Genomic DNA, 144,179 nt, shown 5'->3' with positions numbered 1-144,179 from the left:
GACTCTCTGAGAAGGTCTCCATCGACATAGACTGGCAAGACATTTTCATTGTATCTAGTTTGGGTCGATGAAACATTCGCAAGGAAACAAGCAAACTCAGAGAGCATCAAGCACCCCTCAATAATATGGAATGCCTAGATGAAAAAAATATCTTGATTTTCCTTCCAGATATGGAAGATTGCTTTGAATGTTCAGAAGATCATTATCCAAATAAAGAAAAGAATGGATGTAAACCGAAACTGCTGGTTTTCCTAACTTTTAAAGAATCCTTAGGGATTGGTTCAGCCTCAGCAGCTCTTGGTTTCTTCTTCTGGACCTCTTGGATTCTTGGAATTTTTATTAAGAACAAAGATACACCCATTGTCAAAGCCAACAACAGGTCCCTCACCTACACCCTCCTTGTCTCTCTTCTGCTCTGTTTTCTCTCCTCTTTGCTCTTCCTCAGCCAGCCTGGAAAAGTGACCTGCCTTCTCCGACAATCAATGTTTGGCATCACTTTCTCAGTGGCCATTTCTAGTGTACTGGCCAAAACTACCACTGTAGTTGTTGCTTTCATGGCCACTAAACCTGGATCTCAGATGAGGAAATGGGTGGGGAAAAAATTGGCCTTTTCTATTGTACTTTCCTGTTCTCTCTTCCAAGTATGTATTTGTATTGTTTGGTTGTCGACATCTCCCCCCTTCCCAGAGTTGGACATGCATTCACAGAGCCAAGAAATGATTTTACAATGCAATGAGGGGTCAGCTTTCTTCTTCTACTGTGTCTTGGGCTACATGGGTATCTTGGCCATCGCCAGCTTTATTGTGGCTTTCCTTGCTCGTAAATTACCTGACAGCTTTAACGAAGCCAAGTTCATCACATTCAGCATGTTGGCCTTTTGCAGTGTGTGGATCTCCTTCTTTCCAGCCTATCTGAGCACAAAGGGAAAAGCCATGGTAGCTGTGGAGGTCTTCTCCATCTTGGCCTCCAGCACTGCATTACTGGGATGCATATTCCTACCAAAGTGCTACATCATTGTTTTCCGGCCTGACCTCAACCAGAGGGAGCAACTCATTAAAAGGAATTAATTTCTGGCTCGGAAAAATTGCTGAAAAAATTACTAGAATGACTAATATCTATACAAAATGTATATGTAAAATGTAAAATGTATATGTGATAGGGGCATCTAAATTTCTTATTCCCTGTTAGGATATTTCAGATATTGATGAACCCCAAATGGTGTTTAATGTTTGCAGAGACATTTTGTGGTTTTTAAACTTTGAATTCCTAAAGCGTTACATAAATACAGAAAAAAACCTATTTCCATTTAAAAAACAACAACATATATTTAACACAGTATCATGGTATATTAACTTTGGATTTGTTACTGTTCTTTAAAAGGTCAAATGCATTGAGTTTGCATTCTTGTAAGCTTAACTGCATTTTAGAAAAGGATGACCATTATTTGAATATATTCCTTTTGATAGACTCTCAGAAATAAATTAGATAAATAAATTAAAGAAATGTTGGCACTTTTAGTTTAGATGTCCACTTGAAATCACAAGATTGTTGTTTAACAATATTTTATTCAATTTTTCAATTTTCACATTCCATTTGCAATCATTTATACACAGGGTATTTACTATAAGCAAAGAAGAAAAAAAAAGAAAAAAGGAATAAAACGAACAAATAAAAAGGAAACACAACTCATCATTCACAACCCCACCTAACCCTTGCATCCTCCATACACCCCATCTACCCCCCCAACTCTCCTTTCTCCCTCTAACACTCCGCTCCTACTTCCCTTTCCCCTCAAACCTTCCTTCTCCCCTTACTCCCCAGACACCCTCCTTACATACTCCTTACATTCCCCTTACTCCTTCCTTACTCCTCCCTCTTACTTCCCTCTACCTCCCTCCTTGGTGTATGCCTTTATTCGAGTGTTGTTTGATCTAATAAAAGTAAAGTGAACCAAGGAAAAAATAATAATAATAATAATAATTAAAAAAAAAGAACCACCGTATATAAATACATTCTTGTTCTTATTAAGACTATGTTAACACCCCCCACCCCACCCCCCACAATCCCCATCCCTAATCCTCCCGGCTTCCCAGGGCCCACACCTGGCACTACCTTCTATCTAAAATATCTTGTATACATATGGATTAAAAAATAAAAGTAATATATCAAAAGAAAAATAAAAGCAGAGAAAGAAAAAAAAAGGAAAAAAAGAAAAGAGAAAAGAGAAAAAAGAAAAAAAGAAACCACTCTCTTTGTGTTGATCTCAGCCCCCCCATCTTTATCTATGCTTAAATAGTATAAATCATTCTATCTATATTTTATTCTCGTCTCTTACTTCTTTGCTATTTACCCCGATCTTCTGTAGACTCTCCCGTTCCCTTCCTAAACCTCATGATCCCTTCCAATAAGATTTAAGCAGCATGGTTCATGCCATATATTCAAATATAACTTTACAGACAAGTAATCAAACTTTCCCTTCTAGTAAAATTTAAACAACGTAAATGATCTTTCTTTGCCCCTTTTCCAAACAGTAATTCAAAATAATCTAACCAGATTTCCCCTTCTTAGTGAAGTTAAGCAGCGTAGATCAGATATTACTTTACACAGGAATCAATTTCTATCTTAAGATAATTCCAACCGACTTCCCCTTCTAATAGGATTTAAATAACTTAGTTCATTCCACATGCATTTTACCCTCATCCCCCACTTGTCTGATATTTACCACTATCAAATTTATACTAACATTGTTTAAAATATAACTCAGAGCGATTTGTAGCATGAATCATTCCACATATTCCAATAATACTTTCAGCAAGAGTCAGTTAACCTTCTATTTTGAGGTAGTCCCTTCTAACAAAGTTTAAACAACATAAATCATTCCGCATTCTTTTTACAGTTATCTTAAGATAATCCCAAGCGGCTTCCTGTTCTAATAAGCTTTAAACAACGTAAATTTTGCCCTCTTCCCTTGCTTGTCTGATATTTACCACAAATAACGTAGTTCATTCCACATGCATTTTACCCTCATCTCTTGCTTGTCTAATATTTACCACTATCAAATTTATACTAGCGTTTATTTAAGAAGTAACTCAGAACTATTACAACCAACTTTCCCTTCAAATAAAAGTTAAATAGCATGGATCATATTCAAATAATACTTTCAGCAAGAGTCAGTTAACCTTCTATTTTAAAATAGTCCCATCTAACAAAGTTTAAACAACATAAATCATTCCGCATTCTTTTAACCACTATCAAATTTATACTAACATTACTTTAGAATCTAGCTCAAACTAGTTTCACTCAGCTTTCCCTTCTGATAAAAATTAGTCCACTTTTTCTACTGGAGAGAGGTCTCAAACCCCCATTCAGTCCTCAACTTTAGGAAGTCTTTTGAAGTATCTAAATTCTCGATCTGCGTTCTTCTGCTTCTCCGAGGGAGGGGGTGCTGCCCCCTCCATCTTGCAGCCGCATGGCCAGCCGTTTGCTTTCTCCTTCCGCTTGTCTCTCCTCTCTTCCAAGCGCGTCAGGAGGTCCCGCCTTCAGAATCCTACAATAGAAATCTTGAGCCTCCGAAACAGAGTTAAGACGAAATCTTTGATTCTCAAATGTAACCGTGATGCCGGCAGGGGCCTCCCATCTGTATCGAATCTGTTGACTCCTAAGCTCTTTGGTTAAAAAAGTGTAGTCCCTTCTTTCTCTCAACATCTGAAAAGGTATATCTTTGAAGACAATCACGTCCTGGTCATCAACTCGGAGACTGTTATTATGAAACTTTTGCACAATCGCGTTTCTAGATTCTTTTGTAGAGAAATGTATAATTATGTCCCTCGGGAGCTGTCTCTGTTCCGCTATCAATGAGTTCTGGCGATAGATTTTCCGAATCTGCCAATCAAAGTTAAGTCCCGGGCTTCCCAGCGCACGGCTGAAGGCTTCAGCAAAAGTATGTTTCAAATTCTCTTGCTCCTTTTCACGGAATCCTCTGACTCTTATTGAAAATGCCTTCCTATCAAAATTTAGCATCATAAGCTGTTCTTCGTTATTTCTAATTTTTTCTTGTAAGATTTGAATATTGGTAGTCAAATTAAAATTAGCCTTCTCCAAACTTTCCAATTTGTTCTCTATTTCAGCAGAGTAATCTGACAGGGCAGACACGGCTGCAAACGTATTCACCTTCATTTGATTAACTTTAGATTTTAGGTCATCATAAAGTTGCAATACAAATTCCTCCATTTCTTGCTTAAATGCATTAAATATTTTAAAGAGATATTCCTGTGTTAAAACTTCTCCAGTAGAGGGCGTAGGAGACAAAGGCTGTGTTTCCAAAAAAGATTCTTTAAATTCTTTAGACACATTTGTAGCAAGACGCTTCTTTGATCTGGGTGCCATAATAGATAAACAAGTAAGCAGCGCTTCGCTCCCCTCTATTTCCAAAGAAAAAAAAAGGTTTATTTTGTTAAGGAGCGGTCTGCAGGAAGATAATCCCGGCTAAGTACATCCAGTAATCATCCACGGAGAGAAATCGCCATTTTGAAGTCTATTTAAACAAAGAAGTCTTTAAGACGAATGGTGCTGGTATTTAAGATAGTAATAAAAGCATAAATCTCCCAGGGGTGGTACCCTCCCGTATCAAATCTAGCTTGAAAAAACTTTGTTTTGTCCTGGGGGGGGCTAGCCTGTCTGGGGCTGCCAAAAAAAAAGGCAGCTGAGAAGAACTGGCCGGAGATAAAAGCTCCGCTTCGGCTGGATCTAATCTCTTCCACAGCCAAAAAAAGAAAAAGGCTGTGGCTTACGAATAGACCCTAGTCTACGGAGCTATCCTCCCTGCCCCTTTCTTAGCCAAAAAGGGGTGCTATCTATGATCTTATTTAGATATACAGACCAGATCTCTGAGGAGCTCGGTGGAGCCCTCCTCGGCAACAGGCCACGCCCCCAGGAAGCTCCGAAATCACAAGATTGTCTATGTTTCCGTGAAATTATCCCCCTGTGCAATTATTTACTCTCTTCAAACAGGACCTTTTCTACATCATTGTGGCTTCTTCATCATTTTAAGTTGTGGATGAAATTGATAAATACAGAGTTCCTTTCCATGAGAGTGTCAGAAAATGTTACTATTTGTTCACCCTGTTAATGGTGGTGTGCAGCGACTCCAACTCCCCTATCACTACTAATGGTACTCTGGGTCAATAACCAATGTTAAGTACATCTCCTTTTGGAGACTAGAGTTGTGTAGCAGAAGGTTGCAAGGAATGTGCCACTGAATAGTCACACTATCAATCACAGCCGCCGAAGTTAAAACAAGTATGACTTTACTTGCATCAACAAAAATAAAGTAGGATAAACATTCTCCCAAAAAGCAATAAGTAGTCTTGAATTATATACACAGTCTATGATACAACACATTGATTTACAGATGCTCATCTCACGATTCACCATGTAGACAAGTAACTAACATACAGAGTAGCCACCATCCGATATACAGTGTTCAACTCCAATAACAAGCACGGAGAACATACAGGAACAACCAGGAACAAACAGTAGTAGTTCCTACTCCCTCTTATGGCTGATTAAAATAACAGCATCCAATCACGTCTCACTTGAGCATTTAAAGTGACAGATACATTATTTCAATCATGGTGTGTGTGTGTGTGTGTAGGTAGGTAGGTAGGTAGGTAGGTAGGTAGGTCTGTCTGTCTGCCTGCCTGCCTGCCTGTCTGTCTGTCTGTCTGTCTGTCTTTGGTTATTCAGGTTTTCTCCCCCGTAAAATTGGAAGTGTCTTGGCGACATGTGGCCATGCCAGCTCTTCATGGTGGGTGTCAGTCTGCTTCATGTATGGAATGGAGGGGTTTTAAGTGGCTAATGACTTTAAAAAGACCAGAACTATCGCCAAAGCTGAACACTTTAACAACAGAATAATCAGAGAAGCCATTGAGATAGAAAAACGCCCATACAGCATGAACAAACGAGATGATACCTCCCACCTACCAGCCATTTGGAAACCTGCCCTTATTGTCAAACGAGTCCCTAACACGAGGAATGACACCAGACCTACACTCACGAGAGCCACACAGGATGTCACCACCACACATCCATGCAGAAAGCAGACTCAAACCCACACTGATAATGAGGCACGACCAAGGACCAGAAGCCAGACCGCAGCTGCATCATTAGCCACTTTAAACCCTTCCAAATCATACATGAAGCAGACTGACACCCACCATGAAGACCTGGCATGGCCACAAACACGAAGCCAAACAACGGCAATGCAGCTCACGAGCTCAAATCCCCTGGCAACTCAGACTAAGCCAAGCACAAACCCCCAACCAATCAGAACACATCTGCACCCAATCAGAACACTGCCTAGCTCCCACCCAATCAGCTCCCACCCCCACTGGCAGTTAAAAGGAAGAAACAGCCCCGATATCACATTGCTCTTGGAAACACGAAGCCGAGCAAACCAGCCTGAAAATGACAAATGAGACTTTGTCGAAACGTCGCCAAGACACTTCCAATTTTACGCGGGAGAAAACCTGAATAACCAAAGACAAACTCGAATAACCATACAAACACCTGCGAAAACTTCAGAAAACAAATATTTGTGTTTGTGTTTGTGTTCGTGTTTGTGTTCATGTTTATGTTTATATTCATATTTATATTTATAACCAACCCAAGACTAGAATTACATTCCTAACAATATGGAATACCAATGAAGGAGAATATTTGTAGTTCAGGGTTGAAATGAGGGGTCCTTTGTGCTGTGTGAGCTTATGCCTTTTCTTGCTGGTGTTTCATTACCCTAACTAGGTAACATCATCAGTCCTAGTAAGGAATGCTGTTTGCTTTCAATTGTGTGGCTATCCAGTGTAAGGACTTTATTTAAACTAGCCCAAAGACACTTGTTCAACCCAGAAAAACAGAAAAAGGAAATGGGGCATCTATACAACACATTCCAAGAAAATGCACAACTTTATCAACAGTGGAATCAGTGTAGTACATGAGCCAACTAAACTGCATCAAAACCTCCTAAGCAAGCCAAAAGACCGAACCAACTGCAGAAGAAAAACAAGAATCATATAAATATATAATGTAAAAACCACCATTATATGCAGTGAAGGAGGGATAAAGGCCTATTTGCTGCTTCTCCAAACTATCTCTCGGAAATGGCTGAATACCACTCTGATGTAAACATATAAAGTGAGAACTGCAACAGCCACTATGTAGGACAAAGAGGCAGAAGACTGGAAGAATGCAGTCAGAAGACATGAAGAAAATTCTTTAATTTCACAACACATTTATTGATAGTTTCAACTGGGAAAATGTAACAATCTTAGACCAGGCGAAGACCAGGAGGACAAGATGGAGAAGACCTCCATGGCTACCATGGCTTTTCCTTTTGTGCTCAGATAGACTGGAAAGAAGGAGAGCCACACACTGCAAAAGGCCAACATGCTGAAGGTGATGAACTTGGTTTCGTTAAAGGTGTCAGGGAATTTACGGGCAAGGAAAGCCACAATAAAGTTGACAATGGCCAAGACATAGCCCAAGGCACAGTAGAAAAAGAATGCTGACCCCTCATTGTACTGCAAAATCATTTCTTGGAGCTCTGAATGCATGTCCAACTCAGGGAGTAGGGGAGATGTCGACAACCAAACAATACAAATACATACTTGGAAGAGAGAGCAGGAAAGTACAATAGAAAAGGCCAATCTTTTCCCCACCCATTTCCTCATCTGAGATCCTGGTTTAGTGGCCATGAAAGCTACAACCACAGTGGTGGTTTTGGCCAATACACTAGAAATGGCGACTGAGAAGGTGATGCCAAAAGTTGATTGTCGGAGAAGGCAGGTCATTTTGCCAGGTTGGCTGAGGAAGAGCAAAGAGGAGAGGAAACAGAGCAGAAGAGAGACAAGGAGGGTGTAGGTGAGGGACCGGTTGTTGGCTTTGACAATGGGAGTATCCTTGTCCTTAATAAATGTTCCAACTACACAAGAGGTCAAGAAGAAGAAAGAAAGAGCTGATGAGGCTGAACCAATTCCTAAGGTTTCTTCAAAAGTTAGAAAGACCAGCAGTTTCAGGTTACATCCATTCTTTCCTTTATTTGGATAATGATTTTCTGGACATTTAAAACAGTCATCCATATCTGCAAGGAAAACCAAGGATATTTTTTATCTAGGCATTCCATACTATTGAAGTGTGCTTGGTGCTCTGTGAGCTTGTTTGTTTCCTTGCAGACATTTCATTACCCCAAACTACATACCATCACAGTGTTAGTAAGAAGTGCTGGTTATTGTCAATTCTGGTGTCTTGCCTGACTATGTGGATGGGGACCTTCTTAGAGAGTCTTTGGTTGGGGTGTTTATTGATTGGCTCTTTGGCAGTTTGGCAGATTGAGGTATCAATTACTTGATTGATAAGAGCCAAGGTGGCGCAGTGGTTAAAAGCAGCACTGCAGGCTACTGCTAGATCAGCAGGTCAGCGGTTCAAATCTCACCGGCTCAGGGTTGACTCAGCCTTCCATCCTTCCGAGGTGGGTAAAATGAGGACCCAGATTGTTGGGGGCAATATGCTGACTCTCTGTAAACCGCTTAGAGAGGCCTGAAAGGCCTATGAAGCGGTATATAAGTCTACTGCTATTGATTGTTGTTCTGAAAGTAACTATGGATTAACAGAGTTGGAAGGGACCTTATAGGCCATCTAGTCCAACTTCCCACTCAAGCAGGAGACCCTACACCATTTCTGACAAATGGCAGTCCAATCTCTTCTGGAAAGTCTCAAGTGATGAAGCCCCCATAACTTCTGAAGGCATCTTCTGTTCTATTGGTTAATTGTTCTCACTGTCAGAAAGTTCTTCCTTATTTCTAGGTTGAATCTCTCCTTGGTCAGTTTCCATCCGTTATCCTTTGTCCGGCCTTCAGTTGCTTTGGAAAATAGCTTGATGCTCTCCACTATGTGGCACCCCTCAAATATTGGAAGATGCTCTCATGTCTCCCCAGCTTGTCACTCATTAAAAATTTAATGAGCCACATGGAAAGTTCTTGGAGAATTGATTATTTTTGGAAGAAAAAATAATAAAAAAATAAAAAAGATATCATTTTAACTATTATTGTGCAAGCTATGCTGATTTATTCAATAGCTCTGATTATTTGGATGGGTGAATATCTTTGGCAATATAGTGTATATTGAAGGAATATTTTGCCTTCTCTTAAAAATATAAAAATATTTTTGGGGAAAATATTTGAAACACTCGAATTAGATCAATTGTTTTAATAGAAGCATCCTACAAGTGCAGAATGACCCCTGATAATCACTTCCTGTAACTGGCATTGTAGTTTAAGAAAAGAGTGCTAAGTAGTAGATTTTGAGCCATGCAGAACATCTTAATAGAAACTTGAGTTTAACCTTTGTTGCCCATTAATTATTCCAGAAAAAACAGTAAGATTAAGAATTTTCTTCTCAACCCCTTCAGAACTTACTTGTGGAATCTTGAAAAATCCTATAATTTCAGCTACATAAAATGATGTGACAAAATCCAACCCCCCAATGATAGCCATGAGATTCTTCTGGCTATAACTTTTGCAGTTTGGGACAAATTCCTGGGATTTGAAAAGCAGGTCCAGAGTGGTACAATAGACCATCCTTGGGTTGTAGTAACTGTCATAGATGTGGAACCCAAGAGTGAAATTGGGTAAGATCTGGGAGTCCTCATTGATCTCCTTCACAGCAAAGGCCAAGGCAAGGACGTGCTGGTAGAACTTCATTATTACACTGCAAAGGATTTAAATACCCCATTTAAAAAAGGAAGTTTATTATTCTCATTATGTGGCATCATTTCTATATAAAATAACAAACATTTATTCCTTTGATGAAAGTATGAAATTTTTCCAGGTTTTCTAAAATGCTGAATAATAATGTTCAAATTTTCTTTTTCTACAGTATTTGCATAATTTGCAACAAATATCTGCTACGAGAAATAAAAATAGTGATTTTTTTCATGATACCGAATTTATTTTCTAACATTTTTTTCACAACATAGAATATGAAGTAATCCAGCAGGCATCAGTCATCTATTTTATGTAGGTTTTGTTACGATTGATAATACAGATTTTTTTTTAAAAAAAATATTACTTGAAGCTTTACTAAATGTTCTTCAAAAGATGTTTTACACCCAGGTTTCATACATTACATGACACTTTACCATTATGTAAAGAAAATTGTTTATGATACCATAACTATAAACATTTGTACAGAGAGAGTTAGATTTGGTATAAATCCTTTTACTCTCGTGAACAATTTTGGGAGAACTTATTAAGATTAGAAAAAGAAAAAGAAATCCTTACTTTGCTATGTCATGAGAGGATGATGTATAAGGATGTTCCTTAAAATTAATATCATACATGCTGTAAATTACACGGGACACCAGGTAGGTACCACTCCAATGGAACAAGGAAAGCATCATGTAAAGGGCAGCTGAGAGTCACTATTTTTTTGGCCAGAACACCAGGAGAAATAACATCTTTACTCATGAAAATGTCTCTGACTTTCATCCCATCCTACAGGAAAGATTGTATTACTACAATAGCTAATCCAGTGATGAATTCAAGTTATATAATTTGAGAGTGTACCTAATCAGAAAATCCACCTTTGAGCATTGGGAGATTCATGGGAGTGCAAATTCGTGTTTTGAATCGAATCAGGGTTTGAACCGATATCTGGCAGAGGAGAGCAGAGAGAGGAAACCTGTAGCAATGACTCTGACCCACAGACATTGTTATCCTTGTGCCAAACTCCCTGGAGTCCAAGGTACGTTGATAGTTGTTCAATTTAAATATCTTTCTATGCAGTCTCTGAAGGTTTTACTTTATTTAGAAAATATGGTGATTCCTGTAGGAGATCATTACTTTGATTTTGATGAAAGAATAAATGCCTGGTGTTTAAATGCACATTTTTGAAATGCACAATTGCTAATAAAATGTACAGAGTGAGAATTTGCAGCACAAAATGCACTTGTTTTTTTAAAAAAATTGACGTGTTGTTTTTTTTTTTTACTATGAATGACAAATGCAGTTCTCCTTCCTTTGCATAGAATTAACATGCATAGATGTTTTGGCATTTCCTCATGTTAGGAACTTTTCCATTATTTCCAGTTCTCCCTAGTAGGTGTTTCCACAACCTACTCTAGAGTGTTAGTAGCCACCCCTCTCCTAGAAGGATGAAACATTTTAGGAAATATTAAAAAGGCAGAATATTTCCCCTAAAAGAGAAATAAAAACCTTAAAGGAAACAGAAATTCAGCCTCAACTCCCTGCCACCAGCAGATGTTTTGGTTCCAGCAGACAAAGACCTTCACCACCAGGACATAATAGGATTAGCTCTCTATCCAGTGTTGGGTTCAGTGGGGAAAAAGACACTGGAAACATGGAGGCTGCTTGGAAGGATGGTTTTAATGGTGAACAGGATCATGTGGCTTGGGCTTCTGAACAGAAAAGAGGGATCACATGCTTCCAGATGTTGGGTGAAGAAGAAAAGAGACAGACATGCTGAAAGTCCCTGGTTTTATGCCCTTTGACCTTTGATCTTGATCTTGTATTCTGATTGGTTGCCAGACTCCCATGGGGCCATGCAGTGGCAACTCTCTAGTCCAAGTTTGGTTCAACATTGCTTCTTCTCAGACGCCCTGGGGTGAGATTGGTAAAGGGCTGATACTATCAGGCCTTAATCCCATCAGGATTCCTGGAGCCGAAGGGGGATATCTTTGTTATGTACAATAGACTGGCTCAGACATTTTAATGACCGATTGAAAAAGGTGGGGGCTATTAAGAGTGAGTCTGTTTCCTACCTAAAAACATGTTTCTCCATTTCTTATCAAGGGAAACATAATATTCTGCCTTTTCAATATTTCCCAGGATATTTCATTTTTCTAGGAGAGGGGTGGTTGCTAACTTCCTATACCCTCTTGCAGCAGAGCTCACCACATGGTGCCTGGGGACATTATATCAGTCCAAAGTTCAACCAAACTTGATTCTGACTGCCTACAAAGTTAGCTATGACCCCTATATATTTCCCTGGGAGTCTGACAACAACCAATAGAATACACTTCTTTCACAGGAACAGGAATCTCAAGGGCAAAGCCAACAGAAGGTATAAATATCCCCCCTCTCCCAACTTCATGTGTTTAGCTGGACCTCAAACCCATGTTGTCCTATCCACCAATAAATCACCTTTCCAATCAGCCTCCTTGTTTCCAGTCTCTTTCTCCCCAGTTGGAACTGAATCCAGATGGATATTTCTTCCAACAGTATTTCCTGAGATCTTTGTAAGATCTTATATTTTAAATCTTTGTCTCTAAGTTTAATATTCTATATTAGAGAGAGACAATTTCTGAGCTGCTGTGAAGACAAAAAAAAATAAGGAGGTCAGGGCATGGTTACGTAGAGATAGAAGTAAATCTGGAATCTATGAATAAGCCAATTATTTGTCATATGCAAGGGAGCCAGGAAGAGCAAGTTTTCATCTGCTTCCCTATACTAGATTAATTTTCTGAGTAGCTAAATACCAATGAAACAGCAAATCCAGAGAGGGATTTCAACAGGGGAAGGAATCCATCTTCTATCTACTCTTTTCACAGGGTTTAATTGTGGACTCAAAAGGTCGACTTCCAAGTAAATTATGTTGACAGATAAATAGTATTGAAAATTTCCTCAGAAAGGAAGAGAGAGGAAGCTGTTAAGAAGGCTGTGGAACCATAATTTTTGTCAAGGAGGAAGGAAGGAAGGAGGAAGGGAGGGAGGGAGGGAGGGAGGGAGGGAAGGAAGGAAGGAAGGAAGGAAGGAAGGAAGGAAGGAAGGAAGGAAGGAAGGAAGGAAGGAAGGAAGGAAGGAAGGAAAGGTTATATGGAAAACTGTTATGGCAAAATTAAGATCTGCCTTTTTACTTACGTAAAGAATAGGAGCCGACCACCAAACTTTCCCAGAGAAGACAATTTTTCTTTATTGAACGCGTTCAAGAGGTCAGTTGATTTGCATCAAACTGATCTGCCTTAGGTCTCTTTTGGCAGAGTTTTTATATCTTCAAAATGATTATTACAAATCATACAGATGTCATATAGGCATATACATTTTCAGGTCTTACCTAGGTCAGTACCTAGGTCAGTACAGGACATTTCGGGAAGGTTACAAATATTTTGGGAAAGTTACAAATACATGATTCCCATAAGGTCCCCAAAACATAATAGGGAAGTGAAGTGAAGCTAATAGGGAAGTGAATCTTGGTTACTCATGAAGCTGAGGAAGATTGCTAAAGTATTGCTAAAATATCGCTTGTTTACAAGTTGAACTTTGGTTATCTTAAACTGTCACTGTGTCGCGTGCCCCTATGATTAATATTCTGTGGTTAACTGTCCACCCAGATGTCCTAATTGCCAACACACAAGCATACACACTAAGTTCCTCTTTTTTAGAGAAGCAAGAAAATAAGGAACTATCTTTTCTTTAGGCAAAAGGGCATACGCAGAGTTCCAAATCTAAGCATTAGAATTAAAATTAGGATATTTAGCCTGATTAAGTATTGGGGGGTTCAATTGTGGACCCCCATGCTGTTTCATTCCCCTTTGAAACTTCACCCAATCCTAAGATTATTGTGGAGTTTCATAAACATCAGGCTCCCTATTGACTATGACCTCAACATATTCACTTTCTCCTCCTGTGTGTCCCATAAGAGTCAAGACCTTGGCAGTGGCCCGTTTTTCCACCAAGAGAGATAGAGAGCTGCTGATAGCACAGACAAAGAGTGGCATGATGCAGGGGATGATTACACATCCTACTGCAATCAGGCCAATAAAAGTAATGATAGCCTGCCATCCAGGCAATTTTGACAACCAAGAGCTAAAATATGAGGTGAGATCCAATCCTTTCCATTCCTGTCCTGGGAAATGAGTGAGCTGTCTCATTTCCGTGGTGAGCTGCTTAATGACACTTCTGGTCTCATCAATTTGAAGGCAACAATTTGATAAGTTGAACTTCCCACATACTCCTCATTCCCTTGCGAGGAGGTAATCAAGTGCCAATCGATTTTGATACACCGCAGTACGAAGTTTGTCTGTGGCAGTGGAGAGAACATTCAAAGATTTGTCAATTCTCTCCCCAGCCAGGTCCAACACTGCCTGTAATCGCATGATTCTGTTTATCATGTAAATTGGGGTGCGGTAACCCCATGACCCATCCTCAGCCCAAGTAGCCCTTCCATAGGTACATACAATTCTCTCTGAGCTCCATGTGTCTGATTTCTCATATTCAGTAAGTTCCTTACAAGGAAAGTTAGAGAAGGCTGTGTCCACTTCCCTTTTCTGACGAATGGGATCCACTGAGTCATACACTGGGATTCCCAGCACCTGTCGTGATTGGATGGGCAATAAAAAGAAGGAAGGTTTTATCCATCCAAGAACACAGGAGCCTGCCCAGTCTGCAGGAAGAATTTCATAGGCTAGTGTGCCACAAATCCAATACATGTTCTCAGGGGCTTCCCATGGACCATGTGGACACTGTGGCTCCTTCAGGTATGGTAGGAGTGTGAGATCAAATTTGGGAGGTTGAGAGAGATTGGATGGTGATGACCACTTGGAATAAGTGTCATCCCATTCCCCTAAACAAATTAGGTGGCCCACAGGATATGATCCATTATGAGAGAAACAGTTTCGGCCCACCAAATTTGTAGTAAGGGTCCAAACAATACCTGTATGCTGTGTTCGTTGGGTGAGGTTGCCTTCAAGGGTCATGTTGTTATATACCTCTGGGGCTGCTTCTAGTGCTTCCCATGGCCATTTCCCCCCCATGTTTGTTCCTCCACAAACAAAGCAATTCTTAACAGTTAAGGCTTTTGCTACTTCCTCAGCCATTTCTACAAACAAATTCACAGCCTTAGGGTTAAGAGGAAGGGGTTCCTCTTACTTTCGGAGGTTTTCACATACAGACCATCCTAGTGACTTTTCCTCCCCTTCCTTTAAAGTTTCCACCCTTATTGTAATGTATGCCAGTGGGTCAGCCCCAAGGTGGCGCAGTGGTTAAATGCAGCACTGCAGGCTACTGCTAGATCAGCAGGTCAGCGGTTCAAATCTCACCGGCTCAGGGTTGACTCAGCCTTCCATCCTTCCGAGGTGGGTAAAATGAGGACCCAGATTGTTGGGGGCAATATGCTGACTCTCTGTAAACCGCTTAGAGAGGCCTGAAAGGCCTATGAAGCGGTATATAAGTCTACTGCTATTGCTATTGCTATTTCCATCAATGCCTATCCCATAACTTTCTTCTGCTGGGTGATTGCGGGACACTTCAAAAGCGACTGAGTTTGAATTTGGGAGGCTGCGAAAATTGGAAATATATGCACATCCCAGATGGGGAGAGGTTGGATAACCTCCTCCAGTATGTTGACAGACACAATCCCAACCTCTGCATGGGTTTCTTTTGTCCATACGATCTGCACATGGAGAATACAGATCCCGACTGGGATTCTGACATCCTAGGCAGTAGGCATGGGATCGGGGACAGAGATACTTATGATTGTGGTAATAAGTTTGTCTCCATCCCTGACTTCCACAGCTCCTGTAAGCCACCCTATCCATTGCAGCACATACACCAAATGTTACGGTGATGGGCTTCTGACCCTGTTTCAAAGCAGTAACTGTGGTGAGGTGGTAAAGCTGAGATTCTTTGGGGTTGTCAAGCAGGGCCAGGCCGGCCCATACAGTGACTTTGATATGAACTGGAGTGGTTGGTTGATAACAAACAAGCTGGTTTTTCTGAATGCAATAGTTATACATGGTACCATTGGACACACATGTTTTTTTCTGAGGGGTGCAATCCACTGGGGCCTGAGTGTGGTAGATCATTGGTACGAGACCCTACCTTAGCCTTGATAAGGCATGGGCCACACTCATCCAGCCCTGGTGTTGCAGGAAGGTAACACACTACCCCTTCTGATCCCTGGCATTGGCTATAGAGACGAGGTTGCTGTCTTCCAAAGGTACAATTTGGAAGATTGAAATTCTGACAAGATTTAGGTTTTCCCATTTTGAATTTTAGGGTGTTCCTTTTTGGTCCTAGCAGGCATGCAGTGCATTCCAATGGAGCAGGGGTAATAGGTCCCTTCCCATCTAAGCCACCCTTCCCACTTTTTGGAAGAGTGGGTGTGGGATGGAGGTTCCTATCTGGTTGCAAGAGCGGCTCCAGAACCACCATCCCCTTTCCTTCTGCATTCAATGTGACTGTTGCTGTCCTGCTTAGGATCCTACCAAGTACACCAGCTCGGCATTGGTATGATTCCAAGTAACTAGGATGAGTTATCCAGACCTCCAGGCAACTGGATTTGTCATCGTAGTTACGTATTATGCCTAGGTGCCGAGTCTCGCTCAGTACCTGAGGTTTCATGCTTGACAGATTCTCTTCATCTGACCACCATTGCAGCAACCACCCATTCCCTACATCACCCATGATTTGACAAGTTATCCTCACCATGATTGGAAGCTGATCATACGTTATGTTATATTTCATGTCCAAACTAAAATCAAGGGGTGTCCGCTTCCCCCGAGCCCTTGTCCTTTCCGGATAGGGTTCCGGGTAGGGTCTTTGAATGGGCTTCAACCGATGGCACATTATGGTTGAATTGTAGTATTCATTTGGTCCCCAAGATGTAACATTGGGGTCCAATCTACACTGCCAATAGTTCCCTGATCCCTCGGAACAGGGGGACAACCCTTCCTCTGGATGGCAAGCTAATACCCAGCGTTTTACAAAAGCAAAACTCATTCCCTGTTCACCTTGATAGAAGCAATGTTTGCAAAGAGGAAAAGGCCCTGGACCCATTTCCTCCAGCATCGGCTCAGAAGCCTCCTGTGGAGGGGAGTCATTTGTCACGGTGAGGGCTTGTATGTCTGGTGGTTGCATGGTACCCTTTCTCCCATCCCCTACATATGGTGGCTGCGAGGTACCCCCATTAATCTCATTCCCCCCTTCAGGAAAGGATGGAGAGGGGAACGGGTCCTCATAACCGGGGGGAACCTCCCACATCAGCACCGGCGGAGCCCCCAGAGCGGTCTTATCCATAATGGTGGCATAGAAGTAGAGGAATTTAAGGAGAATAGAAACTGATAAGAGAAAAATCACGATTAGGATCGCAGGGATCAGACCATTCCTAATGCACGCAGTTTGGCGCAGAGGGTGGTTGGAATCCATGGTTGGTCCTCGGCGTCGGACGGGGACGAAGGTTCCACGGGAGACGTGATGCGTTGCCTGTGCGATGGGTGTCGGCGGCACCTGGAGCGACACCTGCAGAGGGGTCTTCACCACCTGGCCGTAGAGCGATTGCGTCCGGTGAATCAGCAGGCGAGGTGGCGTCCTTCTGGCGTTTCCTTCCTTTGGCAAGACGCAGAGGTTTAACAGAGTCCCTGGAATCAGTCTCACACGTTTTTGCAGCCAATTTCAGGCGAGTCCAATGGATCCAAGGCTTAATTTTAGCTACCTTAACAGCAAGGGGAGAACAAATAACAACAGTATACGGCCCACACCATTTGGGTTCCAAAGGCACTTTTTTCCAGTCCTTCTCCCAGACCTCCTGTCCTGGGCGGAAATTATGCACTGGAGTACAATTACATGAGGACGACAAGATAACACATATTCCTGTAATTGATGGACTATAGTATTCAAGGCCTGCAACTGTTTGATTTTCACTGTGTCGGCCACCTGAGGAGTGGGCAACACCTGTGGGCTAATCAAATTAGGAACCCTTCCATACATCAACTCAAATGGTGAGACGCCTAGCTCTTTGGAGGGAGCACATCTTACTGCCAGCAATGCCATGCTGAGGGCATCTGGCCATTTGAGATGAGTTTCCTGACAAATTTTGGCCAATTTATTCTTTATGGTCCGGTTAACCCTTTCAACAATACCTGCGGACTGAGCATGGAACGAACAGTGTAGCTTCCAGGTAATTCCCAACACCTGAGCAACCTTCTGAGTGGCTGCATGGATGAACTCAGGCCCATTATCTGAGGAGATACGTGAGGGCAACCCATATCGTGGAATAATTAAATTTAACAGAGTCCGAGTTACCTCCAAAGCCTTTTTCGTTCTAGTGGGAACACATTCAGGCCACCCTGTGTATGTGCAAACAACAACTAACATAGCAGTGTATGATCCCACTTTCGGCATGTCTGTAAAATCAATCATCAAATAATCAAAAGGATAAGCCCCCCTAGGTTGGTGCCCAGGGGGAAGACTTGGGCCCTGACGTGGGTTATTAGCAGCACACACCTGACATCGAGAGCAAACAGCAGCTGCTAGACTAGACAAATTGTTAATATAGACTTCCCTTGTTAAAGCCTTTCCCAAAGCTGTCTTTCCTAAATGTAAATGCCTATGCAGGGAAGAAACAACTTCCCATGCTAACTGCTGAGGTACAAACACCCGGTTGTCCAGCAGAGTCCACCACCCATTTACTAGTTCTGCCCCTATAGCTTCAGCTTGCTGGACTTCCAAGTGGCTATATGAGGGGGGGGTTCATCCTCTTGGTTCGGGATCCACAAAGTAAGGCAGTTAGCTTGCAGGGAGAATGGATCCAAAGCTGCTGCCCTTGCCACCTGATCAGCCTTGTGGTTTCCTTTTTCAGCTGTTGAAATCCCCTTCTGATGACCCCGTACATGCATAATGGCAACTTGTTTGGGGGACCACACACTGTCCAATAGACGCAAAATTTGGGGTCCATATTTAATGTCCTTTCCTCCTGCTGTAATAAGACCCCTTTCTTTGTACAAAGCTCCATGCACTTGAACTGTAAGAAAGGCATATTTGGAGTCTGTGTAAATGTTGACACGTAGACCTTTTGCTAATTCCAACGCCCTAGTGAGTGCATGTAATTCTGCCAACTGGGCACTAGTTCCTGCAGGTAAGGGCTTGGCTTCCCATACATCATCAAGAGTAACTACGGCATAAGCTGCTTTCCTTACACCTTCATGGATAAAACTGGTTCCATCGGTAAAAAGGGTTGCATCCGGGTCGGAAAAGGGTTCATCTTTCAAATCTGGGCGACTAGCATAGGTTTCCTCGATGGTTTGCAAACAATCATGAGTGATCTCAGAGTCTGGTTCAGGTAACAGAGTGGCAGGATTCAAAGCATATGACTGAACAAGTTTGATGAGGGGGTTATGTGTAATAAGCCCCTGATACTTCAACATACGTGGATTGGTAAGCCACAAATGGCCCTTCTGATCCAGAACAGCCCGAAGAGCATGGGGGGTGTAGATATTCAACTGCTGTCCAAAAGTAAGTTTATTTGCTTCCTGGGTAAGTAAAGCCGTGCCTGCTACAGCCTTAAGACAAGAGGGCCACCCTTTTGCTACCTGATCCAATTGTTTTGACAAATATGCAACTGGTCGATACCACGTTCCCATCTTCTGAGTTAACACCCCCACAGCCATATTCTGTTTAGTGTCCACAAATAAATGAAAAGGTTTGTCTAAATTAGGCAGTCCCAGACTCGGGGCTTGAGTTAAAGCATGTTTTAAGTTCAAAAAACTTTTCTGTTCCTCTTTTTCCCACCGCAAAGGTTCCTTTTCATTCCCTTTTGTAGCTTCATAAAGTGGCTTTGCTAACAATGCGAAGTTAGGAATCCAAATGCGGCAAAATCCTGCTGCTCCTAAAAAGCCTCTCAATTCCTTCCTATTTCTTGGGGCTGGTAATTGACAAATGGCTTCCTTCCTTTCATGTCCCAAAGTTCTTTGCCCCTGCAGGATATCATATCCCAAATACCTAACATTCAATTGGACCAATTGTGCTTTGGCCCTAGAAGCTTTATAGCCTTTTTCTTGTAACAGAAGTAACAGGGCTGCTGTATTGGCATGACAGTCCTCTTCTGTTTGCCCTGTCACCAAAAGATCATCCACATATTGCAACACAACATCAGGAGGGGGTAAATCTAGAATTTCCAAGTCCGTAGCTAACGCCGCGCTAAAATGCGTTAGGGAATTTTTATATCCCTGTGGAAGGCGTGTCCAAGTATACTGCTGTTTCCTTCCTGTTGTCGGATTTTCCCATTCAAAGGCAAACAAGTGCTGGCTTTTTTTATGAATGGGTATAGAGAAGAAGGCATCTTTTAAATCAATAACTGAAAACCATTTAGCTTCTGGTGGAATTAACCCAAGTAACACATAAGGATTTGGCAACGTGGGATAAATTGTGACTGTTGAACTGTTGACCCAACGAAGATCCTGAGCCATTCGATATTTCCCTCCCCCTTTTGGTATAGGCAGAATCGGTGAATTCCATGGGGAGTCAGTGGGCACTAGAATCTTATAAGTCAGATACAGTTGTATGACTTCCTGAATAGCCTGCACAATTTCTCTTGGGTACCCCCTCTGGCGGATGCATACAGGAAGGCTCATTGGTAGTTCCTCAACAATGATAGGGGTGTGGTGAGCAGCAAAACCAGGGGGGTTATCTTCCGCCCACAGCCCAGGAACCCGGAACTCCCTCCATTTGTCTCCTGAGACTTCCTGCACCACCATGATTCTCCAAGCCTCTTCCTTAGGCATCTCTAAATTCACATTGCTATATTTCACTCCTACGGATCCCTTTTCATCAAAAAATATCTGTGCTCTAAGTTTGCAAAGTAAATCTCTACCCATGAGTGGAAGCGGACAGCTGGGCAGATAAACAAACTGGTGAGTCAACGTTTTTCCTCCTGTTGTGCATAATAGAGGCTCTAAAAGTGGCTGGGTTTGTGGTTTTCCTGTTGCCCCTTGAATGTTGATAGATTGAGAAGAAATATGTCCCAAGGGTTGGGTTAATACAGAGCGAGTCGCTCCTGTATCTACAAGGAAAGAAACTTCTTTGCCCCTCACATTCAGACAGACCATAGGTTCGGGGAGGCTAATCGAACCTACACTGCCCCGTCAATCCCACTCCTCAGCTTCTGCCAATCCAATCAAAGGAGTGTCGGGGGAAAATCCCTTGGCTTCTCTCTTTCGCAGGCCATTAAAGGGCTTCCTGAATGTTCCACGTCCCCTGAAGGTGTTGGGTCGGCTGAGGGAGAGATTTCTTGGCAAAGGGGAAGGATTTCTAGTTGCTCTTGGCTGTTCAATCTTCCTATTCCCAATTCCTTCTCTTCTGGGACAATCTCTTTTCCAGTGCCCATACCTGTGACATATGGCACACTGATTTTGACCCAAGGAGGGGATTATAGTCCTCTCCCTACTTCCTCTATTTCCCCCTGGCACAGTCATTAAAGCGGTGGCTAGCAATTCTGCTTTTTTCTTCATCTGCTTATCTTTTTTCCTCTCCTCCAATAAATCCCTGTTGACAAATGTCTTCCTGGCAACTTCCATGAGTTCACTAAGAGGTTTTCCCAACACTCCTTCCAACTTTTGAAGCTTATGTCTTATGTCTGGAGCTGATTGTGAAATAAAAGCCATTGCTAGCATACGAGCATTTTCAGGAAGGGTGGGGTCGATAGGAGTATACATCTGATATGCCTCAACCAATCTAGAATAAAATGCCTCCGGACTTTCAGTAGCTTCTTGGGTTATCAAACTTGGTTTCGACATGTTGGTTGCGGGCTTTCCTGCTATGCGCACAGCTTTTACTACTAACTGTTGATAATTGAGCAACAAGTTTAATTGATGAGAATCATAAGGACTCCAATTAGGATCTTTTGAGGGGAAATGCTGTTCAATAAAGTCTGCTAAAGTTGTACATGCAGGGACATCTGGTTTTAAAATATTAGACACTGCATTCCTGATCTTTTCCCTTTCTTCAGCATTGAAAAGTGTTGTCATAAGTTGTTGTAAATCCAGCCAAGTTGGGTGATGAGCATCCACAATAGTTTTTACCAATTCTGCCACTTCGTTTGGTTTAGCACTATAAGGCCCATAGTGCATTTTCCAATTAAGCAAACCAGAGGTGGTAAAAGGAACATGCTGAAACAACGACCCTGTTGAAACTTGGGAGGGGTCATCTGGGTTTACTAAGAATTGGTCGACTCGTCTGAGTGGTGCTGTAAAAACAGTCTCTGTCTTTGCTCTAGTTCTGGCTGACACTGGTTCCGCTTCTCCACCCACAGCTCCCATCAATTGGTCCATCTCTTCCTCCTTCTTTTCCCAAAACTCTGGTCCCATTATGTCGGGTGAGCTTAGAGGGGCCTTTTCTTCTTTTTCTTTATATCTTATTTGTTCCATACTAGTAATTACAGCATCCAATCCCTGCTCGATTCCCTCAATAGGTAACTGGCCTGTAGAATCCCCTGTGCTGGGTGCAGTTCTTCTGGAATAGGTCAGTGACAAGGAGGGGGCTGTGGCAATTCTTCTGGGGCACTAGCCAAGACTGGTGGTCTCTGCCTAGGACTTTTGGGGTCTGTAACTCTGACAGCCATAAGAATACATTGTTGTTTACATTTCTTTAACCAAGCTGGGGGTTGATTAATCAATTTTTTCCAAACATCTATATATGGAGCCTGAGTTAAACTCCCTAGCTTAGGATCAAACACCAACCTATGGACTTTTAAAACTATGTGGGGGTCAAAAGTACCTGTTTCAGGCCACCCAATGCCATATCTGGGCCATTCTGATTCACAAAACTTCCTAAGCTCATGTTTACTCCACTCAATTCCATAATCCTGACTCATAAATCCTTCCTTAAAATGATTTAACATAGAATTCAGCGGAGTCTGACTACTACTTCCTCCACCCATAATTTCCCCAAATACTGGATAACACAATCTTAACACTTTACCCTTTTAAACACATACATATATTCTGGACAGTCCAATTCCCAAAACCTTTATACCTAGCAAGGTGGATCAGACCTCACTCTCCGGTTTAAAAGAAAAACCGGGCCTTAAATAGAAAACCCACAATTACTTGCCTTCTTATCTGTGGTTTTCCTCCTCCGGTGCTGGCCAGACTTCTTCTCCTGTCTCCTCTGGATTTCTGAGGTTCTTGAGACCGCTAACCGCCGAGGCCGAGTGCTCCTCGCTGCCGGGAAATTCCCTCGGAACAAAAGGTCCGTTTGGCGCCAGAGAGGTTCCTGACCCGATGAGCCCCCAGCCCCCCGGGTTAGGTGTCCCAGAGGGTCCCCAAAAACCCTATCGTCTCCTGGCTGGCTCACCAAGAAATGTAATGGCAAAATCAGGGTCTGCCTTTCTACTTACTTAAGAATAGGAGACGACACCTTTTCCAGAGGAGAAAGGTTTTTATTATTATTGAATGCATTCAAGAGACCAGTAGATTTCCACCTAACTGATCTAACTTAGGTACATTTTGACAGAGGTTTTATACCTTTGAAATGGTTATTACAAATCATATAGATGTCATATAGGAGTGCACTAGTCCAGGTCACAACTTCTCACCTAAGTCAGCACAAGGTTATTTCGGGTAAATTACAAATATTTAAGGAAAATTACAATACATGATTCCCAAACCACAATAGGGAAGTAAAGTGAAACTAAAAGAGAAGTGAATCTTAGTTACTCATGCAGAAAGAGGAAAAGTCAGAACGCCACTCAGATATATTGCTAAAAATATGGTTAACCTATAGCTTGTTTACAAGTTGAACTTTGATTATCATAAACTGCGCTCTATGACTAAGATAATGTGGTTAACTGCCCACCCAGTTTTTTCCTACTTGCGAAAAAACTATCTTCCTGTGTTTCAAGCAGAAAGAAATATGTTCCTTATTTCTTTTCTTTAGGTGAAAGAGCATAAGCAGAGTTTTAATTTTTAAGTTTTGAGTTAGAAGAAGACAAGTAGCCTGATTAAGTATTGAGGGGTTCAATGGTGGACCCCATGCTGTTTCAACGGCCCGCATGTTCATCCAACACGTGTTCCGCTTGCACGGTCTACCTGACCGGGTCGTGTCGGACCGGGGGACACAATTCGCAGCCCAGTTTTGGAAAGGGCTGATGGAAGCTCTAGATGTGCAAGTATGTTTGTCCTCGGCACACCATCCCGAAATGATGGGGGGTATGGAGAAGGTGATTGGGATTCTAGAACAGTACCTGCGCTGTTTTGTGAATCAGCAGCAGAATAACTGGGTTGAGTACCTGGCCGTGGCGGAGTTTGCATTTAACAACTCCCAACATGGCTCCACACGGATGACGCCCTTCATGGCTAACGTTGGGTATCACCCTCGTTTTTTCCCTCTCACCCAGGTGGACTCTCCAGTCCCCGCAGCACAGGACTTCCTCTCTGAACTCCAAGCAGTCCAAGAGCGGCGGATAAGTCTCGACATTCGGTGTCGGACTTGGCTGTAGAAGATCGTGTGTGGCTGTCCACATGACATCTTCCATCCCATCGGCCAGCTAAGAAGTTGGATCACCAGTATCTTGGACCATTTCCCAAGGAGGCCGTCATCAACCCGGTGGCTTATCGCCTAACCCCCCCACATTAGATGCGAGTGCACCCGGTGTTCCATCGCTCGCTCTTGATCCCTGAACGATCGGCTTGTCCTCTCCACCGACCCTCTTCCCCTCAACCATCGTCGCATGCGGTGAACATACAGCTGCCACATGCCGTCGTCTGGATCTGTGACTCTAGATGGCTCAAGGGATGGTTTCAATATTTAGTAGACTGGGCGGATGAGCGGTCGGGCGGGGGGACCTGGACCGAAGCCACAGCTATGCATGCCCCTGCCCTGGTGCGAGCCTATCATAAGTACAACCCATCCTGACTGCATCCCGAACGTCAGACCGGGGGAAGGGCCCTGCGGTAAGGGATAGTGTTGTGGCTTGGCAGGAGCCTTTGGAGCTGCTACCAGACTCCGACAGGTCATATGAGTCAGCCCTGAAGGATGCGGAGGACCCTGGACAGGCTTCTGACTCTGAGCAGGGTGCAGAGAGACTAGTTGGTCCCCAGGTGACAACTGAGCTTGGGAACAGTAGGGAGGAGACAAGAGAGACTGAGAGAGAAACCTCCTGTGAGTTGTTTCGGGATGCACGCAGGAGAAGGTCTGACCGATGTAAAGAGCAACTGTGTACTTACAGGAGATGATAACGAGCAGCTGTTGCTCGTTAGGATCTGCTCCTGCTGATAAAAGAGACTGATGGTGCCACGCCCTGGTTGCAGAAGTCACTGTTCCCCATTCGCGTGCAAACATCGAGAAAAGCCCACTTGGATAAGTGACTTGATTTATATAATCCTGTTTTGCAGTAGTTTATGAGTTATAGGACTTTTGCCAAAGCAATTATCTGTATTTATTTTGGGCTCGCAGCCAGCAAGAGCTGGGACTGATAAAAAACATTCCTTTGAATGTTTTGTTTGGCTTTCATTTCTGAACGGACAAGGTGGGGATCAGAACACATCACTGTCCTAAGGGCTTTGAACTTTTGTGCAAGTGTGTTCTGAATTGGAAACTGTAGCAATAGCAATAGCACGTAGACTTATATACCACTGTGCAGTGTTTTAAAGCCCTCTCTAAGCTGTTTACAGAGTCAGCATATTTTCCCCCAACAATCTGGGTCCTCATTTTACCAACCTCAGAAGGATGAAAGGCTGAGTCAACTTGAGCCTGGTGAGATTCGAACTGCAAAACTGCAGGCAGCCGGAAGCAAGCAGTGGTGGGATAATTTAACACCTGACTCTCTGCCCTAATGATTTTTTCGAATAACCAGTTCACCAAACTGCTCAGAAAGTATAGATCTTGGAACAGAGCAACTATGAGTTCCCTGTCTCACTCTGTGTGTGTGTGTGTGTGTGTGTGTGTCTGTGTCTGTGTCTGTGTCTGTGTCTGTGTCTGTGTCTGTCTGTGTGTGTATTTCACAATATTAAAAAGCACATATGAGATAAATGTAAAACATGTTTTAGTTTTCATTTTTGAAGTATTAGTTTTATATTTTTCAAATATCCTTGTCCATTCTTATTTCTTCTTCTCCCTCCCTTTTTTTTTGGGGGGGGGAGTGTGAATGATTGTCTATTTCCCTTTCACATTTATATAGTTTCCAAAGGATTTTCAAATCAAAGCGGCTCAGTGGGGGTTGTAGTCGCGGCGGCATTAGTTTGAGGAATAGCAACAGCACCACATTTCTTGTCTATGAAGAATCAGGGACAATTGTGTGGCTGAGAGCTCTCATGTTTCTAGCAGATCCCGAAAACAAGCAAATGGAATTATATAGAAAGGTGTGGATCATGACTTCACAGATTGATTTTGTGGTCTCTGGCTTTCAAATCAGTTGGGATCTCCAGATGTTCCATGGGGCTATTTCCTTCAGTGTTCATTCAAGAGCAGTTGTAGGTTTCAAAGAGTTTCTTCAGACCATCAAACCTCATTCAGGCTGCAGAGATGGGTTTCTGCAGGAGGTTTGGGAACAAGCCTTTGATTGTTCATTCTCAAAATCTGAATTACAAGAAATGCCCAATAGGCAGTGCCCAGGAGAGAAGAAACTGGGGGAATCTTCCTGCGCCTGTGTTTGAAATGGAAATGACTGGCCAAAGCTACAGCATCTACAATGCTGTTTATGCTGTGGCTCATGCTTTGCAGGCTCTACACATGCTGAAGTTCAATAAGAAAAAAATAATGATGGTTAAAAAAACTGACCTTCCACCTCTGCAGCCTTGGCAGGTATTCTTTCTGCACTGGACACTTCTTTGTTCTCAATGATAAGTGAGATTTATGTTTTTTAAGGAAGCCTGGGTCAGAACAGTTTCAATTCTCAGTGTTGTTATGGGGACAGAATGGCGGGGGGAGTGCATTATATGAATAATGTCAGCTGAAGTTGGATCTCAGATTACTGCAGAGGGTTTGGGAGGGGTGCATCTTATAGGGTACTGTGATTAATGACCCAGACTGAGGGGAGGGAAGGAACAGGGGTAAAGTTTAAAGATAAATCAAACAAAGCACAGGCTTGACTGCGAACAGAACCTGCCTAATGGCGCTCCTAATAAATGACTGGTTTTGTATTGAAAACCTAACTCGATATTTATGAATCAGTTAGGGAAATTTTAGGAAATCTGACAAACAGTTTGTAAGAAAAAAATGGAATACAATGAACAAATATGGCCCATGATGAAGCATTAATCAAATTGACAAAATTATCTAAATTATGTAAGAGTCAGGTTTCCTTTTAACTCAATAAGCAATTTGATCTAGAATTATCTTTTGAACCTATGGCGGAAAGTCTTAATATTTTCTGCTTATCAAATCCAGTTAGTTATGAACATCAAGAAACTACTCTATTGTTAAGTAACACAGTTAAGGTAACATGGCTTCCCCATTGACTTTGCTTGTCAGGAGGTGGCAAAGATCATAAATGTGAAAACAGGTCATAAAGTGAAAAATGGTCATAAATCACTTTCTTCAGTGCCATTGTAACTTCAAACAGTCACTTAGCAAGCTGTTGTAAACAAAGGGCTACCTGTATTATCCTTCCTATCCCACTTTTTTTTCATTCTCTTTCGCATAGCTCCATCCGTTTCTACATGGCATTTCTTTTAACAATTCAGCGGGAGAAAAGGTTTCCCTAAATGAAAAAGGGGAACTAATGGGTGGATTTGATATCATCAACCTCATCACATTTCCCAATCGGTCTTTTCAAAGAGTGAGAGTCGGAGTAAGGGATCCGAGCTCTCCATCAGGCAAAGAATTATTCATTGATGAAGATCTGATTGTCTGGCACCTAGCTTTTAATCAGGTATGAACTCATTTGATGGACTGTAACTTGACATATTTTGATCCCAAATAGAGATCTTGGTCTCTGAAACCATACTTAGACTCTTTAAAAATCTAATTTCAATGTTCGTGTTGTGACCCGTCAGCAGCCAGCAGAGCTGGGAGCAGAGTCAGAAAGTGAGGTGGTTGAGGAGGAACATGGGCCAGAGGAAAGCTCAGATGAGGGCTCTGTGTTGGAGGCAGAGAGGGAACTAGACAGCAGTGAGGCAGAAGAACAGCTGGAGCCTGTTCCCAATGTGTACATGCGCAGACCTGCCAGAAGACAAGAACAACTAAGAAATCAGAGTCGACTTGGGAATAATGCCATACCTTGGAGGTGATTGGCCCCTCCCAGAGGAAACAAAAGAGGAGTGAACAGGGAGGAGGAGGCTTTTCAGGAAATAATTTGTTCCTTCAGTCATTTCATGAGGGGTAAATTCTGTTTGTGACTGTAGGAGACTCTGTGCCAAGTTTTGTCTTGCCCTGTTTTTGGAAACTAGTTATCTGGCAGCTCTCCAAGCGAGATAAGGTTCCTGTTCATAAATATAACTCTGAAACACTGTTTGCCAAGCCTTGCTGGAATTCACAATTGTGTAAATAAAAGAAGTTTTGCCGGGACCAAGACTTTGCTTCATGTTTTTTTTAATGAAGCCTGGATCAGAACAGTTTGTAAGAAAAAATGGAATACAATGGCCCACGATCAAGCATTAATCAAATAGACAAAATGATATTGCAATGTAAAATCAGGTTTTGTTTTTGGTTGCAATTATCTTTCAAATGATGGGCATTGCCTTATTTCTATAGCATTGTCATCTCGCATATTAATCCACTCACCTTGCCTTTTTCCAACAGGCCCTTTAGCTCATCATTGTAATATCAATAACTTTTAATATATAGTATAAATCCAGCTAGATAATATTCAGTAGCCCTCTGGGAAGTAAAGAATTCTTTACTCCAGTTAAAGAGCTTGATTAATAACTCATGAATAAAGATATCTCAAAATCATGTTGAAGAATCTACTCTGAGTTGGTCACTGGTCAATCTTTGGTCCCAGTTACTAAATCAGGTTGCATCCTGCAAGATTTTTTTTTTTTAAAAAAAAATCCTTTGCAAAAACATTTTATGTTTATCACCAGGTTCTTCCAATTTCTCTTTGCAATGACCATTGCTCCCCTGGATACTGGAAGAAGGAAATTGAAGGAAAACAATTCTGTTGCTATGACTGTGTTCCATGTCCAGAAGGGAAGATTTCAAATCAAAAGGGTAGGTTAGACATTCCAGCAAGTTTTCATGGGTTGATTTATCAAAGATTGATTTAAGCAAACAAAAAGGAGCAGAGGTACAATGGTTAATGATGCTGGGGAAGGTCATTAAGTTCCAACGGTTTGACTCCTAGTACTGAGTAGTGTGGTGGGCGCCCGTCACTCGTCTCAGCTTCTGCCAATCTAGCAGTTCAAATGTATGTTATATGCAAGTAGATAAATAGGTACCACTTTGGTGGGAAAATGAGTAAGCATTTAATGTGGATGGTTAGAATCCTGCTGGCCCTGCACTTCCCATTTATGATGCTCATTTGCGAGGCAGCTCTGGTGGAGGGATAGGACTACATTTTGATGCTGCAGGAAAGGCAGAGCTGGTGTAGAGCTAGCTTGTCCCCTTTCAAGACATTTTGCTTCTCAACCAAGAAGCTTCTTCAACTCTGACTGGATGGTGGGGAATGGAAGGATTTATATTTCTTGCAGATAGCTGGTCATTTGCATTCTTTTTGAGAGTTGTTGTGACCACTTGGAAATTTGTCTGTGTCCTCAGGGTCACCTGAGTAATTGAAATTGAAATGGTATTGAGCCTTCTTGGAGCTGCTGAAAGGACTGTGTTGTGGAACTATTCTTTCTGCAACTGTGTTCCTTTCTGCCCTGTTTCCCTTCACTGTTGTAGACAGGTACAGACCGTTGGGGATGAGTTCAGTTTTTCAAACTGAAGGTTCCTGTAGTCTGCAATTTATTTTGCTGGAAATCCATTCATACTCCCAACCATATGAAGGGTGCTCATCCCAAACTGCATAGCTAAATGTCAATAGATGTTCTCAGTCATCCAGGTCATGGTTGTCCAAAAGGTGATTTTTAATGATCAGCTGTCTGCAAAGAATAGAACTCCTTCCATTTCCCACTATCCAGTTAGAGCTGGGTGATTGAGACTCTTCATAGACAAACAGAGCTAGAAGTTTTAGGCAGCCAAAGTAGTAGTCTGTATTAACATTATAGTCTCTTGGCTAATGTAAATTTACCATATACCATTTTAGGATTAGGATTAGGATTAGGATTACTTTATTTATATGCCGCCCTTTTCCCTGGGGGGGACTCAGGGCGGCTCACAATCCAAGTGGGAGGGGAGTACAAGACAAAAATACACACATAAAACAGTACATTGTTAAAAAAACACAACAGTCATACTATTCGGGTGGGGTTGAAATCTTAGCCCCAGGCTTGTCGGGACAGCCAGGTTTTAAGGGCTATGCGGAAGGTCTGGAGGGTGGTGAGGGTACGAATCTCCACGGGGAGTTCATTCCATAGGGTCGGAGCAGCCACCGAGTAACCTCTCCTCCGGGTAGTTGCCAGTCGACATTGACCGGCTGATGGAATTCGGAGGAGGCCTAATCTATGGGATCTTACTGGCCTAGTGGAGGTAAAAAAATAAGACCTCCTTGGATAATAAGTCCAATCGGGCTTTTGAGTACATGCACTAAAATAAGCTGTCTTACAAAAATAAGCCCTCCCCGAAAATATTGCAACACAGCAGTAGCCATGAGATGACAACACTCACTGCCTCTTGCACCTCACAAATAATAAGACCTCCCTGAATATAAGGCCAAACTCTTATTTCAAGGGTCTAAAGAAAATAAGATCCTGCCTTGTTTTCGGGGAAAGCATGGTGCTAAATAAATAAGTAAATTTAAGCAAACTGTAATACTCTACCTCAGTGTCAAAATGAATAATACTTTTAGTTATCCTTGAATATTCACAATCTGTTGTTTAGGTCAATACTCTCTGTTACTAGAGATGTGCATATATCCTCACGGTTTTCTTCTCCATGTTTTGGAAAAAAATGGGGAAAGTCCAAATGGCCTCCATAGTAATACAATTTAAAATGATACAAAGGGTTGCATTTCAAAGAATATTTGTCCTTCCATTTCTGCTTTGTTTTCTGCCAATCCTAAATTTTCCATTTGGGGAAAAACTGAATTTTCATAGAAAGATGATCCATTTGGAAACCAGTGGAAAGAACTCAAAGGAAAAACAACTGGCACACATTAAGAAAGTAATATAAATACTATGGAATGTATAGATGGAAAAAAAAATCCTTGATTTTCCTTCCAGATATGGAAGATTGCTTTGAATGTTCAGAAGATCATTATCCAAATAAAGAAAAGAAAGAATGTATCCTGAAACTGCTGGTTTTTCTAACTTTTGAAGAAACCTTAGGAATTGGTTTGGCCTCAGCTGCTCTTTGTTTCTTCCTCTTGACATCTTGGATACTTGGAACTTTCATTAAGCACCAAGAAACTTCCATTGTCAAAGCCAACAACCGGTCCCTCACCTACACCCTCCTTGTCTCTCTTCTGCTCTGTTTTCTCTCCTCTTTGCTCTTCCTCAGCCAACCTGGCAAAGTGACCTGCCTACTCCGACAATCAATGTTTGGCATCACTTTCTCAGTGGCCATTTCTAGTGTACTGGCCAAAACCATCACTATGGTTGTTGCTTTCATGGCCACTAAACCAGGATCTCAGATGAGGAAATGGGTGGGGAAAAGATTGCCTTTTTCTATTGTCCTTTCCTGCTCTTTTATGCAAGTATGTCTTTGTATTGTTTGGTTGTCGATATTTCCTCCATTCCCTGAGTTGGACATGCACTCAGAGCTCCAAGAAATGATTTTACAATGCAATGAGGGGTCAGCCTTCTTCTTCTACTGTGTCTTGGGCTACATGGGTAAAGCCTTTGCCAGCTTTATTGTGGCTTTCCTTGCCCGTAAATTACCTGACACCTTTAACGAAGCCAAGTTCATCACCTTCAGCATGTTGGTCTTTTGCAGTGTGTGGATCTCCTTCTTTCCAGCCTATCTGAGCACAAAAGGACAAGCCATGGTAGCTGTGGAGGTCTTCTCCATCTTGGCCTCCAGCGCTGCATTACTGGGATGCATATTCCTGCCCAAATGCTACATCATTGTTTTCTGGCCTGACCTCAACCACAGGGAGCAACTCACAAAGAGAAATTAATTTCTGACTCAGAAGAATTGCTGAAAAAAAACCTAGAATGACTATACCTATACGAAACATATAAGTGATAGGGGCAGAGGGGCATTTCTATCAAATAAAGATTTGCGTAGGATGTTTATGATTATTGAGATTTATTATTTTTGCCCATTTCAAAATCTGTGCTCATGCTTCTTCATTTCCCCCATTTCCCAAGATTCTTTAATCTAATGATTTCTCCTTTTCATCACGTGCGTTGAACTTAATTTTGGTTATCTAAGTTTCTTATTCCCTGTTAGGATTTTTCACATATTGATGAACATCAAATGATGTCCGATGTTTGCAGAGACATTACATGAATTCCTAAAGCATTACATAAATACAGTAAGAAGTATATTTCCATTTTAAAAACATAAATTTATCACTATATCATTAACTTTGTATTTGTCCGTGTTCTTTCAAACGTACAATTTATTGAGTTTGTAATTCTTGTGTCATCGTTCCAAGTATCATGCAGAGTTAAATCAGAGTACAAGACAAAACGATCCTTAAACTCCCAATTTAATAAGTTAGACATCTTAGCACCTCTGTGGAATCCCAATTCTTGAGGTTACATCAGATTTCCACCCAGTTGAAAGTTCATGATCTTGTCCCCATACCCAAAAATCCATCACATGGTCCAATCTTTTTCTTCCACGCTGGCCTCTCCACCCAGCTGGTTCCTGTCAGGTGCGGAGACAAAAGATGACCTTGGGCTTCTAGAAAAGAATGACCACAACACCTTCCACAATTCTATTCCTTTCTATTCCCCCCTCCCAATTACTACATGAATGAAACAGCATAATGAAATAAGAGAGAGTGTGGCAGGCCAAAGATCCAAAAAGGGATATAACTGCAGGCCTAACATCTTGCAAGCTTAACTGCATTTTGGAAAAGGATGATCATTGTTTGAGTATATTCCTCTGCAAAGACTTTAAGCAATAAATTAGATTATTTGAACCTTGGTGTGGAGCTGTTTTGTTTTCTGTCTGATATTAATCTCCACTCTAAAATTGTTTTCTGGGGAACAATGGGAAACATTCCGCAAAGCCCTTAAAACTTGACTGTTCCGACAGGCCTGGGACTGACGAGTTCCCGTCCCCACTCGAATTTGTGTGCTTGTTGATTGTTTTTAAACTGTTGTAGTTGTTTGTCTGTTGTTTCCTCTTGTTTGTATCCCCCGCCTTACTTTGGTTTGTGAGCCGCCCTGAGTCCCTCTGGGAATAGGGCGGCATAGAAATCCAATAAATCCAATCCAAATCCAATCCAACATCAGAATGCCATATGATATAAAAGCAGAAGCAGAAACAGCAGCTGACCAAACAACAGTGGATGTTATGCTCCACAATTTATGAAATCTATTCCCTTTGACAATGTTCCAACTAATACAAAAGCTGCAGAATTTGGTGCATCCAATATCTCTCAATTTCAAACCGAACCTGGCAGGAGCCATTTCTCATTTCTCAGTTGCCACATAATATGGAGATGTTCAGGGGGGGGGGGGGAAGAATTTGGAATGCATTGCCAGACAAAGCCCCAATCTTTCTCTTTGGAACCAAGGTCATCTCCATAGATGTCAGAATAAGAAGAATGGGAGTACTTAAGTAGCCCGCCAAATAATTTAATTGGAAAATGTGAGCAGTTAAACTTGGGGAGAGAATCATTTTCTATTTTACTTATGCAGAAACCCTGGGAAATATTTAGGAATATTGAAGAAGATTCCAACCTTGGAGTTCTGATTTGCTTGAGCTTATTAGGAGGAACCTGGAATGTATCCCTTCCACAGCTGGAAGCTCTAGTGCTACAGTTATTGTGGCAGAGGAGTCACAGTTGCCATAAAGATGCTTTTTAAAAAAGCAACTGGACTGGGGTTTTTCTTTGAAGAAGACGAAATATTCTTCTCATAGAGGAAAATTAATTGGTTCTGGCAGGATGGTTGAACCATGAAGGGATGAGTTCTGACATGATGGAGAAATGGTTGGCAAGATCAAATTTTCTTTGAAGTCATCTGGTCTTAGCAGGATCCCTGAGAGTTCTTGCAAGGTTCAGTAGAGAACCTGTATTGATTTTAGATTGTTCTTCCTTCTCTCCTTTCCTCCCTTCCTTCGTTCCTCCCTCCCTTCCTCCTTGATAGCTGATAATTCACTCAACAGCCCTAATGAATCTCATAAAAATAATGTTTCCACAGCTTTCTCAGTTCCATCTGAATCTCTGAGTAAATTCTCAAAACTCATTATATATCAGCATCAATCACTTGGAAGTCAACCTTTTGAGCCCACAATCATACTTAGGGAAAGATATGGTATTACACAAAATGGCTTCCTTCCCCTGTTGGGATTCCTCTCTAAATTTTGCTTTTTCATTGGTACTTTAGCTCCGCATAAGATTAGTCACGTTTAGGGAACCAGGTGAAAATTTGGTCTTCCTGAAATTTTGCTCTTCCACGTGATACATGACTGGCTTCCTCATATGTTCCAGAATTGACTGCAACACGTCTATTTAACCAAGCCTTGGATGTACTACGAATCACCTTAATTTCTTTTCACAGAAGCACAGGCATTGCCTCTTTTTGAAATAGGGAATATTAAACTGAGGGACAGATAAAGATGCCAAAGGAAAGATGCTACCAGGAACTCAGCAAGTATTAGGGATGATTTCTAAAACTGTTCTTAAATGCTGTAACAGTTCAAATACTTAACCACTAAAGCCCCTCCAGCAGTTTCCTCTGCCACTGCTTTCATCATTTGCTTGAGCCCTATTTCATAATCTTCTCCCAGTTCTTAAGTATGTTGTTAAGCAACTGAAAATTTAAATTTAGGGAATGCTAAGGAAAATGCTACTTTCTCATGGCTAACATAAGTAAAAATGTCACCCAAACTACCATTGTGGGGAAAAAGAGGCATCAGTTCCCATCTAGGGGGATCTGGAAGCAAACCCTGGAAATAATTATTTGAGGGACTGGCAAAATATTTAGGTATTGGAGGTGATATTCAGCAGTTTATGATGAACCTGTGGGGGAAATTTTGATTAGTTTGCGAATCAGTAAATACTACTTCTGACTCGCCCTGTCCCCATCTATTCTCTGCCTCCCAAGTCACAGCTAATCAGGAGGAAATAGGGATTTTACATTAACCTTCCAATGGAGTGGTGTGGGAATAGAAATATTACGGCATCCTTCCACTGCTACACACACCAAGCCAGGCCCACCAAGCCATGCGCATAGAATAGGTAGTAAAATAATTTGAATCCCACCACTGCTAGGCATCTTAATCCTATGCAAAGGAGAGTGAACTGCAGCTATTATTTATTGTAAAACAGAATATAAATTCCAAAAGTCAGGTGTATTTGGCACAGCAAATTCCCCTCTGTACATTTTATTAGCAATTGTGCATTTCAAAAAGCATTTAAACATCATCTATCTTTTCTCTTATCAACAACAAAGTAATTATCTCCTACAGAAACCACCATATTTTCTGAACAAGGCAAAAACGTCAAAGACTGAACAGGAGGATATTTCAATTCAGCAACAATCAATGCATTTTGAACCCCAGGGGGATTGGCACAGATTTGTTTCAGAGTCCTTCCTACAGGTTTCCTCCCATTTATTCTCCTCTGTCAGAATACATGCTCAAATCCTGATGTAATTCAGGAAACGAATTGGCAATCTCAAGGGCATCCTAATAGACAATGATAGGTTTTCTGATTAGGTGCACTCTCAGATATAAATTTGAAGGAATCATGATGAAAGACAGAGACATTTTCAAGAGTGTAGATGTTGCTGCTCCTAGTATTCTTGATGAAGAAAATAGGGACGCTGAGCTGTCCTGCAAGTGATGCTTTCCTTATTCCTCATGAGTGGTACCAACCTGGTGACCTCGTGATTGGAGGGATGACGTCCCACATCTATTACAACCTTTTTGGTATTGATTTTAAGGAATATCCTTCTCTAACACCTTATGACATACCATTGTAAGGATTTTTTCCTCTTTTCCTAATCTTAATCTGTTTCCTCTAATTTTCTTATGAGAGCATCAATATAGGGGTTATATCTTGTCCTTCTAGTTATGAGAGAGTACACTTTTTGGTTTTTTACTTGATTTTAAAGAAATCAATGATGCAACCTTTCTTATGAGAATAATAAATTTCTTTTTCCAATGAGATATTTAAATCTTTTGCAGTATAATAATGAAATTCTACCAGCACATCCTTGCCTTGGCCTTTGCTGTGAAGGAGATCAATGAGGACTCCCAGATCTTACCCAATGTCACTCTCGGGTTCCATATCTATGACAGTTACAACAACCCAAGGATGACCTATCGTACCACTCTGGACCTGCTTTTTAAATACCAGGAATTTGTCCCAAACTACAAATGTGATAGCCAGAAGAATCTCAAGGCTATCATTGGGGGACTGGATTTTGCCACATCATCTTATATAGCTGAAATTATAGGATTCTTAAAGATTCCACAAGTACATTCAAAAGGGGTTTAGAAGAAAATTCATAATCTTATTGTTGTTATGGAATAATTTATATACATAAAAATTAGGCTTAGGTTTGCATTAATAAGTGTTGGAATGTTCTGCATGGCTTAATGTCAAATATTTAGCATTGTTATTTGAAACTACCATGTCAGTTACACAAAGTGAATATAAGGAATAGCTATTATTTGAATATTTGAATTTGTTTGCTAAAATAATTGATTTTATTTTTTTTATTTATTTTGTGAAGTGTGTATTAGATAACATATGTAAGCATAAACAGGATTATAATACATGAAATGGATACGAATAAAAAAGGATCATTAGGACATGGACAGTAGGCTCGCTGGTGCCTTTATGCAGGACCCTTTCAGACCCCTTAGGAAAGGGGAGAGGTTGATAGTAGACAGTCTAAGGTTAAAGCTTTGGGGATTTCGAGAATAAACCACAGAGTCAGGTAGTGCATTCCAGCCAATGACAGTTCTGTTGTCATATTTTCTGAAATCGAGTTTGGAGCATTTTACCTTAAGTTTGCATCTATTGTGTGCTCATGTGTTTTTGTGTTTGAAGCTGAATTAGTCATTGACAAGTGGGACATTGTAGCAGATAATGTTATGTACTACACTTAGGTCTGACCAGAGGGGCACAGGGGGCTCTTGCGAGCTCTTTTTTCGGCTGCGAGAACATCCTCTAGCACGCTGAAAGCTAAAATGTAGGTTGAGAGGGCCAGGCTGAGGCACGGGGGCTAGCCCTTCACTGTTTCCAGGGAAGCCCTGTGGGCCAGATCTAAGAACTCCCTAGGCTCTATCCAGCCGCTGGGCCTTGAGATTGTCACCCCTGATCTAGTGCATATGATTGAAATATTTTCCCCAAAATTGTGTCTATATTCTTTAGGAAATGCTAGGACAACAATTTTCCTTGGATATATGTTAAATGAAAACAATTGGAAAAATTAAATTTGAACAAAAGTCTCATCAGAATTCAACTGGACTTTCTTTTAGCTGACTTGTGTCGCATTACCTCAGGAGGAATTTCAGACCAGTAAGCCCTCTTCACTTTATTTCATGGTCCCCAAAGAGGACCAGCAGTACATTGGGATCATCCAACTCCTTCACCATTTCAGGTGGACATGGATTGGGATATTTTCTGTTCGTAATAACAATGGAGAAAAATTCTTACAGAAAATGCAGCCCTTACTTTCACAGAATGGAATATGTTCAGAATTCATAGAAAGGCTTGACCCAACAATACACTTTGAAAACGTGGAAGAAACCTATCTACAAATTTTCATTACTTCAATTAATATGTTGAATAGCAATTCTAATGCATTTCTTGTCTATGGACCATCCTGTGTAATTATATGGCTAGGATTTGTTATATTTATAACAGATCCTGAAAGAATGGAAACTGCCTTAATTGGGAAGGTGTGGATCGTGACTGCAATGATTGATTTTGTACGGTTCCACCACAAAAGCGCGTAGGACAAAATCGCGCTCGACAAAAGCGCGCTGTGACGTCATCACAGCGCGACGAAAAAGATCGAAAAAATGTAAAAATAAAGCTAAAACCTTCCCCTAACCCCCCCAAACCTAACCCTAAACCTAACCCTAACCCTAACTCTTAACCTAACCCTAAACCTAACCCTAAACCTAACCGTTAAAGTAACGAAAAACGTAACGCTAACCCTTATCCTAACGCTAACGCTAACGCTAACGCTCTAAAGCTAACCCTAACCCTTACCCTTACCCTAACCCTAACCCTAACCCTAACCCTAACCCTAACCCTTACCTTTATGTGAATCGGCTTGCTTTAATTTAATTTTTATTAATTTTTATTTGAATTTTTCGATCTTTTTCGTCGCGCTGTGATGACGTCAAAGGCGCGATTTTGTCGATCGCGCTTTTGCCGTCCGCGCTTTTGCCGGGTCACGATTTTGTACTATCGGGCGTTACAATCAATTCGGATCTCAAGATGTTCCATGGGGCTCTTTCCTTCACCATTCATTCAACAGCTGTTGCAGGTTTCAGGGAATTTCTTCAGACAATTAATCCTCTTTCAGACTCCAGAGATGGGTTTCGACAAGATAATTGGGAACAGTCATTTGACTGTTCATTTCCAAAGTCAGAGTTACAAGAAATACACAGTAGGAGATGCACTGAGGAGATGAAGCTGGAGGACCTTCCAGCACCTCTGTTTGAAATGGAAATGACTGGCCAAAGCTACAGCGTCTACAATGCTGTTTATGCTGTGGCTCATGCTTTGCAGGCTCTAGACATGTTGAGGTTCAATAGGAGGAAAACCATGATGATTAAAATCCCTGATCTTCCACAGCTACAGCCTTGGCAGGTATTCCATTGGCACTGGAGGCTACTTTTATTTCAATCAGCAGTTTGAAATAGAATTACCTTTAGAACCCATTGTGGAAACTTAATATATTCTTAATATATTCTGCATGGGTGGAAAAAAATAGAAATAGAACCCTTTCTTGACAGTAATTAGTCGAGGAAAAATTGCTTTCAGAAATTCTGGGTGCTCCATAATAGCAGATATTTACAATAGAAATAGAATAGAATAGAATAGAATAGAATAGAATAGAATAGAATAGAATAGAATAGAATAGAATAGAATAGAATAGAATAGAATAGAATAGAATAGAATAGAATAACAGAGTTGAAAGGTACCTTGGAGTTTTTCTAGTCCAACCCACTGCTGAGACAGGAAACCCTACACCACTTCAGACAAATGGTTATCTAATCTCTAATCTACCCAATTCCTACAACTGTTCTTCATATGTTTAGTTTCCAGTCCCCTAATCATCTTTATTGTTATTCTATGCACTCTTTCTAGAGTCTCAGCATCTTTTTTTTACATTGTGGCAGCCAAATATGAAGGCAGTATTGTATGGGGTTACGAAGGTAATTTAAAGTGGTATTAACTGTTCAAGTGATCCTTATTTATTCCCTCTTTTTATGCAGCCTAGAACTGGGATGGATTTTTTTGGCAGTATCTGGACACTGCTGGCTCATATTTAAATATGTTGTCCACCAAGACTCCAAAATCCCTCCTAAAAATTACTACTTTTGAGCAAGGAACTACATATACACTACCTGTATTTATTTTCATGCCTAAATGTAGAACCTTACTTTTTTAACTATTGAATTTCATTTTATTAGATAGCCTCCAATGTTTAAGTCTGTCAAGATCTTTCGGTATCTTGAGCCTATCTTCTTGAGTGTTGGCTATTCCTGCCAGTTTGGTGTCATCTGCATATTTGATGAGTTCCACATCTGTTCCCCCCTCCAAGTCATTGATGAAGATGTTGAAGAGCACTGGGCCTTAAACCGAGCCTTAGGGTACCCCACTGCATTCTTTCCTTCATGTAGATGAAATTCCATTGACAACTACACTTTGAGTGCAGTTGGTCAGTCAGTTATGAATCCATCTGATGGTGATGCTGTCTAACCCACATTTTGTACTTTATCTAGTAGTAGGTTATGGTCTACTTCATCAAATGCCTTACTGAAGTCCAAGTATATCAACTAATTTTGTCACTTTGCCAAAGAATGCAACAAGATTAGTCTGGCATGATCTCTTTTTGACAAAACGATGTTGGTTTTTGTTTTTTTCTTTGTGGGCTTCTAGTTTTTTTCTGATTAATTGCTTGATTGTCTTTTCCAGAATCTTCCCTGATATTGAGGTCAGGCTGATAGCTCTGAGGTTTCCTGGATCTATATTTTTCCATTTTTGAAGATAGGAACTACATCAGCTCTTTTCCAGTCCTCTGGCTGTTCCATAGTGCTCTAGGATCTTTGAAAGATATAGTTCAGTGGTTCTGCTATCTCATCTGCCAGTTTCTTCAGAACTTTCTGGTGTAATCTATCCAGGTGATTTGAACTCATTTAGGGTAGACAGGTGCTCATATACAATTTTCTTCCCTATTTTAACATCTGTTCCTAATCTGTTTTTTATGGGGTTGTTTTTGATATGTTGGATTGCTGTTTCTCTTTGTGTAAAGACAGTGGCAAAAAAACCCAAATTGAGTTGTTTTGCTTACTCCCTGTTGATTGTACCTTCTTGACACTTTCTCCCAGCAATGGAGCAATTGTTTCCTTGTCTTTTTTCTTGTATTTAACATATTGGAAGAAGCTTTTTTTTGGTCACAAGCTGTTTATTAGACAGCCATTTGTTTGAAATGTTGTAGGATCTTCTCATTGAGCTGGCTTATTACTAGAAAACATTCAAGGTATCTTGCATCTGTGTTATGTAGTTCAGTATGAAATAGATACCACAAATGATAAATAATATTTAATAAATCAGCATAACTTGAACAATAATAGTTAAAAGGATAATTTATATTACTTTTTGTTATCTCTTCAAAAAGTAATCAATTCTCCAGCTAAGTGACTAACTTAGTTTTCTGTCTCTTTGGGATATTTAGAGGCATAGTAGGCCCTTTTTAAATGTAGCATGCATAGTATGAAACAACCTTATATTTGCAACAGTCTCTATCAGATTCTAACTCTCATTTATCTATTAAAGAAAGTTTCTGTCTCAAATTCTAAAATCTGGAAATTAACCAGACCTCAGACTCTGAAACAGCTTTGTACCAATGAGTAAATATTATACATTATCTATCTTGAATTAGTTTTGTTAGTAAATGGATAAAGTGATACAATTCCAAAAGGCTATTTTCTTTCCGATTCTCTGCATTGTTATATTTCCTTAAAATAATATCAAATAAATCAAAGAGTTGACATATATATTTCCATTTAATATTGATTATAAAATTTCTAAGTTTAGGTATTTAATAATAGTTATTGTATAGGGCAGAATGAGTGAATGTAACATGGATATCTTTTTGTCTTCTCTATTATGTTGCTTTTAATTCCCTCTCTCTTTTATTCCCTTTCAATTAGCTCCATTCATTTCTTCAAGGCATTTCTTTTAACAATTCAGCTGGGGAGAGAGTGTTTCTGAATGAGAAAGGGGAAGCAACTGGTGGATTCGACATCACCAACTTGATCACTTTTCCAAATAGATCCTTTCAGAGAGTTCGAGTTGGAAAGCTGGATCTAAAGGCTCCAAAAGGGAAGGAATTATGGGTTGATGAAGATGTGATTGTTTGGAATCGAGCTTTTAACCAGGTACCTAATTAGTGAATCAACCATGATGATACCATTTTGAGCCTAGTCTTTTTCAAAATCTGATTTCTCATTTTCAAAAGAAACGAAGGCATATTCTTTTCAAATGCTGTTGATGATCAAGCACTCATTGAATTGAAAAAAAAATGATATTGCAGTGTAAAAGCATTGTTTGCATGTTTGGTTTGCATTTACAATAGATTGTCAACATGTCATGATTTTATTTACTGATCAAATAAGAAGCCTTTGGGAAGTCAAAAGTAATTCTCTTCCATAAAGGAGATAAATTACAAACAGTTTTAAATATCTCCAATTTCAAAATATTTTATCTTTATCATCAGGTTCTTCCACTTTCTCGATGCAATGACCCTTGTTTCCCTGGATCCTGGAAGAAAGGGATTGAGGGGAATCAGTTCTGCTGCTTTGACTGTGTTCCATGTCCAGAAGGGAAGATTTCAAATCAAAATGGTAGGGTAGGAAATCTACCATTTTTCATTAGACTCAAGCAAACTTTAACAAACTATTTTGATGAATAAAATTAATAAGATAATTTTCAGTAATATGCAATGCCTTGATGAAAAAATATCCTTGATTTTCCTTCCAGATATGGATGATTGTTTTGAATGTTCAGAAGATCATTATCCAAATAAAGAAAAGAATGGATGTAAACTGAAACTGCTGGTTTTCCTAATTTTTGAAGAACCCTTAGGAATTGGTTCAGCCTCAACAGCTCTTGGTTTCTTCTTCTGGACCTCTTGGATTCTTGGAATTTTTATTAAGAACAAAGATACTCCCATTGTCAAAGCCAACAACAGGTCCCTCACCTACACCCTCCTTGTCTCTCTTTTGCTCTGTTTTCTCTCCTCTTTGCTATTCCTCAGCCAGGCTGGAAAAGTGACCTGCCTTCTCCGACAATCAATGTTTGGCATCACCTTCTCGGTGGCCATTTCTAGTGTACTGGCCAAAACAACCACGGTAGTTGTTGCTTTCATGGCCACTAAACCTGGTTCTCAATGAGGAAATGGGTGGGGAAAAGATTGGCCTTTTCTATTGTACTCTCATGCTCTTTCTTCCAAGTATGTATATGTATTGTTTGGTTGTCGACATCTCCCCCATTCCCGGAGTTGGACATGCATTCACAGCCCCAAGAAATGATTTTACAATGCAATGAGGGGTCAGCTTTCTTCTTCTACTGTGTCTTGGGCTACATGGGTATCTTGGCCATCACCAGCTTTATTGTGGCTTTCCTTGCCCGTAAATTACCTGACAGCTTTAACGAAGCCAAGTTCATCATCTTCAGCATGTTGGCCTTTTGCAGTGTGTGGATCTCCTTCTTTCCAGCCTATCTGAGCACAAAAGGCAAAGCCATGGTAGCTGTGGAGGTCTTCTCCATTTTGGTCTCCAGCGCTGCATTATTGGGATGCATATTCCTCCCAAAATGCTACATCATTGTTTTCCGTCCCGACCTCAACCACAGGGAGCAACTCATAAAGAGAAATTAATTTCTGGCTCCGAAGAATTGCTGAAAATATTACTAGAATGACTAATACCTATATTTAACATATAAGTGATGGGGCAGAAGGGCATTTCTGTCAAAGAAAGATTTGTTCAGGATGTTTATGATTATTTAGATTTATTATTTTTGCCCATTTCAAAATCTGTGCTCATACTTCTTCATTTTCCCCATTTCCCAAGATTCTTTAACCTGATGCTTTCTCCTTTTCATCACGTGCATTGAACTTGATTTTGGTTGTCTAAGTTTCTTATTCCCTGTTAGGTTTTATCAGATTTGATGAACATGAAATGATATCCCATGTTTTCAGAGACATTACATGAATTCCTAAAGTATTACATAAATACAGGAAGAAGTATATTTCCATTTTAAAAACATAAATTTATCAAAGTATCACTAACTTTGTATTAGTCAGTGTTCTTTCAAATGTGAAATTTATTGAGTTTGTAATTCTTGTAAGCTTAACTGCATCTTAGAAAAGCATGACCATTATTTGAGTATATTCCTCTGCAAAGACTTCAAGCAATAAATTAGATTATTTGAACCTTGGTGTGTGCAGCTGTTTTTTTATCCTGTCTGATATTAATCTCCACTCCTTCAATTGTTTTCTGGGGAACAATGGAAAACATCAGAATGCCATATGATGTAAAAGCAGAAGCGAAGCAGCAGATGACCATGCAACAGTAGATGTTATGCTCCACAATTTATGGTATCTATTTCCTTTGACAATGTTCCAAATAATACAAAAGATGCAGAATTTGGTGCATCCAATATCTGTCAATTTCAAACTGAACCTGGCAGGAGCCATTTCTCATTTCTTTGTTGCCATATATTGTTGAGATGTCTGTGTGGGGATTGGGGGGTGGGGAGAAGTTTGAATGTCCTGCCAGAAAAAGCACCAATCTTTCTCTTTGGAACCAAGGTCATCTCCATAGATGTCAGAATATGTAGAATGGGAGTACCAAGGTAGCCCCCCCAAATCATTTAATTGGACAATGTGACCAGTTACACTTGGGGAGGGAATGATTTTCTATTTTACTTATGCAGAAACCCTGGGAAATATTTAGGAATATTGAGGAAGAATCCAGCCTTGGAGTTCTGATTTGCTTGAGCTCATTAGTCAGAACCTGGAAAGTATCCCTGGGACAGCTGGAAGCTCTTGTGCTATAGTTTCTATGGCAGAGGAGTCACAGTAGCCACAAAGATGCTTTTTTAAAAAGCAAGTGGACCGAGTTTTTTTCTTTGAGGAAGCTGAAATTTTGCTTCAAATTTGATCAAATTTTCTTCGAAGTCATCTGGTCTTAGCACGATCCCCGAGAGTTCTTGCAAGGTTCTCTAGACAACCTGTATTGTTTTTATGGAGTTCTTCCTTCTCTCCCTCCCTCCCTCCCTTCGTTCCTCCCTCCCTTCCTCCTTGATAGCTGATATTTCACTGCACAGCCCTCATGAATGTAATAAAAATAATGTTTCCACAGCTTTCATACAGGTACCTCTAAATCTCTGAGGAAATTCTCAAAAACTCATTATATATCAGCATCAATCATTTGGAAGTTGAACTTTTGAGCCCACAATCATACTTTGGGAGAAGATATGGTATTCCAACAAGATGGCTTCCTTCCCCTGTTGGGATTCCTCTCTAAATATTGCTGTTTCATTGGTACTTTAGCTCTGCATAATATTAGTCAAGTTTAGGGAACCAGATGAAAATTTGGTCCTCCTGAAATTTTGCTCTTGCACATGATACATGACTGGCTTCCTCATATGTTCAAGAATTGACTACATTATGTCTATGTAACCAAGCCTTGAATGTACTATGAATCACCTTATTTTTTTTCAGAGAAGCACACATGGGCTACATGGGTATCTTGGCCATTGCCAGCTTTATTGTGGCTTTTCTTGCACGTAAATTACCTGACAGCTTTAATGAAGCCAAGTTCATCACCTTCAGCATGTTGGCCTTCTACAGTGTGTGGATCTCCTTCTTTTCAGCCTCTCTGAGCACAAAAGGAAAAGACATGGTAGGTGTGGAGGTCTTCTCCATTTTGGTCTCCAGTGCTCCAATCCTGGGATGCATATTCCTGCCAAAATGCTACATCATTATTTTGCAGCCTGACCTTAGGGAACAACTTATTAAGAGAAATTAGTTTATCATGATACTGCCTCGGAGACATTGCCTAAAAAGAAATAGAAAGAATGCTGTCTGTAGGAAAAATAATACTATATATGTTATTGGAACAGATTTATTGTGATTGTCAATTGCAAAATAAATGCTCACGTTGATATGTTTTCACCATTTTCCTGGATTCTTTAACGAAGTCCTTTCTTCTTTTTAACCCCTCCATTGAATTTGATTTTGGTCATCTAGCTTTCTTGTCCCCTAAAGAGCTGGCTTTATAGGCTTCACCATGATTACAATTGTATAAATCCCTACTGTCCTTCTAAACATTCCAAAACAAGTAGAAACAATACTTCACAAAATTTAAAAGTTGGTCCAATTATGTGGTCCCTGCTGCTAATAGCAGTAATCCAGCATACTGTACTTTTAACCCTATATATCACCAGCCACCTTCACATTCCATTAATCTTATGAGCTGAGTGGCTAAAACTTCCCATCCTATATAGACTGCAGGCTGTAACTCTGTCTTTTATAGCTCCAACTTGCCAATTTGTCCAAGTACAAACAGCAGATCAGAAGATCCATTGCAGTCACTGGTAGGACACTGCAAAGGGACAAAAAACAAGTTACCAGTTAAATACTTAGTTTTTCCTGAAGTTTTTTCGGGAAGAAAAAGCAGTCCCTCTTCCACATAGATACTACATCTGTGCTATGGACCCGGTCCTGGAGGTGGGTGGAGCTAAAATTCCCATTGAGATATAGTACCACATGTCAATTAAGAGATGCCCCAGTGCTTATTTACCTGGATCAAAACACAGAAAATCCTGAACCAGTTTTTAGGGGCAACCAAAGGATGACCTCCAAGCAGCCCCACCAAATAATATATCTTCAGTTTCATTAGGGCTCTTGAAGCCAAGGACAGAACAGTAGTCCCCCCCCCATCTTTGAGAAGGGAAGTTTATTAGCTTTGCCATGATGACTAAAGAGCAAAGCATGAGAAATGGCTGTTGGAATTAGATATGTCTAGTTTAATGAAAAGAAGGACTGAGGTGGGATTATAGCAGTGTCCCAATCACTAAGGGGTTGCCATAAGGAAGATGGGGGTTAACCTATTTTCCAAAGCACCACAAGGCAGAACAAGAAGCAATGGATTGAAACTAATCAAGGAAAGGACCAAGCTAGAACTAAGGAGAATTTTCCTGACAGGACAATTAAACAGTGGAATGACTTTGTCAGAATATTCATGAACTGGCAGATACATGGTAACAAGGTTAGCCAATTTATAGGCAATGCAACTGGGTCAATGCAATTTGGTGACTGAGAGCCATGCCAGATGGCTTGGAGCCTGGGCGTGACTTACCTATGCAGCTCTGAGTCTGTGCAAGGGAACTGATCTAGTCTACTATCTGGGCTCTTCTCTGCTGTACTCTGCCTGTGGTTGTACTTATTTTCAATCTCTTCTCTCTACCATGTTGGAAGAACCATTGTTGGTATTGTATATGTACTTATGTGTTATATTGTATATAAAGAGAAGTTAATGAATCCTGCTGAATCCTGTCTGTGCTTTCTGGATGTGATTTTTTGCAGCAAACTCTGACAGACTTGCCTTCAAAAACTTTATGTGATCCAATACTGGAAGTTTTTAAGAAGAGATGGAGAACCATATACATGAAATGGTACAGAATTTCCTGCCTGAGCAGGGGTTGGACTAGAAAATCTCCAAGGACCCTTCCAACTCTGTTATTCTGTAGAAATGATTAAGGTGGAATATAGTGTAAAAATTAAAATAAAATAATAAAATAAAAAATAAAATAAAATCTGGGGTGGAATGTGAGAAAGATTAAAAGATGAAACATCTCTGATAAACTTGCAATCCAAATTCCACCCAGTTTTTACCCACACTGTCAGTTTGCACAAGGAGATGTCATTTCCATGGCATCAATAATAGGTTGATTGTTATGCTTTATTAGAATTCCCAAGAATAATCAGCCTAAATTCCTTGGAGTAGACTCAGCCAGCTGCATCAATTCAGCAGAAGGCTGTTTAAAAAAAAAACACACACAAAAAAAACTGTGCTTTCCTTGAATTGAACTTCTTGGCTAGGTCCACTCTGTCAATCCTGAAGTCATTTTGGGGCATCTTCATTGCTGCCACAGTAGGGCTGGCTGGAGCTGTGGGAACAGGAGGGGGAGATAGAGACAGATGGGGACTTATAGCCAGAATAAAATTATTTCTTCTGGGAACTTAGGACATTCTCTCCAGATGCAGGGGAGGCCTGGATGGAAACCAACTGTAGTTGGGACGGTGACCGGATTGGACCATGTGATGGACATATGGACTGGGGCAAGAGTCGGCAACATTAAACACTTAAAGAGCCACAAAGGTTGTAACCAGAAGCCCTCTGATCAATTCTGGAACCAATCATAAGTCCAGTTCCACCACAAAGTCTCCTATCATAATGTCCTTTTTCCTCTGCCAACCTGAAGTCCGGTTATCCTACCATAGAGTCTCCTCCTAGCATGACGTCCTTTTTCCTCTACCTCTCCTAACTGAATACCCTATCAATTGTGGAAGCGACGGTAACAGGGAGCTGCAACAGAGGGATGAAAGAGCCACATGCAGCTCCAGAGCTGTGGGTTGCCGATCTCTGGTCTGAGGGAAAGAGCTTTTAATTTGGGTGGGCAAAACCATAGTACTTTCAGAGTCAGGTTTTCACTAAACGTGCCAATATGACATGCCTAATAAATTTGGAGTTTGAGAAGCACCTTGGCCTCGGAGTTTTGATTGTGTTGGGTCTGTTACTTGGAACCCTGACGCACACTTTCTGGGATATTTCAATATCTGAATTTTGATCTGCTGGATGGGGAAAAACTGTTCTGTCAGAATCAGCTTCCTGATTTTGCTCAGAAGATTAGGCAAAATTAGACAGTGTGGTTCTCTGACACAATAATATATGGAAGTGTCAGCAGCTGACATGGAGTTCAACTGAAGGGAAAGCTCATTCTTGGCATTGTCTGAAGCAATAGTGGTGCAGCTCTAAAAAAAGATGAATACCATTTGCTTCCATCATTTGCTTCCATCTTCACCTAAGTATAGTACACAAAATTGTCTGCTACAACATCCTTCCTGTTAATGACTGCTTTAGATTCAACTGCAATAATACATGAGCACACAATAGATACAAACTTATAGTAAACCACTCCAAACTCGATTGCAGAAAATACGACTTCAGCAACAGAGTGGTCAATGCCTGGAATGCTCTACCTGACTCTGTTGTTACATCCTCAAACCCCCTAAACGTTAACCTTAAACTGTCTACTGGGGACCTCACCCTATTCCTAAGAGGTCCATAAAGGGTGTGTGCATAAGCACATCAATGTTCGAACTGTTCCTTTCCTACTGTCTCCATTTATTTGTACTCATTTCCTTTGTTCATTTGCATGTTTGTACTTATACCTGTTATCTTCTACATGTTTGACAAACTAAATAAATGAACAAATAAATAAACAAACTAATAACTGAATAACTAAATCATAGAGGTAGATTCTGCCAATCATTGTAACCATTTTCCTGGAGGCTGATGGATCCAGTCCCAACCAAAGTTACTATTAGTGATTACTATTACTATTAGATAACTGTAACTTTACAGACAAAACTTAGATTTTGCCCTAGTCTTACAGTCCACAGTCCTGATGAAAGAAATTGTACATCAGAAAGGGACCCTAAAGAAGGAGAAGAAATCAAATTATAATTTGGATACATTGGGGGGGGGAAGTATATTATTGTTTTTTCTAAATTTAACAACTCAGGTTTTGACATAGCTATCAAAGAAAAGAAAAACAGAAAGAATTTCATAGTGTATATTTAAATGAATTTCCTGCAATTTGTCATATGCAATTTGAGGAAAAGGTAAAGTCCAAAATCAGGACCCTCCTTATAAAGGAGAGCACATCGTGATGATATTTGCATAAGCCCAATGATATAGAAAGAAGCTCTAGGAATCCAAGATTCAGTGGAGAACCTGTATTAATTTAGACGTTCCTCCCTCCCTCCCTCCCTTCCTCCTTCCCTTCCTTTCTCCATGACAGCTGGCAACATACTACCCAACCCTAAAGTATGTAGTAAAAAAATATATGGTTCCACAGCCTTTTTAACAGTCTCATCTAGATCTCTGAGGAAATTTTCAATATTCACTATCTATCAGTATAGATAATAAAAAAAGAAAAAAATAATAGAAAAAAAATAAAAAGAATGCCACCTATAAGAAAAATATTGTATATAAAGTTATAAGAACAGTTCTTTTTCATTTTCGTCCAAGAACTATTTGTGTATGATATTTATGATTATTAAGATTTATAACGATTGTCGGTTCCAAAAGAAGTGCTCATGTTGTTGCGTTATTACCATTTTCTAAGATTCCTGAACCAAATCCTTTCTTCTTTTCAACACATCCATTGAATTTGATTTTGGTGATCTAGCTGTCTTGTTCCCTGTTAGGATCTTTTGGATATTGGCTCAAATGATGCCCAGTGTTTGGAGAGACATTTTCATCCATTCCTAAAGTGTTACATAAAAACAGTAAAAAGCTGATTACCATTTTCTGACCGTACAGTTAACACTGTATCATAGGATATCAGTTTCTGATTTGTAAGTGTTCTTTCAAGCATAAAATGTATTGAGTTTTTGAATCTTGTACATTTATCTTCATCTTTTAAAAGGCAATAAATCAGATTAATTGAACGTGATTATGTGTGGATCCGTTTTCTGCCTGACGTTTATTTCCTGTCTAATTTTGTTTTCCGGAGGGCAATGGAAACAACTAGCATCACATCTAACCTACAAGCAGAAGCAGTGTCTGACCATACAACAGTGGACGCTCTCCTGCACTGTGTGTGCAATTTGTGTGCAACTTTGCAGCATTCCAAGGTGGCGCAGTGGTTAAATGCAGCACTGCAGGGTGACTGCTAGATCAGCAGTTCAGCGGTTCAAATCTCACCGGCTCAGGGTTGACTCAGCCTTCCATCCTTCCGAGGTGGGTAAAATGAGGACCCGGATTGTTGTTGGGGGCAATATGCTGACTCTGTAAACTGCTTAGAGAGGGCTGAAAGCCCTATGAAGCGGTATATAAGTCTACTGTTATTGCTATTATTATTCCAACTATGCAAGAAATGGTCCAGATCTTCAAAAAGTAATAACAGGCTGCGGCTAGGATCTTCTCCTTGCATAGGGTGTTTGACTAAAAGACCTCAGAAGTCCCTACCAACCCTAAATAAAAATCAAGTAAAATAAAGAAAAATAAAATTAATATGATGTGGCAAGTGAGAAAAGAATTATAGGATAAAACATGTGCAATGACATTGTGATATAAATTTATAAATGCATAGTGAGTTACAGAAAAGGATGACATTTCCTTGCCATCAAACGTAGATTGATCAAGCATAGGGAGCAACTCAAAAAGAGAAATTCATTAATTAATTAGTGATCGGGGCAGAGGGGCATTTCTGTCAAAGAAAGATTTGTGTAGGATGTTTATGATTATTTAGATTTATTATTTTTCCCATTTCAAAATCTGTGCTCATGCTTCTTCACTTTCCCCATTTCCCAGGATTCTTTAACCTAATGATTTCTCCTTTTCATCACATACAGTGAACTTGATTTTGGTCATCTAAGTTTCTTATTCCCTGTTAGGATTTTTCAGATATTGACGAACATCAAATGATGTCCGATGTTTGCACAGACATTACATGAATTCCTAAAGAATTACATAAATACAGTAAGAAGTATATTTCCATTTTAAAAATATACATTTATCACAGTATCATTAACTTTGTATTTGTCAGTGTTCTTTCAAATGTAAAATTTATTGAGTTTGTAATTGTTGTGTCATCGTTCCAAGTATCATGCAGAATTAAATTGGAGTCCAAGGCAAAACGATCCTTAAAGTTCCAATTTAATAAGTCAGACATCTTAGCACCTCTGTGGGATCCCAATTCTGGAAGTTACATCGGATTCCCAACCAATTGAAAGTTCATGATCTTGTCCCCACACTCACAAACCCATCACATGGTCCAATCTTCTTCTTCCACGCTGCCATCTACACCCAGCTGGTTCCGGTCAGGTGCAGAGGTGCGGAGACAAAAGATGACCTTGGGCTTCTAGAAAAGAATGACAACAAAACATTCCACAATTTTACTCCTTTCTATTCCCCCCTTCCAATTACTACAATAATGAAACAGCATAATGAAATAAGAGAGTGTGTGGCAGGTCAAAGATCCTAAAAGGAATATAACTGCAGGCCTGACATCTTCTAAGCTTAACTGCATTTTAGAAAAAGATGACCATTATTTGAGTATATTCCTCTGCAAAGACTTTAAGCAATAAATTAGATTATTTGAACCTTGGTGTGTGGAGCTGTTTTTTCCCCCTGTCTGATATTAATCTCCACTCCTACAATTGTTTTCTGGGGAACAATGGGAAACATCAGAATGCCATATGATGTAAAAGCAGAAGCAGAAACAGCAGCTGACCATGCAACAGTGGATGTTATGCTCCACAATTTGTGCAATCTATTCCCTTTGAGAATGTTCCAAATAATACAAAAGATGGAGAATTTGTCCATCCAATATCTGTCAATTTCAAACAGAACCCGGCAGGAGCCATTTCTCAGTTGTCACATACTGTGGAGATGTGTGTGTGTGTGTGTTTGTGTACCGGTAGCGGAAATTTTGAGGTGTTTGGGAATCGGTAAATACTACTTCTGACTGTCCCTGTCCCCATCTATTCTCTGCCTCCTGAGTCACAGCTGATCAGGAGGAAATGGGCATTTTACATTAACCTTCCAATGGAGTGTTGTGGGAATAGAAATTTTACAGTGCCCTTCCCCTGCTACACCCACCAAGCCATGCCCACACAGCCATACCCATAGAATCAGTAGTAAAATAATTTGAATCCCACCACTGCTAGGTGTTGTGACTCAGCAGTTATGCTTAGAGATTTTTCAGCATACAAAATTCAGTGTAGTGATTCAGCAGTTCTGCTGAGAGCTTTTTCAGGATCAAGAGTCATTAGGCAGCTGGGAGTGGTTAGAGGCCGGTTTGGAGATAAAAGGAGAGATGCTGCCACGCCCCAGTTGCTGGAGTCAACATATGTTCATTCATTCCTTCGTGTGTTCCGTGTCTGGTACAATATTGCTGGCTTATTACTCGTGATTATGCCTGTTACATTTGGAGAAATGCTTTGATGTTTTCATGTAAAACTGTTCCGTGAAGACTTCGGAAGAAGTGCATCTTGCTTGTAAGGATTTATTTTGGAATTCTTATCCGAGTTTTGTTTACGTTATTTTCTGGGCTCGAGGCCAGTTTGAACTGAAAAACTGATAAAAAGTCCTCTTAAGCCTTGTTTGTCTGCGTTGGTTAATGAGCTGTGCAAGGGGGGGGGGGTCAGAACAGATTGACTCCAGCCAGATAAGCCTCCATTTCATTAAATATGGAGCAATTGCATGCTGCCCAGACGCAGCTCGCACAGCAGATGGCTGTCCTATCGGACCAAATTCAGCAGTTGCAGAGAGCTGCAAGAAACCCCCCCCCCCCAGCCAAGGAGGAAGTGCCCAATTGCCCTGCCAGATAAATATAATGGAAGTTTGTCAATGTTTAATGCTTTTCTGGGACAATGCCAGCTATTTATTAGTTTGAGAGCGGAAGACTTTCCCACTGATCGGACGAAGGTGGGATTCATGATACGTTTGCTCTCAGGCACGGCTGCTGGTTGGGCCACGCCCTTGTTAGTGCAACAGAGCCATCTGCTGGATGACTTTCAGGGCTTCTGCCAGCATTTCAAACGGATGTTTGAAGATCCGATCAAAGGGGAAACAGCTGCCAGAAGTTTGAAATCCTTGCAGCAGGGTACTGGGTCATTGCAAGAATTTGTGTCTGACTTCAGGCTACATAGCCAAAATTCCACATGGAATGAACCTGCTTTAATGGACACGTTCCAGGATGGATTGTCTGAGGCCTTGCAGGATGAACTGGCAAGGGTGGACAGGCCACCGACGTTGGACGTGTTGGTCCACCTGTGTCTCCGGATAGACGCCTGTCTGCAGAGGCGAAGGCCTTGCCAGGTATTCCAGGAAACCATCAGCATGCCAGGTCAGCAAGAGACTGCAGTGGACTGGAAGGAGCCCATGGAGTCGGGTGTCACAGATAGAGATGGACAGACGACGTGCGGAGGGGTTGTGTTTTTACTGCGGGGATCTTGGACATGTGGCAGGGAGCTGCCCCAAGAAGAACAGAAGGGTTGTGCGGACGGCAGCCGTCCCTCAGCAACACACGATCAAGTCGGACAACCAGCACGTTGGTGTGGCCGTGTCACCCCGTTCGCACAGGACAGCTTGCGTTCGGGTTCGAACCCAGTTTGAACTGAAAAACTGATAAAAAGTCCTCTTAAGCCTTGTTTCTCTGCATTTGTTAACGAGCCGTACAAGGGTGGGGGGGTCAGAACAGCTAGGTATCTTAATGCTATGCAAAGGAGAGTGAACTGCAAATACTATGTATTGTAAAATAGAATATAAATTCCAAAAATCAGGTGTATTTGGTATAGCAAATTCCCCTCTGTACATTTTATTAGCAATTGTGCATTTCAAAAAGTATTTAAACATCATCTATCTTTTCTCTTATCAACAACAAAGTACTTATCTCCTACAGGAATCACCATATTTTCTGAACTAGGCAAAAGGGTCAAAGACTGCACAGGAGAATATTTCAATTCAACAACAATCAATGCACTTTGAACCCCAGGGTGATTGCCACAAGGATAATAATGGCTTTGTTTCAGAGTCCTTGCTACAGGTTTCCTCCCCTTTATTCTTCCCTGGCAGAATATGTGCTCAAAACCTGATGCAATTCAAGAAATGAATTGGCAATCTCAAGGGCATCTCAATACCCAATGATAGGTTTTCTGATTAGGTGCACTCTCAGATATAAGTTTGAAGGAATCATGATGAAAGACAGAGACATTTTCAAGAGTGTAGATGTTGCTGCTCCTAGTATTCTTGATAAAGAAAATAGGGACACTGAGATGTCCTGCGAGTGATGCTTTCCTTGTTCCTCATGAGTGGTACCAATCTGGTGACTTCGTCATTGGAGGGATGACGACCCACATCTTTTACAACCTTTTCGGTATTGATTTTAAGGAATATCCTTCTATAACACCTTATGACATACCAAAGTAAGGATGTTTTCATCTTTCCTAATCTTAATCTGTTTCCTCAAACTTGTTATGAGAGTTAGGCGTTATATCTTGTCCTTCTAGTTATGGGAGAATACATTTTATGGTTTTTTACTTGATTTTAAAGTACTTGTAACATAATGTATAAAGCTTCAGTGGAAAAGATCTTCTGAATGACATTTGTAATATTTGTTTTAAATCTGTATCATCATTCTTAACAAAATATATACAATAAATGACTGATATATGATGGGATTGATTTTGTTGTACAAATTATCAGCATTTTAGTAAACTCATTACTTTCCTACTTTCATCAGAGAAAGAAATGTTAGTTATTCATACAGAAATGATGCAACCTTGCTTATGAGAATAATAAACTTCCTTTTTCAAATGGGGTATTTAAATCTTTTGCAGTATAATAATGAAATTCTACCAGCACATTCTTGCCTTGGCCTTTGCTGTGAAGGAGATCAATGAGGACTCCCAGATCTTACCCAATGTCACTCTGGGGTTCCATATCTATGACAGTTACAACAACCCAAGGATGACCTATCGTACCACTCTGGACCTGCTTTTTAAATCCCAGGAATTTGTCCCTAACTACAAATGTGATAGCCGGAAGAATCTCATGGCTATCATTGGGGGACTGGATTTTGCCACATCATCTTATATAGCTGAAATTATAGGATTCTTAAAGATTCCACAAGTACGTTCTAAAGGGGTTTAGAAGAAAATTCTTTATCTTATTGTTGTTATGAAATAATTAATACACATAAAAATTAGGCTTAGGTTTGTGTTAATAAGTGTTAGAATGTTCTGCATGGCTTAATGTCAAATACTTAGCATTGTTATCTGAAATTACCATGCAAGTTACACGAAGTGAATATCAGGAGTAGCTGAAGGAATATTTTAATTGCTTTGTTAAAATAATAGATTTTATTTTTTTTTATTTTTTTGAAGCATGTATTACATAACACATGTAAGTATGAACATGATTTTAATGGATGAAATGGATATGAATAAAAAAGGATCATTAGGACATGGACAGTAGGCTCGCTGGTGCGTTTATGCAGGAGCATTTCAGACGTCTTAGGAATGGGGTGAGGTTGATAGTAGACAGTTTAAGGTTAAAACTTTGGGGATTTGGGGAAGAAACCACAGAGCCTGGTAGTGCATTCCACGCATGGACAGTTCTGTTGCTGAAGTCATATTTTCTGAAAGTTATAGTTGAAGTTATAGTTTCTGAAATTGAGTTTGGAGTGGTTTACCTTAAGTTTGCATCTATTGTATACTCATGTGTTTTTGTGTTTGAAGCTGATATAGTCATTGACAGGTCACTGTAGCAGATAGCTCCAGGACACTGAAAGCTAAAATGGAGGTTAGGAGGGCCAAGCTAAGGCCCCAGGGGCTAGTCCTTCACTGTGTCCAGGGAAGCCCTGTGGTCCAGATCAAAGAACTTCCCAAGCTCGATCCAGCCTCTGGGCCATGAGTTTGACACCCCTTATCTAGTGCATATGATTGAAATATTTCCCCAAAATTGTTCCTATTTCCTTTAGGAAATGCTAGGACAACAATTTTTGAACAAAAGTCTCATCAGAATTCTACTGGACTTTCTTTTAGCTGACTTGTGTCGCATCATCTCAGGAGGAATTTCAGACCAGTAAAGTCTCTTCACTTTATTTCATGGTCCCCAAAGAGGACCAGCAGTACATTGGGATCATCCAACTGCTTCACCATTTCAGGTGGACATGGATTGGGATATTTTCTGTTCATTCTAACAATGGAGAAAAATTCTTACAGAAAATGCAGCCCTTACTTTCACAGAATGGAATATGTTCAGCATTCATAGAAAGGCTTGATCCAATAATCCACTTGGAAAACATGGAAGAAACTTATCTAGGAATGTTCATTACTTCAATTAATATGTTGAGTAGCAAATCCAATGCATTTCTTGCCTATGGAGAATCCTGGACAATTATGTGGCTAAGAATTGTAATATTGTTCTCAGATCCTGAAAGCAAGGAGACTGCCTTATTTGGAAAGGTGTGGATCGTGACTGCAATGATTGATTTTGCACTCTCAGGCATTCAAATCAGTTGGGATCTCAAGATGTTCCATGGGGCTCTTTCCTTCACCATTCATTCAACAGCTGTTGTAGGTTTCAGGGAATTTCTTCAGGCCATCAAACCTCTTTTAGACTCCAGAGATGGGTTTCGACAGACTATTTGGGAACAGTCATTTGACTGTTCATTTCCAAAGTCAGAGTTAGAAGAAATACACAGTAGGAGATGCACTGAGGAAATGAAGCTGGAGGATCTTCCTGCACCTCTGTTTGAAATGAAAATGACTGGCCAAAGCTACAGTATCTACAATGCTGTTTATGCTGTGGCTCATGCTTTGCAGGCTCTAGACATGTTGAGGTTCAATTGGAGGAAAACCATGATGAGTAAAAACCCTGCTCTTCCAAAGCTACACCCTTGGCAGGTATTCCATTTGCACTGGAGGCTTCTTTTATTTCAACCAGCAATTTGAAATAGAATTACCTTTGGAACCCATTGTGGAAACTCTTAATATATTCTGCACGTGTGGAAAAAAAAATAGAAGTAGAACCCTTTCTTGACACTTATTAGTTGGGGAAAAATTGCCTTCAGAAATTCTGGGTGCTCTATAATGGCAGATATTTACAATACAAATAGAATAGGATAGGATAGGATAGGATAGGATAGGATAGGATAGAATAGGAGTTCTTCTAGTCCAACCCACTGCTTAGACAGGAAACCCTACACCACTTCAGACAAATGGTTATCTAATCTCTAATCTACTCAATTCCTGCAACCGTTCTTCATATGTTTTAGTTTCCAGTCCCCTAATCATCATTCTTGCTATTGTCTGCACTCTTTCTAGAGTCTTGGCATCTTTTTTTTTTTACATTGTGGCAGCCAAATATGAATGCAGTATTCCATGTGTGGCATTACAAAGGCATTTTAAAGTGGTATTAACTGTTCAAGTGATCCTGATTTAATCCCTCTGCTTATGCAGCCTAGATCTGGGTTGGATTTTTTTGGCAGCTGCTGCACACTGCTGGCTCATATTTAAATGGTTGTCCACCAGGACTCCAAAATCCCTCTAACAATTACTACTATTGAGCAAGGTGCCACCTATATTGTACCTGTGCATTTTTTTTTATTTTTTTCACCATTGAATTACATTTTATTAGATAGTGCACAATGTTCAAGTCTGTCAAGATCTTTCAGTATCTTGAGTCTATCTTCTGGATTATTGGCTACTCCTGCCAGTTTGGTGTCACATGCAAATTTGATGAGTTGCACATCTGTTCCCTCCTCCAAGTCATTGATGAAGATGTTGAAGAGTACAGGGCCGAAAACAGAGACTTTGGTTACTCCACTGCATACTTTCCTTCATGTAGATGAAATTCCATTGAGGACTACACATTGAGTGCAGTTGGTCAGTCAGTTATGAATCCATCTGATGGTGATACTGTCTAACCCACATTTTTGTACTTTATCTAGTAGTAGGTTATGGTCTACTTCCTCAAATGCCTTACTGAAGTCCAAGTATATCAACTCATTTTGTCACTTTGCCAAAGAATGCAACAAGATTAGTCTGCCATGACCTCTTTTTGACAAAACCATGTTGGTTTTTGGTTTTTACTTTGTGGGGTTCTAGGTTTTTGCTGATTCATTGCTTGATTATCTTTTCCAGAATCTTCCCTGATATTGAGATCAGGCTGATAGATCTGGGGTTTCCTGGTTCTATATTTTTCTTTTTTTTTGAAGATAGGAACTACATCAGCTCTTTTCCAGTCCTTTGGCTGTTCCATGGTTGTCTAGGATCTTTGAAAGATATAGTTCAGTGGTTCGGCTATCTCATCTGCCAGTTCCTTCAGAACCTTCTGGTGTAATCTATCCAGTGCTGTTGATTTGAACTCAGTTAGGGTAGTCAGGTGCTCACATACCATTTTCTTCCCTATTTTAACTTGTGTTCCTAATCTGTTTTTCGTGGTGGTGTTTTTGATAGGTTTGATTGTTTTATCCCTTTGTGTAAAGACAGTGGCAAAAAACAACTTGAGTAGTTTTGCTTTCTCCCTGTTGATTGTACTTTCTTGACACTTTCTCCCAACAATGGACCAATTGTTTTGTTGTCTTTTTTCTTGTTTTTAACATTTTGGGAGAAGCTTTTTTGGTCACAAGCTGTTTATTAGATAGCCATTTGTTTCAAATGTTGTAGGATCTTCTCATTGAGCTGGCTGTTTTACTAGAAACATTCAAGGTATCTTGCATCTGTCTTATGTTGTTCTGTATAAAATATATACCAAAAATGATAAAAAACATTTAATAAATCAGCATATCTTGAACAATAATAGTTAAAAGGATAATTTATATTACTTTTTGTTATCTCTTCAAAAACTAATCAATTCTCCAGCTAAGTCACTAACTAAGTTTTGTGTCTCTTTGGGATATTGAGAAGCATAGTAGGTCCTTTTTAAATGTAGCATGCTTAGAATGAAACAACCATATATTTGCAACAGTCTCTATCAGACTCTCTCATTTATTTATTAAAGAAAGCTTCTGTCTCAAATTCTAAAATCTGAAAATTAACCAGACCTCAGAATCTCAAACAGCTTTGTACCAATGAGTAAATATTATAGATTATCTATTTGGAATTACTTTGTTTAGTAAATGGATAAAGTGATATAATTCCAAAAGGCTATTTTCATTCCGATTCTCTGCATTGTTATACTTCCGTAAATAATATCAAATAAATGAAAGAGTTGATATATATATTTCCATACAATATTGATTATAAAACTTCTAACTTTACGTATTTAATAATAATTATTGGAAAGGGCAGAATGAGTGAATGTAACTTGGATATCTTTTTGTCTTCTCTATTATGTTGCTTTTAATTCCCTCACTCTTTTATTCCCTTTCAATTAGCTCCATTCATTTCTTCAAGGCATTTCTTTTAACAATTCAGCTGGGGAGAGAGTGTTCCTGAATGAGAAAGGGGAAGCAACTGGTGGATTTGACATCACCAACTTGATCACTTTTCCAAATAGATCCTTTCAGAGAGTTAGAGTTGGAAAGCTGGATGTAGAGGCTCCCAAAGGGAAGGAATTATGGGTTGATGAAGACGTGATTGTCTGGAGTCCAGGTTTTAATCAGGTATCAAATGAGTGAATTGACCATGTCTTAATCCATTACGATGCCATATTGAACCTAATCTCAGTCAAAATCTGATTCCTGGATTTTAAAGAAAGAATGGAATATTCTTTTTCAAATGTTGCTGATGATCAAGCACTCATTAAATTGACAAAATGACATTACAATACAAGTTGGCATGCTGGGTTTGCACATCCATTTGAAATCACAAGAGTAGTCATTTTTCCTTGAAATTGCTCCCTTGTGCAATTATTTACTCCCCCTGCTCTTCAAACAGGACCTTTTCTACATCATTGTGGTTTCCACATCTTTTTAAGTTGTAGAGGAAATTAATAAGTTCAGTATTACTTTCCATGAGATACTTACAAAGTGTTATGATTTGTTCGCCCTGTCCTTCAAGCAGGAAATTTTGTAGATCATTACAATTACTACTTTTTTGAATACCTGCATCTTTTATCAATCCTTTGGGAAGTCAAAAATAATTCCCCTCCATAAAGGAGAAAAATTACATAACCTAACTCTAACTATGTCCAATTTCAAAATCTTTTGGGCTTATCGCCAGGTTCCTCCACTTTCTCGATGCAATGACCCCTGTTTACCTGGATTCTGGAAGAAAGGAATTGAGGGGGATCAGTTCTGCTGCTATGACTGTGTTCCATGCCCAGAAGGGAAGATTTCAAACCATAATGGTATAGTAGAAATTCTACCATTTTTCATTTGACTTAAGCAAACTTTAATAAAATACTTCTATGCATAAAGTTAATAAGGTGATTTTCAATAATATGGAATACCAATAAAGAAGAATATTTGTAGCTCAGGGTTGAAATGAGGGGTCCTTGGGGCACTCTGAGCTTACTTGTTTTCTTGCAGATGTTTCCTTACCCTAAGTAGGTAATAATCACTGCTAGTAAGGAATACTGTTTGCTTTCAGTTGTCTGGGTATCCAGAGTAAGGACTTTATTTAAAGTAGCCCAAATACAGTTCTGCAACCCAAAAAAACAGAAAATGGAAAGGGAGCATCTATGCAACACATTCAAACAAAATGCATTCCCACGCATCTTCAACAAAATGTTCCTAACCACTCAATCCAATACAGCACAACAAACACAAACCCTAAACAGAATTACACTGCTATACATCAAGAATATCTCAAAAGCCACCAAACAAACTGGACAACCATATAGAATCAGTGTAGCACATGAGCCAACTAAAGCTCATCAAAATTTCCTAAGCAAACCAAAAGACGGAGCAAGCACAGAAGAAAAACAAGAGTCATGTAAAGACACAATGTAAGGACTGCAACCACCACTAAGTGAGACAAACAGGCGGAAACTGTCAGAATGCATCCATGAATACCAACTGGGGGTGAGAAGACATGAACAAAATGCTTTCATTTCATATCCTATAGACAGATTTAACAATAGTTTCCATTGGGAAAATGTGACAATGCTAGACCACACCAAGTCCAAAAATGCCAGGGAATATCTAGATACCTGGCACTCTCACAAATCAGCCATCAATCGACCATAGACATTAACAGCATCTACAGATTATGCAAAAGGGGCAATCAATCAGACCAAAAGAGAACAAAAAAGACTCCAGCATCTCTCCACCACTAATCAGCACCAAGGTCACCATAGATTAACTCCATAGTTAACTTCAAACCAACAATCAAGTAAACAACACACCATTCAAGAAGCTGCAAAAAAGCTGTCAGTAAACAGTTCAACCAAAGACTCTCTGAGAAGGTCTCCATCGACATAGACTGGCAAGACATTTTCATTGTATCTAGTTTGGGTCGATGAAACATTCGCAAGGAAACAAGCAAACTCAAAGAGCATCAAGCACCCCTCAATAATATGGAATGCCTAGATGAAAAAAATATCTTGATTTTCCTTCCAGATATGGAAGATTGCTTTGAATGTTCAGAAGATCATTATCCAAATAAAGAAAAGAATGGATGTAAACCGAAACTGCTGGTTTTCCTAACTTTTAAAGAATCCTTAGGAATTGGTTCAGCCTCAGCAGCTCTTGGTTTCTTCTTCTGGACCTCTTGTATTCTTGGAATTTTTATTAAGAACAAAGATACACCCATTGTCAAAGCCAACAACAGGTCCCTCACCTACACCCTCCTTGTCTCTCTTCTGCTCTGTTTTCTCTCCTCTTTGCTCTTCCTCAGCCAGCCTGGAAAAGTGACCTGCCTTCTCCGACAATCAATGTTTGGCATCACTTTCTCAGTGGCCATTTCTAGTGTACTGGCCAAAACTACCACTGTAGTTGTTGCTTTCATGGCCACTAAACCTGGATCTCAGATGAGGAAATGGGTGGGGAAAAAATTGGCCTTTTCTATTGTACTTTCCTGTTCTCTCTTCCAAGTATGTATTTGTATTGTTTGGTTGTCGACATCTCCCCCCTTCCCAGAGTTGGACATGCATTCACAGAGCCAAGAAATGATTTTACAATGCAATGAGGGGTCAGCTTTCTTCTTCTACTGTGTCTTGGGCTACATGGGTATCTTGGCCATCGCCAGCTTTATTGTGGCTTTCCTTGCTCGTAAATTACCTGACAGCTTTAACGAAGCCAAGTTCATCACATTCAGCATGTTGGCCTTTTGCAGTGTGTGGATCTCCTTCTTTCCAGCCTATCTGAGCACAAAGGGAAAAGCCATGGTAGCTGTGGAGGTCTTCTCCATCTTGGCCTCCAGCACTGCATTACTGGGATGCATATTCCTACCAAAGTGCTACATCATTGTTTTCCGGCCTGACCTCAACCAGAGGGAGCAACTCATTAAAAGGAATTAATTTCTGGCTCGGAAAAATTGCTGAAAACATTACTAGAATGACTAATATCTATACAAAATGTATATGTAAAATGTAAAATGTATATGTGATAGGGGCATCTAAATTTCTTATTCCCTGTTAGGATATTTCAGATATTGATGAACCCCAAATGGTGTTTAATGTTTGCAGAGACATTTTGTGGTTTTTAAACTTTGAATTCCTAAAGCGTTACATAAATACAGAAAAAAACCTATTTCCATTTAAAAAACAACAACATATATTTAACACAGTATCATGGTATATTAACTTTGGATTTGTTACTGTTCTTTAAAAGGTCAAATGCATTGAGTTTGCATTCTTGTAAGCTTAACTGCATTTTAGAAAAGGATGACCATTATTTGAATATATTCCTTTTGATAGACTCTCAGAAATAAATTAGATAAATAAATTAAAGAAATGTTGGCACTTTTAGTTTAGATGTCCACTTGAAATCACAAGATTGTCTATGTTTCCGTGGAATTATCCCCCTGTGCAATTATTTACTCTCTTCAAACAGGACCTTTTCTACATCATTGTGGCTTCTTCATCATTTTAAGTTGATAAATTGATAAATACAGAGTTCTTTTCCATGAGAGTGTCAGAAAATGTTACTATTTGTTCACCCTGTTAATGGTGGTGTGCAGCGACTCCAACTCCCCTATCACTACTAATGGTACTCTGGGTCAATAACCAATGTTAAGTACATCTCCTTTTGGAGACTAGAGTTGTGTAGCAGAAGGTTGCAAGGAATGTGCCATTGAATAGTCACACTATCAATCACAGCCGCCGAAGTTAAAACAAGTATGACTTTACTTGCGTCAACAAAAATAAAGTAGGATAAACATTCTCCCAAAAAGCAATAAGTAGTCTTGAATTATATACACAGTCTATGATACAACACATTGATTTACAGATGCTCATCTCACGATTCACCATGTAGACAAGTAACTAACATACAGAGTAGCCACCATCCGATATACAGTGTTCAACTCCAATAACAAGCATGGAGAACATACAGGAACAACCAGGAACAAACAGTAGTAGTTCCTACTCCCTCTTATGGCCGATTAAAATAACAGCATCCAATCACGTCTCACTTGAGCATTTAAAGTGACAGATACATTATTTCAATCATGGTGTGTGTGTGTGTGTGTGTGTGTGTGTAGGTAGGTAGGTAGGTAGGTAGGTAGGTAGGTAGGTAGGTAGGTAGGTCTGTCTGTCTGCCTGCCTGCCTGCCTGCCTGTCTGTCTGTCTGTCTTTGGTTATTCAGGTTTTCTCCCCCGTAAAATTGGAAGTGTCTTGGCGACATGTGGCCATGCCAGCTCTTCATGGTGGGTGTCAGTCTGCTTCATGTATGGAATGGAGGGGTTTTAAGTGGCTAATGACTTTAAAAAGACCAGAACTATCGCCAAAGCTGAACACTTTAACAACAGAATAATCAGAGAAGCCATTGAGATAGAAAAATGCCCACACAGCATGAACAAATGAGATGATACCTCCCACCTACCAGCCATTTGGAAACCCACCCTTATTGACAAATGAGTCCCTAACATGAGGAATGACACCAGACCCACACTCACGAGAGCCACACAGGACGTCATCATCACACATCCATGCAGAAAGCAGACTTAAACCCACACTGATAATGAGGCACGACCAAGGACCTGAAGCCAGACTGCAGCTGCATCGTTAGCCACTTTAAACCCTCTAAACCATGCATGAAGCAGACTGACACCCACCATGAAGAGCTGGCAGGGCCACAAACACGAAGCCAAACAACAGCAATGCAGCTCACCAGCTCAAATCCCTGGCATCTCAGACTAAGCTGAGCACAAACCCCCAACCAATCAGAACACATCTGCACCCAATCAAAACAGAGTCTAGCTCCCACCCAATCAGCTCCCACCCCCACTGGCAGTTAAAAGGAAGAAACAGCTCCGATATCACATTGCTCCTGGAAACACAAAGCCGAGCAAACCAGCCTGAGAATGACAAATGAGACTTTGTCGAAACGTCGCCAAGACACTTCCAATTTTACGTGGGAGAAAACCCGAATAACCAAAGACCTACATACAAACACCTGCGAAAACCTCAGAAAACAAATATTTATATTTGTATTTGTGTTCGTGTTTGTGTTTGTGTTCATGTTTATGTTTATATTCATATTTATATTTATAACCAACCCAAGACTAGAATTACATTCCTAACAATATGGAATACCAATAAAGGAGAATATTTGTAGTTCAGGGTTGAAATGAGGGGTTCTTTGTGCTATGTGAGCTTACGCCTTTTCTTGCTGGTGTTTCATTACCCTAACTAGGTAACCTCATCAGTGCTAGTAAGGAATGCTGTTTGCTTTCAATTGTGTGGCTATCCAGTGTAAGGACTTTATTTAAACTAGTCCAAACACACTTGTTCAACCCAGAAAAACAGAAAAAGGAAATGGGGCATCTATACAACACATTCCAAGAAAATGCACAACTTTATCAACAGTGGAATCAGTGTAGCACATGAGCCAACTAAACCGCATCAAAACCTTCTAAGCAAGCCAAAAGACCGAACCAACTGCAGAAGAAAAACAAGAATCATATAAATATATAATGTAAAAACCACCATTATATGCAGTGAAGGAGGGATAAAGGCCTATTTGCTGCTTCTCCAAACTATATCTCGGAAATGGCTGAATACCACTCTGATGTAAACATACAATGTGAGAACTGCAACAGCCACTATGTAGGACAAAGAGGCAGAAGACTGGAAGAATGTGATCAGAAGACATGAAGAAAATTCTTTAATTTCACAACGCATTTATTGATAGTTTCGATTGGGAAAATGTAACAATCTTAGACCAGGCGAAGACCAGGAGGACAAGATGGAGAAGACCTCCATGACTACTATGGCTTTTCCTTTTGTGCTCAGATAGACTGGAAAGAAGGAGATCCACACACTGCAAAAGGCCAACATGCTGAAGGTAATGAACTTGGTTTCGTTAAAGGTGTCAGGGAATTTACGGGCAAGGAAAGCCACAATAAAGTTGACAATGGCCAAGACATAGCCCAAGGCACAGTAGAAAAAGAATGCTGATCCCTCATTGCACTGCAAAATCATTTCTTGGAGCTCTGAATGCATGTCCAACTCAGGGAGTAGGGGAGATGTCGACAACCAAACAATACAAATACATACTTGGAAGAGAGAGCAGGAAAGTACAATAGAAAAGGCCAATCTTTTCCCCACCCATTTCCTCATCTGAGATCAAGGTTTAGTGGCCATGAAAGCTACAACCACAGTGATGGTTTTGGCCAGTACACTAGAAATGGCCACTGAGAAGGTGATGCCAAAAGTTGATTGTCGGAGAAGGCAGGTCATTTTGCCAGGTTGGCTGAGGAAGAGCAAAGAGGAAAGAAAACAGAGCAGAAGAGAGACAAGAGGGTGTAGGTGAGGGACCGGTTGTTGGCTTTGACAATGGGAGTATCCTTGTGCTTAATAAATGTTCCAACTACACAAGAGGTCAAGAAGTAGAAAGAAAGAGCTGCTGAGGCTGAACCAATTCCTAACGTTTCTTCAAAAGTTAGAAAGACCAGCAGTTTCAGGTTACATGCATTCTTTCCTTTATGTGGATAATGATTTTCTGGACATTTAAAACAGTCATCCATATCTGTAAGGAAAACCAAGGATATTTTTTATCTAGGCATTCCATACTATTGAAGTGTGCTTGGTGCTCTGTGAGCTTGCTTGTTTCCTTGCAGACATTTCATTATCCCAAACTACATACCATCACAGTGTTAGTAAGAAGTGCTGCTTATTGTCAATTCTGGTGTCTTGCCTGATTATGTGGATGGGCACCTTCTTAGAGAGTCTTTGGTTGGGGTGTTTATTGATTGGCTCTTTGGCAGTTTGGCAGATTGAGTTATCAATTACTTGATTGTTGTTCTGAAAGTAACTATGGATTAACAGAATTGGAAGGGACCTCATAGGCCATCTAGTCCAACTTCCCACTCAAGCAGGAGACCCTACACCATTTCTGACAAATGGCAGTCCAATCTCCTCTGGAAAGTCTCAAGTGATGAAGCCCCCATAACTTCTGAAGGCAACTTCTGTTCCATTGGTTCATTGTTCTCACCGTCAGAAAGTTCCTCCTTATTTCTAGGTTGAATCTCTCCTTGGTCAGTTTCCATCCATTATCCCTTGTCCGGCCTTCAGTTGCTTTGGAAAATAGCTTGACGCTCTCCACTATGTGGCACCCCTCAAATATTGGAAGATGCTCTCAAGTCTCCCCAGCTTGTCACTCATTAAAAATTTAATGAGCCACATGGAAAGTTCTTGGAGAATTGATTATTTTTGGAAGAAAAATTAATAAAAATATCATTTTAACTATTATTGTGCAAGTTATGCTGATTTATTCAATAACTCCTATTAACATGTGCACCATGATTTTGATAGTAGCTTCTTGATAATCTGAATAGCAGAATAACCAAATGACAGAATAACAACAGAAATCAGGGGAATTTTTTGGGTGTCTATTTTATACAAAACAATATAACACAGTTGGAAGAGACCTTGGAGGTGTTCTAATAAAACTAGCTGTACAATCTCAGTCTGCTCAAGAAGATCCTACAACATTTCAAACAAATGGCTGTCCAATCTCTTTATAAATATCCCCCATTATTGTAGCACCCAGAACTTCTGAAGGCAATTCATTGTTATCACTATCAAGAAATTGTCCTATTTCTATGTTTTCCACATAGTAGATTCCACATGCAAAATATATTAAGACTTTCCACAAGGGGTTCAAAAGACAATTCTATTTCAAGCTGCTGACTGAAATGAAAGAAGAGTCCAGTGCAAACAAAATACCTGCCAAGGCTGCAGCTGTGGAAGATCAAGGTTTTTACTCATCATGGTTTTCCTCCTATTGAACCTCAATATGCCTAGAGCCTGCAAAGCATGAGCCACAGCATAAGCAGCATTGTAGACACTGTAGCTTTGGCCAGTCATTTCCATTTCAAACAGAGGTGCAGTAAGATCCTCCAGTCTCTGACTTTCATCCTATCCTACAGAAAAGATTTTATTACTCCAATAGCTAATCCAGTGATGAATTCAAGTTATATAACTGAGAGTGTACCTCATCAGAAAATCCACCTTTGAGTATTCATGGGAGTGCAAATTCGTGTTTTGAATAGAATCAGGGTTTCAACCAATATCTGGCAGAGGAGAGCAGAGAGGGGAAACCTGTAGCAATGTCTCTGACCCACAGACATTGTTATCTTGTGTCAAACTCTCTGGAGTCCAAGGTACGTTGATAGTTGTTCAATTTAAATATCTTTCTGTGCAGTCTCTGAAGTTTTTACTTTATTTAGAAAATATGGTGATTCCTGTAGGAGATCATTACTTTGATTTTGATGAAAGAATAAATGCCTGGTGTTTAAATGCACATTTTTGAAATGCACAATTGCTAATAAAATGTACAGAGGGAGAATTTGCAGCACAAAATGCACTTCTTCTTTTTTTAAATTGACGTGTTTGTTTTTTTACTATGAATGACAAATGTGGTTCTCCTTCCTTTGCATAGTATTAACATGCATAGATGTTTTGGCATTTCCTCATGTTAGGAACTTTTCCATTATTTCCAGTTCCCCCTTGTAGGTGTTTCCACAACCTACTGTAGAGTGTTAGTAGCCACCCCTCTCCTAGAAGGATGAAACATTTTAGGAAATATTAAAAAGGCAGAATATTTCCCCTAAAAGAGAAATAAAAACCTTAAAGGAAACAGAAATTTAGCCTCAACTCCCTGCCACCAGCAGATGTTTTGGTTCCAGCATATCTATAAGACAAAAGACCTTCACCACCAGGACATAATAGGATTAGCTCTCTATCCAGTGTTGGGTTCAGTGGGGGAAAAGACACTGGAAACATGGAGGCTGCTTGGAAGGATGGTTTTAATGGTGAACAGGATCATGTGGCTTGGGCTTCTGAACAGAAAAGAGGGATCACATGCTTCCAGATGTTGGGTGAAGAAAAAAAGAGACAGAGATGCTGAAAGTCCCTGGTTTTATACCCTTTGACCTTTGATCTTGATCTTGTATTCTGATTGGTTGCCAGACTCCCATGGGGCCATGCAGTGGCAACTCTCTAGTCCAAGTTTGGTTCACCATTGCTTCTTCTCAGATGCCCTGGGGTGAGATTGGTAAAGGGCTGATACTATCAGGCCTTAATCCCATCAGGATTCCTGGAGCCAAAGGGGGATATCTTTGTTATGTACAATAGACTGGCTCAGACATTTTAATGACCGATTGAAAAAGGTGGGGGCTATTAAGAGTGAGTCTGTTTCCTACCTAAAAACATGTTTCTCCATTTCTTATCAAGGGAAATATAATATTCTGCCTTTTCAATATTTCCCAGGTTATTTCATTTTTCTAGGAGAGGGGTGGTTGCTAACTTCCTACACCATCTTGCAGCAGAGCTCACCACATGGTGCCTGGGGACATAATATCAGTCCAAAGTTCAACCAAACTTGATTTTGACTGCCTACAAAGTTAGCTATGACCCCTATATATTTCCCTGGGAGTCTGACAACAACCAATAGAATATACTTCTTTCACAGGAACAGGAATCTCAAGGGCAAAGCCAACAGAAGGTATAAATATCCCCCCTCTCCCAACTTCATGTGTTTAGCTGGACCTCAAACCCATGTTGTCTTATCCACCAATAAATCACCTTTCCAATCAGCCTCCTTGTTTCCAGTCTCTTTCTCCCCAGTTGGAACTGAATCCAGATGGATATTTCTTCCAACAGTACTTCCTGAGATCTTTGTAAGATCTTATATTTTAAATCTTTGTCTCTAAGTTTAATATTCTGTATTAGAGAGAGACAATTTCTGAGTGCTGTGAAGACAAAAAAATAAGGAGGTCAGGGCATGGTTAAGTAGAGAGAGGAAGTAAATCTGGAATCTATGAATAAGCCAATTATTTGTCATAGGCAAGGGAGCCAGGAAGAGCAAGTTTTCATCTGCTTCCCTATACTAGATTAATTTTCTGAGTAGCTAAGTACCAATGAAACAGCAAATCCAGAGAGGGATTTCAACAGGGGAAGGAATCCATCTTCTATCTACTCTTTTCACAGGGTTTAATTGTGGATTCAAAAGATCGACTTCCAAGTAAATTATGTTGACAGATAAATAGTATTGAAAATTTCCTCAGAAAGGAAGAGAGAGGAAGCTGTTAAGACGGCTGTGGAACCATAATTTTTGTCAAGGAGGAAGGAAGGAAGGAAGGAAGGAAGGAAGGAAGGAAGGAAGGAAGGAAGGAAGGAAGGAAGGAAGGAAAGATTATATGGAAAACAAGTTTATGGGTTCGGATTTCCCGACTGAGAGAGCATCACCGTTGGGTGAAAGAATCATATGCCACTTCACAGTGCTTTACAGCATCTCTAAGTGGTTCTACAGTGTCAGTCTATTGCCCCCCAAAATCTGGGTCCTCATTTTACCCACCTCGCAAGGAAGGATGGAAGGCTGAGTCAACCTTAAGGAAAGATGAAGGGAGAGAAGGCTGAGTAGCTAAGCTATGACATTCAGCTGTCTCTGACATCCAAATTGACTTTGAATCGCTTCCAAGCATGAGTCCATGATAACACAAGTGTAGTAGATTTGGTCCGGTATCTGTCAATGTCCTAGCCTTATGAGCCAAGGTGGCGCAGTGGTTAAATGCAGCACTGCAGGCTGACTGCTAGATCAGCAGTTCAGCGGTTCAAATCTCACCGGCTCAGGGTTGACTCAGCCTTCCATCCTTCCAAGGTGGGTAAAATGAGGACCCGGATTGTTGTTGGGGGCAATATGCTGACTCTGTAAACCGCTTAGAGAGGCCTGAAAGGCCTATGAAGCGGTATATAAGTCTACTGTTATTGCTATTATTATTGTTATTATTATTGCTTATGATTTCAATGTCAATTTGGTTATTCAATCCCCATTTAAAAAATAAAAGGCAATTACAATTGCCTAATTCTACTCTCTGTCTGCTGTGATTAACTTGCATTTGCTACATCCAATCTGATCTTTCTATTACCCTGCTTGAGCTAATGGATTGTATTAGGAATATAATCTAATGGTTGGGTTGGCAATATATAAATCATGTAACAATGCTGTACCTGTTTCTTTCAATCATGCTGTAAATGTGATTGGTTGCTGTTTCCTCAATCGGCCATAAGATGGAGCCAGAATCACTGTTAGTTGCTGATCTGATCTGAGTGTTTGGAAGCTGGCTGTTAGAAGTGCCGTATAGTGATCAGCGTAAGCAATTGTAAGTTTTGCAACTGCTAGCAAACTTTGTGTACTGGACTGTTTGTATGATTATGGACTATGTTATTTGGATTATCCCTTAACTGAAAGACATTGATGACTGACTGTCTTAACCGTGTATGACTTGGACTGTTTGATGGACTCTTGATACTTTTATTTCCACAAAAGTAAAAGCCTATTTAAACTGCAGGGTCTGGTTTGTGTGTTGCTGGTTTGTGTGTTCTCCAATACAACTCTCACAACGCTTCTCTGAACACACTCGCTCTCCCAACGGGGAGCTTACCTAACAGATTGTGTGGATTATTATAATCTCCATATCGGATTTCTGAAGTGGCCCTTGAAGGTGTCTATAAACTTGTGGTAGTGATCCATAATTGAGGCATTACCCAAGTGATGTAAGTGCCGAATAAGCTGCTGAAGCCATGAATAGGCTCAGACTGAAGGAGGCTCATGATTGGTGGATCAGGAATCCCACTGCTCAGGTTCCCACAAACAATTCTCCTTGTGCTTTGTAGGTTGTCATCCACTCTGATTCTCCTCTGAATCTTTCTGGTAAGGTTCTGTAATGCGTTTGCAACATGGATTGTAATAGTGAGACTGCTGCTAGTGTCAGAGAAGCAAAGGGTACAAGATGCACCAAATTCCACATTTGTGGTAGAGTTGGACTGTTGCAAAGTTGCACAAATTGGGCACAATTTTCAGGAGAGTCTCCACTGTTGTGTGGTCAGACACTGCTTCTGCTTGTAGGTCAGATGCGATGCTGGTTGTTTCCATTGCTTCCCAGATATATTTTTATAGTGAAATCAATGTAAGACAGAAAAAAAAGCCAGCTTCACTCATAATGAAGTTCAACTAATCTGATTTATTGCTTTCATAAGTCCATACAGAGAAATGTCTTAAAATAATGGTCAGCCTTTTTTTAAAAGATTCACAAACTCAAAACATTTTACACTTGAAAGAACCCTAAGAAATCTAAAACTGATATCCTATGATACTGTGTTAAATATATGTTCATAAAATGGTAATCAGATTTTTACTGATTTTATATAACACTTTGGGAATGGATAGTATACAAATGAAGAACATGTCTCTGCAAACTTTGGACATCATTTGAGCCAATATCTGAAAGATCCTAATGGGGAACAAGAAAGCTAGATGACCAAACTCAAATTCAATGTTGAAAAGAAGAAATGATTTGGTTCACAAATCTTAGAAAATGGTGGAAACATATCAACAGGAGCATTTCTTTTGGAATCAACAATCATTATAAATCTTAATAATCACTAATATTATACACTGATATCATACACAAATACTTCTATGTTTAATAAAAAATATTTTTTCCTATAATTTTATATACAGTATTTTTCCTATACACATCATTTCTTCTTTTAGGCAATTTATCTGACCCAGAAATATCACATGATGAACTAATTTTTCTTTGTATGGATTACAAAGGCACCAAATATAAGGTTCTTTCTCTGAAATTACATACAAATCACTTTTGATCTTTTAATTAAGGGAGCCAGAAAGAACACATGATGAACTAATTTCTCTTTCTGAGTTCCTCCCTGTGGTTGAGGTCGGGACGGAAAACAATGATGTAGCATTTTGGGAGGAATATGCATCCCAGTAATGCAGCACTGGAGGCCAAGATGGAGAAGACCTCCAAAGCTACCATAGCTTTTCCCTTTGTGCTCAGATAGGCTGGAAAGAAGGAGATCCACACACTGCAAAAGGCCAACATGCTGAAGGTGATGAACTTTGCTTCGTTAAAGCTGTCAGGTAATTTATGAGCAAGGAAAGCCACAATAAAGCTGGCAATGGCCAAGATACCCATGTAGCCCAAAGCACAGTAGAAGAAGGAAGCTGAACCCTCATTGCACTGTAAAATCATTTCTTGGGGCTGTGAGTGCTTGTCCAACTCAGGGAATGGGGGTAATGTCAACAACCAAAGGATGCAAATACATACTTGTAAAAGAGAGCATGAGAGGACAATAGAAAAGGCCAATCTTTTTTCCACCCATTTCCTCATCTGAGATCCTGGTTTAGTGGCCATGAAAGCCACAACCACAGTGATAGTTTGGGCCAGTACACTAGAAATGGCCACTGAAAAGGTGATGCCAAAAGTTGGTTGTCGGAGTAGGCAGGTCACTTTGCCAGGCTGGCTGAGAAAGAAGAAAGAGAAAACAGAGCAGAAGAGAGATAAGAAGGGTGTAGGTGAGGGACCTGTTGTTGGCTTTAATAATGGGAGTATCTCTATACTTAATAAAAGTTCCAAGTACCCAAGAGGTCAAGAGGAAGAAACAAAGAACTGCTGTGGATAAACCAATTCCTAAGGTTTCTTCAAAAGTTAGAAAGACTACCTGTTTCAAGATACATCCTTTCTTTTCTTTATTTGGATAATAATCTTCTGAACACTCAAAGCAATCTTTCATATCTGGAAGAAAAATAAAGGAGTTTTACCATCTACTACTGGCGTTGCCCAGGCATTTATTTATAGTGGGGAAATGTCGGGACGAAATATAATTTCTAATGTTGAATTTTCCTCCTTACAAGAGGGAGCCCCCTCGTGGAGTCCTGTGAAGCTGTACAGTAGAAGCCAGTTTACGGCAGTTCTATAGAAATCATTTGAAGGGACAACTGGCTGTATTGTAACAGAACCAGAGGTGGGTTCCTGCTAGTTCGGACTGGTTCGGCCGAGGAGGTAGTAACTTGGCCTGCCATGCCCCCATTTCGGTTCCCTCAGCAATGCCATAAGCAGTGCCATTTGTTTTTTTTGGGGGGGGGTCTGCACATGTTCAGAAGCTTTTTTAGTACAGCACAGGTGTGCATAGTGCACATCAAGGGTGTGTATGCACGAATCGTATCCCTGAGCAAACCAGCAGTAGATGCCTGAACACCACACACTCAAAGGGTTATTAGGGGTATCTTACTACTACAGATTTTGTTTCCAAAGTGTATGTCACCTGTGTACCAGGTTTGGCTGAAGTTGCTGAAGACGTTCCAGAGTTATGCTGGAACACACACACACACACACACACACACACACACACACACACACACACACTTTTATATATCTAGTTGCATTCTAAAATACTCAGTCAGCTCATTAATTTCATAAAGGTATTAAATTACTAACAAGTACCATATTTTTTGGAGTATAAGACGCTCCAAAGTATAAGATGACCCCTAGATTTTGGGGAGGAAAACAAGGGGAAAATATCTGCCTCCCAGCAATTTGCCTCCTTGCAACAAACAATACAGACAATATACACTGTTTGTAGTGTTATATTTCAGACTATACTTGTACAGAAGCTGTTAAAATTGATGTGCTTTCTTGAAGTATAGTTATTCTCTGCTATTTAAAAGAATAGCACTTTTTAAAACAATAGCACTGGGCCTCTTCAGATCAAGCATTTATTTTAAAAACCTTCTTCACTTTGTTAAGTTGTCTAGAACAATAATAAAGCAGTCTTTAAAAAATAAGTCTAACAATTTGAACATTCTACAGGCATTTATAGTTGTTCACTTACCTCTTTGCAACAAACAGCCTGATTAACACAAGAAAAAAAAGTTTGCCTCCAAGAAATTTGCCACCTGGAGCAAATGGCTAGTTTCACTTTCAATTTCTCCCAATCATCAGCTGTTAGATGGTGCAGGGATTGCTATAGTTTATTGAAGCCTCCACCAAGCCCCCGTTTTCTACAAAGAGGTAAATTGCTGGAAGGCAGAGGCCAAAGGGTTGGGGCTGGTGAGTGGGTGGGGCTACATTCATTGTATGACGCATCCAAAATTGTCACCCTTTTTAGGGCTGGAAAGGTGCGTCTTATACTCCAAAAATAGGGAAGTTTATTAATTTTTGTTTAAGTCTAATGAAAAATGGTAAAATGCCTACCCTACCATTTTGGTTTGAAATCTTCCCTTCTGGGCATGGAACACAGTCATAGCAGCAGAACTGATCCCCCTCAATCCCTTTCTTCCAGGATCCAGGTAAACAGGCGTCATTGCATCGAGAAAGTGGAGGAACCTGGTGATAATCATAGAAAGGTTTTGAAGGGGAGATATTTAGAACACTTCGTAATATTTATCCTTTATATGGAGAAATTATTTCTGACTTCCCAAAAGAATACTAAATTTATCAACTTTATCGCCATCTTAAAAAGATGTAGAAACTACAATGATGTAGAAAAGGTCCTGTTTGAAGGACAGGGTGGGAAAATAATAACCCTTAATGACAAACTCATGGAAACATGGCTATTCTTGGGATTTCAATTGGAAATGTAAACCAAATATTCAAAGATGAGTTTTTTTTTTTAAATATATATATTTTATTATGTTTTCATTCTATACAATCACATATTCACTGTGCTTAATCAGGGCATATAACATTGAATATAGAAAATGCCCTCTACAATACAAACCCAGTATACCACCTTGACCCGCCATACACCCTCTTTCAACCCCCTCCAACTTTCATTCTTCCTTCTCACACACCCCTCTACGCCTACTTCCCCTCCCCTTCTTTTAACCTTGACCCTATCACACCCTCTCCATTCCCTCCCTCCCTTCTCCTCCTCCTCTCTCTCACCCTCTCCACCCTCCTTCTTCTTTCACTCGACTCTTTCCTTCGGTATCTATTACCTTCCAGTATATTCGGTTTGTTCTATTTTCGCACTAACATTGAAAAGCCACAGTATACAAATACAATCATGGAATTTAACACATATTGTATTTCCCCCCTCCCCCCTCCCCCTAAATCCCCACCTCCCTTCCCTCCCTCCGACTTCCCAAAGACCATACGTGGTATAACTTTTGAACAATCACAGTCTAAAATATCTCTACATTGAACTCAGCTTCTTACTGTTACCCAAATTTTAAACAATTTAAATTATTACTGATACTAAGCATAAGCTATCTGGAGTTTCTTAGTCCCATATTTACTTTTTATGTAATCAATCCATTTTTCCCAGTCTCGTTTATATCTCTCGTTTGAATGTTCTTTGAGATATGCAGAGATTTTGGCCATTTCGGCTAAGTTCATAACTTTCAAAGTCCATTCTTGAATTGTAGGTAAATCTTTCTTCTTCCAATACTGCGCCACCAAGAGTCTTGCTGCCGTTATTAAATACAGAACCAAATTAGTCTCTGCTGCTGTAAAATCAATACATATACCCAGTAAAAACAACTGGGGGGTAAATTTTATCCTTCTTTTAAAGATGTTTTGCAGGATCCACCATATTTTTATCCAAAATGCCTTGACATTACGACATGTCCACCATATATGAAAATATGTAGCATCACAAGAACCACATCTCCAACATTTAGGTTGAACATTTGGATACATAGAGGCAAGCTTTTTAGGATCTAGGTGCCATCTATAAAACATCTTATAAAAATTTTCTCTCAAGTTTTGTGCTTGTGTAAATTTCACATTTCTTACCCAGATTCTTTCCCATGTTTCAAGCATTATTGGTTCCTCGATATTCTGAGCCCATTTTATCATACAATCCTTAATCAGTTCCGTTTCAGAATCCATCTGTACTAATACATTATATATCCTCTTTATATGCATTGAGCTTTGATCTCTTATTTGTTTAAACAAGTTATCCTCAACTTTTACAAAGCCAATTTTTTGATCTATTTTCCACCTAGCCTGTAATTGACCATACTGAAACCACGTTTGAACTACCTTCTCTTCTTTAAGTACCTCTAAAGATTTTAGTTCCATCACCCCTCTTTCTGAGATAAGAAGTTGTCTATAGGTGGTTCTATCGTGTTTTTGTTCTGCATTCATATTTTCAATTGCATGTCTAGGAATTGCCCACATGGGCACTTTATCATTTAATTTATGTTGATATTTTTTCCAAACCCTCAATAAAGCATTTCTTAAGATGTGATTTTTAAATTTCTTATCCGTTTTTTTGTTAAATAACAAGTAAGCATGCCAACCATATAACAAGTCATATCCCTCGATATTCAAAATTCTGTCATTAGTTAGATGAATCCAATCACTAATTGCAGATAATGCCACTGCGTCATAGTATAATTTTAAGTTAGGTAATTTCAATCCTCCTCTTTCACGTGCATCTTGCATTATTTTCATCTTTACCCTCGGCTTCTTTCCTGCCCACACAAATTTATTGATACCCTTCTGCCATTCTAAAAGATTCGCATCTCTTTTAAGTATTGGTAACATTTGAAAAAGAAATAAAAATTTTGGTAAAATGTTCATTTTTACTGCCGCTATTCTACCCAGCAAGGACAAATGCAGTTTTTCCCACCTTTTCAACTCCAACTGTGTACTATGCCAAAGTGATTCATAATTATACTTGTATAATTTCCCATTTGAGATTAAAATATTAACTCCAAGATATTTAACTTTTTTAACTACCTCACATCTTAGCATCGCCCCCAGTTCTTCCTTCTGTTTGATAGTCATATTTATAGCTATTATTTTGGTTTTCCCTAGATTTATTTTAAATCCCGAGACTTGACCATATTGATTGATCGTATTCAATAATACCCTACTAGTTTCCTGTGGTTGTTCCAATATTATAACCAGATCATCCGCAAATGCACGGACTCTATATTCTTGCTGTCTAATTTTAATCCCTTTTAGACCGCCTAGGCCCCGTATCTTATTCAACAGTATTTCCAAAGTTATAATAAACAATAATGGGGACAGAGGACAGCCTTGTCTTGTACCTTTTTCAATTTGAAAGGAGTCTGTCAGACTTCCATTGACAATGATCTGGGCTGTTTGCTGCTGATATATTGCACCAATTGACCGTAAAATATGCAAAGATGAGTTTTGTATTGTAATCTCATTTTGTCAAATTGATGAGTGCTTGATCATCAACAACATTTGAAAAGAATATTCCATTATTTCCTTAAAATCGGATTTTGAAAGAGACTAGGCTCAAAATGACATCATAATGGATTAAGACTTGGTCAATTCACTAATTTGATACCTGGTTAAAAGCTGGACTCCAGACAATCCCATCATCATCAATCCATAATTCCTTCCCTTTTGGAGCCTCTAGATCCAGCTTTCCCACTCTTACCCTCTTAAAGGATCTGTTTGGAAAAGTGACCAAGTTTGTGAAGTCAAAGCTACCAGTTGCTTCCCCTTTCTCACTCAGGAAGACTCTCTCCACAGCTGAATTGTTAAAAGAAATGCCTTGAAGAAATGAATGGAGCTAATTGAAAGAGAATAGAAGAGAGAGCAATATAGTAGAAAAGAGAATGTCATAATCATGTTCATGCACTCATTTGTCATATTCCAATAACTATTATTAAATATTTATCTAGAAATTTAATAATCAATGTTGCATAGAAATGTACACTCCATTATGTCTTTGATATTATTTTAAATAAAGATAGGAAAGAATTAAAGCAGAATGAAAATAGGCTTTTGGATTTATGTAAAATCCATCATTTCTGTTTATGTCTACTGCTTAAACCACTAATTCAAGATAGATCAAATCTAATCTTTCCTCATTGGTGGAAAGCCACTTGAGAGCCTGATTAATTTCTTTTAGCCAGAATTTAGAATCTGAGGCTTAAGCATTCTTTCATAGATAAATGAGAAGAAGAGATTATTGGAAATATGGAGTTGTTTAAAACTATGCATGCCACATTTAAGAAGGACCACAACTTCATTCCTCTAAATCTCTGATAGAAACAGAAAGCTCAGTGTGTCACTCATGAAAAGTTCAAGAGCCCCAAAAAAGTTCTTAACGAATGGATCAGTAAAAAAGAGACAGTAAAAAGTAATGTAAATTATCATTTTAACTAACTCTTATTGTGCAATCTATTAAATATCTATGGTGAAATAAATATTGACAGCTAAACCATGATTTGTATAGCAGCTTTTGAATGATCAGAATTCCAGAATACCTAAATGACAAAATAACATTTTGTCAAAATAACAAAATAATATAACCAGTTGTTCTGTATCTGTTTTATACAACACAACTTCACAGAGTTGGAAGGGACATTGGAGATCTTCTAGTCCACCACCCTGCTCAATGAGAAGATCCTACAACAATGTAGACAAATGACTCTCCAACCGCTTGATATAAATGTCTAGTTATGTAGCACCCAGGATTTCTAAAGGCATACATTTGTTCCATCAATAAATTGTTCCTTATTTCTATGTTTTTCTCATACTTAAGTTGATTCCACATGCATAAAATATTAAGACTTTCCATGAAAGGTTCAAAAGATAATTCCACATTAAACTGCTCATTGAAATAAAAGGAGAGTCCAATTCAAAGGGAATACCTGCCAGGGCTGCAGATTTGGAAGATCAGGTTTTTTCCTCATCATAGTTTTCCTCCTGTTGAAACCCAGCATGTGTAGAGTCTGCAAAGCATGAGCCACAGCATGAACAGCATTGTAGATGCTGTAGCTTTGCCCAGTCATTTCCATTTCAAATATAGATGCAGGAAGATCCTCCAGCTTCATCTCCCCAGTGCATTTCCTACTATGTATTTCTTGTAACTCTGGTTTTGGAAATGAACAATCAAATGATTGTTCCCAAACATTCTGCCGAAACCCATCTCTGTAGTCTGAAAGAGGATTGATGGTCTCAAGAAATTCCTTGAAACCTGCGACTGCTGTTGAATGAATGGTGAAGGAAAGAGCCCCATGGAGCATCCGGAGATCCCATGTGATTTGAATGCCCGATAGTATAAAATCAATCTGTGCAGTCATGATCCAAACCTTTCTAAATAAGGCAAGTTCCTTGCTTTCAGGATCAACCAGAAATGTTACAAAACTTAGCCGTATAATTGTCGAGGTTTCTCCATAGACAAGATATGCATTGGCTTTGCTATTCATCATATTAATGGAAATAATGTTGATTGTTTGATAAAATTCTGGGAATCTTCCCAAGTGGAGTCGTGGAGTAAGTCTTTCTATAAATGCTGAGCAGATTCCATTCTGGGAAAGTAAGGGCTGCATTTTTTGTAAGAAATTATCTCCATTGTTGTCATCACTAGTAAATATCCCAATCCATGTCCACCTAAAATGATGAAGCAATTGGATAATCCCAATGTACTGATGGTCCCCTTTAGGGACCATGAAATAAAATGAAGAGATCTTACTGGTCTGAAATTCCTCCTGAGGTAATGTGCCGTATGTCAGCTAAAAGAAAGTCCATTAGAGTTTTTTGAGTCTGTCATTTAACTTTAATTTTCCTCTCTTGTTTTCATATAAAATATATCCAAGGAACATTGTTGTCCTAGCACTCTTTTAAGAACATAGTAACAAATTTCTTGGATTAGAAGACCACCAAGGCCCTTCCAACTATGTTATTCTGTTATTCTGAGGATGTTTTCATTGTGTGAAAATATTTCAAACATATGATCAATTGTTTTAATAGAAGCTATTCAAATCTTCCCCCAGCTGTGGAATCACCCCTGATACTTACTTCCTATAACTGGCAATCTACTTTCAAGAAAGAATGCTAGTAGTAGACCTCAATCCATGCAGAACATATTCACACAATCCTAAACCTAATCTTTGATGCCCATTAATCATTCCATAACAACCATAAGATTAAGAATTTTCTTCTCAATCCCTTCAGAACTTACTTGTGGAATCTTGAAGAATCCTACAATTTCAGCTATATAAGAGGATGTGACAAAGTCCAATCCTCCAATGATGGCCATGAGATTCTTCTGGCTGTCACAATCGTAATTAGGGACAAATTCCTGAGATTTGAAAAGCAGGTCCAGAGTGGTACGATAGGTCATCCTTGAATCATAATAACTGTCATAAATGTGGAACCCAAGAGTGACATTAGGTAACATCTGGGAGTCTTCATTTATCTCCTTGACAGCAAAAGCCAAGGCAAGGATGTGCTGGTAGAATTTGATTAATACACTGCAAATGATTTAAACACCCCAGTTGAAAAAGGAAATTGTCAAATTGTCCTAAGGTGGCAACAATTTTATAGGAAAGAACAAACACTTCTCTCTCTGATAAAGGTAGGAAAGTAATAGATTTTCTAAAATGCCGAATAATTTGTACACGATTCAGATTTGCTTTTCTACATTATTTGCATGATTTGCAATAAAGATCTATTACAAGAAATAAAAATGGTGTTGTTGTTTTTTCATGGAACTCCATTTAGTTTTTAAATTTCCCCCCAAAATGGAATATAAACAAATCCAGCATGTATCAGTCATTTACTATATGGATGTATTTTTAAGTGTGATTATACAGATTTTTTAAAAAAGAATATTACTTTATGCTTACTAAATGTCCTTCAAAATATGTTTTGCACCTGTTCTGACCTAGGCTTCCCAAGAGCATGAAGTTAACTCCTGGTCCCAGGAAATGCCCCTTTTATTAATGTACTGTGAATTCTGATCTTTTAATGTAGCAAAACCTTTTGAGAGAGGATTTATTGTCACAGACCTTCTCTGGCTTGGAAAACTGACAAACTGATGTTTGGAAAACTTGGTAAAGAGTTCCAAACCAATGAAGTGAACTAATTGTCTCCTGCAAAGTCCACTCCCCCTTTGATCCTCTTTTATTTCCTCTGGGAGTGGTCATTCATTGTCCACCTCTGGTCTTACTCCCAAGTTGACCTCTGTTCTTTCGCTGATCCCTTTGCCTGGCAACTCTGCACATGCGCACACTGGGAACAGGCTCCAATTGTTCATCTGCCTCACTGATGTCTGACTCTGAAGGCAGCTGATAACTGGCATATGGCTTTGCCCCCCACTCTCCGCCTCTGACACAGAGCCCTCATCAGAGCCTTCCTCGGACTCCAGGACTGGCCCAGGTTCTTCACCAACCTCCCCACTGTCCGAATCTACTGCCAGTTCTGCTGGCCGCTGGCGGGCCACAACAAGAGAAAAGTTTCATACCTTATATGACAGACACTTCACCCTGATGTAAATAAAATGTTTATTCTCCCACAACTAAAAACTTTTGAAAGATAGATTAGATATAAACCTACATTTATACTGAGAACCATTTACTCTTAAATCGCAATAGCACTTAGACATTTTTTTTAGAACAAAGATATTTTATTGTCTTAATTATTAAACATAGTTCTATGCCTTCATAGTCAAAGTGGGTAGGCTTTTCAGTGGCTTAAATAGAAAAAAAAATACAGTGCCAAACATATTAAATGCAAAGTGAAAACACAAGAGAACTACAACAATACAAAGAGAATAAAACGAGAAAATGTTGCAGTCCAGTCACACACTACACATCCAACCATACTTCCAGTGTCACAACTAGCTGCTGCCAACAAAAATTGTGTCATTTTAATGGAATAATGATCGATAATTTGAAACTGGATAAAACTTCAGGAATGAATTGGGCTAAATCAGTTACTGAATCACATCAACGGTCATAAAAAAGAACAACATTTCAAGATACATGAACGCTTCCATTATGGGTGAAACATTTCAAATGTAATGCCATCTCTACTTAATGGCACAAAAACTTTGTTATGATGTGATGTAGAACCTAAGATCAATACAGGGACATTAAGCCATTGCGTGCTGTATCTGTATATTCCAAGCACTCATTACAAGTGAGGCTGTTGTACAACTTCCTTAATGTACTATGATCTTGGCATGCCATCTTATATTAATTTCAAGTGGAAACTGAAGTGCAGGAACATTTTGGTGTGTTAGAGTGTTGATTCTAGACCTACAGATTCTGTACAATTCTGTTTCTTATCTGCTAACTACTTTGTTTCACTTTCTTGTGGAACGTTATTTTCTCTTCCATTATATTTTTCTCATATCCCTTTACGTTTTTCTGATATCCCATTATGTTTTTCTGACATTCCTCTTCTGACATCAGTTAATGTGTGGCCACATGCTGTTCTCTTCCAAGCTTGCATTTGCTTTTTTTTTGGATCATCATTATCATTATCCTCATCTTCATCCTCATCATCCAGGTCCTTGGAAAAGACTTGACAGATAGATAAAAATGCCAAATCCATCTGACTGTGTGACTAATCTTTCAGAGAGTTGCAGCCAGGCCTCACCCTCCCCCCCCCCACACACATAAGCACTTAGACATATATACTGCTTCACATTGCTTTGTAGTCCTCTCTAAGCTATTTACAGAGTCAGCCTCTTGCCTCCAACAATCTGGGTCCTCATTTTACCCACCTCAGAAGGATGGGAAGCTGAGTGCAATACTGCACTCTAACCACTGTGCCACCAAGGCTCAAGCAATTTTGGGGGAACTGATATAAAATTAGGAAAAAAGAACCCTTACTTTGGTGTGTTGTCAGATGTTATATCAGGATGTCCCTTAAAATTAATTTCATAAAGATTATAATAAGTGTGGGACGCTATCCCAACCATGATGAGGTCCCCAGGTAGGTACCACTCATGTGGAACAAGGAAAGCATCACTCGCAGGGCAACTCAGAGTCATTATTTTCTTCACCAGGAACATCTGGAGAAGTAACATCTTCACTCTTGAAAAAGTTTCTCTCTTTCATCCTATTCCATAATAAAGATTCTGTTATTCCAATAGCAGATACAGTGATTAATTCAAGGTTTATATCTGAGCATGCAACTAATCAGAAAATCCACCATTGGGTATTGGGAGATTCACCAGAGTACAAATTCGTATGTTGAAGAGCATCAGGGTTTGAACAGTTACTCTGGCGGAGGGGAACAGAGAGAGGAAACCTGTAGCAACGTCTGACACACAGCTCTTATTATCCCTATGCCAATCTCCCTGGGGTTCAAGAAACATTGATTGCTGTTGAATTGAAATAAGCCTTCTGTGCAGTCTTTGATGCTTCTGCCTAGTTCAGAAAATATTGTGATTCCTGTAGGAGACGATTACCTTGTTTTTGATAAATGGCCGATGTTTAAATGTGCACTTGCGAACAAAATGCACAGAGAGGAATTTGCAATACAAAATTACGTCATTTTTTTAAATGTATGTTATTTTTATGATGAATAATAAAATGCAGTTCACTTTCCTTTGCATAACACTGACATTCATTGATGTTTTGACATTCCCTCATTTTAAGAAATTAAGAAATTTTGTATGATTTCCTTCCAGATTCCCCTATATGGAGATGAAAGAAGAAGAAGAAATTTTCTCCATTGTTATAATCAACAGCAAAAATCCCATTCCACATCTTCCTGAATTAATGAAGTAATCCCAATGCATCAATGGTCCTCTTTTGGAACCATGAAATAAACTGAAGAGAGTTAGTGGCCTGAAGTTCCTCTTGGGCTAATGAGCCATATTTATAATAGAATAGAATAGAATAAGAGAGTTGGAAGGGACCTTGGAGGTCTTCTAGTCCAACCCCCTGCTCAGGCAGGAATCCCTACATCACTTCAAACAAATGATTATCCAATCTTCTTAAAAACTGCCAGTGTTGGAGCATTTACAACTTCTGGGGGCAAGTTGTTCCACTGATTAACTGTTCTAACAGTCAGGAAATTTCTGCTTAGTTCTAAATTGCTTCTGTCCTTGATGAGTTTCCACCCATTGCTTCTTATTGTACCCTCAGGTACCTTGGAGAATAGTTTGAGTCCCTCTTCTTTGTGACTGTCCTTGAGATATTGGAACACTGCTATCATGTTTCCCCTAGTCCTTGTTTTCATTAAACTAGAAATAGAAATATTCAGGAAATGCTTGGTGAAGATATTTTTGTATGCTTCCCCTCCTCCTCTCTTTAGCATCATGTTTTGTATTGTAAAATTAAGCTATAGTTATTACCATCTATTATTTTGAATAACATTCATTGGCTAACAATAAAGAGAATACAGCTAAAAGAAAAACTAGAAATACCCAGTTCCTGCAACCATTCTTTATATGTTTTAGACTCCAGTCCCCTAATCATCTTTCTTGCTCTTTTCTACACTCTTTCTACACATCTTTGTTACATTGTGGTGACCAAAACTGGATGCAGTGCTCCAAGTGTAGCTTTACCAAGGCATTATGAGTGGCATTAACATTTCACGTGATCTTGATTCTATCCTTTTGTTGATGCAGCCTAGAAATGTGTTGGCTTTTTTGGCAGCTGCTTCACACTGCTGGCTCCTATTTAAATGGTTGTCCACTAGAATTCCGAGATCCCTCTCACAGTTACTACTATTGAGCAAAGTACCACATATACTGTACCTGTGCATTTTGTTTTGCTTTCCATTAATGTAGAACCCAATATTTTTATGTGAACTAAAAGAAGGTCCAGGAGTGTTTTGTTGAGTCTTTTAATCAAATTTAATTTTCATATCTTGTTTTCATATTAAATACATCCAAGGAAGGATTTATTTTCCTGACATTCTTCTAAGTATTAAAATGGAAAGGAATTTCTTTGACTTATTTCAAACAAACATGATGAAAAGCCACTAAGTCCTGGCTGTTCCGGCAGGCCAGGGGGCTGTTGAAATAGCCAGCCCCACGGTAACTATGAATGTTGTGTATTTTAAATTGTTGTTTTGTCTATTTGTTTATTTTATCCCCTTCCCCCGTTTATTGTAAGCCGCCCGGAGTCCTTCGGGAGTGGGCGGCATACAAGACCAATCAAATCAAATCAAATGATACAAAATCAACTAATCAATTGTTTTCATAGAAGCAAAGAGTTCAAATATTCCCTCCAGTGTGGAATGTCTATGAATACTTACTTCCTGTATTTGGCTTTGTAGTTTCAAAATTATGCTAAGAGAGCTTAAGCCATGCTGAAGATCTTCAAATTGGATATGCCAAGTTGCAGGAAATTCATTTAAAGACACATTTTGAAATTCTTGCTGATTTTCTTTCTCTGCCATACTAAAATGTGACACTGTGATTTTTTAATGTCTGTGTGGATTCTAATATTTATTTCTCTTACTTCCTTGGGGTCACTTTCAGTAGTGAAATTCAAAAATTTTCCCTACTGGTTCTGTGGGTGTGGTTTGGTGGGCGTGGCTTGGTTTAAATGTGACCGGTTGGTCAACAAGCAGGAGCCTCACAGAGTCACAGAAACAAAAACAAACTATTACACTTTACACAAAAATAACACAAAAGCTACACAACTGACTCACACACAATGCAAAAGCAGCAGGACATCACACATAAAAAAGTTCCCATGATCACACAGCACAGCTGATCATTGGGACTTTTTTTTTTTTTACTTTTTAAAGCATTTATTTTTACTACTGGTTCAGCTGAACCAGTAGCACTTTTACTACCGGTTTGGGCGAACCGGCCTAAACCGGCCTAAACTGGTAGCATTTCACCCCTGGTCTCTTTGGAGAGGTGCAACTTCTATCATGAAGGCCTGAAACTGTAAGAGCAGGGCAGAAGCTTAATTCGCTCTGCAAAGTTACAGGTGGTTTATTAAAAGAAAACATAAATATCATGAAAGTAGGATAGGAAACATTGGATGTGCTTTGAGTCAATAACTGAAAAGTCCTAACAATACATGGGAAATCAATTTTCTCTAAGTCGCTTGGAGTAGAGTGTTAAAATGGACAGAGCAGTGGTGGGTTGCAGGCGGGACAACCCGGTACAGGCGTACCAGTGCCTGCCGGCAGCACCGGCTACCGTTCTGGTATGGTGCTCTGGAGGTCCTACCTGCCCACCTGAGCTCCTTACCTATATTTGAGCTCTTCGGCGCTCCCACGCATGGAGCGTACAGCGCATGCGTGTTGCTCCGCTGAGCAGCTGGAGCATTGCGGAGGCATCGCAGAGGTAAGGATGCATGCATGTGTGTGTGAATGTGTGTGTGCATGTGTGTGTGTGTGTGTTTGTGTGTGTGTGTGTGCATGTGGGGGCACCGGGCCCCATTGCACTGTACCTGTTGCAATGGGATTCGGAACCCACCACTGTGACAAAGCTATTCGATTCTATTTTATTGTTGCTTGTATAAGAGGCTGGAAACAGGTGCCTTGGTCTATATACCAAATGAATGACCCATTGGGATCCCCATATCAGAGCAACTTATCTTATGTTCGACCAGAACCTGAAAATTTAGCAGACGCAAAAAAACAGCATTATTTCAGTTTATATGACTCTCCTGATGTTCTGACCTAATCTTCCTTAAAAAGCATAAAGCAGAATCTTGGTCCTGGAGAAACCTCTTTTATTTACAAAACTGTGAATTCGTTTATTTTATTTTATTTTATTATTTTATTTATTTTATTTTATTTTATTATTTTATTTTATTTTATTATTTATTTTATTATTTTATTTTATTATTTTATGTTTTATTTTATTTTGTTATGTTCTTTATTATTTTCTTTATTTATTTTATTTATTTTATTTATTTTATTTATTTTTTTATTTATTTTATTTATTTTATTTATTTTATTTATTTTATTTTATTTATTTTATTTATTTTATTTATTTTATTTATTTTATTTATTTTATTTATTTTATTTATTTTATTTATTTCATTTATTTCATTTATTTCATTTATTTTATTTATTTTATTTATTATTTTATTATTTTATTATTTTATTTTATTATTTCATTTATTTCATTTATTTCATTTATTTCATTTATTTCATTTATTGTTTGATTTTATTGATTTTATTGATTTTATTGATTTTATTGATTTTATTGATTTTATTGATTTTATTGATTTTATTGATTTTATTGATTTTATTGATTTTATTGATTTTATTGATTTTATTGATTTTATTGATTTTATTGATTTTATTGATTTTATTGATTTATTTTATTTTATTGATTTATTTTATTTTATTTATTTATTTTATTTATTTTATTTATTTCATTTATTTCATTTATTTCATTTATTTCATTTATTTCATTTATTTCATTTATTTTATTTATTTTATTTATTTTATTTATTTTATTTATTTTATTTATTTTATTTATTTTATTTATTTTATTATTTTATTTTATTATTTTATTATTTTATTTTATTTCATTTTTTATTTCACTTTTTTTACAATATATACCAATTTATTATTTTTACAAACAACCAAAGGCAGAAAACATACAACAAACATACATTTTCCACACAGCAACAGCCCTGTGAAGTGCACAGGTTTGAGAAACAGTTTTGGTCAAAAGTTACTGTCGTTGTTCCAAATAGTATCCAAAAGTAAATCAGAGTCCAAGGCAAAGTATTGCTCAAAGTTCCAATTTATTAAGAGAGCCATCTGAAAGCTTCCCAGTTTTCTCCACCTAGTTGAATGTTCAAGATCCTGCTCCACACCCACAAGTCCATCAAATGGTCAAATCTCCCACTGCCATGCTTGGAGTTCCACCCATCCAGTTCTGGTTAGGTGCAGAATTACAAAGACAAAGGATGACCTTGACTTTCTAGAAAGAATTTTGTTATGACCACATAGCATCTAGCACAATACAATCCCCTCTCCCATTTTCCATAATAGAAAATGCATAGGAGAAAAATAGAAAGTATGGCAAGACCCAAAAGAAAAAAATGACTGCAGTTCTGACAGTTATTCAGCTGGCCAAGGAAGGGATTGAACTAATGGTCTTTTGCTTTCTACAGCAGTTCATTACCCACTTGACCAGGCTAAATTCCCTTTAAATCTAGAAATTACAGAGAAACCTCAATGAAAGAAAGAGTCTGGATTACAAAATCACCAAATATAAGGTTCTTTCCCTGAAATTACATACAGTACAAATCACTTTTGATATTTTAATTAAGGGAGCCAGAAAGAACACATGATGAACTAATTTCTCTTTGTGAGTTGCTCCCTGTGGTTGAGGTCAGGCCGCAAAACAATGATATAGCATTTGGGGAGGAATATGCATCCCAGTAATGCAGCACTGGAGGCCAAGATGGAGAAGACCTCCACAGCTACCATGGCTTTTCCTTTTGTGCTCAGATAGGCCGGAAAGAAGGAGATCCACACACTGCAGAAGGCCAACATGCTGAAGGTGATGAACTTGGCTTCATTAAAGCTGTCAGGTAAATTACGGGCAAAGAAAGCCACAATAAAGCTGGCAAAGGCCAAGATACCCATGTAGCCCAAGACACCGTAGAAGAAGAAAGCTGACCCCTCATTGCATTGTAAAATCATTTCTTGGAGCTCTGAGTGCATGTCCAACTCAGGAAATGGGGGAGATACCGACAACCAAACAATACAAAGACATAATTGCATAAAAGAGCAGGAAAGGACAATAGAAAAAGCCAATCTTTTCCCTACCCATCTCCTCATCTGAGATCCTGGTTTAGTGGCCATGAAGGCAACAATCACAGTGATGGTTTTGGCCAGTACACTAGAAATGGCCACTGAGAAAGTTATGCCGAACATTGATTGTCGGAGAAGGCAGGTCACTTTGCCAGGTTGGCTGAGGAAGAGCAAAGAGGAGAGAAAACAGAGCAGAAGAGAGACAAGAAGGGTGTAGGTGAGGGACCGGTTGTTGGCTTTGACAATGGGAGTATCTTGGTGCTTAATGAAAGTTCCAAGTATCCAAGATGTCAATAGGAAGAAACAAAGAGCAACTGAGGCCAAAACAATTCCTAAGGTTTCTTCAAAAGTTAGAAAAACCAGCAGTTTCAGGATACATTCTTTCTTTTCTTTATTTGGATAATGATCTTCTGAACATTCAAAGCAATCTTCCATATCTGGAAGGAAAATCAAGGATATTTTTTCATCTACACATTCCATAGTATTCATATTACTTTCTCAATGGGTGCCAGTTGTTATTCCTTTGAGTTCTTTCCACTGGTTTCCAAATGGATCATGTTTCTATGAAAATTCAGTTTTACCCCGAATGGAAAATTTAGGATTGGCAGAACACAAAGCAGAAATGGAAGGATGAATATTCTCTGAAATGCAACCCTTTGTATCGTTTTAAATTTTATTGCAATGGAGGCCATATGGACTTTCCCCATTTTTTTCCAAAACATGGAAAATAAAACCGTGAGGGTATATACTCGTCTCTAGTAACAGAGAGTATTGACTTGAACAACAGATTGTGAGTCACAGCTATAAAAAATAATACTTACAGAAAACTAAAAGTATTATTTATTTTGACACTGAGGTAGGGTATTACAGTTTGCTTAAATTTACTGATTTATTTAGCGCCATGCTTTCCCCCAAAATAAGACAGGGTCTTATTTTTATTTGACCCTCGAAATAAGAGTTTGGCCTTATATTCAGGGAGGTCTTATTATTTGTGAGGTGCAAGAGGCAGTGAGTGTGGTCATATCATGGCTGCTGCTGTATTGCAATATTTTCGGGGAGGGGTTATTTTGGGAAGACAGCTTATTTTAGTGCATGCACTCAAAAGCCTGATTGGGCTTATTATCCAGGGAGGTCTTATTTTGGGGAAAACAGGGTATATGGTAATGTTTCATTAGCCAGGAGACTATAATGTTAATACAGACTAGTACTTTGGCTGCCTAAAACTTCCAGCTCTGTTTGTCTCTGAAAAGTATCAGTAACCCAGCTCTGACTGGATAGTGGGAAATGGAAAGAGTTATATTCTTTGCAGACAGCTGGTCATTAGAAATCACCTTTGGGATAACCATGATCTATATGACTGAGAACATCTATTGACATTTAGCTATGCAGTTTGGGATGAGCACCCTTCAAATGGTTGGGAGTATGAATGGATTTCCAGCAAAAAAAATTGCAGACTACAGGAACCTTCAGTTTGAAAAACTGAACTCATCCCCAACAGTCTGTACTTGTCTTCAACAGTGAAGGGACACAGGGCAGAAAGGAACACGGTTGCAGAAAGAATAGTTCCACAACACAGTCCTTTCAGCAGCTCCAAGAAGGCTCAATACCATTTCTATTACTCAGGTGACCCTGAGGACACAGACAAATTTCCAAGTGGCCACAACAACTCTCAAAAAGAATGCAAATGACCAGCTATCTGCAGGAAATATAAATCCTTTCATTCCCCACTATCCAGTCAGATTTGAAGAAGCTTCTTGGATGAGAAGCAAAATGTCTTCAAAGAGGACAAGCTAGCTCTGCACCGGAAAGAAAGTTGAGTGCCTTTCCTGCAGTGTCATATGTAGTCCTGTCCCTCCACCAGAGCTGCCTCACAAATGAGCATCACAAATGGGAAGTGCAGTGCCAACAGGATTCTAACCGTCCACATGAAATGCCTGCTCATTTTCCCACCAAAGTGGTACCCATTTATCTACTTGCATATAACATACTTTGTGAACTGCAAGATCAGCAGAAGCTGAGACGAGTGACAAGTTCTCACCACACCACTCAGTACTAGGAGTCAAACCGTTGGAGCTTAATGACGTTCTCCAGCATCATTAACCATTGTACCACCCCTCCTCTTCGTTTGCTTAAATCAATCTTTGATAAATGAACGTATGAAAACTTGCTGGAATGTCTAACCTACCCTTTTGATTTGAAATCTTCCCTTCTGGACATGGAACACAGTCATAGCAACAGAATTGTTTTCCTTCAGTTTCCTTCTTCCAGTATCCAGGGGAGCAATGGTCATTGCAAAGAGAAATTGGTAGAACCTGGTTATAAACATAAAATGTTTTTTGGAAAGGATTTTTTTTAAAAAAAATAAATCTTGCAGGATGCAACCTGATTCAGTAACTGGGACCAAAGATTGACCAGTGACCAACTCAGAGTAGATTCTTCAACATTATCCTGGGATATCTTTATTCATGAGTAATTAATCAAGGTCTTTAACTGGAGTAAAGAATTCTTTACTTCCCAGAGGGCTACTATATATAATCTAGCTGGATTTATAGGATACATTAAAAGTTGTTGAATTTACAGTGATGAGCTAAAGGGCCTGTTGGAAAAAGGCAAGGTGATTGGATTAATATGCGAGATGACAATGCTATAGAAATAAGGCAATGTCCATCATTTGAAAGATAATTGCAACCAAAAACAAAACCTGACTTTTACATTGCAAGATCATTTTGTCTATTTGATTAATGCTTGATCGTGGGCCATTGTATTCCATTTTTGCTTACAAATTGTTCTGACCCAGGCTTCCTTAAAAAAAACATGAAGCAAAGTCTTGGTCCTGGCAAAACTTCTTTTATTTACACAACTGTGAATTCCAGCAAGGCTTGGCAAACAGTGTTTCAGAGTTATATTTATGAACACGAACCTTATCTCGCTTGGAGAGCTGCCAGATAACTAGTTTCGAAAGACAGGGCAAGGCAAAACTTGGCACAGAGTCTCCTACAGTCACAAACAGAACTTACCACTCTTGAAACGACCGAAGGAATGAATTGTTTCCTGCAAAAGCCTCCTCCTCCCTGTTCACTCCTCTTTTGTTTCCTCTGGGAGGGGCCAATCACCTCCAAGGTATGGTGTTACTCCCAAGTCGACTCTGATTTCTTAGTTGTTCTTGTCTTCTGGCAGGTCTGCGCATGTACACATTGGGAACAGGCTCCAGCTGTTCTTCTGCCTCACTGCTGTCTAGTTCCCTCTCTGCCTCAAACACAGAGCCCGCATCTGAGCTTTCCTCAGGACTGGCCCATGTTCCTCCCCAACCTCCTCACTTTCTGATTCTGCTGCCAGCTCTGCTGGTCACAACACGAACATTGAAATTAGATTTTTAAAGAGTCTAAGTATGGTTTCAGAGACCAAGATCTCTATTTGGGATCAAAATATGTCAATTTACAGTCCATCAAATGAGTTCATACCTGATTAAAAGAGCCGAGGTGGCGCAGTGGTTAGGGTGCAATATTGCAGGCCACTTCAGCTGACTGTTATCTGCAGCTCAGCGGTTCTAATCTCACCGGCTCAAAGGTTGACTCAGACTTCCATCCTTCCGAGGTGGGTGAAATGAGGACCCAGACTGTGGGGGTGATATGCTGACTCTGTAAACCGCTTAGAGAGGGCTGAAAAGCCCTATGAAGTGGTATATAAGTCTAACTGCTAGGTGCCAGACAATCAGATTTTCATCAATGAATAATTCTTTGCCTGTTGGAGAGCTCGGATCCTTGACTCCGACTCTCACTCTTTGAAAAGACCGATTGGGAAATGTGATGAGGTTGATGATATCAAATCCACCCATTAGTTCCCCCTTTTCATTCAGGGAAACCTTTTCTCCCACTGAATTGTTAAAAGAAATGCCATGTAGAAACGGATGGAGCTATGCGAAAGAGAATGACAAAAAAGGGTGATAGGAAGGATAATACAGGTAGCCCTCTTTTTACAACAGCTTGTTAAGTGATTGTTTGAAGTTATGATGGCACTGAAGAAAGGGATTTATGACCATTTTTCACTTTATGACCTGTTTTCACATTTGCGATCTTTGCCACCTCCTGACAAGCAAAGTCAATGGGTTAGCCATGTTACCTTAACTGTGTTACTTAACAATAGAGTAGTTTCTTGATGTTCATAACTAACTGGACTTTATAAGCAGAAAATATTAAGACTTTCCGCCATAGGTTCAAAAGATAATTCTAGATCAAATTGCTTATTGAGTTAAAAGGAAACCTGACTGATATAATTAAGATAATTTTGTCAATTTGATTAATGCTTCATCATGGGCCATATTTGTTCATTGTATTCCATTTTTTTTCTTACAAACTGTTTGTCAGATTTCCTAAAAATGCCCTAATTGATTCATAAATATCGAGTCAAGTTTTCAATACAAAACCAGTCATTTATTAGGAGCCCCATTAGGCAGGTTCTGTTCACAGTCAAGCCTGTGCTTTGTTTGATTCATCTCTAAACTTTACCCCTGTTCCTTCCCTTCCCTCAGTCTGGGTCATTAATCACAGTACCATATAAGGTGCACCCCTCCCAAACCCTCTGCAGTAATCTGAGATCTGACAGCAGCTGACAATATGCATTTAATGCACTCCCCCCGCGATTCTGTCTCCATGACAACACTGAGAACTGAAACTGTTCTGACCCAGGCTTCCTTAAAAAGCATGAATCTCAGTTATCATTCAGATCAAAGAAGTGTCCAATGCAGAAAGAATACCTGCCAAGGCTGCAGAAGTGGAAGGTCAGTTTTTTTAACCATCATCATTTTTTTCTTATTGAACCTCAACTTGTGTAGAGACTGCAAAGCATGAGCCACAGCATAAACAGCATTGTAGATGCTGTAGCTTTGGCCAGTCATTTCCATTTCAAACACAGGCGCAGGAAGATCCCCCAGTTTCTTCTCTCCTGGGCACTGCCTATTGGACATTTCTTGTAATTCTGATTTTGAGAATGAACAATCAAAGGCTTGTTCCCAAACATCCTGCAGAAACCCAGCTCTGCTACCTGAATGAGGTTTGATGGTCTGAAGAAACTCTTTGAAACCTACAACTGCTCTTGAATGAACACTGAAGGAAATAGCCCCATGGAACATCTGGAGATCCCAACTGATTTGAAAGCCAAAGAGCACAAAATCAATCTGTGCAGTCATGATCCACACCTTTCTATATAATGCCATTTGCTTGTTTTCGGGATCTGCTAGAAACATGAGAGCTCTCAGCCACACAATTGTCCCTGATCCTCCATAGACAAGAAATGTGGTGCTGTTGCTATTCCTCAAACTAATGAAAATACTTTCGATTGCGTGATAAGATTCTTCAAAGTTTTCTAGATGGATTAGTTGTGAAAGCCTTTCTATAAACGATGAGCAAATACCGTTCTGGGAAAGTAAGGGCTGCATTTTTTGTAAGAAACGTTCTCCATTGTTGTTATCCATAGTAAAAATTCCAATCCATGTCCATCTGAAATGAAGAAGCAGTTGGATAATTCCAACATATTGATGGTCCTCTTTTGGGACCATGAAATAAAGTGAAGGTCGCTTGGTGGTCTGAAACTCTTCTTGGGCTAATGAGCCATATGTCAGCTGAAAGAAAGCAGAGTAATATTCTGTTGAGTTGTTAGCTCAAATCCAATCTGTCTGGATCTAGTTTTCTTGTAAAAAATACCCAAAGGAGGAATTTTTCCTTAATTTCTTTAGGAATATTAATATTGAATGGAATTCCTATGAATTATTTCAAGCACATTACAATAGTTCATTTGTTTAAACAAGGCCAGGGTGTCCTACATTCAAATCTACCCTCTGGTATGGAATGACTCTAGATACCCACTTCTATGATTGGCTTTGTAGCTTCATAAAATAGTCCTACGTATTATACCTTAAGGTCTGCAGAATGTCTTACTGCAAATCTAATATCTGATATCTCAGTAAGTATGTCATAACAACAAAGTGCATAATTTTTCTGCTCATCTCCTCCATACTTACCTGGGGAATCTTGAAGGAACTTACAACTTCAGCTATATTAGATGATGTATCAGAACCTAACCCTCCAATGATGGCCATGAGATTCTTCTGGCTATCACATTTGTAATTAGGGACAAATTCCTGGGATTTGAAAAGCAGGTCCAGAGTGCTACGATAGGTCATCCTTGGGTTGTAGTAACTATCACATATGTGAAACCCGAGAGTGACATTGTGTAAGATCTGGGAGTCCTCATTGATCTTCTTCATTGCAAAGGCCAAGGCGAGGACGTGTTGGTAGAATTTGGTTGATACACTGAAAATAGATTGAGCACATCTTTTCAAAATAATCATAATTCATAATTTTGCAAATTATATTAGGATGGTCATTGTATATCTGACAACTCCAAAACCTGTTTCTGAGTGAAGTATTAATTACTTTTCTAATCAGTCCAAATATACTTTGTACACAATTTATTCCCTTTAATATTTTTTTCAGAAAATTAATCAGCATAAGACATACTATGTTAATTTCTGAAATTGTAACTTTAGTGTTCAGTTTAAACTTGAATGCCATGGCTTGTTGTTTTCTCAGTTGATTTAGTTTTTGTGAGAAAAAATAACCTCTCATTTCAGCTCAGAGAGACCATGAACAATAAAAAGCATATTTATTTAAAATATATTTGTATATAGTCTTTTGCAAAAGGATTCTCAACCATGAAAGATAGAAATAAAATGTTGGATAGGTCCGAATACATGGCTAAAATACATTTGGAGTTACAGTTCACTACCCTTACATAACTGTGTTATATAAACTTTCTGGCTACTCCGACCAGAAATCCCCCTGTCATTTTCCCCATAACAAGACTATCAATCTCCTCATGGCAGCTTCCTGACACTGCCATGGTAGTTTCCAGTAATGTCAGGCTGACCTGGCATTGAATAGCCTTGTTTTTCCCAAAAATGAACCCTTTACATAATCTCTTATCTTAATGTTTTACAGATGTGCTTCTAGGGTTATGAAAAATGTAAATATGGAATAACTCCAGTTCCTTTCTTTTATAAGAATAATCCCATTTCTCTCAGTTTTCTAGGAACTAGAATTAGAATGAACTATAGATTAAGGGTGAAATTCTCTCTAAACTTATACATCTTGCTCATCTGAATCTTTCCAGTTCTGAAAGAATTTCATAATTCTTAGCTCCCCCAGAATCATTATGTAAGGTCCACTATAGGATGCAGCAGGTAGAGATACCAAAACACCTTTACTCTATCCTACCATTCCTTACCTGTCCAGTAAAATAGAATGCCAATAGATTTAACTAAGTTCCAATATTTATGTCTATGGAGATTCTCAGTCATCCAGGTCATGGCTGTCCCAAAAGTGCATTTCCAAAAGACAACTGGACTTTCTTGAGGATTTTTTTTCTTTGAAAAGAGTTCGCTTGTCATCCAAGAAGCTTCCAGAACTAAACCAGAATTGAACCAGAACAAGAAGCTTCTTGGAAGAGAAGCGAACTCTTTTCAAAGCAAAAACCAAGAATATCCAGTTGCCTTTTGAAAAAGCACCTTTATTTTTGTCATGTGAAATGTGGCAGAGCTGAATTTTTTTAGCCTTCTTATTTTTGATAATTCCCATGCAATCAAATATGCTTGACAAAAGAATATTGTTAATGAAACAAACATAAATAACGTTCCCTCTTCTGTCACCACTTTCAAAACACAAAGAATTCTTACATGTACATGAAAAACTCTATACAAACAGTCATATAAATGATTCTTTGCTATTGTGGGCATAAGTCAGGTGATTCAAAGGAAAATATTTACATTGGTGAATCATAAAGGTTGACAAAAGGATGTTGTTTGAATAGAGTTTGATAGAAATGGTAAATCAAATGAGACATCATCCCACCGATGAGGAGGTCACCAGGTTGATACCACTCATGTGGAACAGGGAAAGCATCACTCGCAGGGCAACTCAGAGTAACTGCTTTGTGCATCCTGACACCAGGAGGATTTATTTTATGATTCTTCTCTCTGTATGGAGAAAATGTCTGAGACTATCTTCAAGGAGAACTTCTGGCAGATAAAAAAGAAGGAAGAGAACCTTGTGGAAATGAATCGCACAGAGTCAGCATTACCACTTCCTTCCTTATTTCCTTCCTTCCTTCCTTCCTTCTTCCGTGTGGCTCTTAAAATATTTATATAGATTCTTTTTAAATTTCTATTCCCTTCTGTGCAGAACTTTTGATATTGTGGCCTTCTAGAATAATGGAATGATTGCAGTCATTCATAAGGGACATAATTGCCGTGGAACCTGGCATTTTTTTTCTTTATATGTCTGATCAACAACTTTCCTTCTTTGGGGGGTGACATGATAAGTGACTGATGCTTAACCTGTTTTGAAAATAGTGGCGAAATGGAATTGGTAAGTTGGAAGCTACAACATTGCTCTCATTCTAGAAATGAGGACAAAGATTTAATTTTAATTAATGGATCAGGAATCTCTTACTTTCCAAAATGTTGGATGAAATGGTCAAAAATCAACTGTCTGATACACATTAACTGGTCTTGATTTGAAAATCCTTTAGAAACCAGATAAATGTGAAAGTGAAATAGACAATCATTCACACTTTCCTCCCCCCCCAAAAAAAGGGGGGAGAGAATAAGAAATAGGAGTGGACAAGTATATTTGAAAAATATAAAACTAATACTTCAAAAATGTAAAACTAAAACATGTTTTACATTTATCTCATATGTGCTTTTTAATATTGGGGAATTCAGAGAGGGAGGGAGGGAGGGAGGGAGGGAGGGAGAATTCATACTTGTTCTGTTCCAAAATCTAGACTTTCTGAGCAGTTTGGTGAACTGGTTATTAGAAAAAATCATTAGGACAGAGAGTCAGGTGTTAAATTATGTGAATCCCACCACTGCTTGCTTCCGGCTGCCTGCAGTTTCGCAGTTTGAATCTCACCAGGCTCAAATTGGCTCAGCCTTTCATCCTTCTGAGGTCAGTAAAATGAGGGCCCAGATTGTTGGGGGGAAATATGCTGACTCTGTAAACAGCTTAGAGAGTGCTTTAAAACACTGTAAATTGGTATATAAGTCTACGTGCTATTGCTATTGCTTCAGTTTCCGATTCAGAACACACTTGCACAAAAGTTCAAAGGCCTTAGGACAGTGATGGCTTTTTGTTGTTGGGTGTCCAAAATTCATGTGCGAGCATGCGATAGCCTACGCGTGTGCAGGCATCCATAATGCAAAGCATGCCCCCACATGTGCATGTATGCACAGCCACCTCCAACACTTCCCCCCAAGGGCGCCTTACTTAGTAAGTTGAACTTAGTTTTTCCTCTGGGGGGTGGGGGAGGCTGTTTTTGCCCTCTCCAGGCTCCAGGAAAACCTCCAGAGCCTGGGGAGTGTGAAAAATGGGCCCAATGGGCCTACTGGAAGTTCAGAAATGAACTAGGTCCATTCGATTTTCAGGGCGGGGCATAACCTTTTCCTAGGGGGTCACAGCAAGATCGACAGCAGTTTACAACTTCCGCGACACCTCATTTTAAAGCCCATAAAAAACTGAATTGAATGAGCTATTAAATGTTAAATTTGTTTCGGTTGAAACTTTGAGAATGAATTTGGAAACTGTGTTGAAAAATCTGGAAAATCGAACGGAACTGTTTGAAGATTTGTTGTGTTCTTATCCACCTCGTTTGAATGCTGTTCGAAGGGCTAATGGTGGTCATACTGACTATTAAATCGTGTCAATAAACTCAGTTTTTGATGGGCTTTCGAATGGTGTATGAATTATTTGTGTTGTTATTACAAGTGTTGCTGTGACCCCCTAGGAAAAGGTTATGCCCCGCCCTGTATACTGTATCTGACGATTTCTGAGTTCTTCGACCAAAAAAGCGTAGTCTCTCCTGGCTCTTAACATTTGAGGTGGTATCTCTTTCAAAACAGCCAGGTCTTGACTGCCAATTTGAAGCTTAGTGTTATAAGACGCTTGCAGTACCATATTTCTAAACTCTCTTGTAGTAAAATATATAACGATGTCTCGAGGAAGCTGCTTCTGCTTTGCCAGCCAGGAGTTAACGCGGTAAGCTTTGTCAATTTGCCAGTCTTGATTGGTCCCTGGTCTTCCCATCAGGCGGTCAAAAGCTTCCAATAGGATCTGTTTCAGGTTCTCCTGTTTCTCCTCACGCAGCCCCCTTACTCTTAATGCGAACTCCATTTGTCGGTACTGTATCATAATAATTTCTTTTTCAGCATTTTCCACTTTTTGTTCCACCACCTCTGTTTTCAATGTCAAGTTAGCATTGGCATCATTAAGAACCTCTAGAGTATCTTCCACTCCAGAAATATGTTCTGTTAATACAGTTACAAGACTCAGCATGTCGTCTCTAATTTTATCAACCTTAGCCTCAAATTTCTCATACAGCTCCTGTTTAAGTCCTTTTATTTCACTTTTAATTTCTTCTTTCATTTCTTTTATTTCCTCTTTTCTCTCCTCTCTATTATCTCTAAATTTATCTTCCATTTTAATTGTCTGTGCATTAAGAGCCTCGCTTAGATTACTCAGAAAAAATTCTTTCGTTAACACATCCCCAGCAGGGGGCGTAGGAAGCGGAGGCTGCAGCTTTGTGCCAGGCACTGAGGATGTGCCTCTGGAAGTAGAGGGTGACGACTTCAAGTTAATATTTGGTTTTGAGGCCATTTCAAAATTTATCTGCCTGCAGTTAATAAAACTCTATTGCCTGAATATGCAGCTTTAAGTAAAGAGGCTTTTATTTTGAAGTTTAAGGCTTGGCAAAACTTTCAGTGAGTAAACATTGTAACAAGACCATTCAGCAGATTCATCACCATTTAACTTCCAGATAAGCAAGGTTAATGAAGGAGTAAAATTCTTCTATTGTGAAACCAAAACAAATGATAAGCAATCTCTTTTGTTTTGAATTCTTGTGAGGATTAGCAAAAAGTGTTCGTTATTACCTGGGAAACCAGCCTGCTCGGCGCCATTTTAAAAGCCTCTGAGTAAATAATTTTTCGGAGGAGAAAAAGAAAAGAAGCTAAAATGTTGATAAGCAATTATTGTCCAGGCAGTAAACGGATTCAGCTCGTGATAAGATTAAATCAAACAAAACTTTGAGCAGAGTGGGAGAGACCTACTTTGTCCTGCACAAGGCAGTTTGAAGTTCCCAGCACGGACAGCCATTCTGCCTTGGGCTAGCCCCCCTTTCCTTGCAAGCACAAAAGCTGCAAAAATCGAAGAGCATTTGCCAGCAAAACAGTTTCTTCTTTCCTTCTTGCCTGAAGGATAAGAAAACCTGATAAGACGTCAGATGGAAGATCCTCTAAACAGGTACGTAGCCAGGAATTCGGAGGCAGCTGATTTTTTGCTGCCCCCACCAGTAGGCTCCTCCCAGGAAGTCCCGTTTCCACCATTTTCTAAGATTTGTGAACCAAATCATTTCTTCTTTTCAACATATCCATTGAATTTGAGTTTGGTCATCTAGCTTTCTTGTTCCCCTTTAGGATCTTTCAGATATTGGCTCAAATGATGTCCAATGTTTGCAGAGACATGTTCCTCATTTGTATACTATCCATTCCCAAAGTGTTATATAAAATCAGTAAAAAGCTGATTACCATTTTATGAACATATATTTAACACAGTACCATAGGATATCAGTTTTAGATTTGTTAGGGTTCTTTCAAGTGTAAAATGTTTTGAGTTTGTGAATCTTTTAAAAAAAGGCTGACCATTATTTTAAGACATTTCTCTGTATGGACTTTAAGCAATAAATCAGATTAGTTGAACTTCATTATGAGTGGATCTGGGTTTTTTTTCTGTCTTACATTGACTTCCACTATAAAAATATATATGGGAAGCAATGGAAACAACCAGCATCACATCTGACCTACAAGCAGAAGCAGTGTCTGACCACACGACAGTGGAGACTCTCCTGAAAATTGTGCCCAATTTGTGCAACTTTGCAGCAGTCCAACTCTACCACAAATGTGGAATTTGGTGCATCTTGTACCCTTTGCTTCTCTGACATTACCAGCAGTCTCACTATTACAATCCATGTTGCAAAGGCATTACAGAACCTTACCAGAAAGATTCAGAGGAGAATCAGAGTGGATGACAACCTACAAAGCACAAAGAGAATTGTTTGTGGGAAACTAAGCAGTGGGATTCCTGATCCACCAGTCATGAGCCTCCTTCAGTCTGAGCCTATTCATGGCTTCAGCAGCTCATCCGGCACTTACATCACTTGGGTAATGCCTCAATTATGGATCACTACCACAAGTTTATAGACACCTTCAAGGGCCACTTCAGAAATCCGATATGGAGATTGTAATAACCCACACAATCTGTTAGGTAAACTCCCCATTGGGAGAGCGAGTGCGTTCAGAGAAGCGTTGTGAGAGTTGTGTTGGAGAACACACAAACCAGCATACAGAGACACTGCAGTTTAAATAGGCTTTTACTTTTGTGGAAATAAAGGTATCAGAGTCCATCAAACAGTCCAAGTCATACACAGTTAAGACGTCAGTCATCAACGTCTTTCAGTTAAGGGATAATCTAAATAACGTAGTCCATAATCATACAAACAGTCCGGTACGCAAAGTTTGCAAGCAGTTGCAAAACTTACAATTGCTTACGCTGATCACTATACAGCACTTCTAACAGCCAGCTTCCAAACACTCAGATCCGATCAGCATCTAACAGTGATTCTGACTCCATCTTATGGTCATTTGAGGAAACAGCAACCAATCACATTTACAGCATGATTTAAAGAGACAAGTACAGCATTGTTACATGATTTATATATTGCCAACCCAACCATTAGATTATATTCCTAACACAATCCATTAGCTCAAGCGGGGTAATAGAAAGATCAGACTGGACGTAGCAAATACAAGTTAATCACAGCAGACCGAGAGTAGAATTAGGCAACTGTAATTGCCTTTTATTTTTTAGATGGGGACTGAATAACCAAATTGGCATTGAAATCATAAAGCTAGGACATTGACAGATATTGGACCAAATCTACTACACTTATGTTATCATGGACTCATGCTTGGAAGTGATTCAAGCCAATTCAGATGTCAGAGACAGCTGAATGTCATAGCTTAGCTAATCAGCGTTCTCCCCCTTCATCTTTCCTTAAGGTTGACTCAGCCTTCCATCCTTCCTTACGAGGTGGGTAAAATGAGGACCCAGATTGTTGGGGGCAATAGACTGACTCTGTAGAACCACTTAAAGATGGCTGTAAAGCACTGTGAAGTGGCATATAATACTTTCACCCAAACTGTGATGCTCTCCCAGGCAGGAAGTCCGAACCCATGGAGGAAACGTTTTCCATTTAACCTTTCCTTCCTTCCTTCCTTCCTTCCTTCCTTCCTTCCTTCCTTCCTTCCTTCCTTCCTTCCTTCCTTCCTTCCTCCCTCCCTCCCTCCCTCCTTCCTTCCTTCCTTCCTTCCTTCCTCCTTGACAAAAAATATGGTTCCACAGCCTTCTTAACAGCTTCCTCTTTCTTCCTTTCTGAGGAAATTTTCAATACTAATTATCTATCATAATTTTCTTGGAAGTCGACCTTTTGAGTCCACAATTAAACACTGTGAAAAGAGTAGATAGACGATGGATTCCTTCCCCTGTTGAAATCCCTCTCTAGATTTGCTGTTTCATTGGTACTTAGCTACTCAGAAAATTAATCTAGTATAGGGAAGCAGATGAAAACTTGCTCTTCCTGGCTCCCTTGCATATGACAAATGATTGGCTTCTTCCTAGATTCCACATTTACTTCTGTGTCTACGTAACCATGCCCTGAATGGTTACTACTGACCTCCTTATTTTTTTGTCTTCACAGCAGCTCAGAAATTGTCCCTCTCTAATACAGAAAATTAAACTTAGAGACAAAGATTTCAAATATAAGATCTTTAAAAGATCTCAGGAAGTACTGTTGGAAGAAATATCCATCTGGGTTCAGTTCCAACTGGGGAGAAAGAGACTGGAAACATGGAGGCTGATTGGAAAGATAGTTTATTGGTGGATAGGACAACATGGGTTTGAGGTCCTGGGCAGCTAAACACATGAAGTGGAGAGAGGGGGGGATATTTATACCTTCTTTTGGCTTTGCTCTTGAGATTCCTGTTCCTGTCAAAGAAGTGTATTCTATTGGTTGTTGTCAGACTCCCAGGGGACTATGTAGGGATCATAGCTAACTTTGTAGGCAGTCAGAATCAAGTTTGGTTGAACTTTGGACTCATGTAATGTCCCCAGGCATCATGTGGTGAGCTCTGCTGCAAGATGGTGTAGGAAGTTATCAGCTAACCCTCTCCTAGAAAAATGAAATATCCTGGGAAATATTGAAAAGGCAGAATATTATAGTTCCCTGGATAAGAAATGGGGAAACATGTTTTTACGTAGGAAATAGACTCACTGCTAAAAGCCCCCACCTTTGTCAATTGGTCATTAAAATGTCTGAGCCAGTCTATACTACATAACAAAGATATCCCCCATTTGGCTCCAGGGTGATGGGATTAAGGCCTGATAGTATTAGCCCTTTACCAATCTCACCATAGGGCATCTGAGAAGAAGCAATGCTGAACCAAACTTGGACTAGAGATTGCCCCTTCATGGCCCCGTGGGAGTCTGACAACCAATCAGAATACAAGATCAAGATCAAAGGCCAAAGAGGGAGAAAATCAGGGTCTTTCAGCATCTCTGTCTCTTTTCTTCTTCACCCAACATCTGGAAGAATGTGATTCCCCTTTTCTGTTCAGGAGCTCAAGCCACATGATCCTGTTCACCATTAAAACCATCCTTCCAAGCAGCCTCCATGTTTCCAGTGTCTTTTTCCCCACTGAACCCAACAAGGTTTTTATTTCTCTTTTAGGTGAAATATTTCCTAAAATGTTTCGTCCTTCTAGGAAAGAGGTGGCTACACAACCTCTACAGTAGGTTGTGGAAACAACTACTAGGGGGAACTGGAAATAATGGAAAAGTTTCTAACATGAGGAAATGCCAAAACATCTATGCATGTTAATACTATGCAAAGGAAGGAGAACTGAATTTGTCATTCATAGTAAAAAAACAAACACGTCAATTTTTTTAAAAAAGTGCATTTTGCGCTGCAAATTCTCCCTCTGTACATTTTATTAGCAATTGTGCATTTCAAAAATGTGCATTTAAACACCAGGCATTTATTCTTTCATCAAAATCAAAGTAATGATCTCCTACAGGAATCACCATATTTTCTAAATAAAGTAAAAACTTCAGAGACTGCACAGAAAGATATTTAAATTGAACAACTATCAACGTACCTTGGACTCCAGAGAGTTTGACACAAGATAACAATGTCTGTGGGTCAGAGACATTGCTACAGGTTTCCCCTCTCTGCTCTCCTCTGCCAGATATTGGTTGAAACCCTGATTCTATTCAAAACACGAATTTGCACTCCCATGAATACTCAAAGGTGGATTTTCTGATGAGGTACACTCTCAGTTATATAACTTGAATTCATCACTGGATTAGCTATTGGAGTAATACAATCTTTCCTGTAGGATAGGATGAAAGTCAGAGACTGGAGGATCTTACTGCACCTCTGTTTGAAATGGAAATGACTGGCCAAAGCTACAGTGTCTACAATGCTGCTTATGCTGTGGCTCATGCTTTGCAGGCTCTAGGCATATTGAGGTTCAATAGGAGGAAAACCATGATGAGTAAAAACCTTGATCTTCCACAGCTGCAGCCTTGGCAGGTATTTTGTTTGCACTGGACTCTTCTTTCATTTCAGTCAGCAGCTTGAAATAGAATTGTCTTTTGAACCCCTTGTGGGAAGTCTTAATATATTTTGCATGTGGAATCTACTATGTGGAAAACATAGAAATAGGACAATTTCTTGATAGTGATAACAATGAATTGCCTTCAGAAGTTCTGGGTGCTACAATAATGGGGGATATTTATAAAGAGATTGGACAACCATTTGTTTGAAATGTTGTAGGATCTTCTTGAGCAGACTGAGATTGTACAGCTAGTTTTATTAGAACACCTCCAAGGTCTCTTCCAACTGTGTTATATTGTTTTGTATAAAATAGACACCCAAAAAATTCCCCTGATTTCTGTTGTTATTCTGTCATTTGGTTATTCTGCTATTCAGATTATCAAGAAGCTACTATCAAAATCATGGTGCACATGTTAATAGGAGTTATTGAATAAATCAGTATAACTTGCACAATAATAGTTAAAATGATATTTTTATTAATTTTTCTTCCAAAAATAATCAATTCTCCAAGAACTTTCCATGTGGCTCATTAAATTTTTAATGAGTGACAAGCTGGGGAGACTTGAGAGCATCTTCCAATATTTGAGGGGTGCCACATAGTGGAGAGCGTCAAGCTATTTTCCAAAGCAACTGAAGGCCGGACAAGGGATAATGGATGGAAACTGACCAAGGAGAGATTCAACCTAGAAATAAGGAGGAACTTTCTGACGGTGAGAACAATGAACCAATGGAACAGAAGTTGCCTTCAGAAGTTATGGGGGCTTCATCACTTGAGACTTTCCAGAGGAGATTGGACTGCCATTTGTCAGAAATGGTGTAGGGTCTCCTGCTTGAGTGGGAAGTTGGACTAGATGGCCTATGAGGTCCCTTCCAACTCTGTTAATCCATAATTACTTTCAGAACAACAATCAAGTAATTGATAACTCAATCTGCCAAACTGCCAAAGAGCCAATCAATAAACACCCCAACCAAAGACTCTCTAAGAAGGTGCCCATCCACATAATCAGGTAAGACACCAGAATTGACAATAAGCAGCACTTCTTACTAACACTGTGATGGTATGTAGTTTGGGATAATGAAATGTCTGCAAGGAAACAAGCAAGCTCACAGAGCACCAAGCACACTTCAATAGTATGGAATGCCTAGATAAAAAATATCCTTGGTTTTCCTTACAGATATGGATGACTGTTTTAAATGTCCAGAAAATCATTATCCACATAAAGGAAAGAATGCATGTAACCTGAAACTGCTGGTCTTTCTAACTTTTGAAGAAACCTTAGGAATTGGTTCAGCCTCAGCAGCTCTTTCTTTCTACTTCTTGACCTCTTGTGTAGTTGGAACATTTATTAAGCACAAGGATACTCCCATTGTCAAAGCCAACAACCGGTCCCTCATCTACACCCTCCTTGTGTCTCTTCTGCTCTGTTTTCTTTCCTCTTTGCTCTTCCTCAGCCAACCTGGCAAAATGACCTGCCTTCTCAGACAATCAACTTTTGGCATCACCTTCTCAGTGGCCATTTCTAGTGTACTGGCCAAAACCATCACTGTGGTTGTAGCTTTCATGGCCACTAAACCTTGATCTCAGATGAGGAAATGGGTGGGGAAAAGATCGGCCTTTTCTATTGTACTTTCCTGCTCTCTCTTCCAAGTATGTATTTGTATTGTTTGGTTGTCGACATCTCCCCTACTCCCTGAGTTGGACATGCATTCAGAGCTCCAAGAAATGATTTTGCAGTGCAATGAGGGATCAGCATTCTTTTTCTACTGTGCCTTGGGCTATGTCTTGGCCATTGTCAACTTTATTGTGGCTTTCCTTGCAAACAGCATTCCTTACTAGCACTGATGATGTTACCTAGTTAGGGTAATGAAACACCAGCAAGAAAAGGCGTAAGCTCACACAGCACAAAGAACCCCTCATTTCAACCCTGAACTACAAATATTCTCCTTTATTGGTATTCCATATTGTTAGGAATGTAATTCTAGTCTTGGGTTGGTTATAAATATAAATATGAATATAAACATAAACATAAACATGAACACAAACACGAACACGAACACAAATACAAATATAAATATTTGTTTTCTGAGGTTTTCGCAGGTGTTTGTATGTAGGTCTTTGGTTATTCGGGTTTTCTCCCACGTAAAATTGGAAGTGTCTTGGCGACGTTTCGACAAAGTCTCATTTGTCATTCTCAGGCTGGTTTGCTCGGCTTTGTGTTTCCAGGAGCAATGTGATATCGGAGCTGTTTCTTCCTTTTAACTGCCAGTGGGGGTGGGAGCTGATTGGGTGGGAGCTAGACTCTGTTTTGATTGGGTGCAGATGTGTTCTGATTGGTTGGGGGTTTGTGCTCAGCTTAGTCTGAGATGCCAGGGATTTGAGCTGGTGAGCTGCATTGCTGTTGTTTGGCTTCGTGTTTGTGGCCCTGCCAGCTCTTCATGGTGGGTGTCAGTCTGCTTCATGCATGGTTTAGAGGGTTTAAAGTGGCTAACGATGCAGCTGCAGTCTGGCTTCAGGTCCTTGGTCGTGCCTCATTATCAGTGTGGGTTTAAGTCTGCTTTCTGCATGGATGTGTGGTGATGACGTCCTGTGTGGCTCTCGTGAGTGTGGGTCTGGTGTCATTCCTCATGTTAGGGACTCATTTGTCAATAAGGGTGGGTTTCCAAATGGCTGGTAGGTGGGAGGTATCATCTCATTTGTTCATGCTGTGTGGGCATTTTTCTATCTCAATGGCTTCTCTGATTATTCTGTTGTTAAAGTGTTCAGCTTTGGCGATAGTTCTGGTCTTTTTAAAGTCATTAGCCACTTAAAACCCCTCCATTCCATACATGAAGCAGACTGACACCCACCATGAAGAGCTGGCATGGCCACATGTCACCAAGACACTTCCAATTTTACGGGGGAGAAAACCTGAATAACCAAAGACAGACAGACAGACAGGCAGGCAGGCAGGCAGGCAGACAGACAGACAGACCTACCTACCTACCTACCTACCTACCTACCTACCTACCTACCTACACACACACACACACACCATGATTGAAATAATGTATCTGTCACTTTAAATGCTCAAGTGAGACGTGATTGGATGCTGTTATTTTAATCGGCCATAAGAGGGAGTAGGAACTACTACTGTTTGTTCCTGGTTGTTCCTGTATGTTCTCCATGCTTGTTATTGGAGTTGAACACTGTATATCGGATGGTGGCTACTCTGTATGTTAGTTACTTGTCTACATGGTGAATCGTGAGATGAGCATCTGTAAATCAATGTGTTGTATCATAGACTGTGTATATAATTCAAGACTACTTATTGCTTTTTGGGAGAATGTTTATCCTACTTTATTTTTGTTGACGCAAGTAAAGTCATACTTGTTTTAACTTCGGCGGCTGTGATTGATAGTGTGACTATTCAATGGCACATTCCTTGCAACCTTCTGCTACACAACTCTAGTCTCCAAAAGGAGATGTACTTAACATTGGTTATTGACCCAGAGTACCATTAGTAGTGATAGGGGAGTTGGAGTCGCTGCACACCACCATTAACAGGGTGAACAAATAGTAACATTTTCTGACACTCTCATGGAAAAGAACTCTGTATTTATCAATTTCATCCACAACTTAAAATGATGAAGAAGCCACAATGATGTAGAAAAGGTCCTGTTTGAAGAGAGTAAATAATTGCACAGGGGGATAATTTCACGGAAACATAGACAATCTTGTGATTTCAAGTGGACATCTAAACTAAAAGTGCCAACATTTCTTTAATTTATTTATCTAATTTATTTCTGAGAGTCTATCAAAAGGAATATATTCAAATAATGGTCATCCTTTTCTAAAATGTAGTTAAGCTTACAAGAATGCAAACTCAATGCATTTGACCTTTCAAAGAACAGTAGCAAATCCAAAGTTAATATACCATGATACTGTGTTAAATATATGTTGTTGTTTTTTAAATGGAAATAGGTTTTTTTCTGTATTTATGTAACGCTTTAGGAATTCAAAGTTTAAAAACCACGAAATGTCTCTGCAAACATTAAACACCATTTGGGGTTCATCAATATCTGAAATATCCTAACAGGGAATAAGAAATTTAGATGCCCCTATCACATATACATTTTACATTTTACATATACATTTTGTATAGATATTAGTCATTCTAGTAATGTTTTCAGCAATTTTTCCGAGCCAGAAATTAATTCCTTTTAATGAGTTGCTCCCTCTGGTTGAGGTCAGGCCGGAAAACAATGATGTAGCACTTTGGTAGGAATATGCATCCCAGTAATGTAGTGCTGGAGGCCAAGATGGAGAAGACCTCCACAGCTACCATGGCTTTTCCCTTTGTGCTCAGATAGGCTGGAAAGAAGGAGATCCACACACTGCAAAAGGCCAACATGCTGAATGTGATGAACTTGGCTTCGTTAAAGCTGTCAGGTAATTTACGAGCAAGGAAAGCCACAATAAAGCTGGCGATGGCCAAGATACCCATGTAGCCCAAGACACAGTAGAAGAAGAAAGCTGACCCCTCATTGCATTGTAAAATCATTTCTTGGCTCTGTGAATGCATGTCCAACTCTGGGAAGGGGGGAGATGTCGACAACCAAACAATACAAATACATACTTGGAAGAGAGAACAGGAAAGTACAATAGAAAAGGCCAATTTTTTCCCCACCCATTTCCTCATCTGAGATCCAGGTTTAGTGGCCATGAAAGCAACAACTACAGTGGTAGTTTTGGCAAGTACACTAGAAATGGCCACTGAGAAAGTGATGCCAAACATTGATTGTCGGAGAAGGCAGGTCACTTTTCCAGGCTGGCTGAGGAAGAGCAAAGAGGAGAGAAAACAGAGCAGAAGAGAGACAAGGAGGGTGTAGGTGAGGGACCTGTTGTTGGCTTTGACAATGGGTGTATCTTTGTTCTTAATAAAAATTCCAAGAATACAAGAGGTCCAGAAGAAGAAACCAAGAGCTGCTGAGGCTGAACCAATTCCTAAGGATTCTTTAAAAGTTAGGAAAACCAGCAGTTTCGGTTTACATCCATTCTTTTCTTTATTTGGATAATGATCTTCTGAACATTCAAAGCAATCTTCCATATCTGGAAGGAAAATCAAGATATTTTTTTCATCTAGGCATTCCATATTATTGAGGGGTGCTTGATGCTCTCTGAGTTTGCTTGTTTCCTTGCGAATGTTTCATCGACCCAAACTAGATACAATGAAAATGTCTTGCCAGTCTATGTCGATGGAGACCTTCTCAGAGAGTCTTTGGTTGAACTGTTTACTGACAGCTTTTTTGCAGCTTCTTGAATGGTGTGTTGTTTACTTGATTGTTGGTTTGAAGTTAACTATGGAGTTAATCTATGGTGACCTTGGTGCTGATTAGTGGTGGAGAGATGCTGGAGTCTTTTTTGTTCTCTTTTGGTCTGATTGATTGCCCCTTTTGCATAATCTGTAGATGCTGTTAATGTCTATGGTCGATTGATGGCTGATTTGTGAGAGTGCCAGGTATCTAGATATTCCCTGGCATTTTTGGACTTGGTGTGGTCTAGCATTGTCACATTTTCCCAATGGAAACTATTGTTAAATCTGTCTATAGGATATGAAATGAAAGCATTTTGTTCATGTCTTCTCACCCCCAAATACAGAACTGTATTTGGGCTACTTTAAATAAAGTCCTTACTCTGGATACCCAGACAACTGAAAGCAAACAGTATTCCTTACTAGCAGTGATTATTACCTACTTAGGGTAAGGAAACATCTGCAAGAAAACAAGTAAGCTCAGAGTGCCCCAAGGACCCCTCATTTCAACCCTGAGCTACAAATATTCTTCTTTATTGGTATTCCATATTATCGAAAATCACCTTATTAACTTTATGCATAGAAGTATTTTATTAAAGTTTGCTTAAGTCAAATGAAAAATGGTAGAATTTCTACTATACCATTATGGTTTGAAATCTTCCCTTCTGGGCATGGAACACAGTCATAGCAGCAGAACTGATCCCCCTCAATTCCTTTCTTCCAGAATCCAGGTAAACAGGGGTCATTGCATCGAGAAAGTGGAGGAACCTGGCGATAAGCCCAAAAGATTTTGAAATTGGACATAGTTAGAGTTAGGTTATGTAATTTTTCTCCTTTATGGAGGGGAATTATTTTTGACTTCCCAAAGGATTGGTAAAAGATGCAGGTATTCAAAAAAGTAGTAATTGTAATGATCTACAAAATTTCCTGCTTGAAGGACAGGGCGAACAAATCATAACACTTTGTAAGTATCTCATGGAAAGTAATACTGAACTTATTCATTTCCTCTACAACTTAAAAAGATGTGGAAACCACAATGATGTAGAAAAGGTCCTGTTTGAAGAGCAGGGGGAGTAAATAATTGCACAAGGGAGCAATTTCAAGGAAAAATGACTACTCTTGTGATTTCAAATGGATGTGCAAACCCAGCATGCCAACTTGTATTGTAATGTCATTTTGTCAATTTAATGAGTGCTTGATCATCAGCAACATTTGAAAAAGAATATTCCATTCTTTCTTTAAAATCCAGGAATCAGATTTTGACTGAGATTAGGTTCAATATGGCATCGTAATGGATTAAGACATGGTCAATTCACTCATTTGATACCTGATTAAAACCTGGACTCCAGACAATCACGTCTTCATCAACCCATAATTCCTTCCCTTTGGGAGCCTCTACATCCAGCTTTCCAACTCTAACTCTCTGAAAGGATCTATTTGGAAAAGTGATCAAGTTGGTGATGTCAAATCCACCAGTTGCTTCCCCTTTCTCATTCAGAAACACTCTCTCCCCAGCTGAATTGTTAAAAGAAATGCCTTGAAGAAATGAATGGAGCTAATTGAAAGGGAATAAAAGAGTGAGGGAATTAAAAGCAACATAATAGAGAAGACAAAAAGATATCCAAGTTACATTCTCTCATTCTGCCCTTTCCAATAATTATTATTAAATACGTAAAGTTAGAAGTTTTATAATCAATATTGTATGGAAATATATATATGTCAACTCTCTGATTTATTTGATATTGTTTTAAGGAAATATAATAATGCACAGAATCAGAATGAAAATAGCCTTTTGGAATTATATCACTTTATCCATTTACTAAACAAAGTAATTCCAAATAGATAATCTATAATATTTACTCATTGGTACAAAGCTGTTTGAGATTCTGAGGTCTGGTTAATTTTCAGATTTTAGAATTTGAGACAGAAGCTTTCTTTAATAAATAAATGAGAGAGTCTGATAGAGACTGTTGCAAATATATGGTTGTTTCATTCTAAGCATGCTACATTTAAAAAGGACCTACTATGCTTCTCAATATCCCAAAGAGACACAAAACTTAGTTAGTGACTTAGCTGGAGAATTGATTAGTTTTTGAAGAGATAACAAAAAGTAATATAAATTATCCTTTTAACTATTATTGTTCAAGATATGCTGATTGATTAAATGTTTTTTATCATTTTTGGTATATATTTTATACAGAACAACATAAGACAGATGCAAGATACCTTGAATGATTTCTAGTAAAACAGCCAGATCAATGAGAAGATGCTACAACATTTCAAAGAAATGGCTGTCTAATAAACAGCTTGTGACCAAAAAAGCTTCTCCCAAAATGTTAAAAACAAGAAAAAAGACAACAAAACAATTGGTCCATTGTTTTGAGAAAGTGTCAAGAAAGTACAATCAACAGGGAGAAAGCAAAACTACTCAAGTTGTTTTTTGCCACTGTCTTTACACAAAGGGATAAAACAATCAAACCTATCAAAAACACCACCACGAAAAACAGATTAGGAACACAAGTTAAAATAGGGAAGAAAATGGTATGTGAGCACCTGACTACCCTAACTGAGTTCAAATCAACAGCACTGGATAGATTACACCAGAAGGTTCTGAAGGAACTGGCAGATGAGATAGCAGAACCACTGAACTATATCTTTCAAAGATCCTAGACAACCATGGAACAGCCAAAGGACTGGAAAAGAGCTGATGTAGTTCCTATCTTCAAAAAAGGAAAAATATAGAACCAGGAAACCCCAGATCTATCAGCCTGATCTCAATATCAGGGAAGATTCTGGAAAAGATAATCAAGCAATGAATCAGCAAAAACCTAGAACCTCACAAAGTAAAAACCAAAAACCAACATGGTTTTGTCAAAAAGAGGTCATGGCAGACTAATCTTGTTGCATTCTTTGGCAAAATGACAAAATGAGTTGATATACTTGGACTTCAGTAAGGCATTTGAGGAAGTAGACCATAACCTACTACTAGATAAAGTACAAAAATGTGGGTTAGACAGTATCACCATCAGATGGATTCATAACTGACTGACCAACTGCACTCAATGTGTAGTCCTCAATGGAATTTCATCTACATGAAGGAAAGTATGCAGTGGAGTAACCAAAGTCTCTGTTTTCGGCCCTGTACTCTTCAACATCTTCATCAATGACTTGGAGGAGGGAACAGATGTGAAACTCATCAAATTTGCATGTGACACCAAACTGGCAGGAGTAGCCAATAATCCAGAAGATAGACTCAAGATACTGAAAGATCTTGACAGACTTGAACATTGTGCACTATCTAATAAAATGTAATTCAATGGTGAAAAAAATAAAAAAAATGCACAGGTACAATATATGTGGCACCTTGCTCAATAGTAGTAATTGTTAGAGGGATTTTGGAGTCCTGGTGGACAACCATTTAAATATGAGCCAGCAGTGTGCAGCAGCTGCCAAAAAAATCCAACCCAGATCTAGGCTGCATAAGCAGAGGGATTAAATCAGGATCACTTGAACAGTTAATACCACTTTAAAATGCCTTTGTAATGCCACACATGGAATACTGCATTCATATTTGGCTGCCACAATGTAAAAAAAAAGATGCCAAGACTCTAGAAAGAGTGCAGACAATAGCAAGAATGATGATTAGGGGACTGGAAACTAAAACATATGAAGAACGGTTGCAGGAATTGAGTAGATTAGAGATTAGATAACCATTTGTCTGAAGTGGTGTAGGGTTTCCTGTCTAAGCAGTGGGTTGGACTAGAAGAACTCCTATCCTATCCTATCCTATCCTATCCTATCCTATCCTATCCTATCCTATTCTATTTGTATTGTAAATATCTGCCATTATAGAGCACCCAGAATTTCTGAAGGCAATTTTTCCCCAACTAATAAGTGTCAAGAAAGGGTTCTACTTCTATTTTTTTTCCACACGTGCAGAATATATTAAGAGTTTCCACAATGGGTTCCAAAGGTAATTCTATTTCAAATTGCTGGTTGAAATAAAAGAAGCCTCCAGTGCAAATGGAATACCTGCCAAGGGTGTAGCTTTGGAAGAGCAGGGTTTTTACTCATCATGGTTTTCCTCCTATTGAACCTCAACATGTCTAGAGCCTGCAAAGCATGAGCCACAGCATAAACAGCATTGTAGATACTGTAGCTTTGGCCAGTCATTTTCATTTCAAACAGAGGTGCAGGAAGATCCTCCAGCTTCATTTCCTCAGTGCATCTCCTACTGTGTATTTCTTCTAACTCTGACTTTGGAAATGAACAGTCAAATGACTGTTCCCAAATAGTCTGTCGAAACCCATCTCTGGAGTCTAAAAGAGGTTTGATGGCCTGAAGAAATTCCCTGAAACCTACAACAGCTGTTGAATGAATGGTGAAGGAAAGAGCCCCATGGAACATCTTGAGATCTGAACTCATTTGAATGCCTGAGAGTGCAAAATCAATCATTGCAGTCACGATCCACACCTTTCCAAATAAGGCAGTCTCCTTGCTTTCAGGATCTGATGCAAATATTATAAGTCTTAGCCACATAATTGTCCAGGATTCTCCATAGGCAAGAAATGCATTGGATTTGCTACTCAACATATTAATTGAAGTAATGAAAATTCGTAGATAGAATTCTTCCAAGTTTTCAAAGTGTATTGTTGGATGAAGCCTTTCTATGAATGCTGAACATATTCCATTCTGTGAAAGTAAGGGCTGCATTTTCTGTAAGAATTTTTCTCCATTGTTATTAAGAACAGAAAATATCCCAATCCATGTCCACCTGAAATGGTGAAGCAGTTGGATGATCCCAATGTACTGCTTTTCCTCTTTGGGGACCATGAAATAAAGTGAAGAGACCTTACTGGTCTGAAATTCGTCCTGAGATGATGCGACACAAGTCAGCTAAAAGAAAGTCCAGTAGAATTCTGATGAGACTTTTGTTCAAAAATTGTTGTCCTAGCATTTCCTAAAGGAAATAGGAACAATTTTGGGGAAATATTTCAATCATATGCACTAGATAAGGGGTGTCAAACTCATGGCCCAGAGGCTGGATCGAGCTTGGGAAGTTCTTTGATCTGGACCACAGGGCTTCCCTGGACACAGTGAAGGACTAGCCCCTGGGGCCTTAGCTTGGCCCTCCTAACCTCCATTTTAGCTTTCAGTGTCCTGGAGCTATCTGCTACAATGACCTGTCAATGACTATATCAGCTTCAAACACAAAAACACATGAGTATACAATAGATGCAAACTTAAGGTAAACCACTCCAAACTCAATTTCAGAAACTATAACTTCAACAACAGCGCTGTCCATGCGTGGAATGCACTACCAGGCTCTGTGGTTTCTTCCCCAAATCCCCAAAGTTTTAACCTTAAACTGTCTACTATCAACCTCACCCCATTCCTAAGACGTCTGAAATGCTCCTGCATAAACGCACCAGCGAGCCTACTGTCCATGTCCTAATGATCCTTTTTTATTCATATCCATTTCATCCATTAAAATCATGTTCATACTTACATGTGTTATGTAATACATGCTTCAAAAAAATAAAAAAAATAAAATCTATTATTTTAACAAAGCAATTAAAATATTCCTTCAGCTACTCCTGATATTCACTTCGTGTAACTTGCATGGTAATTTCAGATAACAATGCTAAGTATTTGACATTAAGCCATGCAGAACATTCTAACACTTATTAACACAAACCTAAGCCTAATTTTTATGTGTATTAATTATTTCATAACAACAATAAGATAAAGAATTTTCTTCTAAACCCCTTTAGAACGTACTTGTGGAATCTTTAAGAATCCTATAATTTCAGCTATATAAGATGATGTGGCAAAATCCAGTCCCCCAATGATAGCCATGAGATTCTTCTGGCTATCACATTTGTAGTTAGGGACAAATTCCTGGGATTTAAAAAGCAGGTCCAGAGTGGTACGATAGGTCATCCTTGGGTTGTTGTAACTGTCATAGATATGGAACCCCAGAGTGACATTGGGTAAGATCTGGGAGTCCTCATTGATCTCCTTCACAGCAAAGGCCAAGGCAAGAATGTGCTGGTAGAATTTCATTATTATACTGCAAAAGATTTAAATACCCCATTTGAAAAAGGAAGTTTATTATTCTCATAAGCAAGGTTGCATCATTTCTGTATGAATAACTAACATTTCTTTCTCTGATGAAAGTAGGAAAGTAATGAGTTTACTAAAATGCTGATAATTTGTACAACAAAATCAATCCCACCATATATCAGTCATTTATTGTATATATTTTGTTAAGAATGATGATACAGATTTAAAACAAATATTACAAATGTCATTCAGAAGATCTTTTCCACTGAAGCTTTATACATTATATTACAAGTACTTTAAAATCAAGTAAAAAACCATAAAATGTATTCTCCCATAACTAGAAGGACAAGATATAACGCCTAACTCTCATAACAAGTTTGAGGAAACAGATTAAGATTAGGAAAGATGAAAACATCCTTACTTTGGTATGTCATAAGGTGTTATAGAAGGATATTCCTTAAAATCAATACCGAAAAGGTTGTAAAAGATGTGGGTCGTCATCCCTCCAATGACGAAGTCACCAGATTGGTACCACTCATGAGGAACAAGGAAAGCATCACTCGCAGGACATCTCAGTGTCCCTATTTTCTTTATCAAGAATACTAGGAGCAGCAACATCTACACTCTTGAAAATGTCTCTGTCTTTCATCATGATTCCTTCAAACTTATATCTGAGAGTGCACCTAATCAGAAAACCTATCATTGGGTATTGAGATGCCCTTGAGATTGCCAATTCATTTCTTGAATTGCATCAGGTTTTGAGCACATATTCTGCCAGGGAAGAATAAAGGGGAGGAAACCTGTAGCAAGGACTCTGAAACAAAGCCATTATTATCCTTGTGGCAATCACCCTGGGGTTCAAAGTGCATTGATTGTTGTTGAATTGAAATATTCTCCTGTGCAGTCTTTGACCCTTCTGCCTAGTTCAGAAAATATGGTGATTCTTGTAGGAGATAAGTACTTTGTTGTTGATAAGAGAAAAGATAGATGATGTTTAAATACTTTTTGAAATGCACAATTGCTAATAAAATGTACAGAGGGGAATTTGCTATACCAAATACACCTGATTTTTGGAATTTATATTCTATTTTACAATACATAGTATTTGCAGTTCACTCTCCTTTGCATAGCATTAAGATACCTAGCTGTTCTGACCCCCCCACCCTTGTACGGATCGTTAACAAACGCAGAGAAACAAGGCTTAAGAGGACTTTTTATCAGTTTTTCAGTTCAAACTGGGTTCGAACCCGAACGCAAGCTGTCCTGTGCGAACGGGGTGACACGGCCACACCAACGTGCTGGTTGTCCGACTTGATCGTGTGTTGCTGAGGGACGGCTGCCGTCCGCACAACCCTTCTGTTCTTCTTGGGGCAGCTCCCTGCCACATGTCCAAGATCCCCGCAGTAAAAACACAACCCCTCCGCACGTCGTCTGTCCATCTCTATCTGTGACACCCGACTCCATGGGCTCCTCCCAGTCCACTGCAGTCTCTTGCTGACCTGGCATGCTGGTGGTTTCCTGGAATACCTGGCAAGGCCTTCGCCTCTGCAGACAGGCGTCTATCCGGAGACACAGGTGGACCAACACGTCCAACGTCGGTGGCCTGTCCACCCTTGCCAGTTCATCCTGCAAGGCCTCAGACAATCCATCCTGGAACGTGTCCATTAAAGCAGGTTCATTCCATGTGGAATTTTGGCTATGTAGCCTGAAGTCAGACACAAATTCTTGCAATGACCCAGTACCCTGCTGCAAGGATTTCAAACTTCTGGCAGCTGTTTCCCCTTTGATCGGATCTTCAAACATCCGTTTGAAATGCTGGCAGAAGCCCTGAAAGTCATCCAGCAGATGGCTCTGTTGCACTAACAAGGGCGTGGCCCAACCAGCAGCCGTGCCTGAGAGCAAACGTATCATGAATCCCACCTTCGTCCGATCAGTGGGAAAGTCTTCCGCTCTCAAACTAATAAATAGCTGGCATTGTCCCAGAAAAGCATTAAACATTGACAAACTTCCATTATATTTATCTGGCAGGGCAATTGGGCACTTCCTCCTTGGCTGGGGGGGGGGTTCTTGCAGCTCTCTGCAACTGCTGAATTTGGTCCGATAGGACAGCCATCTGCTGTGCGAGCTGCGTCTGGGCAGCATGCAATTGCTCCATATTTAATGAAATGGAGGCTTATCTGGCTGGAGTCAATCTGTTCTGAACCACCCCCCCCCCCTTGCACGGCTCATTAACCAACGCAGACAAACAAGGCTTAAGAGGACTTTTTATCAGTTTTTCAGTTCAAACTGGCCTCGAGCCCAGAAAATAACGTAAACAAAACTCTGATAAGAATTCCAAAATAAATCCTTACAAGCAAGATGCACTTCTTCCGAAGTCTTCATGGAACAGTTTTACATGAAAACATCAAAGCATTTCTCCAAATGTAACAGGCATAATCACGAGTAATAAGCCAGCAATATTGTACCAGACACGGAACACACGAAGGAATGAATGAACATATGTTGACTCCAGCAACTGGGGCGTGGCAGCATCTCTCCTTTTATCTCCAAACCGGCCTCTAACCACTCCCAGCTGCCTAATGACTCTTGATCCTGAAAAAGCTCTCAGCAGAACTGCTGGATCACTACACTGAATTTTGTATGCTGAAAAATCTCTAAGCATAACTGCTGAGTCACAACACCTAGCAGTGGTGGGATTCAAATTATTTTACTACTGATTCTATGGGTATGGCTGTGTGGGCATGGCTTGGTGGGTGTAGCAGGGGAAGGGCACTGTAAAATTTCTATTCCCACACCACTCCATTGGAAGGTTAATGTAAAATGCCCATTTCCTCCTGATCAGCTGTGACTCAGGAGGCAGAGAATAGATGGGGACAGGGACAGTCAGAAGTAGTATTTACCGATTCCCAAACACCTCAAAATTTCCGCTACCGGTACACAAACACACACACACACACATCTCCACAGTATGTGACAACTGAGAAATGGCTCCTGCCGGGTTCTGTTTGAAATTGACAGATATTGGATGGACAAATTCTCCATCTTTTGTATTATTTGGAACATTCTCAAAGGGAATAGATTGCACAAATTGTGGAGCATAACATCCACTGTTGCATGGTCAGCTGCTGTTTCTGCTTCTGCTTTTACATCATATGGCATTCTGATGTTTCCCATTGTTCCCCAGAAAACAATTGTAGGAGTGGAGATTAATATCAGACAGGGGAAAAAAACAGCTCCACACACCAAGGTTCAAATAATCTAATTTATTGCTTAAAGTCTTTGCAGAGGAATATACTCAAATAATGGTCATCTTTTTCTAAAATGCAGTTAAGCTTAGAAGATGTCAGGCCTGCAGTTATATTCCTTTTAGGATCTTTGACCTGCCACACACTCTCTTATTTCATTATGCTGTTTCATTATTGTAGTAATTGGAAGGGGGGAATAGAAAGGAGTAAAATTGTGGAATGTTTTGTTGTCATTCTTTTCTAGAAGCCCAAGGTCATCTTTTGTCTCCGCACCTCTGCACCTGACCGGAACCAGCTGGGTGTAGATGGCAGCGTGGAAGAAGAAGATTGGACCATGTGATGGGTTTGTGAGTGTGGGGACAAGATCATGAACTTTCAATTGGTTGGGAATCCGATGTAACTTCCAGAATTGGGATCCCACAGAGGTGCTAAGATGTCTGACTTATTAAATTGGAACTTTAAGGATCGTTTTGCCTTGGACTCCAATTTAATTCTGCATGATACTTGGAACGATGACACAACAATTACAAACTCAATAAATTTTACATTTGAAAGAACACTGACAAATACAAAGTTAATGATTCTGTGATAAATGTATATTTTTAAAATGGAAATATACTTCTTACTGTATTTATGTAATTCTTTAGGAATTCATGTAATGTCTGTGCAAACATCGGACATCATTTGATGTTCGTCAATATCTGAAAAATCCTAACAGGGAATAAGAAACTTAGATGACCAAAATCAAGTTCACTGTACGTGATGAAAAGGAGAAATCATTAGGTTAAAGAATCCTGGGAAATGGGGAAAGTGAAGAAGCATGAGCACAGATTTTGAAATGGGAAAAATAATAAATCTAAATAATCATAAACATCCTACACAAATCTTTCTTTGACAGAAATGCCCCTCTGCCCCGATCACTAATTAATTAATGAATTTCTCTTTTTGAGTTGCTCCCTATGGTTGATCAATCTACGTTTGATGGCAAGGAAATGTCATCCTTTTCTGTAACTCACTATGCATTTATAAATTTATATCACAATGTCATTGCACATGTTTTATCCTATAATTCTTTTCTCACTTGCCACATCATATTAATTTTATTTTTCTTTATTTTACTTGATTTTTATTTAGGGTTGGTAGGGACTTCTGAGGTCTTTTAGTCAAACACCCTATGCAAGGAGAAGATCCTAGCCACAGCCTGTTATTACTTTTTGAAGATCTGGACCATTTCTTGCATAGTTGGAATAATAATAGCAATAACAGTAGACTTATATACCGCTTCATAGGGCTTTCAGCCCTCTCTAAGCAGTTTACAGAGTCAGCATATTGCCCCCAACAACAATCCGGGTCCTCATTTTACCCACCTCGGAAGGATGGAAGGCTGAGTCAACCCTGAGCCGGTGAGATTTGAACCGCTGAACTGCTGATCTAGCAGTCAGCCTGCAGTGCTGCATTTAACCACTGCGCCACCTTGGAATGCTGCAAAGTTGCACACAAATTGCACACACAGTGCAGGAGAGCGTCCACTGTTGTATGGTCAGACACTGCTTCTGCTTGTAGGTTAGATGTGATGCTAGTTGTTTCCATTGCCCTCCGGAAAACAAAATTGGACAGGAAATAAACGTCAGGCAGAAAACGGATCCACACATAATCACGTTCAATTAATCTGATTTATTGCCTTTTAAAAGATGAAGATAAATGTACAAGATTCAAAAACTCAATACATTTTATGCTTGAAAGAACACTTACAAATCAGAAACTGATATCCTATGATACAGTGTTAACTGTACGGTCAGAAAATGGTAATCAGCTTTTTACTGTTTTTATGTAACACTTTAGGAATGGATGAAAATGTCTCTCCAAACACTGGGCATCATTTGAGCCAATATCCAAAAGATCCTAACAGGGAACAAGACAGCTAGATCACCAAAATCAAATTCAATGGATGTGTTGAAAAGAAGAAAGGATTTGGTTCAGGAATCTTAGAAAATGGTAATAACGCAACAACATGAGCACTTCTTTTGGAACCGACAATCGTTATAAATCTTAATAATCATAAATATCATACACAAATAGTTCTTGGACGAAAATGAAAAAGAACTGTTCTTATAACTTTATATACAATATTTTTCTTATAGGTGGCATTCTTTTTATTTTTTTTCTATTATTTTTTTCTTTTTTTATTATCTATACTGATAGATAGTGAATATTGAAAATTTCCTCAGAGATCTAGATGAGACTGTTAAAAAGGCTGTGGAACCATATATTTTTTTACTACATACTTTAGGGTTGGGTAGTATGTTGCCAGCTGTCATGGAGAAAGGAAGGGAAGGAGGAAGGGAGGGAGGGAGGGAGGAACGTCTAAATTAATACAGGTTCTCCACTGAATCTTGGATTCCTAGAGCTTCTTTCTATATCATTGGGCTTATGCAAATATCATCACGATGTGCTCTCCTTTAAAAGGAGGGTCCTGATTTTGGACTTTACCTTTTCCTCAAATTGCATATGACAAATTGCAGGAAATTCATTTAAATATACACTATGAAATTCTTTCTGTTTTTCTTTTCTTTGATAGCTATGTCAAAACCTGAGTTGTTAAATTTAGAAAAAACAATAATATACTTCCCCCCCCCCAATGTATACAAATTATAATTTGATTTCTTCTCCTTCTTTAGGGTCCCTTTCTGATATACAATTTCTTTCATCAGGACTGTGGACTGTAAGACTAGGGCAAAATCTAAGTTTTGTCTGTAAAGTTACAGTTATCTAATAGTAATAGTAATCACTAATAGTAACTTTGGTTGGGACTGGATCCATCAGCCTCCAGGAAAATGGTTACAATGATTGGCAGAATCTACCTCTATGATTTAGTTATTCAGTTATTAGTTTGTTTATTTATTTGTTCATTTATTTAGTTTGTCAAACATGTAGAAGATAACAGGTATAAGTATAAACATGCAAATGAACAAAGGAAATGAGTACAAATAAATGGAGACAGTAGGAAAGGAACAGTTCGAACATTGATGTGCTTATGCACACACCCTTTATGGACCTCTTAGGAATAGGGTGAGGTCCCCAGTAGACAGTTTAAGGTTAACGTTTAGGGGGTTTGAGGATGTAACAACAGACTCAGGTAGAGCATTCCAGGCATTGACCACTCTGTTGCTGAAGTCGTATTTTCTGCAATCGAGTTTGGAGTGGTTTACTATAAGTTTGTATCTATTGTGTGCTCATGTATTATTGCAATTGAATCTAAAGCAGTCATTAACAGGAAGGATGTTGTAGCAGACAATTTTGTGTACTATACTTAGGTGAAGATGGAAGCAAATGATGGAAGCAAATGGTATTCATCTTTTTTTAGAGCTGCACCACTATTGCTTCAGACAATGCCAAGAATGAGCTTTCCCTTCAGTTGAACTCCTTGTCAGCTGCTGACACTTCCATGTATTATTGTGTCAGAGAACCACACTGTCTAATTTTGCCTAATCTTCTGAGCAAAATCAGGAAGCTGATTCTGACAGAACAGTTTTTCCCCATCCAGCAGATCAAAATTCAGATATTGAAATATCCCAGAAAGTGTGCGTCAGGGTTCCAAGTAACAGACCCAACACAATCAAAACTCCGAGGCCAAGGTGCTTCTCAAACTCCAAATTTATTAGGCATGTCATATTGGCACGTTTAGTGAAAACCCGACTCTGAAAGTACTATGGTTTTGCCCACCCAAATTAAAAGCTCTTTCCCTCAGACCAGAGATCGGCAACCCACAGCTCTGGAGCTGCATGTGGCTCTTTCATCCCTCTGTTGCAGCTCCCTGTTACCGTCGCTTCCACAATTGATAGGGTATTCAGTTAGGAGAGGTAGAGGAAAAAGGACGTCATGCTAGGAGGAGACTCTATGGTAGGATAACCGGACTTCAGGTTGGCAGAGGAAAAAGGACATTATGATAGGAGACTTTGTGGTGGAACTGGACTTATGATTGGTTCCAGAATTGATCGGAGGGCTTCTGGTTACAACCTTTGTGGCTCTTTAAGTGTTTAATGTTGCCGACTCTTGCCCCAGTCCATATGTCCATCACATGGTCCAATCCGGTCACCGTCCCAACTACAGTTGGTTTCCATCCAGGCCTCCCCTGCATCTGGAGAGAATGTCCTAAGTTCCCAGAAGAAAGAATTTTATTCTGGCTATAAGTCCCCATCTGTCTCTATCTCCCCCTCCTGTTCCCACAGCTTCAGCCAGCCCTACTGTGGCAGCAATGAAGATGCCCCAAAATGACTTCAGGATTGACAGAGTGGACCTAGCCAAGAAGTTCAATTCAAGGAAAGTACAGTTTTTTTTGTGTGTTTTTTTTTTTTAAACAGCCTTCTGCTGAATTGATGCAGCTGGCTGAGTCTACTCCAAGGAATTTAGGCTGATTATTCTTGGGAATTCTAATAAAGCATAACAATCAACCTATTATTGATGCCATGGAAATGACATCTCCTTGTGCAAACTGACAGTGTGGGTAAAAACTGGGTGGAATTTGGATTGCAAGTTTATCAGAGATGTTTCATCTTTTAATCTTTCTCACATTCCACCCCAGATTTTATTTTATTTTTTATTTTATTATTTTATTTTAATTTTTACACTATATTCCACCTTAATCATTTCTACAGAATAACAGAGTTGGAAGGGACCTTGGAGATTTTCTAGTCCAACCCCTGCTCAGGCAGGAAATTCTCTACCATTTCATGTATATGGTTCTCCATCTCTTCTTAAAAACTTCCAGTATTGGATCACATAAAGTTTTTGAAGGCAAGTCTGTCAGAGTTTGCTGCAAAAAATCACATCCAGAAAGCACAGACAGGATTCAGCAGGATTCATTAACTTCTCTTTATATACAATATAACACATAAGTACATATACAATACCAACAATGGTTCTTCCAACATGGTAGAGAGAAGAGATTGAAAATAAGTACAACCACAGGCAGAGTACAGCAGAGAAGAGCCCAGATAGTAGACTAGATCAGTTCCCTTGCACAGACTCAGAGCTGCATAGGTAAGTCACGCCCAGGCTCCAAGCCATCTGGCATGGCTCTCAGTCACCAAATTGCATTGACCCAGTTGCATTGCCTATAAATTGGCTAACCTTGTTACCATGTATCTGCCAGTTCATGAATATTCTGACAAAGTCATTCCACTGTTTAATTGTCCTGTCAGGAAAATTCTCCTTAGTTCTAGCTTGGTCCTTTCCTTGATTAGTTTCAATCCATTGCTTCTTGTTCTGCCTTGTGGTGCTTTGGAAAATAGGTTAACCCCCATCTTCCTTATGGCAATCCCTTAGTGATTGTGACACTGCTATAATCTCACCCCAGTCCTTCTTTTCATTAAACTAGACATATCTAATTCCAACAGCCATTTCTCATGGTTTGCTCTTTAGTCATCATGGCAAAGTTAATAAACTTCCCTTCTCAAAGATGGGGGGGGGACTACTGTTCTGTCCTTGGCTTCAAGAGCCCTAATGAAACTGAAGATATATTATCTTTTGGGCTGCTTGGAGGTCATCCTTTGGTTGCCCCTAAAAACTGGTTGAGGATTTTCTCTGCTTTGATCCATGTAAATAAGCACTGGGGCATCTCTTAATTGACATGTGGTACTATATCTCAATGGGAATTTTAGCTCCACCCACCTCCAGGACCGGGTCCATAGCAAAGATGTAGTATCTATGTGGAAGAGGGACTGCTTTTTCTTCCCGAAAAAACTTCAGGAAAAACTAAGTATTTAACTGGTAACTTGTTTTTTGTCCCTTTGCAGTGTCCTACCAGTGACTGCAATAGATCTTCTGATCTGCTGTTTGTACTTGGACAAATTGGCAAGTTGGAGCTATAAAAGACAGAGTTACAGCCTGCAGTCTATAATAGGATGGGAAGTTTTAGCCACTCAGCTCATAAGATTAATGGAATGTGAAGGTGGCTGGTGATATATAGGGTTAAAAGTATAGTATGCTGGATTACTGCTATTAGCAGCAGGGACCACATAATTGGACCAACTTTTAAATTTTGTGAAGTATTGTTTCTACTTGTTTTGGAATGTTTAGAAGGACAGTAGGGATTTATACAATTGTAACCATGGTGAAGCCTATAAATCCAGCTCTTTAGGGAACAAGAAAGCTAGATGACCAAAATCAAATTCAATGGAGGGGTTAAAAAGAAGAAAGGACTTGGTTAAAGAATCCAGGAAAATGGTGAAAACATATCAACGTGAGCATTTATTTTGCAATTGACAATCACAATAAATCTGTTCCTATAACATATATAGTATTATTTTTCCTACAGACAGCATTCTTTCTATTTCTTTTTAGGCAATGTCTCCGAGGCAGTATCATGATAAACTAATTTCTCTTAATAAGTTGTTCCCTAAGGTCAGGCCGCAAAATAATGATGTAGCATTTTGGCAGGAATATGCATCCCAGGATTGGAGCACTGGAGACCAAAATGGAGAAGACCTCCACACCTACCATGTCTTTTCCTTTTGTGCTCAGAGAGGCTGAAAAGAAGGAGATCCACACACTGCAGAAGGCCAACATGCTGAAGGTGATGAACTTGGCTTCATTAAAGCTGTCAGGTAATTTACGTGCAAGAAAAGCCACAATAAAGCTGGCAATGGCCAAGATACCCATGTAGCCCATGTGTGCTTCTCTGAAAAAAAATAAGGTGATTCATAGTACATTCAAGGCTTGGTTACATAGACATAATGTAGTCAATTCTTGAACATATGAGGATGCCAGTCATGTATCATGTGCAAGAGCAAAATTTCAGGAGGACCAAATTTTCATCTGGTTCCCTAAACTTGACTAATATTATGCAGAGCTAAAGTACCAATGAAACAGCAATATTTAGAGAGGAATCCCAACAGGGGAAGGAAGCCATCTTGTTGGAATACCATATCTTCTCCCAAAGTATGATTGTGGGCTCAAAAGTTCAACTTCCAAATGATTGATGCTGATATATAATGAGTTTTTGAGAATTTCCTCAGAGATTTAGAGGTACCTGTATGAAAGCTGTGGAAACATTATTTTTATTACATTCATGAGGGCTGTGCAGTGAAATATCAGCTATCAAGGAGGAAGGGAGGGAGGAACGAAGGGAGGGAGGGAGGGAGAGAAGGAAGAACTCCATAAAAACAATACAGGTTGTCTAGAGAACCTTGCAAGAACTCTCGGGGATCGTGCTAAGACCAGATGACTTCAAAGAAAATTTGATCAAATTTGAAGCAAAATTTCAGCTTCCTCAAAGAAAAAAACTCGGTCCACTTGCTTTTTAAAAAAGCATCTTTGTGGCTACTGTGACTCCTCTGCCATAGAAACTATAGCACAAGAGCTTCCAGCTGTCCCAGGGATACTTTCCAGGTTCTGACTAATGAGCTCAAGCAAATCAGAACTCCAAGGCTGGATTCTTCCTCAATATTCCTAAATATTTCCCAGGGTTTCTGCATAAGTAAAATAGAAAATCATTCCCTCCCCAAGTGTAACTGGTCACATTGTCCAATTAAATGATTTGGGGGGGCTACCTTGGTACTCCCATTCTACATATTCTGACATCTATGGAGATGACCTTGGTTCCAAAGAGAAAGATTGGTGCTTTTTCTGGCAGGACATTCAAACTTCTCCTCACCCCCCAATCCCCACACAGACATCTCAACAATATATGGCAACAAAGAAATGAGAAATGGCTCCTGCCAGGTTCAGTTTGAAATTGACAGATATTGGATGCACCAAATTCTGCATCTTTTGTATTATTTGGAACATTGTCAAAGGAAATAGATACCATAAATTGTGGAGCATAACATCTACTGTTGCATGGTCATCTGCTGCTTCGCTTCTGCTTTTACATCATATGGCATTCTGATGTTTTCCATTGTTCCCCAGAAAACAATTGAAGGAGTGAAGATTAATATCAGACAGGATAAAAAAACAGCTGCACACACCAAGGTTCAAATAATCTAATTTATTGCTTGAAGTCTTTGCAGAGGAATATACTCAAATAATGGTCATGCTTTTCTAAGATGCAGTTAAGCTTACAAGAATTACAAACTCAATAAATTTCACATTTGAAAGAACACTGACTAATACAAAGTTAGTGATACTTTGATAAATTTATGTTTTTAAAATGGAAATATACTTCTTGCTGTATTTATGTAATACTTTAGGAATTCATGTAATGTCTCTGAAAACATGGGATATCATTTCATGTTCATCAAATCTGATAAAACCTAACAGGGAATAAGAAACTTAGACAACCAAAATCAAGTTCAATGCACGTGATGAAAAGGAGAAAGCATCAGGTTAAAGAATCTTGGGAAATGGGGAAAATGAAGAAGTATGAGCACAGATTTTGAAATGGGCAAAAATAATAAATCTAAATAATCATAAACATCCTGAACAAATCTTTCTTTGACAGAAATGCCCTTCTGCCCCATCACTTATATGTTAAATATAGGTATTAGTCATTCTAGTAATATTTTCAGCAATTCTTCGGAGCCAGAAATTAATTTCTCTTTATGAGTTGCTCCCTGTGGTTGAGGTCGGGACGGAAAACAATGATGTAGCATTTTGGGAGGAATATGCATCCCAATAATGCAGCGCTGGAGACCAAAATGGAGAAGACCTCCACAGCTACCATGGCTTTGCCTTTTGTGCTCAGATAGGCTGGAAAGAAGGAGATCCACACACTGCAAAAGGCCAACATGCTGAAGGTGATGAACTTGGCTTCGTTAAAGCTGTCAGGTAATTTACGGGCAAGGAAAGCCACAATAAAGCTGGCGATGGCCAAGATACCCATGTAGCCCAAGACACAGTAGAAGAAGAAAGCTGACCCCTCATTGCATTGTAAAATCATTTCTTGGGGCTGTGAATGCATGTCCAACTCCGGGAATGGGGGAGATGTCGACAACCAAACAATACATATACATACTTGGAAGAAAGAGCATGAGAGTACAATAGAAAAGGCCAATCTTTTCCCCACCCATTTCCTCATTGAGAACCAGGTTTAGTGGCCATGAAAGCAACAACTACCGTGGTTGTTTTGGCCAGTACACTAGAAATGGCCACCGAGAAGGTGATGCCAAACATTGATTGTCGGAGAAGGCAGGTCACTTTTCCAGCCTGGCTGAGGAATAGCAAAGAGGAGAGAAAACAGAGCAAAAGAGAGACAAGGAGGGTGTAGGTGAGGGACCTGTTGTTGGCTTTGACAATGGGAGTATCTTTGTTCTTAATAAAAATTCCAAGAATCCAAGAGGTCCAGAAGAAGAAACCAAGAGCTGTTGAGGCTGAACCAATTCCTAAGGGTTCTTCAAAAGTTAGGAAAACCAGCAGTTTCAGTTTACATCCATTCTTTTCTTTATTTGGATAATGATCTTCTGAACATTCAAAACAATCATCCATATCTGGAAGGAAAATCAAGGATATTTTTTCATCAAGGCATTGCATATTACTGAAAATTATCTTATTAATTTTATTCATCAAAATAGTTTGTTAAAGTTTGCTTGAGTCTAATGAAAAATGGTAGATTTCCTACCCTACCATTTTGATTTGAAATCTTCCCTTCTGGACATGGAACACAGTCAAAGCAGCAGAACTGATTCCCCTCAATCCCTTTCTTCCAGGATCCAGGGAAACAAGGGTCATTGCATCGAGAAAGTGGAAGAACCTGATGATAAAGATAAAATATTTTGAAATTGGAGATATTTAAAACTGTTTGTAATTTATCTCCTTTATGGAAGAGAATTACTTTTGACTTCCCAAAGGCTTCTTATTTGATCAGTAAATAAAATCATGACATGTTGACAATCTATTGTAAATGCAAACCAAACATGCAAACAATGCTTTTACACTGCAATATCATTTTTTTTTCAATTCAATGAGTGCTTGATCATCAACAGCATTTGAAAAGAATATGCCTTCGTTTCTTTTGAAAATGAGAAATCAGATTTTGAAAAAGACTAGGCTCAAAATGGTATCATCATGGTTGATTCACTAATTAGGTACCTGGTTAAAAGCTCGATTCCAAACAATCACATCTTCATCAACCCATAATTCCTTCCCTTTTGGAGCCTTTAGATCCAGCTTTCCAACTCGAACTCTCTGAAAGGATCTATTTGGAAAAGTGATCAAGTTGGTGATGTCGAATCCACCAGTTGCTTCCCCTTTATCATTCAGAAACACTCTCCCCCCAGCTGAATTGTTAAAAGAAATGCCTTGAAGAAATGAATGGAGCTAATTGAAAGGGAATAAAAGAGAGAGGGAATTAAAAGCAACATAATAGAGAAGACAAAAAGATATCCATGTTACATTCACTCATTCTGCCCTATACAATAACTATTATTAAATACCTAAACTTAGAAATTTTATAATCAATATTAAATGGAAATATATATGTCAACTCTTTGATTTATTTGATATTATTTTAAGGAAATATAACAATGCAGAGAATCGGAAAGAAAATAGCCTTTTGGAATTGTATCACTTTATCCATTTACTAACAAAACTAATTCAAGATAGATAATGTATAATATTTACTCATTGGTACAAAGCTGTTTCAGAGTCTGAGGTCTGGTTAATTTCCAGATTTTAGAATTTGAGACAGAAACTTTCTTTAATAGATAAATGAGAGTTAGAATCTGATAGAGACTGTTGCAAATATAAGGTTGTTTCATACTATGCATGCTACATTTAAAAAGGGCCTACTATGCCTCTAAATATCCCAAAGAGACAGAAAACTAAGTTAGTCACTTAGCTGGAGAATTGATTACTTTTTGAAGAGATAACAAAAAGTAATATAAATTATCCTTTTAACTATTATTGTTCAAGTTATGCTGATTTATTAAATATTATTTATCATTTGTGGTATCTATTTTATACTGAACTACATAACACAGATGCAAGATACCTTGAATGTTTTCTAGTAATAAGCCAGCTCAATGAGAAGATCCTACAACATTTCAAACAAATGGCTGTCTAATAAACAGCTTGTGACCAAAAAAAAGCTTCTTCCAATATGTTAAATACAAGAAAAAAGACAAGGAAACAATTGCTCCATTGCTGGGAGAAAGTGTCAAGAAGGTACAATCAACAGGGAGTAAGCAAAACAACTCAATTTGGGTTTTTTTGCCACTGTCTTTACACAAAGAGAAACAGCAATCCAACATATCAAAAACAACCCCATAAAAAACAGATTAGGAACAGATGTTAAAATAGGGAAGAAAATTGTATATGAGCACCTGTCTACCCTAAATGAGTTCAAATCACCTGGATAGATTACACCAGAAAGTTCTGAAGAAACTGGCAGATGAGATAGCAGAACCACTGAACTATATCTTTCAAAGATCCTAGAGCACTATGGAACAGCCAGAGGACTGGAAAAGTGCTGATGTAGTTCCTATCTTCAAAAATGGAAAAATATAGATCCAGGAAACCTCAGAGCTATCAGCCTGACCTCAATATCAGGGAAGATTCTGGAAAAGACAATCAAGCAATGAATCAGAAAAAAACTAGAAGCCCACAAAGAAAAAAACAAAAACCAACATCGTTTTGTCAAAAAGAGATCATGCCAGATTAATCTTGTTGCATTCTTTGGCAAAGTGACAAAATTAGTTGATATACTTGGACTTCAGTAAGGCATTTGATGAAGTAGACCATAACCTACTACTAGATAAAGTACAAAATGTGGGTTAGACAGCATCACCATCAGATGGATTCATAACTGACTGACCAACTGCACTCAAAGTGTAGTTGTCAATGGAATTTCATCTACATGAAGGAAAGAATGCAGTGGGGTACCCTAAGGCTCGGTTTAAGGCCCAGTGCTCTTCAACATCTTCATCAATGACTTGGAGGGGGGAACAGATGTGGAACTCATCAAATATGCAGATGACACCAAACTGGCAGGAATAGCCAACACTCAAGAAGATAGGCTCAAGATACCGAAAGATCTTGACAGACTTAAACATTGGAGGCTATCTAATAAAATGAAATTCAATAGTTAAAAAAGTAAGGTTCTACATTTAGGCATGAAAATAAATACAGGTAGTGTATATGTAGTTCCTTGCTCAAAAGTAGTAATTTTTAGGAGGGATTTTGGAGTCTTGGTGGACAACATATTTAAATATGAGCCAGCAGTGTCCAGATACTGACAAAAAAATCCATCCCAGTTCTAGGCTGCATAAAAAGAGGGAATAAATAAGGATCACTTGAACAGTTAATACCACTTTAAATTACCTTCGTAACCCCATACAATACTGCCTTCATATTTGGCTGCCACAATGTAAAAAAAAGATGCTGAGACTCTAGAAAGAGTGCATAGAATAACAATAAAGATGATTAGGGGACTGGAAACTAAACATATGAAGAACAGTTGTAGGAATTGGGTAGATTAGAGATTAGATAACCATTTGTCTGAAGTGGTGTAGGGTTTCCTGTCTCAGCAGTGGGTTGGACTAGAAAAACTCCAAGGTACCTTTCAACTCTGTTATTCTATTCTATTCTATTCTATTCTATTCTATTCTATTCTATTCTATTCTATTCTATTCTATTCTATTCTATTCTATTCTATTCTATTCTATTCTATTCTATTCTATTCTATTCTATTCTATTTCTATTTCTATTGTAAATATCTGCTATTATGGAGCACCCAGAATTTCTGAAAGCAATTTTTCCTCGACTAATTACTGTCAAGAAAGGGTTCTATTTCTATTTTTTTCCACCCATGCAGAATATATTAAGAGTTTCCACAATGGGTTCTAAAGGTAATTCTATTTCAAACTGCTGATTGAAATAAAAGTAGCCTCCAGTGCCAATGGAATACCTGCCAAGGCTGTAGCTGTGGAAGATCAGGGATTTTAATCATCATGGTTTTCCTCCTATTGAACCTCAACATGTCTAGAGCCTGCAAAGCATGAGCCACAGCATAAACAGCATTGTAGACACTGTAGCTTTGGCCAGTCATTTCCATTTCAAACAGAGGTGCTGGAAGGTCCTCCAGCTTCATCTCCTCAGTGCATCTCCTACTGTGTATTTCTTGTAACTCTGACTTTGGAAATGAACAGTCAAATGACTGTTCCCAATTATCTTGTCGAAACCCATCTCTGGAGTCTGAAAGAGGATTAATTGTCTGAAGAAATTCCCTGAAACCTGCAACAGCTGTTGAATGAATGGTGAAGGAAAGAGCCCCATGGAACATCTTGAGATCCGAATTGATTGTAACGCCTGATAGTACAAAATCAATCATTGCAGTCACGATCCACACCTTCCCAATTAAGGCAGTTTCCATTCTTTCAGGATCTGTTATAAATATAACAAATCCTAGCCATATAATTACACAGGATGGTCCATAGACAAGAAATGCATTAGAATTGCTATTCAACATATTAATTGAAGTAATGAAAATTTGTAGATAGGTTTCTTCCACGTTTTCAAAGTGTATTGTTGGGTCAAGCCTTTCTATGAATTCTGAACATATTCCATTCTGTGAAAGTAAGGGCTGCATTTTCTGTAAGAATTTTTCTCCATTGTTATTACGAACAGAAAATATCCCAATCCATGTCCACCTGAAATGGTGAAGGAGTTGGATGATCCCAATGTACTGCTGGTCCTCTTTGGGGACCATGAAATAAAGTGAAGAGGGCTTACTGGTCTGAAATTCCTCCTGAGGTAATGCGACACAAGTCAGCTAAAAGAAAGTCCAGTTGAATTCTGATGAGACTTTTGTTCAAATTTAATTTTTCCAATTGTTTTCATTTAACATATATCCAAGGAAAATTGTTGTCCTAGCATTTCCTAAAGAATATAGACACAATTTTGGGGAAATATTTCAATCATATGCACTAGATCAGGGGTGACAATCTCAAGGCCCAGCGGCTGGATAGAGCCTAGGGAGTTCTTAGATCTGGCCCACAGGGCTTCCCTGGAAACAGTGAAGGACTAGCCCCCGTGCCTCAGCCTGGCCCTCTCAACCTACATTTTAGCTTTCAGCGTGCTAGAGGATGTTCTCGCAGCCAAAAAAAGAGCTCGCAAGAGCCCCCTGTGCCCCTCTGGTCAGACCTAAGTGTAGTACATAACATTATCTGCTACAATGTCCCACTTGTCAATGACTAATTCAGCTTCAAACACAAAAACACATGAGCACACAATAGATGCAAACTTAAGGTAAAATGCTCCAAACTCGATTTCAGAAAATATGACAACAGAACTGTCATTGGCTGGAATGCACTACCTGACTCTGTGGTTTATTCTCGAAATCCCCAAAGCTTTAACCTTAGACTGTCTACTATCAACCTCTTCCCTTTCCTAAGGGGTCTGAAAGGGTCCTGCATAAAGGCACCAGCGAGCCTACTGTCCATGTCCTAATGATCCTTTTTTATTCGTATCCATTTCATGTATTATAATCCTGTTTATGCTTACATATGTTATCTAATACACACTTCACAAAATAAATAAAAAAAATAAAATCAATTATTTTAGCAAACAAATTCAAATATTCAAATAATAGCTATTCCTTATATTCACTTTGTGTAACTGACATGGTAGTTTCAAATAACAATGCTAAATATTTGACATTAAGCCATGCAGAACATTCCAACACTTATTAACGCAAACCTAAGCCTAATTTTTATGTATATAAATTATTCCATAACAACAATAAGATTATGAATTTTCTTCTAAACCCCTTTTGAATGTACTTGTGGAATCTTTAAGAATCCTATAATTTCAGCTATATAAGATGATGTGGCAAAATCCAGTCCCCCAATGATAGCCTTGAGATTCTTCTGGCTATCACATTTGTAGTTTGGGACAAATTCCTGGTATTTAAAAAGCAGGTCCAGAGTGGTACGATAGGTCATCCTTGGGTTGTTGTAACTGTCATAGATATGGAACCCGAGAGTGACATTGGGTAAGATCTGGGAGTCCTCATTGATCTCCTTCACAGCAAAGGCCAAGGCAAGGATGTGCTGGTAGAATTTCATTATTATACTGCAAAAGATTTAAATATCTCATTGGAAAAAGAAATTTATTATTCTCATAAGAAAGGTTGCATCATTGATTTCTTTAAAATCAAGTAAAAAACCAAAAAGTGTACTCTCTCATAACTAGAAGGACAAGATATAACCCCTATATTGATGCTCTCATAAGAAAATTAGAGGAAACAGATTAAGATTAGGAAAAGAGGAAAAAATCCTTACAATGGTATGTCATAAGGTGTTAGAGAAGGATATTCCTTAAAATCAATACCAAAAAGGTTGTAATAGATGTGGGACGTCATCCCTCCAATCACGAGGTCACCAGGTTGGTACCACTCATGAGGAATAAGGAAAGCATCACTTGCAGGACAGCTCAGCGTCCCTATTTTCTTCATCAAGAATACTAGGAGCAGCAACATCTACACTCTTGAAAATGTCTCTGTCTTTCATCATGATTCCTTCAAATTTATATCTGAGAGTGCACCTAATCAGAAAACCTATCATTGTCTATTAGGATGCCCTTGAGATTGCCAATTCGTTTCATGAATTACATCAGGATTTGAGCATGTATTCTGACAGAGGAGAATAAATGGGAGGAAACCTGTAGGAAGGACTCTGAAACAAATCTGTGCCAATCCCCCTGGGGTTCAAAATGCATTGATTGTTGCTGAATTGAAATATCCTCCTGTTCAGTCTTTGACGTTTTTGCCTTGTTCAGAAAATATGGTGGTTTCTGTAGGAGATAATTACTTTGTTGTTGATAAGAGAAAAGATAGATGATGTTTAAATGCTTTTTGAAATGCACAATTGCTAATAAAATGTACAGAGGGGAATTTGCTGTGCCAAATACACCTGACTTTTGGAATTTATATTCTGTTTTACAATAAATAATAGCTGCAGTTCACTCTCCTTTGCATAGGATTAAGATGCCTAGCAGTGGTGGGATTCAAATTATTTTACTACCTATTCTATGAGCATGGCTTGGTGGGCCTGGCTTGGTGGGTGTAGCAGTGGAAGGATGCCGTAATATTTCTATTCCCACACCACTCCATTGGAAGGTTAATGTAAAATCCCTATTTCCTCCTGATTAGCTGTGACTCGGGAGGCAGAGAATAGATGGGGACAGGGCGAGTCAGAAGTAGTATTTACTGATTCGCAAACTAATCAAAATTTCCCCCACAGGTTCATCATAAACTGCTGAATATCACCTCCAATACCTAAATATTTTGCCAGTCCCTCAAATAATTATTTCCAGGGTTTGCTTCCAGATCCCCCTAGATGGGAACTGATGCCTCTTTTTTCCCCACAATGGTAGTTTGGGTGACATTTTTACTTATGTTAGCCATGAGAAAGTAGCATTTTCCTTAGCATTCCCTAAATTTACATTTTCAGTTGCTTAACAACATACTTAAGAACTGGGAGAAGATTATGAAATAGGGCTCAAGCAAATGATGAAAGCAGTGGCAGAGGAAACTGCTGGAGGGGCTTTAGTGGTTAAGTATTTGAACTGTTACAGCATTTAAGAACAGTTTTAGAAATCATCCCTAATACTTGCTGAGTTCTTGGTAGCATCTTTCCTTTGGCATCTTTATCTGTCCCTCAGTTTAATATTCCCTATTTCAAAAAGAGGCAATGCCTGTGCTTCTGTGAAAAGAAATTAAGGTGATTCGTAGTACATCCAAGGCTTGGTTAAATAGACGTGTTGCAGTCAATTCTGGAACATATGAGGAAGCCAGTCATGTATCACGTGGAAGAGCAAAATTTCAGGAAGACCAAATTTTCACCTGGTTCCCTAAACGTGACTAATCTTTTAACAGAACTTTTTTTATTTTTCTTTGAAAAAAACACACAAATATGTCATCATTTGTCAATCATTAAAACATTGAAGTACAATTTTTTTTTGTGTGTGTACCCCTCCCTCCCTCCACCCCCCACCCCCCCTCCTCCTTCCCCCCCCCCGACTTCCCAGAACCCGTACACGGTATAGAATTTTAACTAACACAGTCTAAAATCTATTGAGAAAAAAGAAATAAAGAAATTAATGACATTCTAGATTGACCTTAGCTTCTTCTTACTGAACTAACTTTAAACAATTTAAATCATTTCTGATCTTAAGCATAGGCTAACTGGAATTTCTTAGTCCCGTATTTATTTTGTATATAGTCAATCCATTTTTTCCAGTCTCGTTTATATCTCTCATTTGAATGATCTTTGAGATATGCCGATATTTTAGCCATTTCAGCTAAGTTTGTTACTTTCAATGTCCATTCTTGAATTGTAGGCAAGTCTTCCTTCTTCCAATATTGCGCCACCAACAGTCTTGCTGCAGTTATCAGGTGCAGAGTCAAATTGGTCTCTACCACTGTAAAGTCAGTACATATACCTAGTAAAAATAACTGAGGACTAAACTTTATCCTTCTTTTAAAAACATTTTGCATGACCCACCATATTTTTATCCAAAATGCTTTAACCTTTTGGCAGGTCCACCATATATGATAATATGTAGCATCGAGAGAACCACATCTCCAACATTTAGGCTGTACATTCGGATACATAGAAGCCAACTTTTTAGGATCTAAATGCCATCTATAGAACATCTTGTAAAAATTTTCTCTCAGATTTTGAGCTTGGGTAAATTTCACATTTCTTACCCAAATTCTTTCCCATGTATCCAACATTATTGGTTCCTCAATATTTTGAGCCCATTTTATCATACAATCTTTAACTAATTCTGTTTCGGAATCCATCTGTATCAATACATTATATATCCTCTTTATATGCATTAAGCTTTGATCTCTTATTTGTTTAAACAAATTATCCTCAACTTGAATAAAACCAATTTTTTGATCTATTTTCCACCTAGACTGTAATTGCCCATACTGGAACCATGTTTGAACTACCTTCTCCTCTTTTAATACCTCTAAAGATTTTAATTGTAATACCCCCCTTTCTGAGGTAAGAAGCTGTCTGTAGGTAATTCTGTCCTGTTTTTGTGCTGTATTCATATTTTCAATTGCGTGTCTAGGAATTGCCCACATGGGTATCTTGTCATTTAATTTATATTGATATTTCTTCCAGACCCGCAATAAAGCATTTCTTAAAATATGACTTTTAAAGTTCTTATCCAATTTTTTGTTGAATAACAGGTAAGCATGCCAACCAAATACCAGATCGTGTCCCTCAATGTTCAATATTCTATCATTGGTTAAGTGAATCCAGTCACTAATTACAGATAATACCACTGCATCATAATATATTTTTAAATTAGGTAGTTTCAATCCTCCTCTCTCACGTACATCTTGCATTATTTTCATCTTTACCCTCGGCTTCTTTCCTGCCCACACAAATTTGTTGATACCCTTCTGCCATTCTAAAAGGTTCGCATCTTTTTTAAGTATAGGTAACAAATCAGCTGCCTCCGAATTCCTGGCTACGTACCTGTTTAGAGGATCTTCCATCTGACGTCTTATCAGGTTTTCTTATCCTTCAGGCAAGAAGGAAAGAAGAAACTGTTTTGCTGGCAAATGCTCTTCGATTTTTGCAGCTTTTGTGCTTGCAAGGAAAGGGGGGCTAGCCCAAGGCAGAACGGCTGTCCGTGCTGGGAACTTCAAACTGCCTTGTGCAGGACAAAGTAGGTCTCTCCCACTCTGATCAAAGTTTTGTTTGATTTATTCTTATCACGAGCTGGATCCATTCACTGTGGACATTAATTGCTTATCAACATTTTAGCTTCTTTTCTTTTTCTCCTCCGAAAAATTATTTACTCAGAGGCTTCTAAAATGGCGCCGAGCAGCCTGGTTTCTCCGGTAATAACGAACACTTTTTGCTAGACAATGCAAATCCTCAAAAGAATTCAAAACAAAAGAGATTGCTTATCATTTGTTTTGGTTTCACAATAGAAGAATTTTACTCCTTTATTAACCTTGCTTATTTGGAAGTTAAATGGTGATGAATCTGCTGAATGGTCTTGTTACAATGTTTACTCACTGAAAGTTTTGCCAAGCCTTAAACTTCAAAATAAAAGCCTCTTTTTTTAAAGCTGCTTATTTAGGTAATAGAGTTTTATTAACTGCAGGCAGATAAATTTTGAAATGGCCTCAAAACCAAATATTAACTTGAAGTCGTCACCCTCTACTTCCAGGGGCACATCCTCAGTGCCTGGCACAAAGCTGCAGCCTTCGCTTCCTACGCCCCCTGCTGGGGATGTGTTAACGAAAGAATTTTTTCTGAGTAATCTAAGCGAGGCTCTTAATGCTCAGACAATTAAAATGGAAGATAAATTTAGAGATAATAGAGAGGAGAGAAAAGAGGAAATAAAAGAAATGAAAGAAGAAATTAAAAATGAAATTAAAAGTGAAATAAAAGGACTTAAACAGGAGTTGTATGAGAAATTTGAGGCTAAGGTTGATAAAATTAGAGACGACATGCTGAGTCTTGTAACTGTATTAACAGAACATATTTCTGGAGTGGAAGATACTTTAGAGGTTCTTAATGATGCCAATGCTAACTTGACATTGAAAACAGAGGTGGTGGAACAAAAAGTGGAAAACGCTGAAAAAGAAATTATTATGATACAGTACCGACAAATGGAGTTCGCATTAAGAGTAAGGGGGCTGCGTGAGGAGAAACAGGAGAACCTGAAACAGATCCTATCGGAAGCTTTTGACCGCCTGATGGGAAGACCAGGGACCAATCAAGGCTGGCAAATTGACAAAGCTTACCGCGTCAACTCCTGGCTGGCAAAGCAGAAGCAGCTTCCTCGAGACATCGTTATATATTTTACTACAAGAGAGTTTAGAAATATGGTACTGCAAGCATCTTATAACACTAAGCTTCAAATTGGCGGTCAAGACCTGGTTGTTTTGAAAGAGATACCACCTCCAATGTTAAGAGCCAGGAGAGACTACGCTTTTTTGGTTGAAGAACTCAGAAATCGTCAGATACAGTATAGATGGGATGCACCATTTGGCATCATATTTACATTTGATAAGCAAAGGTACCGCCTCAACTCTGTATGGAAAGCCCGAGATTTTTATTATAATATATTGAAGGCCGGACACCCTGCACCATCTGGACCCAGAGAAAGACCACAAGAAAGACAGGATAGACAGCAAACTACACAACCATCAGACAAGATGGAGCATCTTTCTTCTCTAGAAGTGCAAGGTGCTATGGAACCAAGACCTAGCCGCATGACTACTAGACGTATGGAGAAACAAGCTAAAAAGCAACAGCATCAACAATCATCGGCCATCGATCAAGGATCTACAACAACAAATCTGGAAGCAATGGGAGGAGCTAGACCTAAGGTTAAACAGGCCGTGCAGGAAGCTCTAAAAATGCTTCAACCAACCAAAAATGACAACTAAGATTTTAACATGGAATGTCAATGGACTGAACTCTCCACAGAAGAGGAAGAAAATATTTCATTATCTCAAACAGTTTAAGAACGATGTAATTTGTTTGCAAGAAACTCATATCAAGTCAACTGATCAAAAATATTTGATCAACTCAAAACTTGGTCAACATTTTGCAGCTTCTGCTATGGAAAAGAAGAATGGTATAGTTGTATACTTAAGAAAAGATATGAAAGCTGAATTAATAGAAGCAGATCCCTTCGGAAGATATATTGCTTTAGACTTAATCTTAGAAGGGAAAAAGACATTACTTTTGGGAATTTATGCTCCCAATCAACAGCAAGATAGATTCTATAGAAATCTTCATGCTAAATTAGTACAGTGGGACTATAGTTCCTGTATACTATTGGGTGACTGGAATGGAGTGATAGACACTAAGAGAGATAAGAAGATTTCCCGCCTAAATACCAAGATGCGAGCAAAGTTACCCAAATCTTTCTTTGACATTATGGATGATTTTGAATTGAGAGATATTTGGCGAGAAAGAAATGCAGAGGAATATGACTTCACTTTCTTCTCGGACAGGCATCAATCCCTTTCAAGGATTGATTTTATCCTAACCACTAACGATTTGCTTTCTAGGGTCAAGAAAACAAAGATTGCAGTTAGGGTCCTTTCTGACCATAATCCAGTTTGGATGGAGTTGGGAAGGGTAGTGCAGGCAAGAAGGTCTTGGAGATTGAATGAAAACTTATTTAGATATGAAAAGTATATTAATGATTGTAAAAAATTATTATCTGAATATTTTGTTTTGAATATGAATAAGGGTACATCTATGGAATTTGTATGGGACGCAAGCAAAGCGTATATGAGAGGAGTTTTGATGAATATAAATAAAACACATAGAAATAAGCAAGGGTTAAAACGAACAGAACTGGAAGAGGAAATTAAGAGAAAAGAGCTGGAGTTAACAATGAAACCAGACGATACAAAGGTTAAGGAAGCTATTAACATATTAAAATCTCAATTTGACATGTTGATCTCTGACCAGGTGGCTACTAATCTATTATATGCAAAACACAATACTTTTTGTAATGCAAATAAACCTGGCAGATGGTTAGCTTATCAGATTAGGAAAAAAAGGAAAACTCGAAATATATCTAAACTGTTTTACAGAGGGAAGGAGGTGTTTCAACAGGAAGAGATTCAAAAGGCTTTCTGGGAATTTTTTACAGAACTGTATAAAGGGGATAAAATTAATGGTTTAGACATAGACAAATATTTAGACAAAGAGAAAATACCTTCAGTTAGAGAAGAACACAGGCAAAAATTGAATCAACCAATAACCTCGGGGGAAATCCTGCAGGTAATTAAGCAATTAAAGTTAGGGAAAGCACCAGGTACAGATGGCTTGACAGCGGTTTACTATAAAAACTTTCAGTTAGAAATGGTAGAACCTCTTAGAGAATTATTTAATATGATTCAAACGGAAGGTAAAGTCCCTCCATCTTGGAAGACAGCGTTTATATCTTTGATACCCAAAGAAGAACAAGATACTACTCAACCCAAAAATTATAGACCTATTTCATTACTGAATGTAGATTATAAAATTTTTACTAAAATATTAGCAAATAGGTTAATGTTGGTCATTCAACAATTGATACACACGGACCAAACAGGTTTTATACAAGGGAGACAGATGAAAAGTAATGTTAGATTAATTATTAATGCATTAGAATATTTGGGAAAGAACAACCAGATCCCTGCTGCGTTTATATTTTTGGATGCTGAGAAGGCCTTTGATCGAGTTAACTGGCAATTTCTGTTGAAGATACTGCAAAAAATGCAGATAGGAGATAATTTTCTACAGTCAATTAAAGCAATATACCAACAGCAAACAGCACAAATTATAGTCAATGGAAGTCTAACAGACTCTTTTCAAATTGGAAAAGGTACAAGACAGGGCTGTCCTTTGTCCCCATTATTGTTTATTATAACTTTGGAAGTATTGTTGAATAAAATACGGGGCTTGGATGGTTTAAAAGGGATCAAGATTAGGCAGCAAGAATATAGAGTCCGCGCTTTTGCGGATGATTTGGTCATAATATTGGAACAACCGCAGGAATCTAGTATGGTTTTAATGAATATGATTAATCAATATGGTCAAGTGTCGGGCTTTAAAATAAACTTAGGAAAAACCAAAATATTAGCTATAAATATGAATATTAAACAAAAGGAAGAATTAGGAGTGATGCTAGGATGTGAGGTAGTTGGCATAGCATACAGACAGAGATGAAAAAATGGGAGAAATTGCACTTATCTTTGCTGGGTAGGATAGCGGCAGTGAAAATGAACATTTTACCAAAATTTTTATTTCTCTTCCAAACGTGACTAATCTTATGCGGAGCTAAAGTACCAATGAAAAAGCAAAATTTAGAGAGGAATCCCAACAGGGGAAGGAAGCCATTTTGTGTAATACCATATCTTTCCCTAAGTATGATTGTGGGCTTAAAAGGTCGACTTCCAAGTGATTGATGCTGATATATAATGAGTTTTGAGAATTTACTCAGAGATTCAGATGGAACTGAGAAAGCTGTGGAAACATTATTTTTATGAGATTCATTAGGGCTGTTGAGTGAATTATCAGCTATCAAGGAGGAAGGGAGGGAGGAACGAAGGAAGGGAGGAAAGGAGAGAAGGAACAACAATCTAAAATCAATACAGGTTCTCTACTGAACCTTGCAAGAACTCTCAGGGATCCTGCTAAGACCAGATGACTTCAAAGAAAATTTGATCTTGCCAACCATTTCTCCATCATGTCAGAACTCATCCCTTCATGGTTCAACCATCCTGCCAGAACCAATTAATTTTCCTCTATGAGAAGAATATTTCGTCTTCTTCAAAGAAAAACCCCAGTCCAGTTGCTTTTTTAAAAAGCATCTTTATGGCAACTGTGACTCCTCTGCCACAATAACTGTAGCACTAGAGCTTCCAGCTGTGGAAGGGATACATTCCAGGTTCCTCCTAATAAGCTCAAGCAAATCAGAACTCCAAGGTTGGAATCTTCTTCAATATTCCTAAATATTTCCCAGGGTTTCTGCATAAGTAAAATAGAAAATGATTCTCTCCCCAAGTTTAACTGCTCACATTTTCCAATTAAATTATTTGGCGGGCTACTTAAGTACTCCCATTCTTCTTATTCTGACATCTATGGAGATGACCTTGGTTCCAAAGAGAAAGATTGGGGCTTTGTCTGGCAATGCATTCCAAATTCTTCCCCCCCCCCCCCCCCCGGAACATCTCCATATTATGTGGCAACTGAGAAATGAGAAATGGCTCCTGCCAGGTTCGGTTTGAAATTGAGAGATATTGGATGCACCAAATTCTGCAGCTTTTGTATTAGTTTGAACGTTGTCAAAGGGAATAGATTTCATAAATTGTGGAGCATAACATCCACTGTTGTTTGGTCAGCTGCTGTTTCTGCTTCTGCTTTTACATCATATGGCATTCTGATGTTGGATTGGATTTGGATTGGATTTATTGGATTTCTATGCCGCCCTATTCCCAGAGGGACTCAGGGCGGCTCACAAACCAAAGTAAGGCGGGGGATACAAACAGGAGGAAACAACAGACAAACAACTACAACAGTTTAAAAACAATCAACAAGCACACAAATTCGAGTGGGGACGGGAACTCGTCAGTCCCAGGCCTGTCGGAACAGTCAAGTTTTAAGGGCTTTGCGGAATGTTTCCCATTGTTCCCCAGAAAACAATTTTAGAGTGGAGATTAATATCAGACAGAAAACAAAACAGCTCCACACCAAGGTTCAAATAATCTAATTTATTGCTTAAAGTCTTTGCAGAGGAATATACTCAAACAATGATCATCCTTTTCCAAAATGCAGTTAAGCTTGCAAGATGTTAGGCCTGCAGTTATATCCCTTTTTGGATCTTTGGCCTGCCACACTCTCTCTTATTTCATTATGCTGTTTCATTCATGTAGTAATTGGGAGGGGGGAATAGAAAGGAATAGAATTGTGGAAGGTGTTGTGGTCATTCTTTTCTAGAAGCCCAAGGTCATGTTTTGTCTCTGCACCTGACAGGAACCAGCTGGGTGGAGAGGCCAGCGTGGAAGAAAAAGATTGGACCATGTGATGGATTTTTGGGTATGGGGACAAGATCATGAACTTTCAACTGGGTGGAAATCCGATGTAACCTCAAGAATTGGGATTCCACAGAGGTGCTAAGATGTCTAACTTATTAAATTGGGAGTTTAAGGATCGTTTTGTCTTGTACTCTGATTTAACTCTGCATGATACTTGGAACGATGACACAAGAATTACAAACTCAATAAATTGTACGTTTGAAAGAACACGGACAAATACAAAGTTAATGATATAGTGATAAATTTATGTTTTTAAAACGGAAATATACTTCTTACTGTATTTATGTAATGCTTTAGGAATTCATGTAATGTCTCTGCAAACATCGGACATCATTTGATGTTCATCAATATGTGAAAAATCCTAACAGGGAATAAGAAACTTAGATAACCAAAATTAAGTTCAACGCACGTGATGAAAAGGAGAAATCATTAGATTA

General features: G+C 39.2%; 6 protein-coding genes and 3 pseudogenes across 6 annotated transcripts in view; 3 read left to right on the top strand and 6 right to left on the bottom strand.

The window, feature by feature from the left end:
* The window catches only part of LOC148046799 (vomeronasal type-2 receptor 26-like), a 9,295-nt gene extending 7,784 nt beyond the window's left edge, over nucleotides 1-1,511 (top strand). Inside the window, exon 6 of the mRNA XM_087714965.1 lies at nucleotides 169-1,511. Within this exon, the coding sequence (XP_087571091.1) occupies nucleotides 169-1,067 (899 nt within the window). The 3' untranslated portion in view covers nucleotides 1,068-1,511. The remainder of the gene's footprint in view (nucleotides 1-168) is intronic.
* Nucleotides 1,512-14,026: 12,515 nt separating this feature from the next.
* On the bottom strand, nucleotides 14,027-14,887 carry LOC148046798 (endogenous retrovirus group 3 member 1 Env polyprotein-like). The gene has a single exon (XM_087714964.1). The coding sequence runs from the start codon at nucleotides 14,885-14,887 to the stop codon at nucleotides 14,027-14,029; it is 861 nt and encodes a 286-aa protein (XP_087571090.1).
* A 21,254-nt stretch (nucleotides 14,888-36,141) lies between these two features.
* LOC148046797 (vomeronasal type-2 receptor 26-like) lies at nucleotides 36,142-43,091 on the top strand (annotated as a pseudogene).
* An 11,964-nt stretch (nucleotides 43,092-55,055) lies between these two features.
* On the top strand, nucleotides 55,056-62,855 carry LOC148046796 (vomeronasal type-2 receptor 26-like). The gene is made up of 5 exons (XM_087714963.1): nucleotides 55,056-55,133; nucleotides 56,228-56,911; nucleotides 59,386-59,613; nucleotides 60,173-60,299; nucleotides 61,513-62,855. The coding sequence occupies exons 1-5, from the start codon at nucleotides 55,056-55,058 to the stop codon at nucleotides 62,409-62,411; spliced, it is 2,016 nt and encodes a 671-aa protein (XP_087571089.1). The 3' UTR covers nucleotides 62,412-62,855.
* A 9,410-nt stretch (nucleotides 62,856-72,265) lies between these two features.
* LOC148046795 (vomeronasal type-2 receptor 26-like) lies at nucleotides 72,266-85,504 on the bottom strand (annotated as a pseudogene).
* Nucleotides 85,505-88,130: 2,626 nt separating this feature from the next.
* Nucleotides 88,131-95,024, bottom strand: LOC148046794 (vomeronasal type-2 receptor 26-like). The gene is made up of 5 exons (XM_087714962.1): nucleotides 94,863-95,024; nucleotides 93,600-94,463; nucleotides 92,541-92,759; nucleotides 91,032-91,158; nucleotides 88,131-89,283 (listed from the first exon to the last, which is right to left on the bottom strand). Exons 1-5 carry the CDS (start codon nucleotides 95,022-95,024, stop codon nucleotides 88,385-88,387), a joined length of 2,271 nt encoding a protein of 756 aa, XP_087571088.1. The 3' UTR covers nucleotides 88,131-88,384.
* Nucleotides 95,025-108,498: 13,474 nt separating this feature from the next.
* LOC148046793 (vomeronasal type-2 receptor 26-like) lies at nucleotides 108,499-114,750 on the bottom strand. Its single transcript, XM_087712102.1, has 4 exons — nucleotides 113,950-114,750; nucleotides 111,245-111,472; nucleotides 110,559-110,685; nucleotides 108,499-109,715 (listed from the first exon to the last, which is right to left on the bottom strand). Exons 1-4 carry the CDS (start codon nucleotides 114,748-114,750, stop codon nucleotides 108,817-108,819), a joined length of 2,055 nt encoding a protein of 684 aa, XP_087568228.1. The 3' UTR covers nucleotides 108,499-108,816.
* A 19-nt stretch (nucleotides 114,751-114,769) lies between these two features.
* On the bottom strand, nucleotides 114,770-116,601 carry LOC148046792 (vomeronasal type-2 receptor 26-like). The gene is made up of 3 exons (XM_087714961.1): nucleotides 116,405-116,601; nucleotides 115,699-115,990; nucleotides 114,770-114,877 (listed from the first exon to the last, which is right to left on the bottom strand). Exons 1-3 carry the CDS (start codon nucleotides 116,599-116,601, stop codon nucleotides 114,770-114,772), a joined length of 597 nt encoding a protein of 198 aa, XP_087571087.1.
* Nucleotides 116,602-127,706: 11,105 nt separating this feature from the next.
* Nucleotides 127,707-134,227, bottom strand: LOC148046791 (vomeronasal type-2 receptor 26-like; annotated as a pseudogene).
* Between the last annotated feature and the right edge of the window lie 9,952 nt (nucleotides 134,228-144,179).

The sequence above is a fragment of the Thamnophis sirtalis genome, unplaced genomic scaffold, assembly GCF_051295495.1.
Source record: "Thamnophis sirtalis isolate CommonGarterSnake01/CBP01778 unplaced genomic scaffold, rThaSir2_p1.2 scaffold_4, whole genome shotgun sequence".
Taxonomy (NCBI): Eukaryota; Metazoa; Chordata; class Lepidosauria; order Squamata; family Natricidae; genus Thamnophis; species Thamnophis sirtalis.
Note: the sequence above shows the minus strand (reverse complement) of the source record. Positions and strands in the feature narration are given on the sequence as shown.

Excerpts from the sequence above, each read along its gene's own strand:
- LOC148046798 (XM_087714964.1), bottom strand. The coding sequence starts at position 14,887 with ATGGCTGAGGAAGTAGCAAAAGCCTTAACTGTTAAGAATTGCTTTGTT.
- LOC148046796 (XM_087714963.1), top strand. The coding sequence starts at position 55,056 with ATGGCTATCATTGGGGGACTGGATTTTGCCACATCATCTTATATAGCT. Across the intron at positions 55,134-56,227 it reads GATTCTTAAAGATTCCACAA|AAAATGCAGCCCTTACTTTC; the intron begins GTACGTTCTAAA and ends AAATTCTTACAG. Across the intron at positions 59,614-60,172 it reads GGAGTCCAGGTTTTAATCAG|GTTCCTCCACTTTCTCGATG; the intron begins GTATCAAATGAG and ends GCTTATCGCCAG.
- LOC148046794 (XM_087714962.1), bottom strand. The coding sequence starts at position 95,024 with ATGACCTATCGTAGCACTCTGGACCTGCTTTTCAAATCCCAGGAATTT. Across the intron at positions 94,464-94,862 it reads GTTCCTTCAAGATTCCCCAG|CTGACATATGGCTCATTAGC; the intron begins GTAAGTATGGAG and ends GCTTTCTTTCAG. Across the intron at positions 92,760-93,599 it reads CACTTCTGCAGCCTTGGCAG|CTCCATCCGTTTCTACATGG; the intron begins GTATTCTTTCTG and ends TCTTTCGCATAG.
- LOC148046793 (XM_087712102.1), bottom strand. The coding sequence starts at position 114,750 with ATGGTCCCCAAAGAGGAAAAGCAGTACATTGGGATCATCCAACTGCTT. Across the intron at positions 111,473-113,949 it reads CAAAGCTACACCCTTGGCAG|CTCCATTCATTTCTTCAAGG; the intron begins GTATTCCATTTG and ends CCTTTCAATTAG. Across the intron at positions 110,686-111,244 it reads GGAGTCCAGGTTTTAATCAG|GTTCCTCCACTTTCTCGATG; the intron begins GTATCAAATGAG and ends GCTTATCGCCAG.
- LOC148046792 (XM_087714961.1), bottom strand. The coding sequence starts at position 116,601 with ATGTTGCTGCTCCTAGTATTCTTGATAAAGAAAATAGGGACACTGAGA. Across the intron at positions 115,991-116,404 it reads ACACCTTATGACATACCAAA|TATAATAATGAAATTCTACC; the intron begins GTAAGGATGTTT and ends AATCTTTTGCAG. Across the intron at positions 114,878-115,698 it reads GATTCTTAAAGATTCCACAA|GAAATGCTAGGACAACAATT; the intron begins GTACGTTCTAAA and ends TATTTCCTTTAG.